The following is a 119,054-nucleotide window of genomic DNA, read 5'->3' on the forward strand; positions in this document are numbered from 1 at the left end:
TTTGTTCACTTTTCCATTTCCTGAACCAAGCTGTGGGCAGGAATTTTTCTTACTCATTCTAGTATTTCCAGCCTTCAGCACGCTACAAGGCACAATGTAAGAAATGAACAAATCAATAAACCTATTACTGAAAAAGATGAATGAATGGGAAAATATGAATTACAAGATATATTTTTTAACTTAGAGAAGCAGTAATTTTCTTGTAATTCTCAAAATTTTCATCATTTAAATATATACATAGCAGATGCAGCTCTTTTTAAAATATAAATTTAGAAATGACACACAGTTTTCTAGAGTTTTGAAGTCGTAAGATTTTTTAGAAATGCAAAATATGAACTCTTGTTTCCCTGTAGTTTAATTTAAATTTTATTGTTCTTTATGTTAAAGTAACTTTAGAATAAACTTATTTACCTAAGCTCTTAACTTGAAAAATCTCTGTGATGTCTATTAGTTATTTTACATGTTGATGTAAATACCTTCCAAAAGAACACAAGTGTCTCTCTCTCTCTCTTTTTGAAGAAGGGTCAAACCAGGAGGATAACTTGAGGTCAGGAGTTCAAGACCAGCCTGGCCAACATGCAGAAACCCCGTCTGTACTAAAAAATACAAAAATTAGCTGGGCATGGTGGTATGTACCTGTAGTACAAGCTACTCAAGAGGCTCAGGTGGGAGGATTGCTTGAGCCCAGGAGGCGGAGGTTGCAGAGAGCTGAGATCACGTCACTGCACTACAGCCTGGGTGACAGAAGGAAACTCCATCTCAAAAATAAATAAGTAAATAAATAAAAATAAACAATAAAAATAAAAAATAAATAAATAAATTTAGAACATTTTCACCATTCCCAAAAGAAACCCTGTACCCTTCAGCAGTCACTTTAATTTCCCCTCAACTCTCCCAGCTCTAGGCAATCACTATGCTGCTTCCTCTTTGTATAGATTTGCCTATTCTGGACATTGCTTATAATTAGAACCATATATAATGTACAGTCTTTGTGACAGGCTTCTTTTTGTTTGTTTGTTTTTGAGACAGAGTCTCCCTCTGTCGTCCAGGCTGGAGTGCAGTGGTACAATCTTGACTTGCTGCAACCTCCATCTCCTGAGTTCAAGCCATTCTCCTGCCTCAGCCTCCCAAATAACTGAGACTACAGGTGCATGCCACCACGCCCGGCTAATTTTTGTATTTTTAGTAGAGATGGGGTTTCACCATGTTGACCAGGCTGGTCTCGAACTCCTAACCTCAAATGATCTGCCCACCTCCACCTCCCAAAGTGCTGGGATTACAGGCATGAGCCACCGTGCCCCGCCTGACAGGCTTCTTTACTTAACGTAATGTTTTTAAGATTCGTCCATGTTATAACATTTATCAGTTCATGATTCCTTTTTATGACCAAATGATTATATGAATGATTATGTGTTAAATGAATATATCACATTTTATTTATTCGTTCATCAGTTGATGGACATTTGAGTTGTTTCTACTTTTTTACCATTAAGAATATTGCTGCGGTCAGGCGCAGTGGCTCACGCCTGTAATCCCAACACTTTGGGAGGCCAAGGAGGTCACGAGGTCAGGAGATTGAGTCACGAGGTCAGGAGTCACAAGGTCAGAAGATCGAGACCCTCCTGGCTAACACGGTGAAACCTCATCTCTACTAAAAATACAAAAACAAAATTAGCCAGGCATGGTGGTAACACCTGGCGTCCCAGCTACTCGGGAGGCTGAAGCAGGAGAATGGTGTGAACCCGGGAGGCAGAGCTTGTGGTGACCCGGGATTGCACCACTGCTCCAGCCTGGGCAACAGAGTAAGACTCCATCTCAAAAAAAACAAAAAAAGAATAATGATGCTAGGTCAGGCACAGTGTCTCATGCCTGTAATCCCAGCACTTTGGGAAGCCTAGGCTGGAAGATCACTTGAGTCCAGGAGTTCAAGACCAGCCTGGCCAGCATGGTGAAACCCACTCTCTACTAAAAATACAAAAATTAGCTGGCATGATGAGGGGTGCCTGTAATCCCAGCTACTCGTGAGGCTGAGATGGGAGAATCACTTGGGCCTGGGAAACAGAGATTGCAGTGAGCCGAGATCGTGCCACTGCACTCCAGCCTGGGTGACAGAGTAAGACTATGTCTCAAAAAAAAAAAAAATAATAATAATAATGTTGCTATGCATATTCATGTACAAGTTTTGGTATGAATGTATGTTTCATTTCTCTTGGGTATTACCTAGGAGTGGAATTGCTGGACCATATGATAACTCTATATTAAACATTTTTGAGGAACTGAATCTGTAGTATTTGGATATGTACAGACCACTATACTCTGAATACATGTTCTAAATTAGCATTTAAAACCATACTTTGAGTTCTAAATACCTTGGTTAGCTCAGTCATAGAAGGGTCCTGTAAAATAACTTGCAGTGGGTAATGAGACTAAAGCTATAATGACCAATATGTGACCTATAGCATTGCATACATTTGAAAGGAGGCCCTGAGGTATTTCTGGGGCCTGCCAAATTTTTGCAGTTAATAGAAAAATTAATTGGAGCTACAAATTGCCTAAAAGTGTTCATCTACTTAGGTGATATAATTGCTTTTACATCCTCAATGTGCTAGACGACTTTCTTCAGGCTTAATATCGTCACTTGATAAATGTAGTTTCCACTAGTCAATCATTCATGAAGTACATTGGTCACATATTGTTTCAGCTGGAATGAGCAGTGACCCTGACTATTCTAAATAAAATATCAGATATACCCAACCAGTGCAATTAAATCTGACTTTGGTGCTGGGCACGGTGGCTCATGCCTGTAATCCCAACACTTTGGGAGACCGAGGTGGGCGGATCACTTGAGGTCAGGAGTTTGAGATCAGCCTAGCCAACACAGTGAAACCCTGTCTCTACTAAAAATACAAAAATTAGGACCAGGCGCAGTGGCTCATGCCTGTAATCCCAGCACTTTGGGAGGCCAAGGCAGGCAGATCATGAGGTCAGGAGATCGAGACCATCCTGGCTAACATGGTGAAACCCCGTCTCTACTAAAAATACAAAAAATTAGCCAGGTATGGTGGCAGACGCCTCTAGTCCCAGCTAACTGGGAGGCCGAGGCAGGAGAATGGCGTGAACCCGGGAGGAGGAGCTTGCAGTGAGCCCAAGATCGTGCCACTGCACCCCAGCCTGGGCGACAGAGCGAGACTCCATCTGAAAAAAAAAAAAAAAAAATATATATATATATATATATAAAGAAAGAAAAATTAGCTGGACGTGGTGGCACAAGCCTGTAATCCCAGCTACTTGGGAGGCTGAGGCAGGAGAATCACTCAAACCCAGGAGGTGGAGGTTGCAGTGAGCCAAAATTGTGCCATTACACACCAGCCTGGGTGACAGAGTGAGACTCTATCTAAAAAAATAAATAAAAATAAGCCTGACTTTGGTACCTTCTGCATGTGGCTCACTGCTAAATGCTGACTCTTTTCTTGTCCCTTTCGTGTGTTCCTCAATGACTGTATCCTTTGTAGGGACCTCTTATTGTTTCATTCTCCAATCCTGGACAAAAAAAAACCTGTGGCTGACCATTTAGATGGTCAATTTAAACCTGGTTTGAAGATACAACCTTCTAAGGTAATTCAAGCCTGGCTACATTCTGTGACACTCATATGGTTCACAGGAAAATTTTTCTTGCAAAGTTGCAAGTACAGGCCCCTTCTGTTGTAGGCCTCTCTCTCTGTTCTGCCATCAAAGGCTTCTCTAGATAGTCTACTGCTTTTAGACTTTTCCAGGTGACATAAATTCCAGGGCACAAAGTCAACTCATCTGACTTTCTTAAAGTTCCTTTACTTGGCTTGAGGTGGAGAAAGTGTGGGATAAGCAGTCTCTTCTTCCAACTCTTGGGGGATGGGGAACAAAAATGCACAGCACTCCAGAAAACTGTCTCCTAGGCTTTTTTTTTTTTTTTTTTTGAGACAGGGTCTGGCTCTGTCACCCAGGCTGGAGTACAGTAGTACGATCTTGTATCACAGCAACCTCCATCTCCTGGGCTCAAGCCATCACCCTCCCATGTCATCCTCCCACCACAACCTCCCGAGTAGCTGACACTACAGGTGTGCCCCGCCACACCCAGCTAGTTTTTGCATTTTTTTTTTTTTTTTTTTTTTGAGACGGAGTCTCGCTCTGTCACCCAGGCTGGAGTGCAGTGGCCAGATCTCAGCTCACTGCAAGCTCCGCCTCCCGGGTTCACACCATTCTCCTGCCTCAGCCTCCCAAGTAGCTGGGACTACAGGCGCCGCCACCTCGCCCGGCTAGTTTTTTGTATTTTTAGTAGAGATGGGGTTTCACCGTGTTAGCCAGGATGGTCTCGATCTCCTGACCTCGTGATCCGCCCGTCTCGGCCTCCCAAAGTGCTGGGATTACAGGCTTGAGCCACCGCGCCCGGCCAGTTTTTGCATTTTTATAGAGACTTGTTTTCATCATGTTGCCCAAGCTGGTCTTGAACTCCTGGGCTCAAAGTGATCCACCTGCCTCAGCCTCCCAAAGTGATGGGATTACAGGCATGAGCCACCAAACCTGGCCCTTCTAGGCATGTTTATTCTCCAATCTTCTTTCTTTCTTTTTTTTTTTCTTTTTTTTTTCCCAATCTTCTTTCATCAATCCTGACATATCATTCCTGGGAGGTGTGTGAGAACTGAGGATTGCTAAATGGGCTTCACATTCTTCCAGCATGTCCTGTGGGGATGGTTTGGCATCCTCCTTTTTAGAATGTTCAGGGTACTTCACATTTATTTTTCTCAGCTTTGGAGCCTCTGTTAAAAGACCCACTGAGGAGTCTCATTTAATATGCCATGTATCTTAGAAATGTGTGCCATGATTGTTCTTTTTTTTTTTTTTTTTAAGGTATGCACTTTTATTCAACTGGTCTCAAGTCAGTGTACAGGTAAGCCCTGGCTGCCTCCACCCACTCCCAGGGAGACCAAAAGCCTTCAAACATCTCAAGTTGGGGGACAAAAAAGGGGGGCCAAGAAGACTGATCATTCAAAATAAAACAAAATAGAAAAGTATTAAGGCAAAGATTAAAACATTTGCGGCGGGGCGTGGTGGCTCATGCCTGTGATCCAAGCAGTTTGGGAGTCAGAGGCGGGCAGATCACGAGGTCAGGAGATAGAGATCATCCTGGCTAACACTGCATGGTGAAACGCCGTCTCTACGAAAAACACAAAAACAAAATTAGCCAGGCGTGGTGTCTGCACGGGCGTCTGCAGTCCCAGCCACTTGGGAGGCTGAGGCAGGAGAATGGCGTGAACCCGGGAGGCGGAGCTTGAGCCTGGCAGGCGGAGCTTGCAGTGAGCTGTGATGGCGCCACTGCGCTCCAGTCTGCGACGGAGCGAGGCTCCGTCTCCAAAAAAAAAAAAAAAAAACTTTTGCATTACGTAATTTACACAATAACAATGCTATCACTTCCCCTGTGTGGACTCAGGAGAGGACTGGGCCATTCTCCTTAGAGAGAAGTGGGGTGGCTTTTAGGAGGGCAAGGGACTTCCTTGCATCTCACGATATTTGGAACGACTATTAACAATGCATCTCATGATATTTGGAATGACTGTTAAAAAAAAGAACAATGTACAATCAAAGTCCTCAGCCACATTGTAGAACTTTGGGGGATGCTCGCTCCAACCAACTGCTCTCACCTTCACTGTTCCAGTTTTGAAATCCTGAATCAAGCTCCCCCCCCGCCCCCCCCAAACAAAGCCATGCCAATCTCTTCTTGTTTTCTGTGCAAGTTAGGTTTTGTCAAGAAAGGGTGTAACGCAACTAAGTAAAATTCCGCCTAGAAGCATTTGTGGTGGACAATGGAGGGGCCGGAGGGGCTGGACAAATTGTATTCTTGCTTGCTGATCCACATCTGCTGGAAGGTGGGCAGTGAGGCCAAGATGGAGCCACTAGTCCACATGGAGTAATTTGCACTCGGGAGGAGCAATGATCTTGATCTCCATCGTGCTGGGCAACAGGGTGGTGATCTCCTTCTGCATTCTGTCAGGGATGCCAGGGTACATGGTGGTGCCACCAGACAGCACTGTGTTGGCGTAGAGGTCTTTGACGATGTCCACGTCACACTTCATGATGAAGTTGAAGGTAGTTTTGTGGATGCCACAGGATTCCATGCCCAGGAAGGAAGACTGGAAGAGCACCTTAGGGCAGTGGAACCGCTCCTTGCCAATGGTGATGACTTGGCTGTTGGGCAGCTTGTAGCTCTTCTCCAGGAAGGAGCTGGAGGCCGCTCTGACCATCTCCTGATCCAAGTCCAGGGTGACATAGCACAGCTTCTCTTTGATGCCACGCACGATTTCCCACTCGGCAGTGGTGGTGAACCTGTAGTGGTGCTCCATGAGGGTTTTCATGAGGTAATCAGTCAGGTCCCGGTTGGCCAGGTCCAGAAACAGTGTGGCCTGGAGGAGGGCCTACCCCTCGTAGATGGGCACAGTGTGGGTGACTCCCTCATTGGAGACCATCACGATGTGGCCAGAGGCGTACAGGGACGGCACGGCCTGGATGGCCATGTATATGGCTGGGGTGTTGAAGGTCTCAAACATGATCTGGGTCATCTTCTCGTGATTGGCCTTGGAGTTCAGGGGGACCTCGGTCAGCACTATAGGTGCTCCTTGGAGCCACACACAGCTCGTTGTAGAAGTTGTAGTGCCAGATCTTCTCCATGTCATCTCAGTTGGTGACGATGCTGTGCTTGATGAGATACTTCGGGGTCAGGATAACTCTCTTGCTCTGGACCTCGTCACCCTCCGAGGAGTCCTTTTGACCCATGCGCACCATCACACAGATGTGGACGGGCAGTGGAGCTCTGTGCTCGTGGGGTGGACATGGTCTTGGCAGTTTGTTCGACGTTCTTAACCTTTTTTTTTTTTTTTTTTAATGGACCTCTTGGCTTTCTGGTAGAATCTGGGACCCCCTTTTCAAAGTAATGCTTCTATGTGCATAAAACAAACAAATACATAGGATTACAAAGCAAACCAACTATATTGAAATAAAGTTGCCTCTTTGGGTCCTATGGAGGTCCAAGTACTGAAGTTAAAAATTTCCTTAAGAGCCGGGTGTGGTGGCTCACACCTCTAATCCTAGCACTTTGGGAGGCCAAGGCAGGCGGATTGCCTGAGTTCAGGAGTTTGAGAACAGCCTGGGCAACACAGTGAAACCCCGTCTCTACTAAAATACAAAAAATTAGCTGGGCATGGCGGTGTGTGCCTGTAGTCCCAGCTACTTGGGAGGCTGAGGCAGGAGAATTGCTTGAACTGAACCTGGGAGGCAGAGGTTGCAGTGAGCCAAGATTGCACCACTGCACTCCACCCTGGGTGACAGAACAAGGCTCCGTCTCCAAAAAAAAAAAAAAAAAAAAAAAAAAAAAAAAAAAAAAAAAAAAAAATTTCCATAAGATTCTTAGTTCTTTATAAGCATTACTATATTTGTCTTTCTTTTTCTTTTTATTTTTTGAGACAGAGTCTTGCTCTGTCACCTAGGCTGGAGTGCAGCGGTGTGATCTCGGTTCACTGCAACTTCTGCCTCCTGGATTCAAGCAATTCTCCTACCTTAGCCTCCCAAGTAGCTGGGATTACAGGCACGCACCACAGTATTTGGCTAATTTTGTATTTTTAGTCGAGATGGGGTTTCACCATGTTGACCAGACTGGTCTTGAGCTCCTAACCTCAAATGATCTGCCCATCTCAGCCTCCAGGTGTGAGCCACAGTGCCAGGCCTGTATTTGTCTTTCTAACACATCAGGAGGAAATTGAGACATGAAAAGGGTAAGTACCTTGCCTAAGACCACTGTGACATAAAAAATATATATTTGGGCCAGGCACGGTGTCTCACACCTATAATCCCACCATTTTGGGAGGCTGAGGTGGGAGGATCCCTTGAGCCCAGAAGTTTGAGACCAGGCCCCGGCAACATAGGGAGACATTGTTTCTACTAAAATTTAAAAAATTAACTGGGCATGGTGGCAAGTGCCTGTAGTCCCGGCTTCTCAGAAGACTGAAGCGGGAAGATCACTTGAGCCCAGGTGTTCTAGGCTACAGTGAGCTATGATCGCACCACCGCAGTGCAGCCTGGGCAATAGAGTGAGATCCTGTATCAAAACAAAACAAAACAAAAAACAAGCAAATGAAAGAGAGAAAGAAAGGAAGGAAGGAAGGAAGGAAGGAAGGAAGGAAGGAAGGAAGGAAGGAAGGAAGGAAGGAAGGAAGGAGAAAGAAAGAAAGAAAGAAAGAGTATGTATTTGGTCTCTGTCGCCAGTTCCTGATACAGAGCTCCTAAATCTCGTGGAATTTCCTGGTTGATAGGAGTGTCTTTTTTTCTGATATTCTTGTTGGGCTCCTGGATAGCTTTAGGATAGAGGCTGGTCACCAGCAAATTCAAGCTATGATTAGAAGCTTAAAAATTTTGGCCCCATACCCAGCCCATCCTCTTTGGAGGAGAGAGGAGTTGAAGATTGAGTTAATAATCAATTATGGTTACATTGTCAGAGGGTTCGAACCAGAGTGACTCCATTTTGAGTGAGGGCTAGGAAAATGAGGTTGGGACTTGCTGGGCTACATTTCCAGAAAGTTAGGCATTTCCAGCTTCTAAACATTTACAGTTAAGGGAACAGATTGATAATGTTTACTAAACAGATCCGGACTTGGGAGTGTCCTGATGTCCCTGATACCTTGAGAGCAAAAGCATTCCTAATTTTGCTTTAAAGATAATAATATTAATTTTTGCAAAATATAATAATTAAGAAAAGTAATCCTTTATCACAAACCCTTGTAAGCAGAGCACATCTCCCCATGATCTGTTTTTAATCCTTGATAAATGAATATTGTACCTAGAGTGGATGCGTTCCTCTTCTTCCTTTCGGGAACGCCCTACTCAGTCTATACAGTAGGTATACATTCACCGCTTTACTGTCTTAAATTTACTTTTGCTTTGGACTGTGGACTTGCTCTGAATTATTTCTTGCGTGAAATCCAAGCACCCTCTCTTGGGGTCTGGATTGGGACCCCTTTCTGGTAACAACATTATGAAGCCTCCATAGAAATCCCTGAAGTACGGGGTTCTAAGAGCTTCTGAGTTGGTGAACACATCCATATCCCAAAACGGGATTCCATGTGGACAGAAGTTCCTACACTCAGGATCCTTCCAGATCTTGTTTTATGTACCTCTTCATCTGGTTGTTCATCTGTATCCTTTGTAATATCTCCTGTTATAAATCAATAAACTGGTTTGGGATGGGAGGAGAAGGTTGTGGGAATCCCTGATTTATAGCTGGTTGGTCAGAAGTACAAGTGACAAACTGGGATTTGCAATTGGCATCTGAAGTGGGGGCAGTCTTGTAGGACTGAGCCCTTAAGGGTTTGGTGCATAGTATTGAATTGAATTTAACTGTACAACACCCAGTTGGTAGATACTAAATTAAAGAGTGGAATTTATTTATTTATTTATTTATTTATTTATTTATTTTTTTTTTTGAGACGGAGTCTCGCTCTGTCACCCAGACTGGAGTGCAGTGGCCAGATCTCAGCTCACTGCAAGCTCCGCCTCCCGGGTTCACGCCATTCTCCTGCCTCAGCCTCCCGAGTAGCTGGGACTACAGGCGCCGCCACCTCGCCCGGCTAGTTTTTTTTTTGTCTTTTTAGTAGAGACGGGGTTTCACCGTGTTAGCCAGGATGGTCTCGATCTCCTGACCTCGTGATCCGCCCGTCTCGGCCTCCCAAAGTGCTGGGATTACAGGCTTGAGCCACCGCGCCCGGCCAAGAGTGGAATTTATAATAAGACGTAATTGGAGACTTGTTTGGTGGGGAAAAGCCTCCGCACATTTGGTGTCAGAAGTGTTGAAAGTACAGAAAAATAGCTTGTGTTTCTTTTCCTTTAACAATGCCTCTAGTAAGTGGTCTAGAAAGGATTTAAACTCAGGCAGTTTAACTTCACAGTTTTGTTTTGATATTATGCAGATAGGATCCCCTAAATTAATTAATGGTTGCTGTAGCATGTATTGCAGTACTCGTACAGAAGAAACAACTGGTCGTACTCCATGAACTCCATTCTCTGGTTCACTGAGCATTACATGATGGCTTGGTTACCTGGGGGAGGTACGGGCCTTCAGAATTAATCTAGGCTCCAATTTTTTTCCTTGTCCCCAATATCAGAAGACATTGAGTCCCCTGTCCTTCTGGTTTAAATCACTACTTGTTTGGTTTTCCTTTACTTGTAGCTAATATGTTAACTAATGTATCCAATAATAGCTAAGATTGAGTGCAGTACTCTGCCAAACCAGAAGAAGGGAGGCTTAGAGCAAATTGCTTTTGGTTTATAAACATAAATTAAATGTGATATTTCTGCTGGCCGGGCGCGGTGGCTCAAGCCTGTAATCCCAGCACTTTGGGAGGCCGAGACGGGCGGATCACGAGGTCAGGAGATCGAGACCATCCTGGCTAATACGGTGAAACCCCGTCTCTACTAAAAAATACAAAAAACTAGCCGGGCAAGGTGGCGGGCGCTTGTAGTCCCAGCTACTCGGGAGGCTGAGGCAGGAGAATGGCGTGAACCCGGGAGGCGGAGCTTGCAGTGAGCTGAGAGCCGGCCACTGTACTCCAGCCTGGGCAGCAGAGCAAGACTCCGTCTCAAAAAAAAAAAAAAAAAATGTGATATTTCTTTCTGTTTTATATATTTTATTTTATTATTATTTTGTAGAAATGGGGGTCTTGCTATTGCCCAGGCTAATCTTGAACTTCTTACCTCAAGGGATCCTCCCTCATCGGCCCCCGAAATTGTTGGGATTACAGATGTGAGCCACCTCACTTGGCCTAAATGTGACATATATTATTCTCATGCTAAAGAATAAAATCTGTACCCACCATGTAATAATATTTCTCTCATAATGTTTATCGTGGAATTAAGGAGATAATGTGGTCTCAGGAAAATTGTGTTGAGTGGTAGTCATCATCAGTACTGCTCTTCCCATTAGGCTGAATGTTTGGAAGTTGTGGGAAAATGGGAAAGAGGAGGAAATTGGGAAAATAAATGAAAATAGGCTTACAAATTTCAGGTTTTTCAAATCTCAAGAGCTCCATTTACCTTATAAGTGCAAAATATTTTCACATAAAACCCAGTCTGTGGATAGTTATTATTAATCTAATAATATAATAAATTGGTACTACTATTCTATTTTCCATTTGATTAAATGGGAATTTTGAAAACAGAATTATTTTGGCTTTTTACCACAAACAAGCTCAGTAACTAGAATTCATAAATCTGCAGGGTTTCTTTGTTTTGTTTTTTTGCTTTGTTTTGAGACAGAGTCTTGCTCTAGTCACCCAGGCTGGAGTGCAGTAGCACTCTCTGGGCTCACGCAACCTCTGCCTCCCGGGTTCAAGCGATTTTCCTGCCTCAGCCTCCTGAGTAGCTGGGATTACAGGTGGGCACCTGGCTAATTTTTGTACTTTTAGTAGAGATGGGGTTTCCCCATGTTGGCCAGGCTGGTCTCGATCTTCTGACCTCGTGATCCGCCCGCCTCAGCCTCCCAAAGTGCTGGGATTACAGGCGTGAGCCACTGTGCCCGGCCTTTAATTTTATTTTTTGAGACAGAGTCTCATTCTGTCCCCGGGCTGGAGTGCAGTGGCGCGATCTCGGCTCACCGCAAGGTCCGCCTCCTGGGTTCACGCCATTCTCCCGCCTCAGCCTCCCGAGTAGCTGGGACTACAGGCGCCCGCCACCACGCCTGGCTAATTTTGTTTTTGTATTTTTAGTAGAGACGGGGTTTCACCATGTTAGCCAGGATGGTCTCGATCTCCTGACCTCATGATCCACCCGCCTCGGCCTCCCAAAGTGCTGGGTTTACAGGCTTGAGTCACCGAGCCCCGCCTAAATCTGCAGTTCTGATGGAATGTTTTGACTGAAGACTGAACGTAGAAACAGTACTTTGGGTTTTGTTGTTGTTACTTTTTCCTAACCCGGCTCCCTATTAGTTTACTATGTATTAGACAGAACCTGAGAGCGATGACTACTCTGCCAATAAATTGCTACATTCAATATTCTTCGGTTGCCTAATTCAGTGGGAAACAGAAAAAAGGTAAAGAGGACATGAAATCAAAAATAAATGCATCTTCTATACAGGATTAGAATGCCTCTTAACACTCATTCATTTGAGGGCTGAGGGCCTGTGGTAGAAGTTCTTAATCTTAGATCCATGGATTGTTTTCAGGGTTTTGAAATTGTGTAATTTTTTTTTTCCTTGAATGTAATGAGCATGTGTATACGAATTTTTTTTTCCAAGGGAAAGGCTCCATAGTTTTCACCAGACTGACAACTGTTCTAAATCCCCCGACAGGTTACAAACTACAATACTAGTTTTTGACCGGTTTGTAAAAGGATGCGAGTCTTCAAATCCAGTTTTTACATCCTTGTGACGAGGCAGGAGCGTCTACCCTAAACAAAAATGGTGGGAGCTGCTTCATACGTAGCCCCTCACGCAGAAAGCCCAGAAGGCCCCCTCCACTTTCTCTCCACCTTCCCACTCCTGACCCCGGAAGGACTCCGCCTTGCCTCCGTCTGGCTGCTGCTCATCCCCAGGCTGCAGCTGGGAAGCAGGCGTGGGCAGGCCGGTTGTACCTGGCCTGGAGCTCCAGGTACGGGGCCAGGGGCGGGGTGGGGTGGACAGGCGGGTGGGAGGAAGCGGAGAGTTGGGCGGCCACGCAGTTGGGGCAGAGGCCTCGGGGCACGGGTGGCGCGGACTCCATCGCCGGCGTTAGCTCTCCGAGTGCCAGGTGGAGCGGCGGAAAACCAGAGGGTCTACGGCCCTGCCACCCTGAACACCCCCGACCTCGTCTCATCTCAGAAGCTAAGCAGGGTCGGGCCTGGTTAGCACTTGCATAAGAAAGCTGGAGGGTCCCCACCCCAGAGGGAGGCCTGCAAAAGGAAGCGCGGAACTGGGATGGCTCGCCATCGGTCTGAGCCCAAGGAAGGGTCTGGACGGCCGAGCTGGAGGTATCCCCTTTTCTGGTCCTCTTGGTAAAGAAAAAGGAAGACAGCAGAGGAGAGCTCCGCGAGGGGCTGCCGTGGGGTCGGGAGAGAGCGCGTTGGCGATGGGGCAGTTGGTGAGGTCTCAGGTTCGGCTTGGATGCGGGTGGTTTTGAGCAGGGAGTGGCTTTTGGTTGTGAAAGATTATGCTGCTTTACAGGTGCTTTCAGAGAAAAATTTAGATGGGAGTATTGTGGTGTCTGTTCCTTCTGTAAAGTTGTTAAATATCTGTTTTCCGGAGGAAAGACTCAGCTTGTTTTTGCACAGGACTTTGAGACTTTTTTTATTGTTGTTTTATTGTTGTTGTTATTGCAGCTAAACATTTTTCTCTGTTCAAAGTGTCTTCTCAGAGTTAGGTTATATAGATTTGTGCTTCACGTCAATTTTCTTTTTGGTATTTCAGACTTTCCTTCCTGTTGTATTATAAAGTCAAAGTTGTAGAATAGAATTTTAAGATGTGTAAGAAACAAATTGTTTATGACACTTATTTTTAATTACTCAGTAGTTGGAATGTAGAGGAACAAGTAATATCACACAGGACAATATTTTTGGTTATGTTTTATAGATTCCTTCTATAAATTTGAATAATCATGAAACTACCTTCATGTTCATTTTTATTATACTTCTGGAAGCAACTGAAATGACTAGTTTTTTTTTTTTTTTTTTTTTTTTAGTTTTTCAATGAATAATGATTAGGTTTGGAATCAACTTCCTCAGTAATTTTAAGTGAAAAAGAATGAGGTAGTTAGAATGCAAAAATAGAGGTTTGTTGTAATTTTTTTTTTTTTTTTTTTTTTTTTTTTTTTTGAGACGCTGTCTTGCTCTGTCACCCAGGCTGGAGTGCAATGGTGCAATCTCTGCTCATTGCAACCTCCGCCCTCAGGGTTCTAGCAATTCTCCCACCTCAGCCTACCGACTAGCTGGGATTACAGGCGCGGCACCATGCCTGGCTAATTTTTTTGTATTTGTGGTTGAGTCGGGGTTTCGATATATTGGCCAGGCTGGTCTTGAACTCCTTGACCTCAACTGATGCGCCTCGGCCTCCGGAAATGCTGGGATTACAAGCGTGAGCCACCACGCCCGGCCTAGGTTTGTCATAATCTTTTAAGAATATCTCTGCAACCAATTAAAGTGTTTGCTTTATTTTCTTTCTATTCTGCTTAAAAATTTGGAATGCTCTATTATAGGGAAAATTACTTTGGGTGAATTACTCAATATATTTTTTTTTAATGCAGTAGCATAGATTGCTTAATGATCCAGACTCTAATTAGTAAAAATGTTTCTCAAAATAAAATGTATTAATATTTAGGGAGGGGGAAGAATAAATGAGCTTCCCCCCACTTCCTTTTTACTGTAGTAATATTAAAAAAGTGATACATGTAGGCAGGTTTTTAAAAATCAAGTATTACAGACAGACTTATAAGGAAAAGCAGTCATTCTTTGCCCGGCTTCTCTATACCCTTGTTTTATTCTCCAGAGGACCATTTTTCACTTTCTTAGCTGTTCGTGGTTTCCTCTATACTTTTTAATCATATGTCTCTATCACAAGGTGTTGACTGAAATAAATGTATGTCAATTAAACTATACTGAGTCTAAAAGTTGTAGTTAGAACACTGGTAGGGGGAATTAAATTTATACTGCTGTATCTCTAGTAAGGATTAAGGGACGCATCAGTAGTAGTAACCCACCCTAAGAGGTATCACTGTGTTTGATTTTAAAGGAAGCCACTACTTAATCAGTGGTTTTGACCCTTGTCTGAAAACAGGTGGGTATTAACGGAAGGGGATAGTCTATTGGAGTATAGAAAAAGAGAACATAGAGTTATATGCAGAAATGAAGGGCCTAAAAAAAGTATAGCAAGTAATTTTTTTTTTTTTTTTTTTTGGTGTAGACAGGGTTTCACCATGTTTCCCAGGCTGGTCTTGAACTCTTGGGCTCATGAGCTCAAGCGATCCACCCACCTTGGCCTCCCAAATCACTCCCAAAGTAGCTCAGGCATGAGCCACTCACTGTGCTCCCCCGCAAATAAACTTTTATAGAGAGATTGTTGGTAATTTTTATATTCTGTTATGTAATATGCAACACTACCCAAATAAAATAAATAATGAATTTGGTAGACATCAACATTGTGGTTATTAGAGAAGCGCATTCTCTTGTGCATTGGAGATAGTGCGTAGGTGTTTTCTTGGCCTGAATGGAATATTCCTCAGGACTCTTGATTTTTGCACTCATCAGGCAACATTTTTGACTTATTAGTTCAGCTTCCTATAGTCTTTTATTTCAGGGATGGTATGTTTTGATAGAACATGTAAGTATTCTGGTCACTAGATAGTGTATTTCTTTATTATAAATAGATAAACTTGTAAACTGGTTTATATATCAATACCATGTAAATTTGTTTAGTGTGTGTTCAACTGGGTACAGTGATAATAAAATTATTTCTGGCTCTGAAACCCAGACCCTGAACCACTGCATTAATGACTTATCTTTGTGCAACAACTGCTTCTCTGTACTCATCTGACTTTTCTTTTTTTGTTCAAGAGGAATGATATGCACTAAAACTATACCAAAATCATATAGCATGCATGTGGCATTTCTTTGAAGATCTTTAAAATGAGACAATAGGAGAATAAATGCGTGAGTTCTGATGTTCAGTCAGTGAACTCGGAGATTCACAGAACCCCAGGATTCTGTTCTGGATTCCATTCAGCAACCTGCCTGCCACCCACTCTCACCCCCGCAGTTATACGAAGGAAACCAAATGAATGGGAAGCAGTATATTTTCAGTTACTCTCTAAAATATGTTAAATTTTTATGTAACCAGAAAAGAGAGAGTCTAGAACTTGCAGTTTGCTAAGGAAAATTTGCTACCTGGACTCAAAGTTTAAATCTAGCTTTTTTATTTTTTAACTTCTTATTATTTTTTACACTATCTCCTACAGGAAGGATAGCTTATTTTTTCTTTTATGCGTTTGGTGATTAATAAATATAATTTTACCTCAAGTGTAATGTCATCAATAATTGACTGCAAAAATAAGCTGATAGAATTAAAATTTCAGTTTGTACCTTTCATTGGTAAAGTAACCAGAAATCTTTGTGGCTAATACGTTTTTATGTTTCATTTAATGAAGCTTAGAAGAGGAGCCATGTCAGAAGAAACAGTAAGTGAATCACAGTTTTCCTTGAAGACAGCCGCCCTAAGAGTGTTTGATCTTCCTCTGACTTGGTACTATTCTCTCTCCCAGGTAAATAAAAGAAGCAAACATAAAGTTGAATATTAAGCTTATTGCTCAGAGCGTATTTTGTTTATATTATTTCAGTTTTATTTGAGGTTTCTATATAGTACAGTCAAAATATTTATTACAGTAATTATTTTACAGTATGAATTTACAGTATAAATTTATTAAAACCTATTTGGTTATTTCATGGGTTCGTAACTCTTAAGGGGTTACATTACTTAAAAATTTTTTTCTGTCTTAAACAAACTTACATAGTCCATTATTACTACTTTCAGTGAATTATGTTATTCCAGTAGCCTTGTTCTCACTATTAACAATTCTTTTAATTTTATTGTGGTAAGGTACAAATAACATAAAATTGACCATTTTGATCATTTTTAAGTGTATAGTTCATTAGCCTTAAGTACATTCACATTGTTGTACAAACAATATCCAGAATTCTTTTCATCTTGCAAACTCAGACTCTACAACTGTTTATCAGCATCTTATTATACCTCCTTCCCGTCATTCCCCACCACCATTCTGTTTTCTGTCTGTATGAATTTGACTGGGTAACTCACAAGTAGAATCCTACAGAATCTTCTTGTGACTAGCTTATTTTACTTAGCATAACGTCCTCAAGGTTCATCCATGTTGCAGCATATGTCAGCATTTCCTTTCTTTTTAAGGTAGAATAATATTTCATTGTGTGGATATACCACATTTTGCTTATGTGTGTGTTTGTTGATGGACATTGGATTACTTCCATGTTTTTGCTATTGTGAATAATGCTGCTATAAAGATGGATATACAAATATCTCTTTGAGATCCTGCTTTTAATTCTTTTGAGTGAAGTGAAATTGCTGGATCATACAGTAATTAATTCTACTTTTAATTACTTTTTTTTCTTTTTTTTTTTGAGGCAGGGTCTTGCTTTGGAGTACAGTGGCAAGATCATAGCTCACTGCAGTCTCAAACTCCTGGGGTCAAGCAATCCTCCCACCTCAGCCTCTCAAGTAGCTGTGACTTCAGGCATGTGCCACCATCTCTCCATCAATTTTTTAATTTTTTGAAGAGACAGAGTCTCAGCATGTTGACCAGGCTGGTCTTGAACTCCTGGCCTCAAATCATCCTCCTACTTTGACCTCTTAAAGTACTGGGATTATAGGTGTGAACTGGCTTGCCCAGCCCTATTTTTAATTTTTTGAGGAACTGCCATACTGTTTTTCACAGTGTGAGCCACAGTAAAGTAGCTGTACCACTTTACATTTCTACCAGTAGTGCACAGTTTTTCCACATCCTCATCAATGCTTGTTATTTTCTGTTTCATTGATAGTAGCCATCCTAATGGGTATGAGGTTATATTAGTCCATTTTCATGCTGCTAATAAAGACATACCTGACACAATTTACAAAAGAAAGAGGTTTATTGAACTCACAGTTCCACATGGCTGGAGAGGTCCCACAGTCGTGGTGGAAGGTGAAAGTCACATCTCACATGGCAGCAGACAAGAGCTTGTGCAGAAAAACTCCTATTTTTTTTTTTTATTTATTAAAAACTCCCATTTTTAAAACTGTCAGATATTGTGACCCTTACTCATTATTATGAGAACAGCGAGGGAAGGACTTGTCCCCATGATTCAGTTACCTCCCACTGGGTCCCTCCCACAACGCGTGGGAATTCAAGATGAGATTTGGGTGGGGACACAACCAAACCGTATCATTCTGGTCCTGGCCCCTCCCAAATCTCATGTCCTCACATCTCAGAAGCGATCATCCCTTCCCAACAGTCCCTCAAAGTCTTGACTCATTTCAGCATTAACTCAAAAGTCCACAGTCCAAAGTCTCATCTGAGACAAGGCAAGTCCCTTCCACCTATGAGCCGGTAAAATCAAAAGCAGATTAGTTACTTCCTAATTTGGGGGTATGGGCATTGGGTAAATATGGCCATTCTGAATGGGAGAAATTGGCCAAAACAAAGGAACTACAGGCCCCATGCAAGTTCGAAATCCAGCAGGGCAGTCAAATACATGTATATGTATTTGAGATGGAGTTTGGCTCTTGTTGCCCAGGCTGGAGTGCAATGACATGATCTTGGCTCACCGCAACCGCCACCTCACAGGTTCAGGCAATTCTCCTGCCTCAGCCTCCTGAGTAGCTGGGATTACAGGCATGTGCCACCATGCCTGGCTGGTTTTGTATTTTTAGTAGAGATGGGGTTTCTCTATGTTGGTCAGTCTGGTCTCGAACTCCCAACCTCAGGTGAACCACCCGCCTCAGCCTCCCAAAGTGCTGGGATTACAGGCATGAGCTACCACGCCCGGCCAGGACAGTCAAATATTAAAGCTCCAAAATGATCTCTTTTGACTCCATGTCTCACATTCACGTCATGCTGATGCAAGAGGTAGGTTCCCATGGTAGTGGGCAGCTCTGCCCTTGTGGCTTTGCAGGGTACAGCCTCCCTCCTCCTGCTTTCATGGGCTGACATTGAATGTCTGTGGCTTTTCCAGGTGCACGGTGCAAGCTGTTGGTGGATCTGTCATTCTGGGGTCTGGAGGACGGTGGCCCTCTTCTCACAGCTCCACTAGGCAGTACCCCAGTAGGGACTCTGTGTGGGGGTTCTGACCCCATGTTTCCCTTCTGTACTGCCCTAGCAGAGGTTCTCCATGAGGGCCCACCCCTGCAGCAAACTTCTGCCTGGGCGTTTCCATACATCTTCTGAAATCTAGGTGGAGGTTCCCAAACTCCAATTCTTGATTTCTGTGCACTGGCAGCCTCAAAACCATGTGGAAGCAGTTAAGGCTTGCGGCTTGCACCCTCTGAAGCCACAGCCCAAGCTCTATGTTGGCCCCTTTCAACCATGGCTAGAGTGGCTGGGATGCAGGGCACCAAGTCCTTAGGCTACACACAGCACAGGGACACTGGGCCTGGACCCTGAAACCACTTTTTCCTCCTAGGCCTCCTGGCTGGTGATGGGAGGGGCTGCCGTGAAGACTTCTGGCATGCCCTGGAGACATTTTCCCCATTATCTTGGGGATTAACATTTGACTTCTTGTTACTTATGCAAATTTCTGTGACCTGCTTGAGTTTCTTAGAAAATGGAATTTTCTTTTCTATTGCATTGTCAGGCTGCAAATTTTCCAAACTTTTGTGCTCTGCGTCCCTTATAAAACTGAATGCCTTTAACAGCACCCAAGTCACCTCTTGAATGCTTCGTTGCTTAGAAATTTCTTCTGTGGCCGGGCGTGGTGGCTCAAGCCTGTAATCCCAGCACTTTGGGAGGCCGAGACGGGTGGATCACGAGGTCAGGAGATCGAGACCATCCTGGCTAACACAGTGAAACCCCATCTCTACTTAAAAATACAAAAAACTAACCGGGCGAGGTGGCGGGCGCCTGTAGTCCCAGCTACTTGGGAGGCTGAGGCAGGAGAATGGTGTGAACCTGGGAGGCGGAGCTTGCAGTGAGCCGAGATCCGGCCACTGCACTCCAGCCTGGATGACACAGCGAGACTCCGTCTCAAAAGAAAAACAAAAAAAAGAAATTTCTTCTGCTAGATACCCTAAATCATCTCTCTCAAGTTCAAAGTTTCACAAATCTCTAGGGCATGGGCAAAATGCCGCCAGTCTCTGTGCTAAAATATGGTAAGAGTCGCCTTTGATCCAGTTCCCAATGAGTTCCTCATCTTCATCTGAGACCACCTCAGCCTCACCTAATTATTCATATCACTATAATCATTTTGGGCAAAGCCATTCAACAAGACTCTAGGAAGTTCCAAACTTTCCCACATTTTCCTGTCTTCTTCTGAGGCCTCCAAACTGTTTGAACCTCTGCCTGTTAATCCAGTTCCAAAGTCATTTCCACATTTTTGGGTATCTTTTCAGCAGCACCCCGCTCTACTGGTACCAGTTTACTGTATTAGTCCATTTTCATGCTGCCAATAAAGACATACCTGAGACTGGGCAATTTACAAAAGAAAGAGGTTTATTGGACTTACAGTTCCATGTGGCTGGGGAGGCCTCACAGTCATGGTGGAAGGTGAGAGGCACGTCTCACACGGCAGCCTCAAGAGAGAGTGAGAGCCAAATGAAATGGGTTTCCCCTTATCAAACCATCAGATCTTGTGAGACTTATGCACTGTCATGAGAACAGCAAGGGAAAGACTTGTCCCCGTGATTCAGTTACCTCCCACTGGGTCCCTCTTACAACACGTGGGAATTCAAGATGAGATTTGGGTGGGGACACAGCCAAACCATATCAAAGGTAGCATATCCTTCTGGTTTTGATTTGTATTTCCCTGATGATGTTGAGCATCTTTTCATGTGCTTATTGGCCATTTGTATATATCCTTTGGAGAAATGTGTATTTTAGTCCTTTGCCCATTTTTTTTTTTTTTTTTTTTGAGACAGAATCTCACTCTGTTGTACAGGCTGGAATGCAGTGGTGCAATCTCACTGCTCACTGCAGCCACCGCCTCCTGGGTTCAAGCAATTCTCCCTGCCTCAGCCTCCAGAGTAGCTGAGATTACAGGCACCCACCACCATGCCTGGCTAACTTTTGTGTTTTTAATAGAGTCAGGGTTTTGCCATGCTGGCCAGGCTGGTCTGGAACTCCTGACCTCAGGTGATCTACCCGCCTCTGCCTCCCAAAGTGCTGGGATTACAGGTGTGAGCCACTTGTGCCTGGCCCCTTTGCCCATTTTTGAAATTTTTGTTCTTGTTAAGTTTTAGTTCTCTGTATAGTCTGGATATTAATTCCTTATTAGTTATATGATTTCCAAATATTTCTCGAATTCTGTGAATTACTTTTTTTTTTCTTTGAGATGGAGTCTCACTCTGTCACCCAAACTGCAGTGTAGTGGTACAGTCTCGGCTCACTGCAACCTCTTCTTCCTGGATTCAAGCAATTCTCCTGCCTCAGCCTCCCAAGTAGCTGGTATTACAGGCGCCTGCCACCACGCCTGGCTAATTTTTGTGTTTATGTATATATTTTTTTTAGAAAGAGTCTCGCTTCTTCACCCAGGCTAGAGTGCAATGGCGTGATCTCAGCTCACTGCAACCTCTGCCTGCTGGGTTCAAGCAGTTCTCCTGCCTCAGCTTCCCAAGTAGCTGGAATTACAGGCGTATGCCAGCACGCCTGGCTAATTTTTGTATTTTTAGTAGAGACAGGGTTTCACCATGTTGGCCAGGCTGGTCTTGAACTCCTGACCTCAAGTGAGCCTCTTGCCTCGGCCTCCCAAAGTGCTGGGATTACAAGCGTGAGCCACCACACAAGCGTGAGCCACCACACCTGGCCTAATTTTTGTATTTTTAGTAGAGACGGGGTTTCACTATGTTGGCTAGGCTAGTCTTGAACTCCTGACCTTAAGTGATCTGCTTGCCTCGGCCTCCTAAAGTGCTGGGATTACAGGTGTGAGCCACCATGCCTGGCCCTGTGAATTACTTTTTTATTCTGTTGATAGTGTCTTTTGATGCACAAAATTTTAAAATTTTCATCAAGTCTAGTTTGTCTATCTTTTTTTGTTGCCTTTGTCTTTGTTGTCATATTTAAGAGGTCATTGCCAAATCCAATGTTGTGAAGCTTCTTAGGATTTTAGGACTTATATTTTGGTCTTCAGTCCATTTTGAGTTAATTTTTGTATTATTAGGTAAGGGTGCAGTTTTCCCCATACCATTTGTTGAAAAAACTGTCCATTTCCTACTGAATGATCTTGCACCCTTGTCGAAAATCATTTGATGATATATGTGAGGGTTTATTTCTGTGCCTTTGATGCCAGTACCGTACTGTTTTGATTACTGTAGCTTTATAGTAAGTTTTGAAATTAGGAAGCGTGAGTCCTCCAGCTTTGTTCTTCTTTTTCAAGTTTGTTTTGGCTATTCTAAGTCCCTTGAGATTCCATATGACGTTTAGGATGGGTTTTTCTATTTCTGCCAAAAAATCATTGGGATTTTGATAGAGATTGCATTAAATCTGTAGATTGCTTTCAGTGGTATTGACCTCTTAACAATGTTAAGTCTTCTAATCCATGAACATGGGATGTGTTTCTGTTTATTCATGTTTTCTTTAATTTCTTTCAGTAATATATATATGTATTTTTAAATCGTAGAAGTCTTTCACATATTTGGTTAATTCCTATGTATTGTATTCTTTTTGATAATAATCTCAATGGAATTGGGGGAGGGGTTGCTTTTGTTTGTTTGTTTTTGAGACAAGATCTTGCTTTGTTGCCTGGGCTGAAATGCAGTGGTACAGTCATGACTCACTGCAGCTGAAACCTCCCAGGCTCAGGTGATCCTTCCACCTTAGCCTCCCGAGTAGCTCGTACTACAGGTGTGTGTCACCATGCCTAGCTAAATTTTTAAATTTTTTGTAGAGACAGGGTTTTACCATGTTGCCCAGGCTGGTCTCAAACTCCTGGATTCAAGTGATCCTCCCCCGTTGGCCTCCCAAAGTGTTAGGATAACTGGTGTGAGCCACTGTGCTTGACTTTCTCTCTCTCTCTCTTTTTTAACCAGATTTTAAAATAACAAGATGGTTCTGTAGTATCCTTCACAGCCCATCAATGAAAGTTTTTATTTTTTATTTTTTTTAATTTTTTTTTGAGACGGAGTCTCGCTCTGTCACCCAGGCTGGAGTGCAGTGGCGCGATCTCGGCTCACTGCAAGCTCCGCCTCCTGGGTTTAGGCCATTCTCCTGCCTCAGCCTCCTGAGTAGCTGGGACTACAGGCGCTGCCACCACGCCCGGCTAGTTTTTTTTGTATTTTAGTAGAGACGGGGTTTCTTTTTTTTTCTTCTTTTTTTTTTTTTGAGACGGAGTCTCGCTCTGTCGCCCAGGCTGGAGTGCAGTGGCCGGATCTCAGCTCACTGCAAGCTCTGCCTCCCGGGTTTATGCCATTCTCCTGCCTCAGCCTCTGGAGTAGCTGGGACTACAGGCGCCTGCCACCTCGCCCGGCTAGATTTTTGTATTTTTTTAGTAGAGACGGGGTTTCACCGTGTTCGCCAGGATGGTCTCGATCTCCTGACCTCGTGATCCGCCCGTCTCGGCCTCCCAAAGTGCTGGGATTACAGGCTTGAGCCACCGCGCCCGGCCTTTTCTTCTTTTTTTTTTGTAGAGACGGGGTTTCACTGTTAGCCAGAATGATCTCTATCTCATGACCTCGTGATCCGCCCGTCTTGGCTTCCCAAAGTGTTGGGATTACCGGCGTGAGCCACTGCGCCCGGCCAATGAAAGTTTTTAAAAAATCATTTTGATCTCATGGATTTAATTGTATTTGATGTTTTAAACCATTGCATGTATGTATTCTTATTTATGCCCAAATGATCTCATATTTGGCCAGTGAGAGTCTATTCAAGTTGGTTCCTGAGTGTTCTTGATAAAACCCTGGTAATCCTTGCTATCGAGTATAAAATGGCACAGGCTCATCTTGTACTTTTCCTGCTCTATACCTGGAATCAACCACTTCTTCAAGGACCCCTTTAGTGTAAAATGATAAAGACACCAAACTAGGTACTATGAGTCAATTCAGATTACATTGAGTAGTTGTGAGAAGGAAAACAATCCAATTATAAAACTCTCCCAAATGTTCTTTGCTTTGAATTATTCTGGATTAGAAACTAGGTTGGTACAGCCTATTTTTTAAAATTTTATTTTGAAATAATTATAGATTCACAGGAAGGTGCAAAAATTATACAGCGAGGCCCAGTGTACCTTTTATCCCATTTCCTCCAGTGGTTACATTTTATATGACTGTAGTACAATATCACAATCAAGAAATTGACAGTGATAATGTATGTATATAATTCTATGCCATTTTACCATATGCATAGATTTATGTAACCACAGCCTCTGTCAAGATCCAGAACTCTTCTATACCATAAATATTTACCTCTTGCGTCCTTTTTATAATCATACTCACACCTTTTTTTTTTTTTTTTGAGACCGAGTCTTGCTCTGTCACCCAGGCTGGAGTGCAGTGGTACGATCTTAGCTCACTGCAAACTCTGCCTCCTGGGTTCACATCTTTCTCCTGCCTCAGCCTCCTGAGTAGCGGTACTACAGGCGCCTGCCACCACACTGGCTAATTTTTCGTGTTTTTAGTAGAGATGGGGTTTCACCATGTTAGCCAGGATGGTCTTGATCTCCTGACCTGGTGACCCACCCGCCTTGGCCTCCCAAAGTGCTGGGATTACAGGCGTGAGCCACTGCGCCCAGCCCACACCTTTGTTTTTTTCTGGCACCATTCCTTTTTTTTTGAGATGGAGTTTTGCTCCTGTTGCCCAGGCAGGAGTGCAACGGTACGATCTTGGCTCACTTGTAACCTCCACCTCCCAGAGCGATTCTCCTGCCTCAGCCTCCTGAGTAGCTGAGTTACAGGTGCCCGCCACCACGCCCGGCTAATCTTTTGTATTTTTGGTAGAGATAGGGTTTCACCATGTTGGCCAGGCTGGTCCCAAACTCCTGACCTCAAGTCATCCACCTGCCTCAACCTCCCAAAGTGCTGGGATTACAGGTGTGAGCCACTGTGCCCGGCCCTGGCACCATTCCTAATCCCTGGTGAACCCTAAACTGTTTTCCATCTATAGTTTTTTTTTTTTTTTTACTTTTTTTTCCATCTATGATTTTGTCATTTCAAGACTGCTATATCAGGCTGGGAACAATGGCTTATCCCTGTAATCCCAGCACTTTGGGGGATCGCTTGAGACCAGCCTGTAGTGAGACACCCTCTCACTGCAGAAATAAAAATCAATATAAGCTGGGCATGGTGGTAGGTGCCTATAGTCCTAGCTGAGGAGGCTGAGAAGAGAGGATCACTTGAGCCCAGAATTTCAAGGATATATTGAGCTCTGATTGCATTATTGTACTCCAGCCTGGGCAACAGAGCAAGACCCTCTTAAAAAAAAAAAGCTATATAAATGGAATCATATAGGCTGTTACCTTTTGAAATTGGCCTTTTTCAACTCAGCATAATGCCCTTGAGATCCAGCAAAGCTGTTGAATGTATTAACAGTTTGTTCCTTTTTATTTTGTACTCCATGGTATGTATGGATGTACCACAATTTGTTAACCATTCACTTATTGAGGGTCATTTAATATTACAAAATAAACCTGCTTTGAACATTTGTTTGTAGGTGTTTGTGTGGACGTGTTTTCATTTTTCTGGGATAAATGCTTAGAAGTAGATATTTAAGGTTTTTTTTTTTTTTTTTTTTTTTTTGAGACAGAGTCTTGCTCTATCACCCAGACTGGAGTGCAGTGGTGCAATCTCAGCTCACTGCAACCTCAGTCTCCTGGGTTCAAGTGATTTTTGTGCCTCAGCCTCCCGATTTTCTGGGATTACAGGTGCACACCACCATGCCTGGCTAATTTTTGTATTTTTAGTAGAGACAGGGTTTCACCGTGTTGGCCAGGCTGGTCTTGAACTCCTGACCTCAAGTGATCCACCCCTCCTCAGCCTCCCAAAGTTTTGGGATTACAGGCATGAGCCACTGCGCCCAGCCTAATACTTAGTTTTTAAAGAAATTATCCCTGTAATCCCAGCACTTTGGGGGATCGCTTGAGACCAGGAGTTTGAGACCAGCCTGGGCAATATAGTGAGACCCTGTCACTACAGAAATAAAAATAAATATAAGCTGGGCATGGTGGTAGGTGCCTATAGCCCTAGCTGAGGAGGCTAAGAAGAGAGGATCACTGAGAAGAGAGGATCTTTTTTGAGAAGAGATCCCCTCTGTCACCCAGGCTGGAATGCAGTGGCAAAATTAATTATTGGCAAATTAATTATTGGCAAAATTAATCATTTTACATTACTACCATCAAAGTATGAGAAATCCAGTTTTCCCATATTCTCAGCAGCATTTGGTATTGTCATTTCAAAATAATTCTTTTAGATGGTCTAATATAACTGAGCAAAAGTCTGGCTGCTCACTGCTTGAGGACCAAAACATGAGAAGGAAAGGGTGGTGAAAGGAAAGCAACTTTATGGAAATGCTAGCAGTTGGGAAGGGCTAGGCTTATGTCTCCAAAAGACCATTTCAAGTGTTAGGCTGAGGGAAGGGGTTTAAAAAGACGAGACTTGGTAGGGGAAATGTGGGAGTAACACAAGATGCAGGTTCCTATGTGTTGTTCCAAGGACTATCTCGAATTATTGTCTGCCTGGAGTGCAGGCTGGTGCCATTTTATTTACTGCTGAGTTATAGATTATCAGTTTTGAGGTAATCTCCCTTTAGAGGAGAATTCATTCCACAGCTGGGCCTTTTTGCCTGGGTTGTTGTAGCCCCTGGAATTTCTTAACAAGCATGCAGTTAGATAAGTGTGCATGGTGCAAGGGAGTGTCTGGTGGGAAAGAGAGGGGAGCAGAGTTTCAGAGAACATTTCAAGGCCGTATTTTAAGACTAAGGACACAAAGTGTCCAGTTTGTTTTAAGGTTACATCTTAAGACTAGAGAAAAAGGAGGAAAAAAGTTTTAAAATGCATTTCTAAGCTGAAATACTCAGTTACACTAATAGTTTTGTACTGGTATCTCACTGTGGTCTTAATTTGCATTTCCCAATAGGCTAATGATGTTGAACATCTTGTGTTTGTGTGTGTTTGCCGTCTCTGTATCATCTTCAATGAAATGAAATGTCTCTTCATGTCCTTTGCCTGTTTTCTAAATTGGATTGTTTGAGGTTTTTTGTTTGTTTGTTTGTTTGTGTTTTTTTTTGGTGATGGAGTCTCGCCCTTGTAGCCCAGGCTGGAGTGCAGTGGCGTGATCTTGGCTCACTGCAGCCTCTGCCTCCCGGGTTCAAGTGATTCTCCTGCCTCAGCCTCCCGAATAGCTGGCACATGCCTGTCATGTGCCACCACGCCTGGCTAATTTTTTTGTATTTTTAGTAGAGACGGGGTTTTACCGTGTTGGCCAGGCTGGTCTTGAACTCCTGACCTTAGGTGATCTGCCTGCCTCAGCCTCCCAAAGTGCTGGGATTACAGGCATGAGCCACGGCACCCGGCCTGTTTTTTTTTTTTTAAGACAGGGTCTCTCTCTGTTGCCCAGGCTGGAGTGCAGTGGTATTATATCAGCTCATTGTAGCCTCAATCTTCTGGGCTCAAGCAATTCTCTCACTTTAGTCTCCTCGTTAGCTGTGACCACAGGCATGCACCACCATGCCTGGCTAATTTTTATATTTTTTGTAGAGACGGGGTCTCACCATGTTGCCCAGGTTGGTCTGGAACTCCTGAGCTCAAGCAGTCTGTCTGCCTTGGCCTCCCAAAGTGCATGGGCCATGGTGCCCAGCCTGTTTGCTTTTTTACTGTTGAATCCTGAGAGGTTTTTTTGTTCGTTGGTTTTTTTGCTTTTTTTTTTTTTTTTTGAGAAAAGATCCCCTCTGTCACCCAGGCTAGAATGCAGTGGCACAATCTTGGCTCACTGCAACCTCTGCCTCCTGGGCTCAAGTGATTCTCATGCCTCAGCCTCCTGAGTAACTGGGACTACAGGCATGCGCCACCATGTCCGGCTAATTTTTTTTTTCGTATTTTTTAATAGAGATGGGGTTTCACCACGTTGCCCAGGTTGGTCTACCTGACTTCAAGTGATCTGCCTAACTCAGCCTCCCAAAGTGCTAGGATTACAGGAGTGAGCCACTGTGCCTGGCTGCTTTGTTAAAATTTTGTCTTGATTTTGTTTTTGTTTTTTTTTTTGAGACGCAGTCTCGCTCTGTCGCCCATGCTGGAGTGCAGTGGCACGATCTCAGCTCACTGCAACCTCTACCTCCTGGGGTCAAGCGATTCTCGTGCCTCAGCCTCCCAAGTGGTTGAGATTACAGGTGTGCGCCACCTCACCCGGCTAATTTTTTTATTATTTTTTGTAGAGATGGGGTTTCACCATGTTGGCCAGGCTGGTCTGGAACTCCTGACCTCAAGTGATCCACCTGCCTCAGCCTCCCAAAGTGTTGGGATTACAGGCATGAGCCACTGTGCCTGGCTTTAAACTTTTATTTTGAAAGAATTTTATTTACCAAAGAGTTGCAAAGATTGTACATAGAGTTCTCGTATATGCTTTGTATTAACATCTTTATATTAATGTCTGTTATAACTCTAATACAACCATCAAAACTAAGATTAACATTGTAATCTTAATTTTGTAAGTAATCTTTACTATAGACTTTATTTAGGTTTTATTAGTTTTTTTCCACCTTACGTCCTTCAGGATCTTATCTAGGTTCCCACATTGCATTTAGTTGTCAAGTTTCCTTAGTCTTCTCCAATCTATGACAGTTCTTTCAGTTTTCCTTGGTTTATATGACCTGCTGCTTTTGAAATATATAGGTTAGGTATTTTGCAGAATGTCCCTCAGTTGAGTTTGTCTAATGTTTTCTCAGGGTTAGATTCAGGTTATGCATTTTTGGCAAGATGTCGCAATATCAGGCAATATCAGGGGATACATGATGATGTCTGTGTGCCTTATTACTGGTGATAGTAGCTTTGATCACTGGTCAGGCATGGTGTCTCATTCCTATAATCGCAGCACTTTGGGATGACAAGGTGGAAGGATTACTTGAACACGGTAATGCATGTCTGTAGTCCCACCTACTCTGGAGGCTAACGTGGGAAGATTGCTTGAGCCGTGGAGTTTAAGGCTCTAGTGAGCTGTGATCGCACACTGCATGCTAGGCTGGGCAACCAAGCGAGACCCTGTCTTTTGAAAAAAGGCACACACACACACTCCTTGATCATTTAGTTAAGGATGTGTCTGCCACACTTTTCCACTTTTTCTCCGTGGTAAATAAGAAGTTTGGAGGTAGATACTTTGACACTGTAGGATATTTTGATTCTCCTTAAATTTTTGCCCACTAACTTTAATACTTATTTCGATGCTGCCTTCAGTTTTTTTTTTTTTTTTTTTTTTTTTTGGATGGAATCTTGCTCTGTCCCCCAGGCTATAGCGTGATCTCAGCTCACTGCAACCTCCACCTCCCAGGTTCAAGCAATTCTCCTGTCTCAGCCTCCCGAGTAGCTGGGACTACAGGCGCATGCCACCACACCCAGCTGATTTTTGTATATTTAGTAAAGATGGGGTTTCACCATACTGGTCAGGCTGGTCTTGAATGGCTGACCTCAGGTGGTCCACCTGCCTTGGCCTCCCAAAGTGCTGGGATTTACAAGTGTGAGCCACTGCGCCCAGCCAACAGTTGTTACTGAAGTGTTTATTGGTGATTTCCTATTTCCTTCATTACTTCTACATTTATTAGTTAGAATATTTCTTTCTTTTCTTTTTTTCTTACTTACTTATTTTTTTTTTTTTTGAGATAGTTTCTTGCTCTGTTGCCCAGGCAGGAGTGCAGTGGCACAATCATGTCTCACTGCAGTCTCAAACCCCTCGGCTCAAGTGATCCCCCTACCTCAGCCTCCCAAGTAGCTGGGACTATAGGCGCCCACTGCTATACCCTGCCAATTTTTGTATTTTTGTTAGAAATGGAACTTCACCATGTTGCCCAGGCTGGTCTCAAACTCCGGCTCAAGTGATCTCTCCACCTTGGCCTGCCAGAGGTGTGAGCCACCATGCCGGGCCTGGTATATTACTTTCTTTCTTTCTTTCTTTTTTTTTTTTTTTTTTTGAGACAGAGTCTCACTCTGTCGCCCAGGCTGGAGTGGAATGGCATGATCTCCACTTACTGCAACCTCTGCCTCCTGGGTTCAAGCAATTCTCCTGCCTCAGCCTCCTGAGTAGTTAGGATTACAGGTGTGCGCCACCATGCCTGGCTAATTTTTTTTTTGTATTTTTAGTAGAGACGGGGTTTCACCATGTTCGCCAGGCTGGTCTGGAACTCCTGACCTCAAGCTATCCACCCACCTCGGCCTCGCAAAGTGTTGGTCATAGTGATACTTCTGACTTCAGTCCAACAACAGAGGTTTCATTTTAGCATTCCTAGTTGGATCAATTATGACTTGTTTATTTAGCAGTGAGATACCTGGCTGTCATAAACTATAGTGTATTACTCATAATATATTTACTTATTATAATACCTAGTGTATACATAAAGAAATTTCAGAATTGGCACCCCAATACTCCTCTTTTTTTTTTTTGAGATTGAGTCTCACTCTGCCGCCCAGGCTGGAGTGTAGTGGCATGATCTCGGCTCACTGCAAACTCCGTCTTCTGGGTTCACTCTATTCTCCTGCCTCAGCCTCCTGAGTAGCTGGGACTACAGGTGGCTGCCACCACGCCCGGCTAATTTTTTTGTATTTTTAGTAAAGACAGGGTTTCACTGTGTTAGCTAGGATGGTCTCGATCTCCTGACCTCGTGATCCACCCGCCTCGGCCTCCCAAAGTGCTGTAATGGGATTACAGACGTGAGCCACCATGCCTGGCCTTAATTTTTTTTTTTTTAAGAGATGGAGTCTCGCTTTGTCACCCAGGCTCGAGTGCAGTGGTGCAATAGTAGCTCACTGTAACCTCCAACCCCTGGGCTCAAGTTATTCTCTTGCCTCAGCCTCCCAAAAAGCTGAGACTACAGGCAGGTACCACTGCACTTGGCCCCAGTACTCTTTTGAGAAACAAATTTACCAATAGGTTACAATGTTTATGTCTAACTCTTTTTTTTTTTTTTTGAGATGGAGTCTTGCTCATCGCACAGGCTGGAGTGCAGTGGCGCGATCTTGGCTCACTGCAAGCTCCACCTCCCGGGTTCACATCATTCTCATGTCTCAGCCTCCCAGGTAGCTGGGACTATAGGCGCCCGCCACCACACCCAGCTAATTTTTTGTATTTTTAGCAGAGACGGGGTTTCACCGTGTTAACCAGGATGGTCTCGATCTCCTGACCTCGTGATCCGCCCGCCTCAGCCTCCCAAAGTGCTGGGATTACAGGCGTGAGCCATCGCGCCCGGCCAAACGAACCCCACGTCTAACTCTTTTTGTCAGTAGCCTTACAATATCCGGGCAAAACACTGTCACTTAGGTGGGCACCTTTCTTCCTCACGCCCTTCAATGTGCTTCATTTGGAACAAAGTTTGATTTACTTTTCACAGCCTGCAATTTATCTTGGGATCCATCTGTGATCCCATATCCTGGTTGATTTTTTTTTCAATTGACATGGAGCACAATTTATTCTTTGTTGTGTCCAGTTCTGTGTGTTTTTACAGCTGTGCAGTCATGTGTCTATCACCACAGCACCAAATAGAACAGTTCTTCATCCCCAGTTCCCCTGTGCTACCCCTTTGTAGTCACCTCTGACCCCTAGCTGCCTTTGATGTTTTCTGTCCCTACAGTTTTATCTTTACCCACAGATGTCATATAAATGGAATTATACAACATATAATCTTTTGAAATTGGCTTTTTCCTTTTAGCGTAATGCATTTGAAATTCATCCACATTGTTGTTTGTCTGAATAGTTTGTTCTTTTTTGTTGATGAGTTACATTCCATTGTATGAATGTACCACAGTTTATCTGTTCACCTGTTGAAGGGCATCCAGGTTGTTTCTGATTTTAGGTGATTATGAGGTCATGCATATTTTCTCCTGTGTTTTCTTCTAGAAATTTCTTCTTTGAATGTTCTTTCTACCTTTGACAAAAATAGATTGACTATATGTTTGTGTGTGTTTCTCGCAGGCTGTCTATTCTATTGTATTAATCTATACATCCACACTGTATTGCCTGTTGCTTTGTAGCTAAGTCTTGAATTCAACTAGTGTGAGTACTACAACTTTGTTCTTTTTAAAATTGTTTTGGTTCTTCTAGTTCCTTTGCCTTTTCTTAATTTTTTAAAAATAGGCTTATCAGTATCTACAAAAAATTTTTCTGGGTTTTTTGTTTGGATTATGTTGTTTATATAGATCAAATTGGAGAGAAAAATTCCTGTAATCCATGAATATGATGTCTCTCTCCTTTTATCTTCTTTGATATCTTTTGTGTTTCGTTGTTATCTTGCACAGATTTTATTAGATTTAGCTCTAGTATTTTCCTTTTCTTTTTCTTGGTGCTATTATAAATAGTGTTACTTTTTAAAATTCAAATTCCAGTCGCTTATTGCTGTTATGTAGAAATACAGTTGATAGTGTATATTGACTTTGTATTCTGTTATCTTGTGAAACTTACCTACTAGTTATAGGAGCTTTTTTGTAGATTCTTTGGAACTTTCTATATAGACAGCTGTATCATCTGTGAATAGTTTTACTTCTTCCTTTCTAATGTATTCCATTTGTTCCTGTTTCTTAACTTTTTGTACTGGCTAGTACTTCTAATATGACATTGGTGAAATGACATCCTTGCCTTGTTCATGATCTTATGAAGAAAGCATTTAGTCTTTCACCATTAAGCATGATCTTAGCTAAAAGTTTTAAAAATAAATACCCTTTATCAGCTGGAGGAATTTCCCTTTTGTGTTAGTACCCTAGAGTTACCATAACAAATTACTGCAAACTTGGTGACTTAAAACAACAGAAATTTAATTTTTTGGTTATGGAGGCTGAAATCACAGTGTAGCAGAGCCACACTTCCTCTGAAGGTTCTAGGGGAGAATCCTTCCTTGCCTTTTCCAGCTTCTGGTGACTCCAGACATTGTTGACTGTAGCAGCATGGATTAGTCTGTTCTCACTCTGCTGATAAAGACATACCTGAGACTGGGTAATTTATAAAGAAAAAGAGGTTTAATGGACTCACAGTTCCACGTGGCTGGTTGAGGCCTCACAATTATGGTGGAAGGCAAAAGTCGAGTCTTACATGGTGGCAGACTAGAGAAGTGAGAGCCAAGTGAAAGGGGTTTCCCCTTATAAAAGCATCAGATCTTGTGAGACTTATTCTCTACCATGAGAACAGTATGGGGGAAACTGCCCCCATGATTCAATTATCTCCCACTGGGGCCAACCCACAACATGTGGGAATTACGGGAGCTACAATTGAAGATGAGATTTGGGTGGGGACACAGCCAAATCATATCACAGCATAACTTCAGTCTCTTTACATGGCTTTTCCCTTTGTGTATTTGTGGTTTATAAAGATACTGTCATTGGATTGAGGGCAATATGGTCTCATCTGAATTCTTACCTTGATTATATCAGCAAAGACCCTATTTTCAAATATGATCACATTCTGACATTCCAGGTGGACATGAATCATTCTGGGACACTATTCAACCTACTACACCTTCTATTCCTAATTTGCTGGGAGTTTTTAAGTAATCATAAATGGATGTTGAATATTTTAAAGTGTTCTTTTCACATCTGTTGAGATAATATTATGGCTTTTCTTTAGTTGATATTATGGTAAGTTACATTGATTTTTAAATGTTGAACCAGATTTGCATTCCTAGGATGTATACCACTTGGTTATTTATATATTTTTAAATATATTGATGAATTTTATTTGTTAATATTTTGTGGAAGTTTTTTGCATCTATCAATGAGGGATTTTAACCTATAGTTTTATTTTTTGTGATGTCTTTGTCTGGCTTTGATATTAACTGTCCCCAACTTAACAATTTTTTGACTTTACGATGATGCACAACCATTGCAAATTTGACGTAATGTATGGTATTCAATAAATTACGTGAGATATTTAAGACTTTATCATAAAAGAGGCTTTGTGTTACATGATTTTGCCCAGCTGTAGCTGATGTGTTAATAAGTGTTCTGAGCATGTTTAAGATAGGCTAAGCCATGATGTTTGGTAGGTTGGGTTTATTAAATCCATTTTTGACTTATGTTTTCAACTTAGGATGGATTTATTGGGCTATAACTCCATCATAAGTCAAACAGCATCTGGACTAGATTGATAACATGATTGGGAAGTATCCTCATTGTGTGAAATTGATACTGTTTCTTCTTTACTTGGTATAATTTGGCCTTCAGTTTTCTTTGTTGGAAGGTTTTTCACTACATCTTCAATTCTTTAATAGATATTTAACTGCTCGTGTTACCTTTTTTTTTTTCCAAGTGAGTTTTGATTTTGTCTTTCAAAGAACTTGAATTTATGGACATAGAATTGTTTATAGGATCCTTTTTACAGACCTTTGTGAGGTCTGCAGTGATGACTCCTATTGTTTTTCTGATTTTGGTAATTTGTGTCATTCTTGCTTTTTTTTCTTAAATGAGACTGGCTAGAGGTTTTCTTAGTTTTCCTTCCAAAAAAACCAGCTGTTGGCCTTATTGATTTCTGCTTTAATCTTTATAATGGTTCCTATCTCCTGCTTGTTTTAGGTTGAATTTGTACTTCTTTTTTCTAGATTCTTAAGTCGAAAGCTTAGATTACTGATTTGATATCTTTCCTTTTTTAATATAAGCATTTAATGGCATAAATTTCTCTCTAAAGTTAAAGATGCATCCACAGTTTAAGGCTTTTGTTCTTTAATGGGGATAGAGGAGAAAGGTTCTGGTGCTGGTTCATGCCCTTCACAGAAGCTACTGTTTCCCTCCCTCTGTACCATTAGGGAGACTTTCGTAGGACTCTTTCAGTATTTTCTATGAGTGCCTGGTGATTCTTGTTGATAAGATATGCAGAAAAGGTGTGGATTTCACCTACATTTGCAGCACCTCTCTCCCACCTCTCAACAGTATGTTCTTTCTCCACCAGTTTTGAAACCATGCTTGCTGACCTCTTCTTGCTAATGTTCTGCTGTGTTTTGTCCATGTAAGCCAATGCCAATGTGTTATCTCTCTGCAAATGCCTGTCTCATTAGTTTAGGGGCAATTGGTTGCCCTCTGATCTCCGTATTCTGATGGAGTCAGAATACTTTATGTTGGTGTTGGAAGGTTGGAGGTGACATTCTTTCCAGCTCTCTACATTCCAAGCCTTAGCTTTATTTTAGAATTCCTTTGCTTTTAGTTATTTAATAGTATTTGTCTCCCAAGAGAAAGTTAATCACTTCTTGCTCTGATGTTGTACTTATATAACCTAGTACTTGTATGACTGTATTTATTCACATTGTGCTGTAATTATTTGCCAACGTATCTGTCTCCACTATTAGCACACTGCTTGAGGGAAATAGACAAGTATATGCAGAATGCAAGATCTGTGACCTCCATATGTCTAGTGCTTCCTGATTGGTTGTAGGCACTTATTATGTGCTCACAGAATAGAATTACAGTAAGATTTTAATTCACAACACAGTCCTGGTACTTTGAGATTCTGAAGAAATATTTGTTAAATAATTCGTGAATAAAATGGCTTATTTAGAAAGTATTTAGAAATTGATTTAGCTTCTATTTCCTCAAATTTCCAGATAGTTTTTTTAAAAGCTCAGTTTAAGTCTAATTTAATCATCCATGTAATTAAAAATCTTGCTGTGATTCAGACAGAAGATTCAGTTGCGTGAATTAATCCTTAATTGCTCAAAAAATATTAATGGGGTTGAATTATTTTCTGCTCCCATTGACTTTGGGGTAATATTGTTTACCTCATATCTTCAGAGTAGTGAGTAATAAATTACAACATTTAAAATATTTTTAAAAAGTAAAATTGGGCTAGCTTGTCATTGAAAGAGTAAAATTATATTCTCTTGTTAGTAGTTAGAAATAGGTTGGATTAAGAGTAAGTTTAGTTATTAGGTCCTTCTTTTAAGTGAACAAATTAAAGAGTTTTTTTCCACTTTAACTGCATCTTTTCCAGATCAAATTTTCTCCGGTGGCTAAAAAGTTGTTTGTGGTAACTGCAGTGAGTGCTATATCTGTAATTTTTCTGGCCCATCACTTTAAAAGAAAACGTGGAAAGAAGAAAGGAAAAATATTACCATGGGAACCAGAGCACCTCATACTTGAGTACACTAAAAGAGCAGCATCAGACAAAGGTATGTGGAAATAGTTGAATTAAGTGTACAAAAGAAATTTTATGTGTAAATCATAACTGCAATACAGTGATTTTAGTCTTTTAGTCTCCAGAATTTTCTTCCTAATATATTATTTAACTCAAAAGTAATACAGATTTATTTTAGAAAGATTAGAAAATGTAGATAAGCAAACAGAAAAAATTAAAATTACTTAACATTCTGGTACCCAGAAATAACTACTGATAATACTTTCACGTATATCAGTCCACTTATATTTGCATTTAAATGTCATATTGAGACATAAAATGTTATATACAAGTAAATTATTTATGTATTTTAAGTAAAATTGTGATCAGACATTTTGTAACCTGCTTTTAAGATACTTGACAGTGTGTAAGAATGTCTTTCCAGGTCAATAAATATCCCACTGTGCTATCATTTTTAATATATAACTAGTGTTAATTTGTACGAATGTACCCCAATTTAATCATTTCCCCATTGTTCCCTTTAGGATGTTTGTGTTTTTCTTATTTTGCATATCCTTGTCTATTTCCTTAGCATGTAGAATTCAAGAAGTAAATTGCTGTCTTTTAAAGGATCTTTAATTTTTGTTAAAGATATCGTATGAGGCCGGGCGTGGTGGCTCACGCCTGTAATCCCAGGACTCTGGGAGGCTGAGGCGGGCAGATCATGAGGTCAGGAGATCGAGACCATCCTGGCTAACACAGTGAAACCCTGTCTCTGCTAAAAAATACAAAAAATTAGCCAGTCGTAGTGGCAGGCGCCTGTGGTCCCAGCTACTCAGGAGGCTGGGGCAGGAGAATGGTGTGAACCTGGGAGGTGGAGCTTGCCGTGAGCTGAGATTATGCCACTGCACTCCAGCCTGGGCCATAGAGCAAGACTCCGTCTCAAAAAAAAAAAAAAAAGATATCGTATAAATAAAAATAATTTCTTAAGCATGCTGAGTTTCTTAGTTTTTTATTATTTAGTGAGTGTGTGGTATGCTTTTGTGATTCAACTGTCCAGCATACAATTAATGAGTGGCATTTAGTACCAAGTGCAGTGAACATTGCAACAGTAATGATTGCTGTCACTTGCTGAGATTTTATTAGGTCTCAGGTAAGTGCCATATATGCAGTGCTTTGTTTAACCTTACAGCAATCCTATGAATTAGGACTGTAGTCTTGTTATTGTTTCTATTTTCGACATAATGAAAACTGAGATATGCAAAAGCTAAGTGACTTGCCCAAGGTCATATAATTTATAAGTGCCGGGATTTAAATCCAGGAACGTCTTAACTGCTGCATTAAGAAAAACTAAGGCCGGGCGTGGTGGTTCATTACTGTAATCCCAGCACTTTGGGAGGCCAAAGCAGGAGGATGGCTTGAGCCCAGGAGTTTAAACCAGCCTGGGCAACATAGTGGGATCACATCTCTACAAAAATAACAGTAAAAAAATTAGCTAGGTGTGGTGGCACATGTCTGTTGTAGTCCCAGCTACTCAGGAGGCTGAAGTGGGAGGATCACCTGACCCCGGAGGTCAGTGCTGCAGTGAGACGTGATTGCACCACTGCACTCCAGCCGGGGTGACAGAGTGAGATATTTTCTCAAAAAAAGAAAAAACAAAAGACTAAGATAAAATGTCTGCCTTAGAAGAATGGATAGATGAGTAGAAAAGACAGAAGTATAACTAATCACAATGCAATGAGATATAGGTAAGGTTTTGATGTAATTCAGAAAAGGAAATGCCTGTATTTGTTAAATTTACAATTTAATAAAATTGTAAGTTTAACATAGTCACCAGTATTTTTATACTGATTACAATAGACCATTCAAATACCATCCTAATTTATTAGGTAAACATTCTATTCTTCATTTCAGAAGCAGATTTTAGCAGTGTTAAAAAAAGATTATATAAAGATTTAGATTTTAATAATGGTGTACATTTAATAATTTACACAATTGAGTGATGTGTGTTTTAAAATTAGGAGTTTTCTGGATAAATGTATTATAAACTCTGAAATTTTTACCTGAAATTTATCATTGGCATTATTGATACTTTTAATATCAGTATGTTTATGTGATAGGTTCAAGTTGTTCCGGTAGCAGACAGAATTTGACATTATCTTTAAGTTCTACCAAAGACAAAGGATCTCAAGCTTGTAACTATGCTAATGGAGGACTTTTCAGTAAATATTCAGGTTCTGCACAGAGTTTGGCCTCCGTAAGTACAGAAAAATTAATTTAAAAAATTTTTGTTTATATATCTTGTGATCTATTAGTTTAAGTATCATATACTTGTAGTTCTTAGTATGGAAATAATCTTAAAAAATCATCTGATTAAATCTGCTTTCTTTAGGCAAATAAAGTACCTTTTTGCTGACCATTCAGTCGATTTGGTTCTAGGTTTATTTGAATAAGTGATGTGGTCTCATGGGGTCCTGTGAAAATAGTGTTGATGTGGAAGTATTGCTTCAAAATTAGATGTTCTTGTTTTCACTTATTTGTGGGAGCTAAACATTAAAACAATTGAACTCATGGAGATAGAGAGTAGAGTGATGGTTACCAGAGGCTGGGAAAGGTAATGGGGGCTGGAGGGGAAGTGGAATGGTTAATGGGTACAAAGATAGAATAGAATAAATAAGATCTAGTATTTGATAGCACAACAGGGTGACTGCAGTCGACATAATTTATTATACATTAAAAATAAAGAGTATAATTAGATTGTTTATAACACGAAGAAGGGATAAATGCTTAAAGATAAAGGTAATGGATACCCCATGTACGCTGATATGATCACTACACGTTGTATATATCAAAATGTTATGTACCCCGTAAATATATACACCTACCATATATCCACAAATATCAAAAATTAAAATTAAAAAGAGTCATTAAAAAAAATTAGCTGTTCTGCAAGAAGCTGGACAATGCATCCAGACTTTGTGCTGGATCACAGTAATCGCTTGATGAGCCTACTTAGATGAAAGTATTTGGGGCCGGGCGTGGTGGCTCAAGCCTGTAATCCCAGCACTTTGGGAGGCCGAGACGGGTGGATCACGAGGTCAGAAGATCGAGACCATCCTGGCTAACACGATGAAACCCCGTCTCTACTAAAAAATACAAAAAACTAGCCAGGCGAGGTGGCAGGCGCCTGTAGTCCCAACTGCTTGGGAGGCTGAGGCAGGAGAATGGCGTGAACCCAGGAGGCGGAGCTTGCAGTGAGCTGAGATGGCACCACTGCACTCCAGCCTGGGCAACAGAGCGAGACTCCGTCTCAAAAAAAAAAAAAAGTATTTGGTTTGCTGAAGCCAAGTGTGAGGTTCTTCACCTCCCTCTTTGGATCATTAATAACAGTACTGACAAGCAGGAGGCTGCCCATCTTTATTTGGAGCATTAATATTAATGCTGATTGACAAGTGAGGAATGAAGTTCGTGTTTGTTTAAATCGAATGTGATTTAAACATTAATTTAAAAAATAGGTAGAATATGTACCTGCTATTAAATACAGAACAGGCAAAAGAATATACAGTGAGAGCTGGGTGCTATGGTGGTACCTATAGTCTCAGCTATTCAGAAGATTGAGGCAACATCAGTTCAGTCCAGGAGTTCGAAGACAGCCTGGGCAACATAGCGAAACCTTGTCTCATATAAAATAAAATAAAATAAAAATAATAATAAAATAAAATTAAATAAATAAAATAAAATAGTGTTTCTGATCCATTCACTTCCCCTCCATGGAGATAAACAACATTAACAATTTCTTTTTTTTTCTTTTGAGATGAAGTCTCGCTCTGTTGCCCAGGCTAGAGCTCAGTGACGCGATCTCAGCTCATTGCAACCTCCACCTCCTGGGTTCAAGCGATTGTCCTGCCTCAGCCTCCCAAGTAGCTGGGATTACAGGCATGTGCCACCACACCCCGGTAATTTTTGTATTTTTAATAGAGATGGGGTTTTACCATGTTGGCTAGGCTGGTCTCGGAACTCCTGACCTGGTGATCCGCCCACCTTAGCCTCCCAAATTGCTAGGATTACAGGCATGAACCACCGTGCCTGGCCTGTATTCATTTTTTCTTCATAGTTTATATAACACCATATTCTATTCTGTACCTTGCTTCCATATTTCACTGGAATCTATAGCTGCCCTGTTCTGTAATGCCTAAAAATGTACTAAAGTTTTAAAGGTTCTTCTAGGACAGGAATAGCTAGATCAAAGGCCTGCAGACTTTTAGTCTTCTGTGAAACCAAGCAGCATAATGAAGAATATGCCTATTCTTTTTTTCTTTTTTTTTCTTTTTGGCAGTGTATTGATGGAATATACCTATTCTTTTTTCTTTTTTTCTTTTCTTTTTTTTTTTTGTTTCTTTTTTTTTTGAGATGGAGTCTCACCCTATTGCCCAGGCTGGAGGGCAGTGGCGTGATCTTGGCTCACTGCAACCTCCACCTCCCAGGTTCAAGTGATTCTCCTGCCTCAGCCTCCCGAGTAGCTGGGATTATAGGCATGCGCCACCACATCCGGCTAGTTTTTGTATTTTTACATGGTTTCATCATGTTGGCTAGGCTGGTCTCGAACTCCTGACCTCAAGTGATCTGTCTGTTTCAGCCTCCAAAGTGCTGGGATTACAGGCGTGAGCCACTGCGCCTGTCCAGAATATGCCTGTTCTATAATGTGGACTTCCTCAGTGTCTGCGAAGTGCCTCATCTGAATTTCCTCAATTCAAAGTTGAAGCCCTTGTTGACTAGAAGTAGATAAGGTGAATTTCAGGATAATAGTGTAACAAGTCTTTAGAATCACTGTGCTGTACTTGCCTAACTGAACACGTCATTCCTCTTTTGTTAAATCTTACAATTTAACAAAAACATAAATTTAGCATAGTTGCCAATATTTTTATACTGGTTACAGTAGACCATTCACATACCACCCTAATTAATTAGATGAATATTTTACTCTTCATTTCAGAAGCAGCATAATCTGTAGGCTGTATGTTGTAACTTGTTGCTCCTAGACTGCAAATCTGTACCACATGCTACTGTACTGAATAATGTAGGCAGTTGGAACACAATGGTATTTGTGTATCTAAACATATCTGAACATAGGAAAAGTACAGTAAAAATACAATTTTGTAATCTTATGATAGGGTTGACTGTTGTATATGCAGTCCATCATTGACCCAGATGTTGTTATGTCAAAAGTGTCAAATGCCAGCAGAAAAGCCAAATGGAGTCACCTAAAAGGCAAATGATAATGTGGGCTTAGATTTCTCAAAACTGAACTGGAATTAGGACAGAACTGGGATTAGGGATTTGAGAATCACCTGCATAGAGGTGATTGAAATGATTTGTTCAGTGGACCTTGCCGTAAAGGGCATTTACAAGGACGATAGTGGCTTTTTTATTTTAGGTCTCATTTAGCAGAGAGTCAGCCTTGTAAAACATTCTAAAAGAAAAATAAGCTAGCTAGCTTAAATCAAAGTAAGTATAGATAAAATTTATAAGTGAATGCTTAAAACAATATAAACATAACTGCCTGATTTCTGATGGAAATAAGTGATTTACATTCAAAATATTATTCTACTTGTGTATTTTTGAGCATACAGGCTTATAATAGAGTCGTGATTTCTAAGTTTGATTGAATATCATCAGAATTATTTCTTCATATGGAAATTACCTGGGTTGTCTTACCACTAATAGGATTTATAAAAATAATTTGTAAATATGAAAGATCACAACATATTATCATGAGAGAGATTTGAAGTAACTTCTGTCCATCTTAATTTCAGGTCCAGAGTGTCAATTCTTGTCATAGCTGCGCTTGTGGCAATTCTAATTCCTGGGACAAAGCAGATGAAGATGATATTAAACTTGTTAATATTCCTGTGACTACTCCAGAGAACTTATACTTAATGGGTAGGAATGAGATGATAACATTTTAAGATATTGTGCTTACATTTAATTTGTTTTGTTTTTGTTTTTTATTTATTGAGACAGACAGGGTCTTGCTCTGTCTCCCAGGTTGGAGTACAGTGGCCCGATTACTGCTCATTGCAGCCTCAACCTCCTGGGCTCAAGTGATCCTCCCACCTCAGCCTCCTGAGTAGCTGGGAACACAGGTGCATGCCACCATGCCCAGCTAAATTTTTAAAACATTTTTTAGAGATGAGGTTTTGTCATGTTGCCAGGTTGGTCTTGAACTCCTGAACTCAAGCAACCTGCCTGCCTCAGCCTCCCAAAGTACTGAGATTACAGGCATGAGCCACCGTGGTCAATGGTAAGTTGAAATTAAAGAACAGTGAATTGTTCTAAGAGAAGCAACTATAATTTTAAATGTTCTTATATCCATTGTATCTGGTCTTCATAACATCATACATTGTATTAAACTAATACAACAAAATTAAAACAACAGAAATTTATTCACTCAGAGTTTTGGACGCTAGAAGTTCATTATCACTGGGCTGAAATCAAGAAGTCAGTAGAGCCATGATCTCTCTGGAGGCTTAGGGGAGAATCTTTTCCTGGCCTCTTCCAGCTTTTGGTGGCTTCCAACATTGTTTGGCTCGTGGCCACATCATTCCAGTCTCTACCTTTGTCTCCGTGTCACATTCTCCTCTGTGTGTATCAAATCTCCCTATCTCTCTCTCTCTCTCTCTCTCTTTTTTTAAGACAGAGTCTCACTCTGTCACCCAGGCTAGAGTGCAGTGGTGCAACATCGGCTCGCTGCAACCTCCATCTCCCGGGTTCAAGTGATTCTCATGCCTCAGCCTCCCAAGTAGTTGGGCTTACAGGTGTGCACCAGTACCCCTGGCTAATTTTTTGTATTTTTAGTAGAGATGGGGTTTCACCATGTTAGCCAGGCTGGTCTTGAACTCCTGAGCTCAGGTGATTTACCCGCCTTGGCCTCCTAAAGTGCCGGGATTTCAGGCATGAGCCACCTCACCCAGCCACCCTTCTCTTATAAGGACACTTTTGATTAGATTTAGGGTCCACCACATAAACTAGGATAATCTCCCTGTGTTGGGATTCTTAATTACATCTACAAAGATGTAAGATGTTACCTTTATTTATAAGGTAACATTTACTTATTCTAGGAATTAGGACCTGATCTTTGGGTGACCATTATTCAGCCTACTACACTATCTTCACCTAATCTGTTGACTGTTATATAATGAATTTATCAGAATTCACTTTACTAAATATGTTTTATCTAGCTATCATTTGTATTGTTATATCCAGAAAACAATTTTAAATGGAAAGAGGCCTTCTGTGTTTCACATCTCAGTATTTCTTGACCATGAACATGTCTATGGAGCCTCACTGGAGCCCTGGAGAAGAACTTGTTGTTGAATCAGAAGATTAAAATGCTTTTCCCTATTCTCTATTCTTTTTCCAGGCTATCTTCCTTTTAATGGAAATGCATACTAAACAGGAAACAAAACCAGTAAACTTGATGTGGCCCTGGCCATTGAGCAGTAAAGGGTTGATGGCTCTGTGTAGAAGGACTGAGTGCCTCAGAATGCATTCCTGCTCTCTAGAATAGTTAGACTATATCATCTCCAGTGCCATCACTGTGGGTACTCCTATGGGGAAAGAAGGTCTCCAGAGATTTAAATTCACTATGTTTCTAGATTACCCTATGTCTAGAAAACTTACACTCACAGCTTCTGTTAATATTACAAGTTTATGGCTGGATATGGTGGCATGTACCTGTAGTCTTACCTACTTGGGAGGCTGAGGCAGGAGGATCATTTGAGCCTAGGAGTTCAAGGTTACAGTGAGCTAATTGTGCCACTGCACTACAGCCTGGGTGACAGAGAGAGCCCTTTTTCTTAAAACAACAACAATAACCCAGAATATTAAAAATTCAAATTGAAGAAATACAGAGTAAAACTAGAGACGCCACAGGGGGTCTTTGTGTTATAGGATTAAGATTGCTAGGACCCCTATGGATCACCTGGTATCATCACCCATCTGTTTCAATTCTCTTTATAAAATTGATGACATTAAAAAAAGATTGGTGACTATATTTGACTTGCTGTTACAAAACTGATGATATTTGGTAGTCTGAGCTATGTTCTATAGTGAGGTATACATAGTACTTCTTGAGGACACAAGTTTTATCTTTGTATTATACAACTCTGCTGTAAAATAATTCTTCCTGAAGCCAAGTGTGGGTGCACATGCTTGTAGTCCTAGCTACTTGAGAGGCTGAAGTGGGAGGATCACTTGAGCCCAGAAGTACAAGACCAACCTGGGGGAACATTGTAAGACCCCATCTCTAAAAAAAGAGACCAAAAAAACCTAAAAAAAAAAAAAAAAAAAAATCTTCCTGTGTTCGTATGTTCAACCCAAATAATAAATGTATAGAAGGGATAGTGTGAGAAAAGGATGAAGGAATTAGAGTTGGGTAACTTGGAGAAAGGAGACTAGATGGTGATATAATTGGTTTTTATGTGCTTAAATGTTTTAGGAGGAAGATTCAAAAGCTATTTTTTGCTACAGAAAATCAAACAAGAAGGAAAGGCCTAAATTTCATTTTAAGAAATTTTAGTCCAGGTGCGGTAGCTCACACCTGTAATCCCAGAACTTAGGGAGGCTGTGGTGGGAGGATTGCTTGAGCCCAGGAGTTTGAGACCAGCCTGGGTAACATAGTGAAACCTCATCTCTACAAATAAATAAATAAATACTTTAAAAAAAAATAAAAGAATCTGGGCGTGTCGGCGCACGCCTGTAATCCCAGCACTTTGGAAGGCTGAGGCGGGTGGATCACCTGAGGTCAGGAGTTTGAGACCAGTGTGGCCAACATGGTGAAAACCCATCTCTACTAAAAATTTAAAAATTAGCTGGGCGTGGTGGTACATGCCTATAATCCCAGCTACTCGGGAGGCTGAGGCAGGAGGTTGCAGTGAGCCGATATGGCACCACTGCACTCCAGCCTGGACAACAGAGTGAGGCTCTGTCTCAAAATAATAAATAAATAAATAAATAAATAACCAGTATGAAATTTTATTCATTTAGGATTGTAGGTTCTATAGGCAATTGAAGAAATGACTTGAGAGGAGAGGTATTTTTTAGCTGCCGTATCTTAAAAACATCGAGAGAATGACTTGCCCAGATTCTTAAACAGCTTTTAAAGATATTTTTCTTTAATATTTAACATTTTAAAAATACTTTAAAAGTTGAAGTCTTAAACTATTTTTGTTTTGTTTGAAGTACATAATTATTTTTGTAAGCCTTGTTTTTTAATTTGGAGAAGAAGAATCACACGTTCATCTTTTTTCCCACAAAGCTTTCTGTCAGCAAGGAAATGAAATTCCTGCTTGGACTATAACTAACTTTTGATGGGTTCATCCAATATCTTGCAATTTTTAACTCTGGCCCACCAGTTTATCCAAATCAGCCTGTTGGGATCATAGTGGTTCAAGACACCCTTTAGGGGACAAAAGGTGGAAAAGACTTATTTTAGATTTCTGTATTATTATCTTTTCTTCAGCTTTACTTTCTTTTTTTTTGAGATGGAGTGTTGCTCTGTAGCCTAGGCTGGAGTGCAGTGGCGCAATCTCGGCTCACTGCAACCTCTGCCTCCCAGGTTCAAGCCGATTCTCCTGCCTCAGCCTCCTGAGTAGCCATGATTATAGACACGTATCACCACACCTGGCTGCTTTTTGTATTTTTAGTAGAGATGGGGTTTTACCGTGTTGGCCAGACTGGTCTTGAACTGCTGACCTCAGGTGATCCACCCACCTTGGGCTTCCAAAGTGCTGGGATTACAGTCATAAGCCACCGTGCCCAGCCATCTTCAGCTTTACTTTATTCTTAGAACTTATAAACCAGATAGCTTTTTGTAAACTGGTTTCTTCCCATTAGTTTTCCTTTTAATTTGCAGGAATATTTTGAAACATAGTTATGTGACTATAAAAAATAGCTATTACTATGGAACTTTTGATGAATTCATGATATTCCTTTAGAAAAATTCTGAGCACCATATACATTTGTGTTATAAAGAAATGAAAACATATTGGCCATTTTGTCTCTCTGATTTTTGGTTAACCGGAACCATAGGCTGAGAATATATTGGGAAATTAAGATTCTACCATGAAATGATGTATGATTCTTTAGTGTCAAAGTTTGTCTGTGCCATTGGTGATAATGTACGGAAACACTTCAGGCCCCAAATAATTTTATTTTGGCATTGGTTTTGCTCACTTAATATTGTTCTGTTCTTAATTTTTAGGTATGGAATTGTTTGAAGAGGCATTGCGTCGATGGGAACAAGCTCTAACCTTTCGCAATAGACAGGCTGAAGATGAAGCCTGTGGTTCCATTAAACTGGGTGCAGGAGATGCCATTGCTGAAGAAAATGTAGATGTAAGGGTGATTTATTTGAGTGGTCTTCATAATATTAGAAGAATCAAACAAATCTTTTTTTTTTTTTGGTAGAGGTAGGGTCTAACTGTTGTTACCCAGGCTGAGTCTTGAACTCCTGGGCTCAAGCGATCCTCCCACCTTGTCCTCTGAGTAGTTAGGACTATAGGGATGCACCACCATGCCTAGCTAATTTTAAATTTTTTGTAAAGATGGTGTCTCACTATGTTGCTCAGGCTGGTCTTGAACTCCTGGCCTCAAGCGACCCTTTCACTTTGGCCTCCCAGAGTGCTGGGATTATAGGCATGAGCCAAGGTACTGGCCCAAAATATTTTTTAACGTTGATTCAGTGTATTTGCTTTATGTTGTATTTAATAGAACTGTTTTTTTCTTCCTTGGGACTATGTGGGGTATTTCTTACTGGTCTTTTTCTATTCAGGTAGTTGTTACATTCCAGATTTACCATTCATGAAGTTTATTGACTTTCCCAGGATATGCAAAATAAGCAGATTAATTTCTAAAGGATTTTTTTTTTTTTTTTTTTTTTTAAGAAATGGGGTCTTGCTTTGCTGCCCAGGTTGGAGTACAGTGGTTGTTCATAGGAACAATCATAGTACACTATACCCCAGAACTCCTGGGCTCAATCAGTTTTTCTGCCTCAATCTTCCAAGCAGCTGGGACTGCAGGCACGTTCTACCTTGTCTGGCTTGGAATTTTTTAAAGTTTGATTTGTGCTTTGGGATTAATTAAGTGCCATTATGTTCATAAAAATCACATAAAGGTATAGAGCTAGACTAGTCCTTATTGATTATTTAGTTAAGCTAGTGGTTCTCAAACTTGCTAATGCATAAGACTCACCTAGAGGACTTGTTAAAACACAGATTTGGAGGCCCCACCCCATGAATTTCTCATTGACTAGAACTGGGGTGGATCCTAAGAATTTGTATTTCTACGAAGTTCTTGGGTGATAATGAAGCTGCTGGCTCAGAGACCTTACTTTAAGAACTCCCAGTTTAGTCTAATTCCTTAATTTTATAGGTAAAGAAACTGAATCGGCCGGGCGCGGTGGCTCAAGCCTGTAATCCCAGCACTTTGGGAGGCCGAGACGGGCGGATCACGAGGTCAGGAGATCGAGACCATCCTGGCTAACACGGTGAAACCCCATCTCTACTAAAAAATACAAAAAACTAACTGGGCAAGGTGGCGGGCGCCTGTAGTCCCAGCTACTCGGGAGGCTGAGGCAGGAGAATGGCGTAAACCCAGGAGGCGGAGCTTGCAGTGAGCAGAGATCCGGCCACTGCACTCCAGCCTGGGCGGCAGAGCGAGACTCCGTCTCAAAAAAAAAAAAAAAAAAAAAAAAAAAAGAAACTGTATCACTAAGAACTAAGGTAATTTTGCCACACACACAGCTATAACCCAGGCCTCTTGATTTCTGCTGCTGTATTCTTTCCACTATCTATCAGTAGTTTTTTATATTACTCACTTTCTTTGCCTTTTATTTAAAAGTGGGAAAAATATTTAGAATTTTAACATTAGAATTTAATTTGTTATGTGTACTTTTTCTCTCCTTGTAGGATATTATTAGTACTGAATTTATCCATAAACTCGAAGCTCTACTGCAAAGAGCCTATCGTCTCCAAGAGGAGTTCGAAGCTACCCTTGGGGCATCTGATCCTAATTCCCTTGCTGATGATATTGGTAAGATGGATATTTTATATGGCTTTTATGAAATGTTTGCTTTTCTTTTATATCCTTGGAATCATTTGCGTGTCTGTCTTATGTATTAATAGGTTACTTAAAAAAAAATAGCCAAGAGAAAAAAATTTTATCATATTTCTTTTTTTCTTTCAGTTTTAATTTTCAAATGAACTAATGCCCTTAATATATAAATTCAAGAATTTATCATAGGCAGGACTGTGACATTATTTTAAAATGTATTGTGGGGGAAAAAAATTGAGTTAAGAGTGTTGGAGGGAGAAAAGAATAAACAAAAATATACAGAGACTCACCACTTCGGAAATATGCATGTAATATTACCTAAAATACTTGAAAGAATTATATATGTTGAGGCCCACTTTAATCGCAGGATAGCTGTTGATGTAAGTAGTCAATACTTCATTATGGGTCATTACCTTTGTTACTTTAAAGAGAACAGAGTTTTAAAGATACTTTTTAAAAACTTTTTATTTTTATTTTTTTGAGACAGGATCTCTGTTGCCCAGGTGGGAGTGCAATGACATGGTCACAGCTCACTGTGGCCTTGACCTATTGAGCTCAAGTGATCCACCTGCCTCAGCCTCCCAAGTAGCTGGGACTATAGGCACATGCCACCATATCTTGCTAATTGAAACATTTTTTGTGGGTGTGTGGAGACAAGGTTCTTTTTTTTTTCTTTTTTTCTTTTTGAGATGGAGTCTCACTCACTCTGTCACCCAGGCTGTAGTGCAGTGGCATGATCTCGGCTCACTGCAACCTCCGCCTTCCAAGTTCATGCAATTCTCTTGCCTCAGCTTCCTGAGTAGCTGGGATTACAGGCATGTGCCACCATACCCAGCTAATATTTGTATTTTTAGTAGAGGCGGGGTTTCACCATGTTGACCAGGCTGGTCTCCACCTCTGGACCTCAAGTGATCCACCCACCTCAGCCTCCCAAAGTGCTGGGATTACAGGTGTGGGCTACCGCACCTCGCCAAGGTGAGGTTCTTGAATGAAGTCTTGGAAGAAAGGAATGATTAAAGTTGCTTCTTCAACTTCTATAAATGCCCCCAAAGAAAGAAAGAAGACAAAATTATATGGTTTTTTTGGTCAAAAATAATTTCTGTCTTTTTAGTATGAAGAGGATTATTATTTTCCAATTAAAATAAAAGCTAAGGAGTTTTAACTTGTTCCACATTAGTACTGAAAGCAGCTGAACTTTGAGATATTTATATCTATGCATTTTGAGTTCAGGTAAAAGATTTTGTTTCTATTAGAATTATGAATTACTGTGTATATGTCATAAGGTTATATGAAATCTCTTTGGTCTCTGCTTTGTTGTACTATTGTCACCAAACATTATTTATTTATTTATTTATTTATTTATTTATTTATTTATTTATTTTGAGACGGAGTCTCGCTCTGTCACCCAGGCTGGAGTGCTATGGCCGGATCTCAGCTCACTGCAAGCTCCGCCTCCCGGGTTCACGCCATTCTCCTGTCTCAGCCTCCCGAGTAGCTGGGACTACAGGCGCCACCACCTCGCCCGGCTAGTTTTTTGTAGTTTTTTTTTTAGTAGAGACGGGGTTTCACCGTGTTAGCCAGGATGGTCTTGATCTCCTGACCTCGTGATCCGCCCGTCTCGGCCTCCCAAAGTGCTGGGATTACAGGCTTGAGCCACCGCGCCCGGCCAAACATTATTTATTAGACTTGAGTGTTCTTTAATAGCTTCTCTGCTATTAGCATAGGCATAATGTTTTGACATACCTAGGAGATTACAGTCTGGAAAAAAAGTAGGCAGTATTCGTATCAACAAATACAATTTGTCAAAGCCTTATATTAATTTTTTCTACAATTTCTTTTGTAACTTTAATTAGAATGTTATTTATGACAGTAAGTAGGAGAAAGAACAGAGAAAAGGAATTTTTTTAAAACCTCAAATGTAGAATGAGAATGGAACAACCAGAAAAGTTACAAAAGTGGTGAAGTGGCAAGGAATGCCACAGAGAAAAGTAAGCAGGAAAAAATTATAAGGAGGAAAGAGGAAGAGGATCCTGAGACTTTTAATGTCTTACTCTAGGAATGGAAGCTTTGTCTGCACTGTCTAATCTTTGGCAGTTTCTTTTAGTCTCATTATAAGGATCTTGTGGATGTGTAGTTCTTGTTCTTTTAGTCTTGTAATATGTATTGCAGATTTGATTCTCTTTGGCATGCCTGGACACATTTTTTCTATATCCTTCTGTAGCGGTTGGCTGAGTCCGTCTCTTACTTCTTCAGGTTGAAAAGATTCCTTGGGTACAGTCTCAGAGGTCTGCTTTAGATTCTTGTTGCTTTTAGAGAAGAAGACCTCTGGGCATGTGGCTTAGTTTCTGGGGTCTTCAAGTTGTTTCTGAGGCAACTGTTGTTAATCCAGAACTCTAAATGGATAGGGTGGGACCCAGAGTCAGTCTGTGCATTTAGTTAGCTTAGGTTTGGAATAAGTGTCTGACCCCATGCATGTTTTAACCTGAGCTGTCACTGCCTACTAGACTGATGTGCTTTTCCCTGTAGCCTTCCAGTTCATTGGCCTCCTGTTGCCCTGGAGATTCCAGATAACGTTAAGCTGTTATATTTTGTTCGTTTGGGGGAATTGTTTGGATATTGCAAGTTTGCATTTTTGAGCTTCTGGATCAAAAGAACTGAATTTATGGCCAAGACTCAGGGAGCAGTCTGTTACAACTGTTACTTGACATTGATCAAAATTGCCTAGAAGTCAGTTAACTCTCCTCATTCTTTAAATCCAAAGTTATTGTATACATTTAACTTGAATTATTGAGAGACAACTTAAAGTTAATAGTTATAAATTAAAATAGTCTAACAAATGCCTTCAGAGGCTTGGGGTGAATTTAAAGCAAATATTGATCTGATGTCAGTGAATACTTCATTGTTTTGGAATCTGCTTTGTCTAATTTGATGAACTTCTTTTTTTTTTTTTTTTTCTTAAGAATCTGGAAGGATTTCAAGATTGGAAGAATTTTTTTTTTTTTTTTTTTTTTTTCAAGCAGTCTTGCTCTGTCACCCAGGCCGGAGTGCAGTGGTGTGATCTCAGCTCACTACAACCTCTACCTCCTGGACTCAAGCCATCCTGTCACCTCACTCTCCTGAGTAGCTAGGACTACCGGTGCGTGCCACCACACACTGCTAATTTTTTTTTTTTTCTGAGATGGAGTTTTGCTCTTGTTGCCCAGGCTGGAGTGCAATGGCATGATCTCGGCTCACTGCAACCTCTGCCTCCTGGGTTCGAGCGGTTCTCCTGCCTCAGCCTCCTGAGTAGCTGGGATTACAGGCATGCACCACCACGCCTGGCTAATTTTGTATTTTTAGTAGAAGTGGGGTTTCTCCATGTTGGTCAGGCTGGTCTCGGACTCCCGACCTCAGGTGATCCACCCACCTCAGCCTCCCAGAGTGCTGGGATTACAGGCAGGAGCCACCATGCCCAACCGACACCCTGCTAATTTTTTTAAAAGTTTTCTCTAGAGATGAGGTCTTGCTATACAAGACTGGTCTCAAACTATCCAGGCTGGTCTTGAACTCTTGGGCTGAAGCAGTCCTCCCACGTCAGTCTCCCAAAATGCTGGGTTTGCAGTCGTGAGCCATCATGTCGAGCCAGGAAAGACTTCTTAGCCATCATCTAATTTCATCTTTCTCCCTGTGTATGATAGCTAGGGGGAGCTAGTTAATAGTAGCCACTAGTTATTAGTACATCCATGTGTCTTCTCTGGATCAGGTATTGTTATATTCTGAATGAAAATTATCTCAGCAGGACACGGTGGCTTACACCTGTAATCCCAGCACTTTAGAAGGCTGAGGCATGTGGATCACCTGAGGTCGGGAGTTCGAGACCAGCCTGACCAACATGGTGAAACCCTGTCTCTTCAAAAAATACAAAAATTAGCTGGGTGTGGTTGTGGGTACCTGTAATCCCAGCTACTTGGGAGGCTGAGGGAAGAGAGTCGCTTGAACCCAGGAGGCAGAGGTTGCAGTGAGCAGAGATGGTGCCACTGCACTCCAGCCTGGGCGACAAGAGCAAAACTCTGTCTGAAAAAAAAAAAAAGAAAAAGAAAATTATCTCAATCCCTACAACAATTTTTAGGATATAAATATACCTATCATCCCTATTTTTCAGAAGGGGAAAGTGAGGTACAGAGGCATTAATAACTTCACCAAGGTTACACAGCTGTTAAGTGGAGGAACCTGAATTTGAACCCAGTCAAGCTAGCTTTAGAGTCTTTCCTTTCCTTTTCTCTTCCCTTTTCCCTTTTTCCTTTTCACTCTTGTCACCCAGGCTGGAGTGCAATGGAGTGATCTTGGCTCACTGCAGCCTCCACCTCTTGGGTGGAGCAATTCTCCTGCCTCAGCCTCCTGAGTAGCTAGTATTACAGGCACGTGCCACCATGCCCAGCTAGTTTTTGTATTTTTAGTAGAAATGGGGTTTCACCATGTTGGCCAGGCTTGTCATGAACTCCTGACCTCAGGTGATCCACCCGCCTTGGCCTCCCAAAGTGCTGGGATTACAGGCAGGAACCACTGCGCCTGGCCCATTCTTTATTTTTTTGAGAGAGAGGGTCTGACTGTGTTGCCCAGGCTGGAGTGCAGTGGCTCGATCTTGACTCTCACTACAACCTCCGCCTCCCAGGCTCAAGCGATCCTCTCACCTTAGCCTCCCAAGTAGCTGGGACCACAGGCACTTGCCACCATACCTGGCTAATTTTTATTTTGGGTTGAGATAAAGTTTTGCTATATTGCCCAGGCTGGTCTCAAGCTCCTGGGCTCAGGTGATCTACCCAGCTTGGCCTTCCATACTGCTAGGATTACAGGTAATGAGTCACTGTGCCCAGTCGCAGAGTCCATTCTCTTAACCACCATGCTGTATTGTCTTACCACTTACAGGACAGACGTCTTCTTTGAATGGGAGGATTAACTGTGAACTTTTTGTGGACAGAGTATGCCTATACCCAAAATTCCCTGTAGGAAAGGTCAGCTTAGAGCAGGCAGCCTGGAAATTCCACAGTTGACAGAGTAAGGAGACTTCTATTTCTGGTGGTGGTATGCTTTTGTAAAGATCTTTTTTTTTATTGTTATTTTTCTTCCTCTATACTCATGTGGTGATCTGTAGTTAACTCATACGTCTTTCTTCCTTTCTCAGGCTTTCTAGGCAGATTTCACGCATTTTGTAGAAAGAAATTGTCAAGGTTTAATCCAAGAACAAAAGAGGCAAGCTATGTAAGACAGAGGGCCTAACTGTGACCCTGAACTTAGTGTAGTGCTAATGAGTTACTCTGGTTTATCCTGCATCTGTATAATAACTGAAAGTACGGACTGTGGATGCAGACTAACTGGGTTCAACTCCTGGCATTTCCATTTATCTGTGTGATTATAAAACCTGTCTAAGCCTTGGCTTCCTCTTCTGAAAAATTAACATGTAGAGTACCAATTTTATAAACTGATTTTGAGGATTAAATGAAAGTTCTAGGAACAGGGTAACAATGTTTATTGGCTCGGAATTTGGAACTTCTCTAGGACACTCTCAGGAAGACCATCATTTTACCTCTAGAATCTTAGGCTGTCGTTTTTGTTATTGTTGTTGTTCTTGTTCTACCTTTCTGATCCAATATTTGCCAGTTTCAAGATGTTCTTTAAAATTTCTGGTCCACTGATATCCTATTAATGTTTTCCAGTGATGCCATACTTTACTCCATTAAACAAAATTTATTCTGTCCCTTTTAATGGGCCTTTGGGAAGAAGGAGAAGTACCTTCTTGAACTAGAAGGTAATTTGCCTACCATGTTCAACTATAAATTCTGGACATTAGGTCAGGCATGGTGGCTCATGCCTGTAATCCCGGCACTCTGGGAGGCCGAGGCGGGTAGATCATCTGAGGTCAGGATCGAGACCAGCCTGGCCAACCTGGTGAAACCTCGTCTCTACTAAAAATACAAAAATTAGCTGGGTGTGGTGGCGGGCACCTGTAATCTCGGCTACTTGGGAGGCTGAGGCAGGAGAATCACTTGAAGCTGGGAGGTGGAGGTTGCAGTGAGCCAAGATTGCACCGTTGCACTCCAGCCTGGGCGACAGAGTGAGACTCCATCTAAAAAATAATAATAATAAAATAAATAAATTCTGGACATTATAATAATAGAGTGTAAGGTTTACATTAGCTTTTGTTGAACTTATGGTTAACTGAAATTTCTAAGTTCTTTGTTATTGTTAGTTTCTTATCATTAAGTCACATCTTCCCTCATTTATTCCTGCACAGTTTTTCTTTTGGACCAAGGATATAGGTACTGTATTTCTTATTCTTACTAAATTGTTAGTTCTGAGTCATCATTTTGAATTGTTAAATAGTTTTAGATTTTTTTTTTTTTTTTTTTTTGAGACGGAATTTGACTCTTGTTGCCCAGACTGGAGAACAATGGTATGATCTTGGCTTACCGCAACCTCTGCCTCCTGGGTTCAAGCGATTCTCCTGCCTCAGCCTCCTGAGTACTTGGGATTACAGGCATGCGCCATTACGCCTGACTGATTTTATATTTTTAGTAGAAATGGGGTTTCTCCATGTTGGTCAGGTTGGTCTTGAGCTCCCACCTCAGGTCATCCGCCCGCCTCGACCTCCCAAAGTGCTGGGATTACAGTTATGAGCCACCGTGCCCGGCCAAATAGTTTTAGATTTTGATTTGACATCTAATGTATTAATTATTCTTCTCAACTTTGTATCATTCTCTAGTTTGGTTAGTTTTGTATAGTTGGTAATCAGTGGTGTCATTGAAATCATTAATAAAATTTGATAAAATGGATAGTGTCAGAGTCAGAGACCTGAGGCATGACACTGTCAAATTTCCTTAGGTCACAAATAATTATTAAGATACTTTGTAAGCTTCAGTTATTCAAGATGAATAAATTCTGGAGATCTAATGTATAGCATGGTGACAGTAGTTAATAATACTGTGTTGCATATTTGAAGTTTGCTAAAAGGCTGGATCTTAAATCTTACCTTACACACCACACACACACATAAACACACAGTCTCTATGTAGAGGTGGTAGATATGTTAATTAGCTTGATTATGGTGGTCATTTCACGTTGTATACATATAACAAAACAATCATATACCTTATACACAGTTTTGTATGTCAGTGATATCTCATAAAGCTGTTAAAAAAAAAAAAAAACTTCATTCAACCATCTATGAATTCAGCTTATTCTGTTTTACACAGTTTTCGTCTTGATTATGAAGAGACCATGGAGCCGGGCACAGTAGCTCACACCTGTAGTCCTAGTTCCTCAGGAGGCTGAGACAGGAGGTTCACTTGAGCTCAGAAGTTGGAGGCTGTAGTGAGCTATGATGGTGCCTCTGCACTCCAGCCTGGGTGACAGAGTGAGATCCTGTCTCTAGAGAAAAAAAGAGTGAGAGAGATCATGGGATACTTTTTTGTATATCATAACAAAATGTTAACTGGGAATTTAGGAAAATATAGAATTTTTTTGAAAAAGAGCCTAATATTAACATTATTTGGAAATATTGCTGAGGCTGAGATTTTTGCAACTAGGGATTTGCCATCAAATGTTCACAGCTGGTTTTATACTCACTTGCAAATCATTTTAGTATTGGAAAGCCGATGTGTCAGATTTTATTTACTTTAGAAGAGCCTTAGCAAAATTTATTTTACTAATTTGGAATTCAAAATTTAAATAAGGACTCTACTTATTATACATTTGTACTATTTATAGAAGAGTAGTTTGCCAACTTAACATTATGGATGAGATTATAGGGGGACTGTTTAAATCCTTTCAGCATTTTTTTTTTTTTTCTCTGAGACAGAGTCTTGATCTGTCACCCAGGCTGGAGTGCAGTGGCACAGTATCAGCTCACTGCAACCTCCACCTCTTGGGTTCAAGCAATTAATTCTCCTGCCTCAGCCTCCCGAGTAGCTGGTATTACAGGCGCGTGCCACCATGCCAGGCTAATGTTTGTATTTTTAGTAGTGACGGGGTTTCACCATGTTGACCAGGCTGGTCTTGAACTTCTGACCTCGTGATCCTCTCGCCTCGGCCTCCCAAGCATGAGCCACCACGCCCAGCCCAGCATGATTCTTCCAGCATTTTTCTTTGTAGATAACAATGTATTTATTGAAAATAAATGTCTATTCTCCTTTTTTTTTTTTTAATAGCAGATCCAAAAAACTTCCGAGTTATCAGTATTGTGAATTATTTGGGGTTACTTTTGGTAGATGAAGTTAATAACATATATTTTGAAAAACATATGGTTCTAACACTGGAGTATGGTGACTATTGCACAGCTCTATACATTTAAAACTAAAACACACTGCACACTTAAAGGGGGAGAATTTTGTGGTATGTAAATTATACTTCAATAAAGGAGTTGAAAATACACTATGGATGGTGTTAAGCTAAGCGTAAGTAAGTAGATTTTTGTGAATTTGAAATAGTGCAAAATAGCATTTCATACTAAATTGAATGCAAATCCCAAATTTTCGTTTTGGGTTTTTTGGTTTTTAGAGACAGGGTCTTGCTTTGTCTCCTGGGCTTCAATGCATCGCCACGGTCATAGCTCACTGCAGCCTCAAACTCCTGGGCTCAAGCAATCCCTCTGCTTCAGCCTCCTGAGTAGCTAGGACTGCAGGTGCATGCCGCTGTGGAGACAGTGTCTCACTTTGTTGTCTAGACTGGGCACAATTTTTGAAAAATTCTTTAAAGAATCACTTAGTTTCAAAGATGGTGGGCCTGTTTAATTATAGACTCTGTTTCTCTGTTGCCACATTGGTTGTGACACCTCAGCTGGTAACCAGAAATATTAACTGTCCTTTGTGAATAGCCTGTGAACCATACTGTTGTTTATATGCATGGGAACTTCTGCAGGTGATTTGGATGTGTTGTTGTTTTTACTTTGGTTAAATTTTAAATCTATTTTCTATTCTGTAACATTGCCATCCAAGAGGCCATTAAATATGATAAATACTGAAAAGAAGATCTGACATTTCTGTTAATTTAGCAGCAGGCATGGAAATATTAGAACTAATGCTGAGAAAATGAAAGAGCAATATTAAAGTAGGAGTATTTTATTTTTAAAATGAAAAACTTCTGACAACCTGGCTCTAAAATTGCAAACATTCAAATGCATTCCTAAGCTGTGCTGTCATCTGTGTTAAAATAGAAAACAGGCTGGGCGTGGTAGCTCATGCCTGCCTGTAATCCCAGCACTTGGGAAGCTGAGGTAGGAGGGTTGCTTGAGGCCAGGAGTTCAAGACCAGTCTGGACAACATAGCGAGATCCCCATCTCTATGAAAAAAATTTAAGAATTAGCCAGGAGTGGTGGTGTGTGCATGTAGTTCTAGCTAGTCAGGAGGCTGAGGCAGGAGAATCCCTTGAACTTAGGCATTCAAGGCTGCAGTGAGTTACAATTGGGCCATTGTACTTCAGCCTGAGAAACGGTGAGACTCTCTCTAAAAAAATTAAAATAAAATACGAAATATTTTTGATATTTGGGAAGGAAGTGATACTGATACAAAATGGTTTACTAGTAATATTTTGTGTTTTAAAAGCATACTTAAACACAGATTTTATTATAATGTTGTTTAAAAGTATGCCTGCAAAAAGAAATATAGCACAGTAGATGTATTTCAAGCCATCTTTACAGTTTTTCTTATGATAAGAAAATAGCTTTGCATTAGGCAGGGTTTGAATTATGTTTTAAGGAATGAATTCCTCATGTAAAATATAACCCACTCCATATTCTGTAATTTATTGTTTGCCATGTTCCATGCTGCATTTCCTTAACCATCCTGAATTAATGAATAATTATTGCATGCATTTCTGAGCACTTAGTGCACCAAGAGTTTAATACAGTTTTAAACAATAGTTATTTGTTCTATTCCTTTTTTTTTTTTTTTTTGACACAGGGTATTGCTGTGATGCCCAGGCTGGAGTGCAGTGGCACGATTGATCTTGGCTCACTGCAACCTCCGCCTCCAGGGTTCAAGTGATTCCCTTGCCTCAGCCTCCCAGACTACAGGTGCGCTGGGGACTAGAGTCGTGCACCACCACACCCAGCTAATTTCTGTATTTTTAGTTGAGGCAGGGTTTCACCATGTTAGCCAGGCTGGTCTCGAACTTCTGGCCTCAAGTGATCTGCCCACCTCAGCCTCCCAAAGTGCTGGGATTACAAGCATGAGCCACCATGCCCGGCACTGTTCTGTTTCTCTTACAGGAATATAGAAGTTGTGCAATCACAAACAAATGAAATGAAGATTTGAGTTAGTTCTCTAAAACTGAAAAAAATGTTTTCCTTATTCACTTATAAGAACGTTTAGTGTTGAATGTGAGATGTTGAAATCAGTAGAGGGCAGCACGTTTTATCTACATGTTGGATGCCTGGGACTCAGATGCCATTCTGTGTTGCTACTTGTAGCCCTGGGAGCTAAATATAAGTCAGCACTTGCTGGCGGGCTTTGTATACACCTGCTACTGTAACTCAGAATGAGAAAGAACATGGAAGTTATACAGAGAAGACATGAAATAACATTAGTGTAAATTTCCATTAGTGTGCAAGTTCTAGCTAAAAGCATCTGGAAGTGTTATGTTTATGTTTATTTGTAGCTTCTATTTTCAGAGATTAATTTGTAATTGTTAAACTGTATTTTTTTGTAACTTTTGAAGGCTTAACCAAAACCTCCAATATGATTTCAGTTATACATAGTATAACTTAGTAATTAAGAACATGGGCTTTAGAGTCAAGCAAGCATGGGTTCAAATCCTGGCTCTACCAAGACATTAAGCAAGACTTGACTTTGCTTAGACTCAGCTTCTTCATCTGTAATGTGTAGGACTGTATTAGGATCAAGTTCGAACTGTGAGGATTAAGTGAGATAACATAAATATTTAGCATAGGCACATGGTAAACACTTACCTATTCATTATTGTAATTATAGTCTAGCAGTTTAAAGAGGCCTGTTCTAAGCTGGTTTAAAAATTTCATAGTTATAGATAGGAGGATGTCACGTGTTCATAAGTTGTTTTACAATGATATTGTTAGTCAATTCTGCAGACAACCTTCATTTTTTTCTGGGAATTAAGTTGATTTTTCTCATAGTAATATAAATTTGTATTTAATGAAACAAGGTAAGCCATGTTTAAAGTTATTTTTTGGGGAAGTATAAAAAGCTGCTATTTATAAATCTACCTTTTTTCTGGGTTAGAAATCATCTGAAAGGTTTGCAAAAAATAATTATTCTAGATGTAGCTGAGATTACTGACTTTCCCTTGTCTCTGACCTTGTCAAAAAATGATAATGGATATACTGCCTCTTGCTGGTATATCCTATTTTTATTAATTATTATTATTATTATTTGAGACAGGGTCTTGTTCTTGCTTGGGCTAGAATTTAGTGGTGTGATCACGGCTCACCACAGCTTCAACTTCCTGGGTCCAAGTGATCCTCCCATTTCAGCTTCCTGAGTACCTGGGACTATAGGCGTGCACTACCATGCCTAGCTAATTTTTTAATTTTTTATAGAGACAGGATCTCACTATGTTGCCAGGCTGGTCTCGAACTCATGGGCTCAGGCAGTCCTTCTTCCTCGGCATCCCAAAGTGCTAGGATTATAGGCATGAGCCACCATGCCAGGTCAGGATTCTGAATAAATTGAGAATGCAAAAAAGAGCCTTTTTTTTTTTTTTTTTTTTTTTTGGAGATGCAATCTTGTTCTGTTGCCCAGGCTGGAGTGCAGTGGCGCCTTCTTGGCTCACTGCAACCTTTGCCTCCTGAGTTCAGGCAGTTCTCCTTCCTCAGCCTCCTGAGTAGCTGGGATTATAGGCACCTGCCACCACGCCTGGCTAATTTTTGTATTTTTAGTAGAGACAGGGTTTCACCATGTTGCTCAGGCTGGTCTTGAACTTCTGACCTCGTGATCCTCCACCTCGGCTTCCCAAAGTGCTGGGCTTACAGGTGTGTGCCACTGCACTCGGCCTTTTTTTTTTTTTTTTTTTTTTTTGAGATGGAGTTTTGCTCTTGTCACCCAGGCTGGAGTGCAGTGGCATGATCTCAGCTCACTGCAACCTCTGCCTCCTGGGTTCAAGTGATTCTCTTGCCTCAGCCTCCCGAGTAACTGTGATTACAGGTGTGTGCCACCACACTGGACCTAAACTTTTTTCCTTAATAGCCGGATTGGACAATGTTTTAAGGCTTTTTACTACTTCTTCCTTTCCCCTCAAAAAAGTTCTCTGGAAGCTGGGTGTGTTGGCTTACGCCTGTAATCCCAGCTACTTGGGAGGCTGAGTGGGGAGGGTTGCTTGAGTCCTGGAGATCAAGGCTGCAGTGAGCTATGATCATACCACCACACTCCAGATTGGGTTACAGAGTGAGACCCTGTCTCAAAAAAATAAGAAAAATAAAAAAATAAAATAAATAAAATAAAATGTCTGGAGAAGAGAATACAGAGCAAATTAACAACATACTTACCCAGCTAGCTGCTTAGAGATTCCCTGCCTGCCTTACAATTTCTGCCAACACTTTGTCCAGCTCAGAAGGAGTGAGATCTAGAACAAAAGTGATGATGGGTTTGCAGACCCTGACCTTTCTCTAGAAAGTCTCAGGAGAGTGAACTAGTGTACACCAAGAGCTAGTGAACATTAATTTTATCTTATTTGCCTCTCCCTGGTTAATTGTATGCAGGTTCTCAGCATTAGCCAAGTTACTCTTCCCATGGGGAGGAGCAAATGAAGAGGTGAAGGGAGCAACTTAAAATGTAAAACCAGAATAGCTGCTTCTTGGAGATTGGAGTGGAAGTCCTATATGAAATATGAAGATGGGATACAAAAATTAGCTGGGTGTGGTGGTGTGCGCCTGTGGTCCCAGCTACTTGGTAGGCTGAGATAGGAGTATAGCTTGAACCCAGGAGGAGGAAGCTGCAGTAAACCAAGATTGGGCCACTGCACTCCAGCCTGGGGAACAGAGTGAGACTCTGTCTCATAAATTAATTAATTAATTAATTAAAGGTGGGTGGGGAGGTTTAATGGTTTCCTTTGTGACATTGATTACTTTTGACAGTATAATTATTTATGTACATATCCATTCTGTTGTGCTAAACCTTAAACTCCTTATGGACAGAAGACATATTTAATTCTATTCAGTGTCTGAAACTGGTTTGAATGTAGTATAGGGGTAGTAGTAGGTCGATGGGTCTTCTATGATGTTTATCAGAATCACCTTCGTAGGTTTTGCTCTAGACCTACTGAAGTTGAAACTTTGGGGTTGGGACATGAAGCTGTGGGTTTGTATTTCCTAGTTCAGCAGGTGATTCTCATATGCATTTTCTGCTTATGAGGCCCTGCAGGTAGTATTTGAATGATAGATATTTGGATGGATAGACAAGATGGATAACGTTAAGGTTTTTTGCAATAAATTTAAGTAAATTAATGTAATAATTTCAGTTTATTAAATATAGAACTTTATTTTTAGTGAAGTAGAAATTTAAAACTAATTTTTAAAGTACCTGAGGAAAATGTAATATATGGTTCATGTGTATTTTATTTTAAGCCTCAAATATATATAAAGTACTATTGCCAGTAAGTCTGCTTCTCTTTTTGTTTTTTCTTTTTAAAAATTTGAGACAGGGTCTCACTCTTGTCACCCAAGCTGGAGTGCAGTGGCGTGACCATAGCTCACTATAGCCTTGAACTACTGGGCTCAAGGGATCCTCCCACCTCAGCCTCCCAAGTAGTTGGGACTACAGGCATGTGCCACCCCACCCAGCTGATTTTTTTGTATTTTTTGTAGACATGGGAGTCTCCCTATATTTCATAGGCTGGGCTCAAGTGATCTTCCTGTCTCAGCCTCCCAAAGTGCTAGGATTATGGGCATGAGCCATTGCACCTGGTCCAAGATATTTAATTTTAATGTCACCACATTTTTCAGTCTTTCCTATATGGTTTGTGCTTTCTATGTATTGTTTAGAGGGGTAAAGATAATTCTTTTATATTTTCCATGGAAAGTGTTAAAGCTTTGTTTTCAAAGTTTTGTTTTTCGTATTTAGGTCTTTATTCTTCTAGAAGTTGGTCAGGTGTGGTGGCTCATGCATGTAATCCCAGCACTTTGGGAGGCCAAAGTGGAAGGATTGCTTGAGGCCAAGAGTTTGAGACCAGCCTGGGCAACATAGTGAGACACTGTCTCTACAAAAAAATAAGTAGAAGAATTAATTTTATAAAAGTAGTTAGCTGGGCGTGGTGGCATGCCTGTGGTCTCAACTACTTGGGAGGCTGAGGTAGGAGGATCTTTTGAGCCTGGGAGTTTGAAGCTGTAGTGAGCTAGGATGGCACCACTGCACTTCAGCCTGGGTGGCGGAGTGAGACCCTGTCCCTTAAAAAATGTTCTAGAAGTTTTGTTTGTTTGTTTTGACAGAGTCTCGTTCTGTCACCTAGGCTGGAGTGCCGTGGCACGATCTCAGCTAACTGCAACCTTCACCTCCTAGGTTCAAGTGATTCTTGTACCTCAGCCTTCCTAGTAGCTGGGAGTACAGGCACCTGCCACCACGCCCAGCTAATTTTTTTGTATTTTTAGTAGAGACAGGGTTTCACCATGTTGGCTAGGCTGGTCTTGAACTCCTGATTTCAAGTGATCCTCCTGTCTCAACCTCCCAACGTGCTGAGATTACAGGCATGACCCACTGTGCCCGGCCATAGAAGTTTTTTAAAATTTATTTTATTGTTTTGTTTTTAACGTTTGGATAGGTAGTTGCCTCAGCACCTCTCTTTGAATAATATATTCTTTTGTGACTGATTTGCAAAGCCCTTCCCTTGTCATATGTCAAGTCTTTCTGTGTGTTTTTTCTGGTCTCTCTATTTTATTCTGCTAGTCTGTTTGTTTCCTGCATTGGTTTCACAGTGTCTTAATTACTGTAACTTTATATAGCTTTATAATAAATCTTGACACTTGGCAGGGTGAGTCCATTCACTGTGGGGCTTTTTGAGACTTGTCATGACTATTCTTAGCCCTTTGCTTTTCCATGTGAAGTTTAGGACAGCTTGTCAAGTTTCATGAAAAACTCTCTTGGGATTTTGATTATTATATTGTATTTATCGGTCAGCTGTAGACGAATTTACATTTTCATATTTATAACTTTTATATCTGTGAACATGGTATGATTGTTTACTTAGGTCTTCATTTACATCTTTCATAATGTTTTATAATCTTCTTCATAAATGTCTTATATGTCTTTTTTCCTAAGTCCCTTATGGTTTCGTTGTCATTATAAGTGGTTATCTTTTTTAAATTTACATTTTCTTTTTTTTTTTTTTTTTTTTTTGAGACGGAGTCTCGCTCTGTCGCCCGGGCTGGAGTGCAGTGGCCGGTTCTCAGCTCACTGCAAGCTCCGCCTCCTGGGTTTATGCCATTCTCCTGCCTCAGCCTCCCAGTAGCTGGGACTACAGGTGCCCGCCACCTCGCCCGGCTAGTTTTTTGTATTTTTTTAGTAGAGACGGGGTTTCACCGTGTTAGCCAGGATGGTCTCGATCTCCTGACCTCGTGATCCGCCCGTCTCGGCCTCCCAAAGTGCTGGGATTACAGGCTTGAGCCACCGCGCCCGGCCTAAATTTACATTTTCTAATTTGTCATTGCTGGGATCTTAAATGTTGGTTTTTGCATTTGAATATTAACAACTCTTGTGAACTCTTATTAGTTGTAATACCAGTAATTCAACATAGGTCTTTTGGCGTTTTTATTTAGACTACGTATTATCTGGAAATGATAACATGTTTATTTTTATTTCATCTTTTCACCACTTATTCTTTCATCCCGATACCCCACCCCCCTCCCCCCACCCCTGCCCTATCTCACCGCTTTGGGTAGAGTGTTATAATCTTTTTATGTCTGAAGAGAGCTGTATCAGAAAAAGGACCATAAGTCAGCTGGCCCCCCATACAGAATCAAAGACTATATTTCCCTGTGGCCATAGCCTCTCATTAAGGTAAAGGAGCATTAATGGCAGAGATACACGTGGAGACTTTAAGGCAGATATAGCTTAAAAATCAGTTTTTAAGTATTTATTTATTTTCTGTGTACCTTACACAGCAAACAAATACTTAAACACAACTCTGAAGCATGTGATGAAATTCAGATGAAATAAGGGCTAATGTGCCTATTTTCAGGTTGCTTGTAGTCTGATGGGGTAACTAACACACTTAATGGAGCAGTTAGAAAGCAATATAAGTTAGTATATTCTACAATACTGAGCAGTTAGACTCAGAGCCTAACCTCCATCCACAAAGCAGAAGATCCTTCTGTAACTTTTCCACTCCACTTCCATTTCTTCCCATACCTCACAATTGAAGTGCCCTCAGCCTGTTTAAGAGCCTAAGATAAGAACTTAAAAGTAAACAGATCTTGTTTGGGACATGTGGGTTAATTCTTTAGTTATCTGCAGCTGTTTTTTGCTGCAGTATCTGAATATCTGTGAAATTCATTTGGGAACCCGAGTTTCACGTAAGAAGATATGTACAGTGTATTTCTGTGTGATGGTGTTTTCGTTCCTTAATGAACAAGTAATTTTGTAAGCTTTGAAAAGTGGCTATAAATGGGTGGCAAATGCAAACATGTTTGTTTTATTATTTTGAGTCCAGAAGCATGTCTATGCTATGTAGATAATTTTTATACATTTCAAATATCACACAATAAAGTATATATTTATATATTTTATAAGAAACAGAAATTTGTATTATCTGAATTATTTTGGTAAAAATTAGGCTTTAGTTGGCCACAACAACTCAGAGATATTCTACCAATCTCTCATGAGGAAATTCTCATCTTCCACCAAAATGTGGGATTCTACCAATCTCTAACACCAGGAATAACTTATACTTTAGGAGACTTCTGTTACTGTCATATCATGAAGAATGTGTCATTACATACTTTGGAAGTTTATTTTTGTAACAGTACATTCAGGAATTAACATTATTCTTTACCCACTTTGGTTAGGCTCTTTGGCCAGGAGTAAATTGCTGGATTTAATGCCAGTTTAAAAGTAAACTGGGTGTGAGGTGGGAGGATTGCTTAAGCCCAGGAAGTTGAGGCTGCAAGACCTTGTCTCAAAACAAAACACCACCATCAAAAAAGTGAACCTGATTAACAACAGATGTATCTTGCCCACAGTTTCTTGGTATGGTTTAAATGAATAAAGTTCCAACTTATTAATCTCTAATTTCATTTCCTTCTAAAATTAATTGGGCTTCATATTTTGGGTAGTTACACTTCATGTGAAGAGTAGTATATATTTGCAGTAGTAGTATTAGCAGGCAACTCTGAAGCCTGTATGATAAATGTTATTTTTATGGCAGAAACAGAGGACTTTGAGATTCTTTTATATTGATGTGTAGGAACAGATTTAGTTCTTAAAAACAAACCAGGAATTTTTGTGGCTTAATTGAAAGCATTGCTTCACATATTTCAGATATGTGTTTAGGCATCTTCCTAATCTATGTTTGTGCAGAATGAGCTCACAGAATCTTGGGTCTGGAATATTTATTTAGCAAACATTTAATTTCCTAGTATATGTCAAACATGGTGTAAGACACTGGAGAAGTAAAGATGAAGATTTCATCTCTGCCTTTAGGCAATGCTTAGTCTAGTTTTGGAAACAGGCATTAAAAAATAGACAGTGGAGTAAGTACATAATAACATGTTATAAAGTGCTATGGGAACATCAAAGAAAAGCATGTGATTATTCCTGGAGCGGGGCTCATGGAAATGTTTCACAGAAGGAGTGACACTTAAAGAAAAATGGTCTGCTAGGGAGACAGTTGAGAAAAGAGCATTCCAAGTAGAGGGAAGAACATGAATCAAGGTGCAGAGTGGAGCCTGTTTAGGGACCTACAAGTTATTTAATATGTTTTGGGAACACTATATATGGGGAGTGGTGGGAGATGAACCTAGAAAGCTGGGCAGGACATAAATTATGAAGGTCCTTGCTTTGCACCTTTAGGCAAAACGGAGCCATTGAGGATTATAAGAAGTCATAATCAAATTTATGAGTTTGAAGAAGTCTGGAAGTGTGGCTGGCACAGTTTAAATATTTTATCCATTTTTGTTGCTGCTCCTTTATAGGATTTTATTGAGTCAGTGGACATCCTTTAAGGGAAAATTTGAGATTTTGCCAGCTTAGTGCTGACTGCACAAATTCTCTGGCACAGCATAGGAAAAGCTGTCAAGTAGAACCTCTTGACCACTAGAGAGATGTTATTCTTCTTTTTTGGTAAGCAGCCAGATAGAACATTTAGAAATACTGAATGAACTTGGCAACAAGAGGAAATACCTCGGCCTAACATCTTACATCAAATGTCAGCCCCAAGTTGAAGCTCTAAGACCTTGTCGTCTCCCTTTCCTGCAGAATCATTGTGGTTGGAGGATAAACTCCCTGAGGGTTTATTTTTAGGGAATGATATGAATTGTCAGCTTAAGTTGTATACTCAGACATCTAAATATACAGAGTACACATTGTGCAACATATGAGAAATTTGGCTTAGTAATTTCCTCCCATGTGTTAAGGCTCATAATCTTATTTTTAAAGGGTTTAGTAATAACACAATATGAAACTTAACTGGTATACAAGTTAAAGTAGATTCAAAGAAGAAAACAATATAATGAAAATTGTTGGGGTCCCTGAAACCTGAGAAATTTCTGCTGCTTGCCTTTGCCTGTTTTGTATTGAAGTTATGTCTTAACAGCTTGGATTTCTATGTCCAGGACCATCACTGCCCATATAAGGTCTTTATGTGATTTAGACAAAGGGCCATCCATGTAAGCCCCTTGGGAGGGGACCTTTGTGCCAAGAAGGTCCACTTTACTTCAGGAAGATGCAGGTCTAGTATTTGGGCTGGATTTCTGCCCTGACTTATTCCCTTGGCAGGGGACCTTTGTGTAACATACAGAATGACCAGTTGTACCTCATGGCCCTGCTCAAGTCTCTGTAACTGCAGACCTAATCTTAATGACTTCTTGCTCCACTTTGGGTTAATCTAGTCACTTCTTTCTTCTTTAAATAAAAGGGGAGAGGGTGTAGAAAATGCTGTTACTCTTCCAAAGTGTTTGAATGGTTCCCATTCCCTTTCCTTCTAATACTCAGTTTGCATTGGCAGCTGTACTTCCCAGTTAGGAATCACAGTTGTTGTGTTGGTCAATCATAGCATATAAAAATTTTGATAAATAGGGAATGCCAGAGACAACTATTGTGGAAATCTTTTCAGTAATATCAGGCTGTTTTGTACATACATTATTTCACATAGGTGAAACTTTGTAAGTCATCACAAATCAAGAACTTTGACTAGGCCGGGCGTGGTGGCTCAAGCCTGTAATCCCAGCACTTTGGGAGGCCGAGACAAGCGGATCACGAGGTCAGGAGATCGAGACCATCCTGGCTAACAAGGTGAAACCCCGTCTCTACTAAAAAAATACAAAAAACTAGCCGGGTGAAGTGGCGGGCGCCTGTAGTCCCAGCTACTCGGGAGGCTGAGGCAGGAGAATGGCCTAAACCCGGGAGGCGGAGCTTGCAGTGAGCTGAGATCCGGCCACTGCACTCCAGCCTGGGTGACAGAGCGAGACTCCGTCTCAAAAAAAAAAAAAAAAAAAAAAAAAAAAAAACTTTGACTAGTTCTCCTTTTTTCTTTTTTCTTTTTTTTTTTTATTATTCTCACCACCTCATCATATGTAACTTTTTTTTTTTTCTTTTTTAGAGGAACAGGGTCTCACTCTGTTGCCCAGGCTGGAGTGCAGTGGCATGATCCTAACCACTGCAGCCTCAAACTCCTAGGCTCAAGTGACCCTCCTACTTCAGTCTCTTGAATAGCTGGGACTACATTGTGTGCACAACCACGGCTGGCTAATGTTTTTATTTTATGTAGAGACGGGATTTCAGTATGTTGCCTGGGCTGGTCTTGAACTCTCGGGGTCAAGTAGTCCTCCCGCCTCAGCCTCCCAAAGCACCAGAATTGCAGGCATGAGCCACTGCACCTGCCCCAAGTTCTCTTTTCTTTTGTTTCAGTGGATTTTATTGTTTCTCTTTTCAATATTAAGGCACACTGAAGTTAAAAATCAAGAAAATATCATAACTCTGTTAGTTTTTCACTTTCTGAAATTATGTTTTTTCTGATTTTTATATTCAACTTTGTTCTTTCTGTCAAATTATACTGTAGCATTTTAAAACAAATCAGAAAATAAAAATTATCTACAGTATGTATGGGCAGATAGTCATACAGAATAAACAAAGAGCAGCAGTGGTTTCCTAGACTTGATTATTTAAACAAATTGTAACAGACTCTGTTTGGAAAATAGCTTGTCTTGTCAACAGCAGAAGCTTTTCCATTTTTAATAAAAGCATAGAAAGGGCAAGGTTCCAAGTCATGTTTAAATTGCTGAATATCACCTGCAGAAAAGTTGTTGACATAGAAGTCAGATGACATTGAGACAATTGGCAGGCTTCGTTGTCTTGCTCGCCTTATGAAATCTACAGTGGACAGCCTGGATTTTAAAAGAAGAGTGGCATCTTTGGAATCTCTACTAGAATCTGCTGAGGTTAAAATAGACCCAGTGTTTTCTGAGTGACAGAAAATAGAATGTGCCTAGTGATGGCAAAAGTGAAATGTAGAAAACCCACTTGGATAGGTCTAAGGAAATAGATCCAGACCTGAAATTCCAAGTTCCAGGACTTCTAATTTTCTTTAAAACTTGTAAAGCAAATCCTGCTTTGGAAAAAACTCAAGTAATATGTGAATTATGGGATTGTGAAAGAAGGGGTAAGGCTTGAATCCAGTCAGATTTTTGGCCTAGAATATGTGACAATTGAGTTAAGAGTAAACATTATGGTTTTAATGTACTTCCAAAGAATATCATTGTTTATATCTGTGTACAGTGAATGTTTGAAAAGTTCTGGGTGATTGAGACAATTTAAATTTTTTTTAAATTTTGGATTTACTTATTTTAAAATGTTACCAAAAATAAAAAAGAGCTACTTCACTGAGAGCCAGTGTGATAATTTACAGAGTATTTTAAATTTAATGTACAATCAACCAGTTTGTGGAAACTTTTTAAAATGCACTTCTGATGTTCATTATCATTCATTAAGGAGTGCAAGCTGCATATTTCAGGTTTACAAGATAGTGTGATAAGTTTAGTTAAGTTAGGGCTGGCTATTAGAAACATAAGAAGTAAGCCAGGTGCGGTGGCTCACACTTGTAACCCCAGCACTTTGGGATTTCAAGCCGGGTGGATCACTTGAGGTCAGGAGATCGAGACCAGCCTGGTCAACATGGTGAAACCCCATCTCTACTAAAAATACAGAAATTAGCCAGGCGTGGTGATACACCTCTAATTCCAGCTACTTGGGAGGTGGAGGCACAGGAATTGCTTCAACCTGGGAGGTGGAGGTTGCAGTGAACCAAGATCACTCCACTGCATTCCAGCCTAGGCAAGAGAGCGAGAGTCTGTTTCAAAAAAAGAAAAAAAGAAAGAGAGAGTGAGAAAGAAAGGTAAGAAATTTAACGGGGTTCTGCAAACAAGTTAAAGTCATAGGCAAAATGACCCAGAGTAAGTATATGATAGGCTCTCTAGAGATTTTCGTGTCCTGGGGATGGTCCATTTATAATAATAAATTTTAGTTTACATGAACAAATATTTTAGTGTTTATTATGTGTTCAATAATCTCCTGAGAACTGTAGGAACCACCAGGAAAAACAAAAGGGAAAGGAAATGGGAATATTGAGGAACAGAGAAGATAAGAAACTTGCTCAAGGTTACACAGCTAGTAAGTAACAGAGTCAGTATCGGAATTCAAGCTCTAGAACCCATGGTGTTTAACACTTTTGCTATACTGCCTTACATAGGAGCAAAAAATTAGATAAATTTTGGAGGATGTTTACAGGGGATAATACCTGAGCTGAGTATTTTTAAAAAATGTGCTTGTGGGTAGCACGGGGCAAGGGAGCAGAAGGAGAGTAGGTTATATGTAGAGAAGAAACAGGAGGAACCACAGGCTTGAATAAAGAATGTATTTGGCAATGATAGTAATAGCAAAAATTATTTTACACTCATGATGGACCAAGTACTGTGCCTCCACAAATCTCATTTAACTTTTGCAACAACTCTAGGAAATTAGTATTGCTATCCTCAGTTTACCTAGGTGGGTAAGTAGCAAATCTTAGGATCAGGATCCAGATGCCGACTGGCTGAATCCAGAAACTGCGCTTTTACCCACTGCATTACTGTATGACAAGTGGGGATATGGTGAACATACCCTCAGATAAAGCAGAGAGTTGTTTTTTTTTTAAGTAATTGATGGAAAAGAACATTGGATAGGTAGGGTAATCAGAGATAATGGAAAGCTTTGAAAACCAATGGAGGAGCCATCTGATTAGAAAAGGGCTTTTTTTCCCCCAAGTTACAATGAAAAACTCAATATACATAATTAGGCTATTCTTCTCTAATAATTACGTATGTCAAGTAAAATAGTCTGTGAAAGCACTTAGTAGAATACTAATAGTAGACACATAGTAGTCACTCAAAAAATATAAGCTGAATCTGAGTCTTCTAAAGAACTTGGAAGCTCTTTGCACTGTAGTTAAAATATGAACAACAAATGCTCTAACAGCACTGTCCGATAGAAATATAATGTGAGCCACAGATGTAATTTTAAAATTTCTAGTAGCCACATTAAAGGCTCAAAAAAAACAGATAAAATGAATTTTAATATATTTTCTTAAGCCTAGTATGTATTAATGTTTTCTGTTTTTTGGTACTAAGTCTTCAGAATCTATTATGTATTTTACACTTGCAGCACATCTCATTTCATGTGTTTAATAGACACATTTAACTAGGAGCTACTGTATTGGACTCCAGGGCTCCATAGTGTTATAGCATAGCATCTGATATCAGACGACCTGAATTTGAATCCTACTGTTCTCTTTCTTAGATGTGTATGTATGTAGCAGCTACTTAGCCTCTCTGTACCTTAGATTCCTGATACATAAAATGAGAAAACTAATAGTATCTACCTCATCAAAGGGTTATTGTGGAGATTAAAAATAAGATAATACATATAAAGCATGTAACTTGGTATCTGGCAAGTATTGAGTGAAAAATAAATGTGTATTTTGATTAATCACGTCACGCTTCTATTGTTATGATTAAATAGCAGACATTCCTTAGTTTCCATGTCTTCTCCTTCTTGAAAGTATTTGGTTATCCCCACTTAAACATTCCCACTTAAAATCCTAAACCAATCACTAAATAGCAAAGAAAGGTTGCAGAGCTAGAGAAAAAAGGTTATGAGTGGTATATGCTTGGCATTATACACTACTAATACTGTTGGTATTCACTACAGGGTACAAATAAATTATTTTCAATTTGCTGTTATATTTAACACTCATCAGGTCTTTTGACTTTTGAATCTAGCATCGTTATAGATGCTTTCTCAATCAGGATATAAAATTCCTGTGTGGTAATAATTTACAGCATCATTGGCAACACTGAAATATAGAAAGCATTCATTGTCTTACCCTGCTTCCTCCTACCTTTGAAGCTCTGAGCCTTTTCTGCTCTCAGCTATTTGGGACCAAGATATATAGTTGATACTGCTTTCTTTTCTTTCCTTCTATTTAAATCCTTAGAGGAAAGTGCACAAAACAAAAAAGTACAATGATTTATCACACATTCTTACGTAATTATCATGTACAGCAAAACGTAAAACATTTCCAACTTTCCAGATGGGTTTTCTTATAATCCCTTCCAGTCACCTGCAGAATGAACCAGTGTCCTGATCCTCAGGCTAATTACCTTCTAGCTTATTTATTTATTTATTTATTTATTTATTTATTTATTTTGAGACAGAGTCTCACTCTGTCACCCAGCCTGGAGTGCAGCTGTCCTGATGCTCAGGCTAATTACCTTCCAGCTTATTTATTTATTTAGAGACAGAGTCTCACTCTGTCACCCAGACTGGAGTGCTGTGGTACGATCTTGGCTCACTGCAGCCTCCACCTGCTGGGTTCAGGCAATTCTCGTGTTTCAGACTTCTGAGTAGCTGGGATTACAGGTGCCTGCCAACACACCTGGCTAATTTTTGTATTCTTTTGTAGAGGTATGATTTCGCCATGTTGGCTAGGCTGTTCTCAAACTCCTGACCTCAGGTGATCCACCCACCTTGGCCTCCCAAAGTGCTGGGATTACAGGCATGAGCCACTGTGCCCAGTCACCTTCTAGCTTTTAAAAATAATTTTTTTTTTTTTTTTTTTGAGACGGAGTCTCGCTCTGTTGCCCAGGCTGGAGTGCAGTGGCCGGATCTCAGCTCACTGCAAGCTCCGCCTCCTGGGTTTACGCCATTCTCCTGCCTCAGCCTCCCGAGTAGCTGGGACTACAGGCGCCCGCCACCTCGCCCGGCTAGTTTTTTGTATTTTTAGTAGAGATGGGGTTTCACCGTGTTAGCCAGGACGGTCTCGATCTCCTGACGTCGTGATCTGCCCGTCTCGGCCTCCCAAAGTGCTGGGATTACAGGCTTGAGCCACCGCGCCCGGCTAAAAATAATTTTATCACTAAGTATGTTTAGTTTTGTCTGTTTTTGAATTTTGCTTGAGTGAATTTAATAATAATTTTTCATTGTGAATGAATTCTTCGTATAATCCTTCACTCAACATATTGTTAGATTGATCCATGTTACTGCATGTAGCAGCAGTTCATTTATTTTCATTGTTGTTTAGTATTTCATTGTATGAATATACTATGGTTTGTTCTGTATTTGGACATTTGTGTTTTTTTCCAGTTTGGAGCTATTATAAACAGTGTTATTATGAACACTCTTATGCATATAAGCATGCATTTCTGTAAAACACACCCAAGGGTAGAATTGTTAGGTCATAGAGAAAGCAATCTTGAACTTTCATAGGTAATGCCAAACTTTTCAAAGTGGTTCTACCAGTTGTTTCTACCAGTGGTGTGTGAGAGTTTCCACTGACCATACATCCTCGACCCAAAAAAAAAACCCATTTTTCCCCAATTTTAGTGATTCTGGTAGGTGTGTAATGATATTTCACTGTGGTTTTAGGATTTTTTTCTTTTTTTTTTTTTGGCTGAGAAAAATTCAGTAAGAAGTTTCTGAAAATATTGACTAAGATCAATGAAGCATTAGGTTTTTTTCTTTTTTTTAAGAGACAGAGTGTCATTCTGTCACCCAGACTGGAGTATAGTGGTACGATCATGGCTCACTGCAGCCTTGAACTGGTGGGCTCAAGCGATTCTCCCGCATCAGCCTCCCAAGAAGCTGGAACTTTAGGTGCACACCACCACACTCTGCTAACTTTTTTTTTTTTTTGAGACGGATTTTTCGCTCTGTCACCCAGGCGGAGTGCTAGTGGCGTATCTCAGCCGCTGCAAGTCTCGCCTCCCGTTTACGCCATTCTCTGCTCTCTACCTCCTACAGTAGCTGGGACTACAGGCGCTCGCCACCTAGCCCGGGTATTTTTTGTGTAGTCTCATCTCCTGACCTTGATCCCCCATCTGGCTCCAGTGCTGGGATGACACGGAGTGCGCCCGGCGTCTGCTACTTTTAATTTTTTTATTTACTATGTTTTTTTTTTTTTTTTTTTTTTTTGAGACAGAGTCTGGCTCTGTCGCCCGGCTGAGTGCATGCCGAATCCACTCACTGCAAGCTCCGCCTCCGGTCACGCATTCTCCACCTCATCCTCCGTAGCTGGGACTACGGGCCCCCACCCATCGCCCGGCTAGATTTTGTATTTTTTGATAAATGGGGTTTCACCGGTTACATGGTCCGATCTGACCTCGTGATCCGCCCGTCTCGGCCTCCCAAAGTGCCGGATTACCGCGCCCGGCCTTAAATTTTTTGTAGAGCTGGAGTCTCTCTCTGTTGCCCAGGCTGATCTTGAACTCCTGGGGCTCAAGTGATTCTCCCGCCTCAGCCTCCCAAAGTGTTGAGATTACAGACATGAGCCATTGCACCTGGCTGCCTTTGGTTTTCAGTTTTCCATGCTGTCACTGTCTTTCAATACCACAGTTGAGTTGATAATACTTTTCATTTGTTTTGTTTTGTTTTGAGACAGACCGTTGCTCTGTCATCCAGGCTGGAATACGGTGGTGCAGTCTCGGTTCACTGCAGCCACTGCCTCCCAGGCTCAAGTGATCCTCCCGCTTAGCCTCCCAGGTAGCTGAGACTACAGATGTGTGCCACTGCGCCAGCTAATTTTTTGTAAAGACAGGGTTTTGCCATATTGCCCAGGCTGGTTTTGAACTCCTGGGCTTAAGAGATTCGCCTGCTTCAGCCTCCCAAAGTGCTGGAATTAAAGGCATGAACCACTGCACCTGGCCAAGAGTTGATGATACCTCTTTTTTTTTTTTTTTTGGAGATGTATTCTTGCTCTGTCACCCAGGTTGGAGTGCAGTGGCGCGATCTTGGCTCACTGCAACCTCCATCTCCTGGGTTCATGCAATTCTCCTGCCTCAGCCTCCTGAGTAGCTCGGATTACAGGCATGCACCAGCATGCCTGGCTAATTTTTGTATTTTTAGTAGAGACAGAGTTTCACCATATTGGTCAGGCTGGTCTTGAACTCCTGACGTCAAGTGATCCACCCACCTCAGCCTCCCAGAGTGCTGGGATTACAGGTGTGAGCCACCACACCCAGCCAATGATGATACTTTTAAGAAAGAGTATTTTAAACTTTAATTGAATGCATGAAAGCAGTTAGTTTGGGATATTGCCCAAGATTCTTTCTTTATACTTTTGACTATCGTATCTAAAAAACAGATGTATTATTTCTCTTTGTAATAATTTAGCTGCCATTCCAGGAATCATAGCAATTACTGAAATAAGAGGTATAGTCTATGGTTTATGGACTTGGATTTAATGAGTAAATCCTTCTAGTTCCTCTGGAATTGAGCCATTTTTCTTTGTTAGATGTTTTAAAAAATAAAGTACAAGTATGGTAACTGATCTGGATGACATTGAATATTGTTACTGTTACTGTTGACTAAAGTAAAACAGACTTTTGACATCTCATAGGTAATGTCTGAAAGGTAAAGTGACACTAGATAAATGTCTATATTCTACTCTGAGAATAGCAAAAGCCATATGGAACCAAGAGTTAATTGACTTGTAAATTTAATCTCACTCTCGGCCGGGTGCAGTGGCTCTCACGCCTGTAATCCCAGTACTTTGAGAGGCTGAGGTGGGTGAGTCACCTGAGTTTGGGAGTTCGAGACCAGCCTGGCCAACATGGTGAAACCCTGTCGCTACTAAAAATACAAAAAGTAGCTAGGTGTGGTGGTGTGTTCCTGTAGTCCAGCTACTCGGGAGGCTGAGGCAGGAGAATCACTTGAACCCGGGAGGCGGAGGTTGCGGTGAGCCAAGGTCATACCATTGCACTTCAGCCTAGGCAACAAGAGCAAAACTCCGTCTCAAAATAAATAAATAAATAAAATAAAATAAAATTTAATCCCACTCTGATAATGCCGTGACATAATGAAAATTGTAAAACTGTGATTTCTTTTTGTGAAAATAATACTGAGAATGGAAAATAATTAAGATAACGCTTTGAAGGTTGTACAGGAGGATTAAGTTTTGTATAAAAGCTCAGTGTGTGTGTATTTGTATTTAAAAAGCCTTAATATGCACTGAAAAGAGAATTATGGGAGTTTTTCTGGATAATTGTGTCTCCAAAAATACCAGTTTGATAGCTATTTATAAGTGTGAAACAATTATGTTGTTTTATTCTCCAGTTTAATAGAAAAATATAAATTTCTAAAATGTTTTTATAATGGAATAATTTAACCTCAGATTTTGTTCCATTAATAGTCATTTAGTAGTAGAAAGATTTTTAAGACGAAAAGTTTTAGGTACTTTAAAAGGATTGATGTAAACGTCATCCGAAAACAATTATACTTTAAACTTGGAAGGTAAATACTTAAAACGTAAAGTCTGATCTCACCAAACATAAAGTAGGAAAAAAAAAAGTTACATGTATGATTATTTTTGGTACTTAATAGGAATGAACCTTGCACCACTTGTGGCTTATTCTCTCTTCTGCTTGTTGTAGAGCTTGGAATATAATTGGTTGTATAACTTTTGATTTAAACATTTAATTGAAGCTAAATTGATGCTTTGAATAAAAAAAAAACATACTTCCTAGGTAGAGTCACAAGTTGTGTTTTCTGGTACTTAGGGTTTTAAACAGAATTTGACAGATTTCTAGTAGAGATAATAAATTTTAATTTTGGAAAAATTATGAAAATATTGGATGAATGAAAGCCAAGGAGAATTCTGGTTTCTCTCTCCCTCTGTCTCTCCTTTCTCTTTGTTTTCACAAGGTCTCACTCTGATATCCAGGCTGGAGTGCAGTGGTGCAGTCATAGCTCACTGCAGCCTCAAACTCCTGGAGTCAAGCAATTTTCCTGCCTCAGCCTCCTGAGCATGTGCCACAACACCTGGCTTTTTTTTTTTTTTTTTCCCCAAGGTCTCACTGTGTTTCCCAGGCTAGTCTCAAAACTCCTGGACTCAAGTGATCCTCCTGCGTCAGCCTCCCAAAGCACTGGGATGATTATAGGCATGAGCCACCTCAGCCAGCTGGTTTCATTTTAAAGAAGATAGTGTCTGACAAACTTAGCAGATTGAGAATCAAAATAAGAATATATATATTTTATTCTTTGCTCTTTCATACTTGTGATACATTTTGAAGTTTATTACTTGTTTTCTCCATTTTAGTCACATATGTAAGCAGGAAAGTATTTGTTTGAAGATTTAATGTTAACAATTAAATTCCTGATAATAGTACATGAGGATATTCATACCCACATTCCGAATGACAAGTATTGCTAACAGCCTGTCTTGATAGGGTAAGATAAACTCTTTCCAAAGAATTTGAACTTTTTCAGCCTTTTAAAATTTGGGGGGTATTTATATTTGACCCTCAGGTAAGCAGAGTAAACATCAAGGACCTAGGTGTGATTGTTTTTGACTGTTCAGTTTTTAAAGTAGGTCTCATTAAAGCCTGAAAAAGTCACAAATACCTTCTTGTTTTTTTGTTGTTGTTGTTTGCTTTTTTTTTTGGTGGTGGTGTTTTTTTGAGATAGAGTCTTGATGTGTCCCCCTGGCTGGAGTGCAGTGGTGCGATCTTGGCTCACTGCAACCTCCACCTCCCGGGTTCAAGCAATTCTCGTGCCTCAGACTCCCAACTAGCTGGGACTACAGGCTAATTTTTGTATTTTTTTAGTAGAGATGGGGTTTCGCCGTGGTGGCCAGGCTGGTCTCAAACTCCTGACCTCAGGTGATCCACCTGCCTCAGCCTCCCAGAGTGCTGGGATTACAGGTGTGAGCCACCGCACCCGGCTGTGAATTGTTTTAATTGGTCAGCTTATCACAAGTGACAGGCCAGATATTTTATGTTAGTAATATAGTTGATTTAAATGAACCTACAAGTTCTTGTAATTTGGGCAAGACCACTTGCAAATAAATTGCTCTGTTGCAAACTAGCTGTGATATATGCTGACTTTACCATGTATAGTAGATAATCCAACTCTGCTTATTATGTACTAAAAAGCCCTTTTAATAAAAAGTTAAGTTTAATTCCTTCTTAAATTAAAAATGAATATTTGCTTTGTAACACTCTCTCCCCTACTTCGCAGAGTTTCAGATTCAGTTAAACATTGGATTCTTACTGTTTTCCTTTTGACACTGGTAGTCTAAATAAAGATAGGGGAAAAAATCAAAATCAAACTCTGGAATGCGAAGTACCACAATGATGTGGAATATCACTTTCTGAACTTTTCACCTTTTACTTTTAAGATAAAGATACAGATATCACCATGAAGGGTAATGTGGATGACTTTGGCCTGCGAGACACCTTGAGCATCGCATCCACGGATTCTTTTGCTTCAGCAGCAGAGGTAGGACATGTGTGTTCCTAATGAGGATTTCTATTTCTTTTTTAGTGGAAACAACAGTCTTGTCATTATACTGTAATTCATTTTGGTCACTGTTTATTTATCATCTACCACGTGGTAGGTACCAGGATACAGAAATGAAAAAATCTAACATGAAAATAAGCTCCTACAGGAGCTTACACTCTCTTTAAGGAGATGGACCTGTAAACACGTGATTTGGTTATGGACTTTCATATACTGTAGGTTATGGGGGAGGCATAGAAACTAGTATGTTAATGGAAAGCAATTTTGAAGCTTATATCAAGAGTCTTAAGGATGTTCAGTTTCTTTAGTTCAGAAATCATACTTTTAGATTTTTGTTCTAAGAAGGTGATCAGATTCAAAGATTATATGTTGAAAAAAATTCACTGTTGGCCAGGTGCAGTGGCTTACACCTGTAGTCCCAGTACTTTAGGAGGCTGAGGTGGAAGGATTGCTTGAGCTCTGGAGTTTGAGACCAGCCTGGGCAACATAGTGAGACCTTAGATGTGGTAGTGAGTAGCCTATAGTTCTGGTTACTCAGGAGGCTGAGGTGGGAGGATCCCTTAAGCCCAAGAGGTCAAGACTGCAGTGGGCCATGATGTGGCACTGCATTCCAGCCTGGGTGACAGAGCAAGACCCTGTTTCAAAAAAATAAAATAAAATAAAAATATATAGATAGATAAGATAGATAGATAGATAGATAGATGGATACGTATACACACACACACACATTCACTGTGGCATTTTAATAACAATGAAAAATGGAAAACAATCTTATGCCAAATTATGGCACATCTGTAATTAAAAATGTTATAGAGCTATAAACATGTTTCCAATAATTTTAATGTCATGGGAACATATGTTAAGTGAAAAGATTAGTATGTAAAGTTTTATATAGATTGTATGATTATAATTTTGTAAAAAGGAAACAAAAACATATGATATGTAAGTATATAGGTGGAGGAAAAAAGACTAGCTATAAATAAACAGTAGTGATTACTGAATTATAAATCTGTGGGTAATTTATTTTTCACTGAGATTTAAATTTTTTACCAAAAGAGACTGCTTGCAAAGAGGTCATCTTTTTGTTTTTATTTTTGTACTTAAATCAGCTTTAAAAATTATATATGACCAATTTTATCTCAGAATATTTGCATTTTTACAGTAGATTTTGGATATTATAATTTTAGGTGGTCTTTTTTCATAGAAATAGTATTATGCATCTGGGCAGGCACAGTGGCTTATTCCTGTTATTCCAGAACTTTGGGAGGCCAACGTGTGCAGATCACCTGAGGTCAGGAGGTTAAGACCAGCCTGGTCAACATGGTGAAACCCCATCCCTACTAAAAATTTAAAAATTAGCCGGGCATGATGGTGCATGTCTGTAATCATAGCTACTCAGGAGGCTGAGGCACAAGAATCGCTTGTACCTGGGAGGTGGAGGTTGCAGTGTGCCAAGATCGTACCACTGCACTCCAACCTGGGCAACAGAGTGAGACTGTCTCACACACACATGCACAAAAATAGTATTACACATCTATAACTGATATGTGAATTTTATCTCTAGTTTGGAAGCTTTAGATATTCCAATACCTGTACCTTTAACTTTGGATCTGCCTTTTTGAAAGCAGTACTGATTCATAATTTCTTTTGTCCTCTCAAGGTTTTTCTGTATGTGTATATTTCAGCCATCACTTACAGTATCATCTCCTAATTGTTTACATTAAAAAATAATTTCCACTTATAAGTTTGCAATAGACAGAATATATTTACTTGTTCTATGGGAAAGCTGTTTCCTCTTCCTTTTACTGTTCATTACGTGCATGTTTATCTTTCTGTTCTGTAGATGCTATGTCCTAGATGGTTTGTAAGGAGAAAAAATTGCTATTCACTTTGCACTTTTTTTCCATTGTGAGGAACAATATACCTAATTGCTCTAAAGTCTTTTTTTCTAATATGCAACTTTAAAAAATATTTTGCTAAGTGTTCATTGTACTCACTTTAAATTTATTGTTTAATAAGATTTAATAAAAATTATTAAATGCTTGTGGAAAACAAAATGCATGAATATACACAAAAAGGACTTACTATTCAAGAAATATCCTAAGACTCCTTCCATGGTGTAAATGTATGGTCTCAGAATGTGAATGTTCCAAGATAAAATCTTTTATAAGAAATGTTTGTTAAATTATTTTTAACTATATGCCAAGCACTTAAGGTTAAATTAGGGAAAATTGTTTTAATGAAGAAAGTTACTAAGTTAATAGATTCAGAACCCTTTGGGAAGTTAAACAGTTTTTGATCGTTCGAAAACGTTTTCAAGATTACCAGAAAGATTTCTTGCCTAGTTAGATTAAAACAATTTCTGGTATAGGTTTTTCTATAAACTAGATCAATCATTTGTGAAAGTGATTAACAAGATTTTATTCTATAAGCGTTGCCAAACATTGGTTTGGAACCACGGATGAAGAGTTTTTTGTTTTTGTTTTTTTAAATATAGCTTTCTTGACAAGTAATTCATATGCCATAAAATTCAGCCTTTTAAAGTATACAGTTCAGTGGTTTTTAGTATGTTTATATAGTGGTGCAGCCAGCAGTACTTTCTAATTTCAGAACATTTTTATTACCCTAAAAACAAACCCCTACCCAATAGCAGTCACTCTCCATCTCCCTTTACCCCCCCAAGCCCTTGGCACCCAATACCTTCTGACTCTGAATTTGCCTTATTCTGAACATTTCTTGTAAGTGGAATCATACCATGTGATATGTTGTATTTGGCTTTCTTTCACTTAGCATAATGTTTTCTTTCAAGTTCTGAAAAGTCTTTTTGATGTTAGGGTACCTTCACATTTTACTCCTAATCCTTCCATCTGTTAAAGAGATTGTTATTTAATAGGTAGAAACTAATATTGCAGAGAGCAGTTTTTAGTTGTAGATTCCTTTTTTTTTTTTTTTCTTTTTTTGAGACGGAGTCTCGTTCTGTCACCCAGGCTGGAGTGCAGTGGCGCGGTCTCGGCTCACTGCAAGCTCTGCCGCCTCCAGGGTTCACGCCATTCTCCTGCCTCAGCCTCCCAAGAAGCTGGGACTACAAGCGCCCGCCACCACGCCTGGCTAATTTTTTTGTATTTTTAGTAGAGACGGGGTTTCACCGTGTTCGCCAGGATGGTCTCGATCTCCTGACCTTGTGATCCGCCTGCCTCAGCCTCCCAAAGTGCTGGGATTACAGGCGTGAGCCACCGCACCCAGCTGATTCCATGTTTTAAAGAATTACCACTCTGCAATTGTGTATATGTGATTAATAGAGAAATCATAGGCTTCTCTTTAAAAAGAAAATTTGATTAAAAAAAAAAATTTTTAAATAGAGATGGGGTTTTGCCATGTTGTCCAGGCTGCTCTCAAACTCCTGAGCTCAAGCAATCCTCCCATGTCGGCCTCCCAAAGTGCTGGGATTATAGGCTTGAGCCACTGTATCTGGCTGAAAATTTTATTTTTTATAATTCAGATACCTCTGCTGCGCACAGTGTCACACCTGTAATCCCAGCTCTTTGGGAGGCCGAGGCGGGCAGATCATGAGGTCAGGAGATTGAGACCATCCTGGCTAATACGGTGAAACCCTGTCTCTACTAAAAATACAAAAAATTAGCCGGGCGTGGCGGTGGGCACCTGTAGTCCCAGCTATTCCGGAGGCTGAGGCAGGAGAATGGCGTGAACCCAGGAGGCGGAGCTTGCAGTGAGCCGAGATCGCACCACTGCACTCCAGCCTGGGCCACAGAGCCAGACTCCGTCTCAAAAAATTAAATTAAATTAAATTAAAATAAAATAAAATATAATATAAAATATTTTTTAGATACCTCTACTTGTACTCTAAATGGAACCTTGGAAAGCTTTTGCTATATACACCTCTCTGATTTGACAACACTTATTTATAGCAATCCAAAAACTACAGCAATAATAGGGCCACGTTCAGCCGACAGGGGAGCAAGATGGCGATTGTGGGCAGGCAGTATGGGCTTATTTTGCCAAAGAAAACACGGCAGTTGCATCCTGTTTTGCAAAAACCATCAGTGTTTGGGAATGATTCTGATGATGATGATGGGACCTCCATGAGTGAAAGCCTTCAGAGGGAAGCTGCTAAGAATAGCAGGCCGTGAAACAGACCAAACTGGAATCCAGAAGGCCCTTGAAGAAGATGCTACTGTGTATGAATATGACAGTATTTATGATGAAATGCAGAAAAAACAGGAGGAAAACAATCCCACATTGCTTTTGGGGAAAGACTGAAAGCCCAAGTATATTCACAACTTGCTAAAAGCAGTTGAGATCAGAAAAAAGGAACAGGAAAAAAGAATGGAAGAGAAAATACAGAGAGAATGAGAAATGGAAAAGGGAGAGTTTGATGATAAAGAGGTATTTGTGACATCTGCATATAAGAAAAAACTGCGAGAGAGAGCTGAAGAAGAAGAAAGAGAAAAGGGGGCAGCTGCGCTGGAAGCATGTTTGGATGTAATCAAGCAGAAAGATCTCAGTGGATTTTATAGGCACTTATTAAATCAAGCAGTTGGTGAAGAGGAAGTACCTAAATGCAGCTTTTGTGAAGCCAGATCTGGTATAAAGGAAGAGAAATCAAGGGGCTGCTCTGATGAACTAAGTTCAAAAACCAGAGTACCACAAGAGAAATGCATTCTTCAAACTGACATGAAAGTAGAGGAAAACCCAGATGCAGACAGTGACTTGGATGCTAAGAGCAATGAGGATGATGAAATAGAAGGAACTAGAGTGAACTGCAGAAGGGAAAAGGTCATAGAGACCCCTGAGAATGACCCCCAAGCACCACAGGAATCAAAACCACTCTCAGTCACCTAGTGAAGAAAGAGGGCACAGTGCCAGACACCACATGAAAGGATCACGAACGTCGAGAGGACACGTGAAAAGGGAAGATCAGCACCAACAGAAGCAATCCAGAGACCAGGAGAACCATTACAGACTGTGATTACCAGAAAGGAAGGGATTCTCATAGGCACAGGAGGCCAGTCATAGAGATTCCCATTGGAAGAGGCATGAACAGGAAGATAAACCAAGGATGAGGGACCAAAGAGAAAGAAGTGACAGAGTGTGGAAAAGGGAGAAAGACAGGGAGAAATATTCCCAAAGAGAACAAGAAAGAGACAACAAAATGATCAGAACCCACACAGTGAGAAAGGAGAGAAGGAAGAGAAAAGCAAAGCAAAGGAAGAGCATATGAAAGTAAGGAAGGAAAGATATGAAAATAATGGTAAATACAGAGATAGAGAAAAATGAGAAGTAAGTGTTCAGTCTTCGGAAAGAAATTGAGACAGAAAGGAAAGCAGCCCAAGTTCTAGGGCAAAGGATAAATTTCTTGACCAGGAAGGATCCAACAAAATGAGAAACATGGCAAAGGACAAAGAAGTAAACCAGGAAAAACCCGCTAATTCTTAATAATCACTGGGAGCAAAACAGAGACTCACAGAGGAAAGGCAAGAAGGGAAGGGTAAAGAACAAGAGAGACCACCTGAGGCAGTGAGCAAGTTTGCAAAGAGGAACAACGAAGAAACTGTAATGTCAGCTAGAGACAGGTACTTGGCCAGGCAGATGGCGCAGGTTAATGCAAAGAGCTATATTGAGAAAGAAGATGATTGATGGCTACCCCAAGAGAAAAGATTTAAGGAAGCACAGAAAACTGTAATTCCTGGAACGTGCTGTGTAAAACCATAAAGGAGTATGTTGCCAGTAGTTTGGAGGGCATTTTAAAATTTATTTTCAAAATTTTAGGTTAAAATCAAAAGTCTTACATCTTGGATGCTTGCATGTGAATGTTTGGCTGAATTTATATATAGTATATACTTATCAATACCACATTCTTTGTTGTATTCAAGAACTGCAAGAGTGTACTAATTCCCTGTAGGTACATAATGAGGAAAATTGGCTTCACTACAACCATTAAAAAATAATTTTGGCCAGATGTGGTAGCTCGTGGCTGTAATACAAGCATTTTGGGAGGCGAGGCAGAAGGATAACTTGAGGCCAGACATACAAGACCAGCCTAGGCAGGATAAAGAGACCTTGTCTCTATTTAAAAAACAAAAGGCCTGGCATGGTGGTTCATGCCTGTAGTCCCAGCTGTTTGAGAGGCAGAGGCAGGAAGATCATTTGAGCCTAGGAATTTGATGTTACAGTGAGCTATGATCATATCACTGCACTCCATCCTGGGCTACAGAGCAGGACTCTGTCTCTTAAAAAAATTGTTTTTAATAAATAATTTAACTCTTCTAATAATGTTGGTTTTGTTGCAGGAACTACTGTATTTCAGATAAAATATTATTTTATAAATATTGTATTTCAGATAAAATGGATTTGAACAATAGAAAATATACTTTATGTTCTGAAATTTGTATTAAAGTATAAAATGTGGATCATCTTGTCTAAATAGCTTACAGCATAGTTGGCTTAAATGAAAATAAAAAATAGTGATATGCTTAAAAAGTACACCAATAATAATATACAAAGCAACAAAGATGAATATTTAGGATACTTATAACCTGAAAAGGTGGGGAGGGCTATATCTATCATTTAAAATTTTTCTTCTATGAAAGTATGAAGGCATGGCCGCCCATGGTGGCTCACGCCTGTAATCCCAGCACTTTGGGAGACCGAGATGGGCAGATCACCTGAGGTCAGGAGTTCTAGACCAGCCTGGCCAACATGGTGAAACCCAGTCTCTACTGAAAATACAAAAATTAGCCAGTGTGGTGGCACGCGCCTATAATCCCAACTACCTAGGAGGCTGAGGCAGGAGAATCGCTTGAACATGGGAGGCGGAGGTTGCAGTAAGCCGAGATTGTGCCACTGTACTCCAGCCTGGGCAACAGAGTGAGACTCTCTTTCTCTCAAAAAAAAAAAAAAAAAAAAAAATGAAGGCTTGACTGGGGCTGAAAGATCTGTTCCCAACATAACTCACTCCTATGAATGGAAAGTTGGTGCTATCCATTAACAGAAGACCTAAGTTTCTCACCACATTGACTTTTCTGTAGGACTATTTGAATATCTTTACAGCATGGCACCTGGCTTCCCGCAGAGGGAGTAACCCAAGAGAGGGCAAGATGGAAGTGATGACTGTTTTGACCTATCCTCAGAAATCTCATTCTGTCATTTCCACCATGTGCTGTTGGTTACACAGGTTAGCCCTATTCAATGTGGGATGGGGTGTGAGTAACCAGGGTGAGAGAATCATTGAAGACCAATTTGGAGGGCGGCTATTTAAGTTCCTCTTTTCTATTAAGGGATACAGATTGGTAACAACCTGCTTTCCTTAATTGTAAGTCTTATTTATAAATTTAGGTGATTGATTTCAAAGGAAAATGTAAACATGTATAAAATGGTCCCCATTAAAATAGAACTTAGCCTATTTCATGTCCCTACTTGTAATAATCTTGTGACTTTAGACATTTTCATTCACGGTCATTCAGAGGACCTGGTCTGGATTAAGGCTTTTAAAAAATATTACTTCAAATTTAACATAGTAATTACATGCCATGCCAAGGAGGATAAGGCTCAGTCCATCTTGTACCTCATGAGGCCCAAGAAAAGTAATTTAGGATGTTTGAAATCTGTAGCTAATCCCCAAGCACGGTTTTCACTGGTTGCTTCATATGTAGGAGTTACCTATTTATCTGTTTTTATTGTTGGCTGTTGTTGTTGACTTGTTCAATTTCTTTTTTTTTTCTTTCTTTCTTTCTTTTTTTTTTTTTGAGACGGAGTTTTGCTCTTGTCGCCCAGGCTGGAGTGCAATGGCATGGTCTCGGCTCACTGCAACCTCTGCCTCCTGGGTTCAAGTGATTCTCCTGCCTCAGCCTCCCAAGTAGCTGGAATTATAGGCACCTGCCACCACACTCAGCTAATTTCTGTATTTTTAGTAGAGACGGGGTTTTGCCATATTGGCCAGGCTGCTCTCGAACCCCTGACCCTCAGATGATCCACCCGCCTCGCCTCCCAAAGTGCTAGGATTACAGGCATGAGCCAACGTGCCCGGCCTTGTTTGATTTCTTTTATGGTCATATTTATGGTACTTGGGAAATACGGGAGATAACTAAAAAGGTAGGATGATGATTTGGTGTAAACAAATATAGTATTTTCTTTTTGAAAATATTAAAATGAGTTTTTAAAATGTAGCCTTTTGGGAGAAGAATAATTTCAAAATATATGGGAAATTTCATTTTAGCTAGTAAAAAAAGGACCCCCTTTTAATAGTAAATTGCATGTTCCATAGCTGCAATTAACTGCATTATTGACTGCTGCTTCTGAAATAACTTCTCAGCTCTATTTAAATGTTAATTTTTTTCTAAAACCTTTTAAAACATTTTTGGGAATTTTGTTGAAAAATTCTTCCTATATGATGTATTCTGAAATGAGAATTTCAACCAATGTTTTAATGAGTTTCTTTTTGCTTAAAAAAGTTTAATGATTTAAATAAATGTTTCTGAGCTGAAATTGTCTCTTAAGAGTTAATGGTATCTAGTATCAAATTTTCAACATGATATATTCTCACAGCTGCAGTCCTATTTTAGGAGGCTTCTTTAGACAATTATTTCAACCAAACCAACAAATAAGCAAGGTAGATCAATAATTCAAGACTCAACTCTGGAATCTCCCATTGTTGGATTGTCTTTTTATTATTATTAGAAATTATTTCATGTAGAGGGTTTAATTGGAGCCCAGTTTAGGTTTTTTTTTTTTTTTTTTTTTTTTGAGACAGAGTCTTACTCTGTCACCCAGGTTGGAGTGTAGTGGTGTGATCTCAGCTCACTGCAACCTTGCAACCTCTACCTCCCAGGTTCAAGTGATTGTTCTGCCTCAGCCTCCCAAGTAGCTGGGATTACAGGCATATGCCACCATACCCAGCTAATTTTTGTATTTTTAGTAGAGATGAGGTTTCGCCATGATGGCCAGACTGGTCTCGAACCTCAAGTGATCTGCCCGCATCAGCCTCCCAAAGTGCTGGGATTACAGGTGTGAGCCACCGCACCTGGCCCCCAGTTTACTTCCTAGGAATTTTTTTGAATAGAGAATAGAGAATACTAATGGTAGGTATATTGAGTCCTATTTGTTTTGACAGTGGTACAGACATTTAAAACTGTTTAATAGCTAAAGAATTTCCATTCTAAGTTATTTTAAAAAAGCTGTTTAGTTTTTCTTAGCCTCAAGAAGACCTTGCCTTTTAGCATAACATATATTCCTTAAAATATGAGGGAAAATGTTACTTAGAGAATATATGCTGTGAGATACTGTCATCTCTTCATACCTTTTTTTTTTTTTTGCGTCTGGCCTAATGGACATATTTATACATTATAAATATTGCTGATGCTGAAAACTTCTTATCTCTTGGCTCTTCAGATAAGGCTCATAGAAAGGGTATAATTTGGTGCTTAATAATGTGCCTGGGTTTAAATTTTATCATTTAGTTTTGGGATTTGGGGTAAGTTCCTGCTAATTTAATCTCTGTTTCTTCGTCTGTAAAATGTGGATTATTTATTTATTTCTTTATTTGAGAGAGAGAATCTCACTCTGTCTCCCAAGCTGGAGTGCAGTGGTACGATCTTGGCTCACTGCAACCTCCACCTCCTGGGTTAAAGTGATTCTTCTGCCTCAGCCTCCCAAGTACCTGGGATTACAGGCATGCGTCACCACACCTGGCTAATTTTTGTATTTTTAGTAGAGGCGGGGCTTCGCCATGCTGGCCAGGCTAGTCTGCAACTCCTGACCTCAAGTGATCCGCCTGCCTCGGCCTCCCAAAGTGCTGGGATTACAGGTGTGAGCCATTGCACCTGGCAAATTTTGAATAACACTACTTACTTTATGAGCTTTTGTAAGGATTAAATAAATCAAGTGAAAGCATTAGCACAGCACTGGCTGCATGTGAAATACCAAAACCAAAGCCTTGAGAGTTAATTCTAGAATTATAGAGTAGACATTTAAAAGTCTCCTCCACAAAGCAAAAAATGTCAAAAACAAAAATTTCAGAATAGTGAAAATGGATGAAAGACTTGCAAAAATTCAGAGAACACTGAATCAAGTAAAATCGCTGAATCTCCATAAGAGCAGTTTAGAAAAAACACTTCTAAATTTCATATGGAACCAAAAAAGAGCCTGCACAACCAAAGCAAGACTAAGCAAAAAGAATACTGGAGGCATCACACAACCTGATTTCAAACTATACTATAAGGCCACAGTCACCAAAACAGCGTGGTACTGGTATAAAAATAGGCACATAGACCAATGGAACAGAAGGCAGAACACATGATAAACCCAAATAGTTCAGCCAACTGATCTTTGACAAAACAAACAAAAACACAAAATGGGGAAAGGATACCCTTTTCAACAAACAGTGCTGGGATAATTGGCTAGCCACATGTAGGAGAATGAAACTGGATCCTCATCTCTCACCTTATACAAAAATCAACTCAAGATGGATTAAGGACTTAAACCTAAGACCTGAAACTACAAAAATTCTAGAAGATAACATTGGAAAAACCCTTCCAGACATTGGCTTAGGCAAGGATTTCATGACCAAGAACCCGAAAGCAAATGCAATAAAAACAAAGAAATAGCTAGGACCTAATTAAACAAAAGAGCTTTTGCATGGCAAAAGGAACAGTTGACAAAGTAAACAGACAACCCACAGAGTGGGAGAAAATTTTCACAATCTCTACATCTGACAAAGGACTAATATCTAGAATCTACAATGAACTCAAACAAATCAGAAAAAAACAATTCCATCAAAAAGTGGGCTAAGGACATGAACAGACAATTCTCAAAAGAAGATACACAAATGGCCAACAAACACATGAAAAAATGCTCAACATCACTAATGATCAGGGAAACGCAAATCACACCCACATTGCAATACCTACTTTACTCCTACAAGAATGGCCATAATCAAAAAATAAAAAAACAGTAGATGTTGGTGTGGATGTGGTGATCAGGGAGCACTTCTATACTGCTGGTGGGAATGCAAATTAGTACAGCCACTATGGAAAACAGTGTGGAGATTCCTTAAAGAACTAAAAGTAGAACTACCATTTGATCCAGCAATCCCACTACTGGGTATCTGCCTAGAGGAAAAGAAGTCATTATTCGAAAAAGGTACTTGCACATGCATGTTTATAGCAACACAGTTCACAATTGCAAAATTGTGAATCAAAATTGTAGAACCAACCCAAATGCCCATCAATCGACAAGTGGATAAAGAAACTGTGGTATGTATAGGTGAAGGAATACTATGCAGCCATAAAAAGGAATGAATTAACAGCATCTACAGTGACGGCGATGAGACTGGAGACTATTACTCTAAGTGAAGTAACTCAGGAATGGAAAACCGAACATCATCTGTTCTCACTGAGGCCGGGCGCGGTGGCTCAAGCCTGTAATCCCAGCACTTTGGGAGGCCGAGACGGGTGGATCACGAGGTCAGGAGATCAAGACCATCCTGGCGAACACGGTGAAACCCCGTCTCTACTAAAAACTACAAAAAACTAGCCGGGCGAGGTGGCCGGCGCCTGTAGTCCCAGCTACTCGGGAGGCTGAGCCAGGAGAATGGCGTGAACCTGGGAGGCGGAGCTTGCAATGAGCTGACATCCGGCCACTGCACTCCAGCCTGGGCGACAGAGCGAGACTCCGTCTCAAAAAAATAAAATAAAACATGTTCTCACTGATACGTGGGAGCTAAGCTATGAGGACGCAAAGGCAAAAGAATGATACAATGGACTTTGGGGAATGGTGGGAGGTTGGTGAGGGATAAAAGACTACAAATATGGTGCAGTAATGGTGCAGTATATACTGCTCAGGTGATAGGTGCACCAAAGCCTCACAAATCACCACTAAAGAACTTATGTAACCAAATACTACCTGTATCCCAATAACTTACGGAAAAATAAAATAAAATAAGAAATAATCCTGACACCTCCATATTCTAGGAAAAAAACTTCATCTCCAACTTTCACACTAACTGGTTGAATCTCTCCACTCTATAGAGCCTGATCCAACAGCAACAGCTATTACTGCTGCTTGCAATACTTTTCCTTGAGATTTTTCTGGAAGCATAATGCCTCCTGTGTGTGTGTGTGTGTGTGTGTGTGTGTGGGTTTTTTTGTTTTTGTCAGGTCACCCAGGCAGTAGTGCAGTGGTACAATCATGGCTCACTGCAGCCTTGACTTCCCAGGCTCAAGTGATCCTCCCACCCATTTTTAAATTTCATAGTGCTCGACCATAATGCCTCCTTTGGTTGTAGTTTCTACAGCACACCTTTCAACCAATACTTGGTCAGGGTGGAAGAAACTTCCAAATGCTTGTCCTGCCATGACTCCTGACACTACAGCATGTACTCTGCTCTCACACCCCAAAAATTTTTTTATTAAAAAGAAAGAGAGCAAATTAAAAATCCACAAAACTCACTTCTTTCTCTTTCCTGGGGAATAGTGTCAAAAGGATTGGTACCGATTATTCTTTGAATGTCTGGTAGAATTTTCCTGTGAATCCGTCTGGTCCTGCACGTTTTTTTATCAGTAATTTTAAAATTACCATTTCAGTCTTGCTTGTTATTGGTCTGATCAAGGTATCTAATTCTTAAGATTTAAGATAGGAAGGTTGTATTTTTCCAGGAATTTATCATCTCTTCTGGGTTTTCTAGTTCATGTGCATAAAGGTGTTCATAGTAACCTTGAGTGATCTTTTGTATTTCAGTGGTGTCAGTTTTAATATCTGTTTCTTTTCTTAGTGAGGTTATTGGGGTGTTCTCTCTTCTTTTCTTGGTTAATCTTGCTAAAGGTCTATCAATTTTATTTATGTTTTCAAAGGGCCAGCTTTTTGTTTCATGTATCTTTTGTATTGGTTTTTGGTTTCAATTTTATTTATAAAATTGAAAATTGGTTTATTTTAATAACTAATCTTGGTTATTTCCTTTCTTCTTCTGAGTTTGGGTTTGGTTTGTTCTTGTTTCTCTAGTTGCTTGAGGTATGATCTTAGGTTGTCTGTGCTCTTTCAGACTTTTTGATGTAGGCGTTTAGGCCTATGAACTTTCCTCTTAGCATCACCTTAGCTGTATTCTGGAGGTTTCGATACTTTGTGTCATTTTTGTCATTCGGTTGGAAGAATTTTTAAATTTCCATCGTGATTTTGTTTTTGACCCAGTGCTCATTCAGAAGCAGGTTATTTGATTTCTATGTATTTGCATGGTTTTGAAGGTCCCTTTTGGAGTTGATTTCCAGTTTTATTCCACTGTGGTCTGAGAGAGTGCTTGATATAATTTCAATTTTTAGTATCGAAATATCAGGTACTATTACATTCATTGTGCTCTTTGTTGCCTGTATACTTTGGTTTTTTTGTTTTTGCTTTGTAACTTGTATTTATTTATTTATTTATTTAGTCTTGGAGTTTCACCCTTGTTGCCCAGGCTGGTCTTGAACTCCTGACCTCAGGTGATCCGCCTGCTCCAGCCTCCCAAAGTGCTGGAAAGTGCTGGGATTACGGGCATGAGTCACCGCACCTGGCCCCCCCTAATTATTTTAATTAGAGGATGTGGTGGTGTGTACCTGTAGCCCCAGCTACTTGGGAGGCAGAGGCAGGAGGATCACTTGAGCCCAGGAGTTTGAGGCTGCAGAGTTATGGTAGTGCCACTACAGCTTGTGTGACAGAGCGAGATCCTGTCTCTTCCAAACAAAACGCTCTAGAAGTTTTCTAGGTTGTTGTGTTTTTTTTGTTTGTTTTTGTTTTTTTTGTTGTTTTTTTTTTTTTTTTTTTTTTTTTTTTTTTTTTGCTTAGCTGGCTACCCTGTGGTGTTTCCAATTGTTTTTTAATGAGCTGTCAGAAGATTGGAATTTCATTTGTAGAGTTATGGTAGCCAAAAGCACGACTGTCTTTCAGTTATGCAAAAGTTAATCAAAGCTACATACAAGGAAATATTTCTTAGAATAGCAACATTGAGCTTATTTTGTTGTTTTTGTACTAAGTTTTGCTTCATTATAATCATAAGTTATAATACTTGTAAGTACTCTATGGATGATAAAATTCTCCTCCTCTTTTTAAAAAATGCTTTTTCGGTTGTTCTTATTGGTGAACTATAAGATGTAGTATTGCTGATCAGACACGGTGGCTCACACCTGAATCCCAGCACTTCGGGAGGCTGAGGCAGGCGGATCGCTTGAGGCCAGTTTGAGACCAGCCTGGCCAACATGGCAAAACCCCATCTCTACTAAAATATAAAAACTAGATGGATGTGGTGGTGTGCACCTGTAATCCCAACTACTCTGGAGGCTGAGGCAGGAGAATCACTTGAACCTGGGAGGTGGAGGCTGCAGGGAGCCAAGATCCTGCCACTGTACTCCAGCCTGGGTGACAGAGTGAGACCCTGTCTCAAAAAAAAAGAGATATAATTTTGCTTTTCTGTACGTTCTGTGGATTTAAGTAATTGGATTCAGAATGAACTAGCTTGTTAAAAGTTTTACTCTTTTTAACAACTGAATTTTGAAATAAAATGAATTCAGATTTTATTAGCTATAAAATCCTATTGAATGGTTTTTATGGTTTAATCAAATTTATTGTATTGATGTTAGCAAAATCCTATTTTCTTTCTTTTATAGTTTATCTTCTTATATCAGTGTATTCTGCTTTTTGGTTTTCTGGATTTTTGTTTTGTTTTGTTGTTTTTGAGACAGGGTCTGGCTTTGCCAACGAGCCTGGAGTACAGTGATACAATCACAGCTCACTGCAACTTCAACCTCCTGTACTCAAGTGACCCCCACCTCAACCCCCTGGATAGCTAGGACCACAGGTGCTTGTCTCCACACCTGACTACTTTTTTTAAATTTTTGTAGAGACAGCGTCTTACCATGTTACCCAGACTGGTTTCAAACTCCTGGGTTCAAACGATCCTCCCAAAAAGTATTGCAATTACAGGCATGAGCCACTACACCTAGCACCTGTATTCTGTTCTAACCCACTGTGCTCTTAGCTTGCAGAACACAGAGAAGTACGGCATACCTACAGCCTGGAGTCCCTTTGTCACTGCCCATTTTACGAGGAAGCCATGCATTTAGTTGAAGAAGGAAAAATTTACTCCAGAGTACTGAGGTACCATTTCAGTTTTGTTTATGTTTATGAAGGATATTAAGGTGTTTGTGTCGTACTTATTAAAAATGTTTATGAGAATAGGAGAAAATATGTTTTTAGGTCCAAGTAAAGAAAAAATTGTTTTTACGTGTTCTGTCAGTATTGAAAAAACATGTTTTATATTAAGGTCCTGAGGTTAAGCCTTGTTTGAATCCAAATTTATAGTAGGCTTGATCTTGAATGTAGTTTAACAATTGTCTCCCCTGTTTATTACATAGAACTGAAATGTTGGAGTGCCTAGGAGACAGTGATTTTCTTGCCAAACTTCACTGTATTCGACAGGCTTTTCAGGTATTTTTTTTAACATTAAGTGACTTCACCCAGCCACTCATCCCCACCCTCATGCTGTAGAGTCCAGTGCAAATAAACAGGACAGCTCTTTGCTCTTGATTATCCCTATTCCTAATGACAAATATAAAGTCCACTAAACTTATTTTTCCTCCCCGCTACCTGCCTTCATTTGTTTCCATATTTCATTATCCTCTCCCACGACTTCCCAGGCCCACCACACTTTGTCAAAACAGGATATTTTGATACTTCAGGAGTGTAAAAATAGCTGCTTAAAATAAAAACCTTCTTTCTTATTATTAATTAGTATGTATTTGAGATTTGAGTCCATTATAAAATTGATTTTCTAAAAAGAAAGTAAAAATATATTTGTTTTCTTATATTTTGGGGCTATAGGAAATTTATTTGAGACTTTGTAATATTATGTTGAACAGAATTTAAATTCAAATTTAACTCCCTTTAATCTTTTGGCTATAGATAGTTTCAAGAGTTCTTTTTATTTTAGGAATTGAGGACTTTCTCTGTGAGCTGCCTGTTGAAATAGCACCACATGCGGTGCATTCACTGTTTTGGATGATTTGTGCTATTAAGTTGAATGTCCATTCACATTCATTATAGGTCTCTTTTTTCTTTGGGGATGAATATTTTTTCAGGTAATTCTTTCAGAGTCAGCCAACAGGATATTCCTCGCTGAGAGTGGAAGGAAAATTTTATCAGCTTTAATTGTGAAAGCACGAAAGGTAAACTTGTTCTGTTGGCAAGTTTTTACCATTTACAAAAGTTGTTTTTACCCTTTGAACTGAATGTTAAGACGTTACATTTTTGATAGAAGAAAAAGTTTTTGTGGATAGTTGCAAAGTTTCACATTTTAAGAATAAATAACCCAAAGGGCATTAAGTTATGCTTGGGTTGAACTAGCTATAAAGTCCACACTATTTCAACCAAGTTGTTTCTCATAAATTATTTCCATTTTGCCATAAAGTCTGTAAATGTCATGGTGAGAATTATCACTAGATCTGCTGCGATAGCCATCACTATTGTTATTACTAATGCCTCCTCTTTTATTCCCTCAATCCTGTTCAGGAAGAGGGTTACAGGAAATAGTGTAAGTCTCAGTACAATATAAATTGAACTGCCTCATCTTCATGTAGTAGAATGAGGCAGAAGCAATGACAAGAACTTCATTCAGACTGTAAGGAATCACCTTACTTTATGTAAGGTTTGTCCAGATGATGAGAAAACAAAACAGGCCTTCCCTGAGCCATCTGCACACCTAGCTTTCAGACTCAATCCCTTTGAACTTTAATTCTTTCATTTATATAATAGAATTACGTTTATATTACTTCATTTCAGAGGGTTTTTAGGATGATTAAATAAATTATAAATGGGAAAGCAACTTAAAGAATAAAGTGTTAAGAAGCATAAAGTGCTAAGTATATGTAAGATGATACTATTAATACGTGCGATTCCCAATGTAAGTCTTGTGTTGCTTTCTTGGCCTTCTCATGACAGATAAACTTAGTGATTTGAACTAGGGTTCCTCCAAAAGAAGCAGAACTGCAACAAAAACCTCACATAATGTCTGCTATAACCAGATTTTCGTTTTAAGGACTGACCAAAATAGGCATACATATTTGAGTAATAAATAGTTTGCTTGTGACATTTTACTGACATTCTTTATCTTGGCTTCTGCAAAATGTTGCAACAGCAAAGTAGTAAACCAGATAAATTTGGCATACCTTTAAAATGTATTTTAGTTCAGTTACCTAGTAGAATTAAGATCCACCAGACTTTCTTGAAGAGTAACTTTCTTTGTAGCTTGTTATAAAGTTGAGTTTAGGGTTAAAATGTGTTTTCTTCTTCAGAATCCAAAGAAGTTTGAAGATGTTTTTGATGAAATGATCTATTTTTTAGAGCAGACCGATCACTGGGATAGTACTGAAATGGAACTTGCTGCTAGAGGGGTAAGTTCAAGTTTTTTGTGATATTTATTTTTCTTAGTTATTTGAATGTAATTTTATATGAGTTGAAACTACTGTTTCATTGTCCTTGTTAAATACAGTAAAGCCAATTGTATGGTTGTGGGACATCTTTTTTTCTGACAGAGTCATCAACCACACTCCTTATACATTGGGGCAGTAGTTGTAAATTGTTTTCTGACAAGCCTTTTTTGCTGTTGTTGGCTCCTTGCTTCCTTCCCTCCTGTCCTCCTTCCCTTGTTCCCTCTCTCCCTTCTCCCCAAAAGTCATTGGCAGACCCCTAGCAGGGGAGGAATGGTGGCCTATGCAAGGACAGCTTTGGGTGGTACAACAGCAGCAGCTCAGTAGGGCTGGGGAACTGACTGTATACACAGGACTGAACAAATAAGTATACTGAGAAAAATCAGAGCCAGCTTCTCCCTGTGAGAGAAGGGAGGTATAAAAAGCTGGGATTGGAATTGGAGCTGTCAGTGTTAGTTCACGGTTTAGAATATATATGTAGATACAGATACAGAAATAAATATAGGTCCAGACGTGGTGGCTCACGCCTGTAATCCCAACACTTTGGGAGGCTGAGGCAGGCGGATCACCTGAGGTCAGGAGTTCAAGACCAACCTAGCCAACATGGCAAAACCTCGTGTCTACTGAAAATACAAAAATTAGCTGGGTGTAGTGGCTTACGCCTGTAATCCCAACTACTCGGGAGGCTAAGGAATGAGAATTGCTTGAACCTGGGAGGTGGAGGTGGCAGTGAGCCAAGATCATGCCGCTGTACTCCAGTCTGGGTGACAGAAAGAGACTTTGTCTCAAAAAATATATAGATATAGATATCGGCCAGGCATGGTGACTCACTCCTGTAATCCCAGCACTTTGGGAGGCTGAGGTGGGCGGATCGTGAGGTCAGGAGTTTAAGACTAGCCTGACCAACATGGTGAAACCTGTCTCTACTAAAAATACAAAAATTAGCCAGGCATTGGGTGCATGCCTGTAATCCCAGCCTGGGTGACAGAGCGAGACTCCATCTCAAAAAAGAAAAAGAAAAAGGAATGAATTTAGGGCTGGGCGCTGTGGCTCACACCTGTAATCCCAGCACTTTGGGAAGCCGAGGCAGGCAGATCACTTGAGGCCAGGAGTTTGAGATCAGCCAGGCCGACGTGGTGAAACCGTGTCTCCACTAAAAATACAAAAATTAGCCAGGCATGGTGGTGCATACCTGTAACCCCAGCTTCTCAGGAGGCTAAGGCAAGAGAATCACTTGAACCCAGGAGGTGGGAGCTGCAGTAAGCCAAGATCGTGCCAGTGCACTCCAGCCTGGGTGACGGGGCAAGACTCTGTCTCAGAAGCAAAAGAAAAAAAAAAAAGAATGAGTTTACAAGGAGCTGAAAGGCCTTCTAGGCAGAGAAAACAGTGAGTACAACAAATACATGAATAATCTTTCCTTTTCTAGTGTTCCCTTATTCAGGAAATGGAATCAGCATCCATTTACTTCTGCAGGCCAGCAACCTGAGACTCATCCTTCACCTCTCCCTGATCCTCACCCACTTTATCATATTCATCTCTAAGTTTGTCAGTTTTAACTCATAAATGTCTTTCAGTTTCTTCAACTTTCCTCTCTTCCTGTCACCCCTCTTGGCCTAAGTACCTGTTGTCTTTTCTCTAGGCTACGTCAGTCGTCTTTATATTTCCTGATTCCCTGCTCACTCCTTTCCTCCCTGCATTCATTCTTTCCCCTCTCTGTTTCATTCTCCACTTGTCTGCCAAAATGATACAGCACAATATACTTTTTCCTTTATTGTGCTTCACACAGTTCATAATTGGATATTTGCAGGATTATTTTGTTGCTGTTTTCCCCATTATACTCTAGGCATCTAATTTGCTTACTCTAGAAGTCTGAGCCCCTGGTACAGCATATAGTATGCAGAGTGTGTATGAATGAATGAAAGAGCAAGATGTTCATGATCTGGTGGGGAAGACAGGCACATATACCAGTAACTAAATAACAAGGTAGAATGAGCATCCTGGATGTTATAATAGAAGCATGAACAGAGGACTCCTGGAATAGAGGGGAGGAGAGATTATTTTCACTTGAGATCTAGAAAGGAGCAGCGATAATGTGAATCGGAATTTTTAGTGGTGAGCTTTCATATTTGTCTCTCCTTATATTTTTTATTTTTGAATAAGCTGATTTAAAAAAAAACCCTGCTGTTATAAAACCATAAAGCCCTGGCTCAGATTTTATTTCAGCTCTATGTAATAATAATTTTTGTTTTAACTCATAATTTAATGCAGGTGAAAAATCTAAATTTTTATGATGTTGTTCTGGATTTTATATTAATGGATTCCTTTGAAGATTTGGAAAACCCACCCACATCCATACAGAATGTAGTAAATAATCGATGGCTAAACTCATCCTTCAAAGAAACAGTAAGTGGTGGTTTACTTTTCTCAGCCTTTTAAGTTTGATTAAAAAGTGTGGCACATATACACCTTGGAATACTATGCAGCCATAAAAAAGGATGAGTTAATGTCCTTTGTAGGGACATGAATGCAGCTGGAAACCATCATTCTCAGCAAATTATCACAAGAACAGAAAACCAAACACCGCATGTTCTCACTCATAGGTGGACACTGAACAATGAGATCACTTGGACACAGGAAGGGGAACATCACACACCAGGGCCTGTTGAGGGATGGGGGAAGAGGGGAGGGATAGCATTAGGAGATATACCTAATGTAAATGATGAGTTAATGGGTGCAGCACACCAACATGGCACATGTATACATATGTAACAGACTTGCACGTTGTACACATGTGCCCTAGAACATAAAGTATAAAAAAAAAAAAAGAAAAAAGAAAGGGGTCAGCCAGGCGTGGTGGCTCACGCCTGTAATCTCAGCACTTTGGGAGGCTGAGGCAGGTGGATAATTTGAGGTCAGGAGTTTCCAATATGGTGAAACGCTGTCTCTTCTAAAAATACAAAAATTAGCTGGGCATGGTGGTGGGCACCTGTAATCCCAGCTACTCGGGAGGCTGAGGTGTGATAATAGCTTGAACCCAAGAGGCAGAGGTTGCAGTAAGCCGAGATCGTGCCACTGCACTCCAGCCTGGACAGCAAGAGTGTAGCTCTATCTCAAAAAAAAAAAAGTCCAAACTGGATAGATTGATAAGATTTACATATACATCTGTCTGTGAAATAATGTATGGAAGCTGAGCTCATCCTTTGATATTCAGCTCAGGCATATACGGTGTAACATCTTCAGATGAAATTCTCTTTTCAGCGTCTGTTGTTTTTTGTTCTCAGACCTGTTTGACATTGGTTTTTGTTGGGCTTTAAGTGTGCACCTGAGAGCAAAGTAGTGTGGATATGTTTTATGATGCAATTTGGATACCTTTAAAAAAATGTTCCAGTTGGCAATTTCACAATTATTTTGGAACTTACTGATATTAAACTTACAAGCATTTTAAATAAATTCATTTTTCCTCAATTAATATGTTTTAATAATAAAAGCTACATGTTTTCCATTTCTGTAACTGATTTGGTAAAGTGAGCTTGAGCAAAGCTGGGTCATGCCAGAGTAGGGTCAGATTTTTCTTTTTTTTTTTTTTCCTTCCTGGTATCACCTCCAAGGGTCAGATTTCTTCAGGATCCACTGGGTGCTTTTGTTCTGTCGCGGTCATATTTCCTAGTTCTTTATTTGGATCAAACTGTTAGCTCTATTCACAAATATTCCAATAGTACTATTCTTGAAAAAAAATTACTTCAGACCAGGTGCAGTGGCTCATGCCTGTAATCCCAGCACTTTGGAAGGCCTAAGTGAGTGGATTACTTGAGCTCAGGAGTTTGAGACCAGCCTGGGCAACATGGTGACACCTCGTCTCTAGAAAAAAAAAATACAAAAATTTGCCAGGTGCAGTGGTGCGTGCCTGTAGTTTCAGTTACTCAGGAGGCTGAGGTGGGAGGTTCACTTGAGCCTTGGAGGCGGAGGTCGCAGTGAACCAAGATCACTCCTTTGCACTTCAGCCTAGGCGATGGGAGTGAAACCCTGTGTCCAAAAAAAAAAAAAAAAAAGAATATTATATTACACATAGAGTATTTATTTGTGTATGTGAATTCTATATACACATATTTTCACTTTTTTCCCTTAAGGAACAGAACTTTAAAACTCTGAAAATTGAATCTTCTTTGTTCCAGAGTACAGTCTTTTTCCTTTAGTGGCTTTGTGTTTAATTTTTTGAATATTATTTTACTTTTTTTTTTTTTTTTTGTCCTCACAACCTTCAACTTTGCTCATGATTTAAAAATTTAAATAATGAAGTACCTTTGCATTAATGTTTTCAAACAATGTGAGGACCCTGACTAGTTTTTTTTGTTTGTTTGTTTGTTTGGAGACAAAAGTCTCGCTCTGTCGCCAGGCTAGAGTGCAGTGGCGCGATCTCTGCTTACTTCAGCCTCCGCCTCCCGGGTTCAAGCAATTCTCCTGCCTCAGCCTCCCGAGTGTCTTGATCTACAGGCATGCGCTACCATGCCCAGCTAATTTTGTTTTGCATTTTTAGTAGAGATGGGGTTTCACCATCTTGGCCAGGATGGTCTCCATCTCTTGACCTTGTGATCTGCCCACCTCAGCCTCCCAAAGTGCTGGGATTACAGGTGTGAGCCACTGTGCCCGGCCGACTAGTTCTTATTAGTAATGAATGTATTGAACGTTTTAGACCCATAAACTTTGAACTTTTTTTTTTTTTTTTTTTTTGAGACATAGTCTTGCTCTGTCGCCCAGGCTGGTGTGCATGGCGCGATCTCGGCTCACTGCAAGCTCCGCCTCCTGGGTTCACGCCATTCTCCTGCCTCAGCTTCCCGAGTAGCTGGGACTACAGGCACCCTCCAACGCGCCCGGCTAATTTTTTGTATTTTTAGTAGAGACGGGGTTTCACCGTGTTAGCCAGGATGGCCTCCATCTCCTGACCTCGTGATCCACCTGCCTCAGCCTCCCAAAGTGCTGGGATTACAAGTGTGAGCCACTGCACCAGGCTGAACTTCTAATAAAAATGGAAATGTTGGCCAGGCGCGGTGGCTCAAGCCTGTAATCCCAGCACTTTGGGAGGCCGAGACGGGCGGATCACGAGGTCAGGAGACCGAGACCATCCTGGCTAACACGGTGAAACCCCGTCTCTACTAAAAAAAAAAAATACAAAAAGGTAGCCGGGCGAGGTGGCGGGCGTCTGTAGTCCCAGCTACTCGGGAGGCTGAGGCAGGAGAATAGCGTAAACCTGGGAGGCGGAGCTTGCAGTGAGCTGAGATCTGGCCACTGCACTCCAGCCCGGGCGACAGAGCGAGACTCCGTCTCAAAAAAAAAAATGGAAATGTTTATATAGCTGTATATGAATTTTTCTTTTCTCTGCATGTATTTAGGCTGTGGCTTCAAGTTGTTGGTCGGTGCTGAAACAGAAAAGACAACAGATGAAGGTAAAATTCATTAAGACCTGAATTCCTTTGTTAAATCATTTAAGGATTCTGTCAAAGAAGCTTCTGAGTCACTTCTCTGGTGGGAATTGGCAGCTGTAGGAGGGGTAGGAGGGACTGTCCCTCAGGCTAGATGAGTGACTTACTGGTGGTGGGTTGGCTTCTTTTTTGAAGGCCTTCTTTCTCATCCTTAATATTTGATGTAGTTTCATATAGCAAGTATTGAGGCGTGCGTGGTATTTCAGCTAACTGGGAGAGGGGTTTAGAGTTGGAAACAGCTCTGATAAGTTTTAGGTTTTTATTTTTTCTCTTAATGATATTATTGTTATTATTTTTTAAGACAGTCTGTCTCTGTCACCCTGGCTAGAGTGCAGTGGTGTGATCCTGGCTCACTGCAACCTTCGCCTTTCAAGTGATTCTCCTGCCTCAGCCTCCCGAGTAGCTGGGACTATAGGCGCCCGCCACCCCACCCAGCTAATTTTTGTATTTTTAGTAGAGACAGGGTTTCACCATGTTGGCCAGGCTGGTCTCAAACTTCTGACCTCAAGTGATCTGCCTGCCTCAGCCTCCCAAAGTGCTGGGATTACAGGCGTGAGCCACTGCACCTGGCCAGTATTTTTTACAGTTCTTTAATATAGTGGATTCCACTTAATTTAATCCAATTAAGAAATAAAGATTTGATTCTAATAGCTGCTTTATTCAATTTGGAGCCCCTACAAATAAAAAGTCTTCGAGTTTATATCCTGCCTCCATGCCTCACACCCTGTAACCTGTCTTACCTGCTAAGCATTGTTTTTCTCATACACTCCTAGGAGTAAAGGGCAAGGACTCTCAAGTGAGACTATTGGGTTCAAATGCCACATACTAGCTATGTGACCTTAGGCAAGTTGCTTACCCTTGCTATGCCTCAGTTTCCTCATCTCTAAGAATAGTAATAGTATCTACCTCATAGTGTTTTGTTTTGTTTTAGAGATAGGGTCTTGCTCTGTCATTCAGGCTGGAGTGCAGTGGCATGATCATAGCTCACTGCAGCCTCTAACTCCTGGGCTTAAGCAATCTTCCTGCCTCATCCTCCCTGAGTTGCTAGGACTACAGGTGCACAGCACCATGCCTGGCTGATTTTTTATTTTTTTGTACAGACGGGGTCTTGCTATGTTGCCCAGGCTGGCCTCAAACTCCTGGCCTCAAGTGATCTTCCAGTCTCGGCCTCCCAAAGTGTTGGGATTACAGGCGTGAGCCACTGTGCCTAGCTGTCATAGGGTTTTTGAAGATTCAATATGAAGTGCTTAGAACAGTGCTTGGCATAGTGCAGTAAGCAAGTATTGACTATTACGACATTATTATTTGCCCAAGGATATACAGTATTTTATCACATCCATATTTTCCAATCTTATAACTTTGAGACAGTATTGCCAGTTGCAGTGATTTTAAAGTATGGTCCTCACAGCATCTTCAGAATGTACTGTTAGAAATGATTCTGGAGCCCCTATATTTGGATAATTCTTATTTAAAATGATTCCAGAGACCCATATTTTAAGCAGGTTTCCTTAATGATGATGATGAACTCTAACGTTAGGACTAGGAACAGACTTGTAGATGTGGGTTTGATTCTCACACTAACTAGCATGATTACAGTAAGTTACTGACCATCAGCTGACCCTCAGTTTTCCCATGTGCAAAACGGTGTTAATGCCTACTTAATAGGACTGTGGTAAGGATGAAAGCAATATCAACCAGCTTAATTTAAACGTTAAACATTTAAAGAGTTTAGTAAGTGGTAGTTATAATAATAATGATAATATTATTAACATGTCTAACTTTATTTTTCTACTTCTTAGAATAAATATTGTACTTTTTTTTCTTTTTGAGACAGAGTCACTCTGTCGCCCAGGCTGGAGTGCAATGGCACGATCTCAGCTTGCTACAACCTCCACCTTCCAGGTTCAAGTGATTCTTCTGCCTCAGCCCCTCAAGTAGCTGGGATTACAGGCGCCCGCCACCATGCCTGGTTAATTTGTATATTTTTGGTAGAGACGGTGTTTCATCATGTTGGCCAGGCAAGTCTCAAACTCCCGACCTCAAGTCATCCACCTGCCTTGGCCTCCCAAAGTGCTGGGATTTCAGGCCTGAGCCAGTGTGCCCGACCTAAGTCTACTTTCTATATCCATAGATACCTATATGTCTCACCTCTTGGGAACTATTTCCTATACCTGAAATGCCACATTCCCTCTGTACTTAAATAAATCTTACCCATCATTGAGCTCAGCTCACATAATTCCTTGCTGAAGTTTATCTAGTCTGCTTCAGCCCACACTAAGTTCCCACTTCTCTGACCTCATAATACACTTCAAGTCTGTATGGTATTTAGAACTTTACTATATGTAGAACATACTTTTTGGCCCTCACTAACTAGCTGTGTGTGAATTAGGGCAGTTTATTTAACCCCTCTCCAATATCACTTTTCACATGTTTAAAATGATGTTAACATGACATACTTTTGAAGGAATGTCTTAGTAAATTAAATAGAAACTAGCACATTTTCTAGAATATAATGGGTACTCATTAAATGGTAACTGCTGCTATCTTACATTTTAAAAATGAGGTTTAGGCCCAGCACAGTGGCTCTTGCATGTAATCCTAGCACTTTGGGAGGCCAGAGTGGGTGGATCACCTGAGGTCAGAGTTCGAGACCAGCCTGGCCAACATGGTGAAACCCCGTCTCTACTAAAAATACAAAAATTAGCTGGGCATGGTGGTGCACACTTGTAATCCCAGCTACTCGGGAGGCTGAGGGAGGAGAATTGCTTGAACCTGGGAGGCAGAGGTTGCAGTGAGCCAAGATGGTGCCACTGCACACCAGCCTGGGTGACAGAGTGAGACTCTATCTCAGAAAAAAAAAAGAAAAGGAAATGAGGTTTAGAAGATTGTCTTGGAGACTGTAAAATAGAAAATAACCCCCCCAGGAGACAGAATCTGAAGGTGTAGTTTTCTCTAGTCAGTGCTGTATAACAAATCCCACAGTGTGCTATTTAACAAGGGAAATTCAAAAAGTTATTATAAATATAAACTTAGAGTTTCCTAAAACACAGCTATATGAAGTAATACTTCACAGGAAGAGGCAACTACACAATTAAATACTTAAATGATATAGGGCTCCTTAATTAAAAGTTAGGATTCTAGTAAGTGGCTTAATCATTTTACTAGTTTTTTTTTTTTTTTTTGTCAGTTAATATAATTAAGTGATTGAGTTGGGCTTTTAATAGCTAAAACTATGATAGTCTTATCATAAAACTTATACAACTAAGGAACACTGTAGCATTCTTGTTGTTGCCTGGTTGCAAAGCTGATATGATTGCCTTTTTTTTTTTTGAGACAGAGTCTTACTTTGTCACCCAGGCTGGAGTACAGTGGCATTATCTTGGCTCACTGCACCCTCCAACTCCTGGGCTCAAATGATCCTTCCACCTCAGCCTCCTGAGTAGCTGGGACTATAGGTACACACCACCACGCACGCCTGGCTAACTTTTGTATTTTTTGCAAAGACAAGATTTCACCATGTTGTCCAGGCTGGTCTCGACCTCCTAGGGTCAAGTGATCCACCTGCCTTGGCCTCCCAAAAGTGTTGGGATTATAGGCATGAGCCACCATGCCTGGCTGGATGGCTTTTTTATGAAGCATTTTTATGAGGTAAAAACAACTTTTAAGGGTCGGATATGGCAGCTCATGCCTGTAATCCCAGCACTTTGGGAGGCCAAGTAGGGAGGATTGCTTGAGCCCAGGAGTTCAAGACCAGCCTGAGCAACATAGTGAGACCTGTTTCTACTAAAAATAGAAAAAATTAGCCAGGAGGGGTGGCATGCACGTGTAGTTCCAGCTACCTGGGATTTTGAGGTGGGAGGATCGCTCAAGCTTGGGAAGTTGAGGCTGCAGTGAGCCATGACTGCACCAGTGCGCTTCACCCTGGGCTACAGAGTGAGACCCTGTCTCAAAAAAACAAACAACAAATAAAGAAATGTGTCTCAGCACATATTAAACTATTGACTAGGATATGAAAACTATAAGCTAGTTTATATAAAACATTCTATGACTCTAAAGGTTACTTGTAACCTTATCAACTTTCTTAATAGCATGGCTGATGATTGACTCTTGGTTTGCCCTCAAAAACAGTAGTCATGAGCCTTGCACTGTACTGTGCACCTGTAGTCCCCACTGCTCAGGAAGCTAAAGCGGGGATTGCTTGGGGCCAGGAGTTGGAGGTGTTGCTAGACTCTGGTCTAAAAAGCAAATTTTCTTAAACTCCCACCGGTCATATAATGAATAGCAACTTCAGTTTCTGTACTAGAGAAAGCGAATAACAAGAAGGTAGAAATAACTTGATTCTCCTTTACTTCCCAACAGATCCCAGATGGATTTTTTGCCCATTTTTATGCCATTTGTGAACACATCAGTCCTGTCCTAGCCTGGGGCTTTTTGGGTCCTAGAAATTCTCTCTATGATTTATGTTGCTTTTTTAAGGTATGTTCAGTCATTGAGTCGTTTCTCTTTTTTAAAAAATCAAAAAGGAGATACGGTTTTATTCTGTTTTGTTTTGCTTTTGTAGAACAACAACTGTTATTTAAGAGTAAAGTTATAAAAGTCACCTAAATTCACCATTTAAATGCCAGTATTAAATATTTTTGGCATTTTATAATACCACTATTATTATAATGGACCAGTATTTTATAGATTTGGTGCTTTATTGTGGAGTAGGCTCAGCGTATCCATTCACCTTATCAATTCCCTAATGCAAGGGATACCCAAGCTTGAGCAACATAGTGAGACCTGTTTCTTTTTTTTTTTTTTTTTTTGAGACGGAGTCTCGCTCTGTTGCCCAGGCTGGAGTGCTGTGGCCAATCTCGGCTCACTGCAAGCTCCGCCTCCCGGGTTCCCGCCATTCTCCTGCCTCAGCCTCCCGAGTAGCTGGGGCTACAGGCGCCCGCCACGTCGCCCGGCTAGTTTTTTGTATTTTTTAGTAGAGACGGGGTTTCACCGTGTTAGCCAGGATGGTCTCGATCTCCTGACCTCGTGATCTGCCCGTCTCGGCCTTCCAAAGTGCTGGGATTACAGGCTTGAGCCACCACGCCCGGCCAGTGAGACCTGTTTCTACTAAAAATAGAAAAAATTAGCCAGGAGGGGTGGCATGCATGTGTGGTTCCAGCTACCTGGGATTTTGAGGTGGGAGGATCGCTCAAGCTTGGGAAGGTGAGGCTGCAGTGAGCCATGACTATATGAATTTGAAAGTCTGGATGTTTTACTGTACCATTCTTTTTTTAAAATTATGTTTATGTGCTGTCAAGGTAATATTTTTATAAATGGTTTAGGAAATGTTTATTTTACTCTCATTCAGAACACGTTGTTTTTTGTAGTTTACTTGACCACCCAAATAGGTATGTGTTTTAGGGTTTGGGAATTAAGTCTGTCATCAGTGAGCATTCTGACTTGAGGCAAATCATTCTTTGATGTTCCTTTTCTTTATCTATAAAATGAGGGGACCAACAGATTGATTGCTAATGACGCTTTCAGATATAAAATCTAGTGAATCAGCCGGGCGCGGTGGCTCACGCCTGTAATCCCAGCACTTTGGGAGGCCGAGACGGGCGGATCACAAGGTCAGGAGATGGAGACCATCCTGGCTAACACGGTGAAACCCCGTCTCTACTAAAAATACAAAAAATTAGCCGGGCGTGGTGGCCGGTGCCTGTAGTCCCAGCTACTCGGGAAGCTGAGGCAGGAGAATGGCGTGAACCCGGGAGGCGGAGCTTGCAGTGAGCCGAGATCGCGCCACTGCACTCCAGCCTGGACAGAGCGAGACCCGTCTCAAAAAAAAAAAAAAAAAATCTAGTGAATCAGTGAAGTGTGTCTTCTTAGTACTTCTTAATAACGTTTGGAAGATACGTTATTAAGAAAGAAGACAAATTAAATATTCCTGTTTTTCACTCTTTGAAATTACTTTTTTTCTATTATGGTGACATAACAGCTGAGACTTAATACTTATTAGTAGGCAGTTTGCTTACAGTGAGTTTCAGTGTATATAATAACTTACTGAAATGAAATATCCTTCAGGATCTACCACTGATTTGAGACCTGAAATGTTCTTTGTTTTTCATGTGCCTTAAGGGTTTTTCTTGTACAAAAAAGCACATTTAAAATTATAATGTATTATTTTATTATTATTTATTTAAAACTATTACTAGAATAGTTTATTTTTCTGTCTAGAGTAGAGGTAATGCTCAAAGGTCACATTGAAGGGAAAGGACTAGAACCCCTTACATTTAAACAGTGCTTTAGAGTTTACAGGCACTTCTTACAGATTATCTTTTTTAAATGTTTCCCCACCTCTTCATGGTATCACATAGGTTATCTTTTTTGATCATCATGTCATCCCTGATTAGTAAGTAGGATGGGTGGTATTAGCCCTATTTCACAGAAAAAGAAAATGAGCCCCAAAAAAGGAAAGGTTAAATCACTTGTGCAAGGTCCCTTTTCTAATGAGATATGAAACTAGCACTGGAAGTCAGGTCTTCTGATTCCTGATTCAATGCTCATTATAATATTAGAAGCTTTTTCAATGTAACAGAACTTTGGTCTAATAAATGCCAATTTGTTTTATGTTCATTTTCCAGAATCAAGTTCTTTTATTTCTCAAAGACATTTTTGACTTTGAAAAGGTGCGCTATTCAAGTACAGAGACTTTAGCTGAAGACCTCATGCAGTTACTCATTCGCCGCACTGAGCTTTTAATGGCCTATCTTGAAGCAGATGCCCTGAGGCATACAAGTAGTTGTCTAAGTAGTCATGGTCATGTTATGTCCACTGGACTACTGGAAGCCAAAGTACAATAAGTACCATAAGAATCATGCAATTTGAGTGTGCTATGAAATATTTTAAGGTAACTATTGATTTTGTAACATATATTACAGAATCAACAGAATTGGTGCATGTGGATTCAGGAGGAAAAAAAATCTAGTAAAAAATAAGCAACTGTACTGTATTTATACAGAAGTTCTGTCACTGAATTCCTGTGTAGTGTAGTCATAGTGGCTTTTTGCACTTACTAGGTAATAATCAAAGTTGTGAAATGTATCCTTTACAGAAATACTGCTTTGAATTGAAGCCAATATTTGGGAGTTAATTGGTTTGTCTTCTTGAAGCTGTCATTCTCAAAAGCTCTGTTTTTATGTTTTGCACCTTTAAAATGTACACTTTAGCCAAGATCTTTGTGGCCCACACATGCAAGAATATATTACTCCTAGTGTCAGTATATTTTAACTTTGCCTAGAAACATTTTTAATTATAAAGTTATTCATTTGTTTAATCAAGTCTAGGCAGTAATGATGTTTAACATGTACTGCATACATTATTGCTTGTGCATTTGCTTATGTATTTGAATCAAAGAAATTGTAATCACTGAATATTGTTATAGAATATTTAAATGGGCCACTTGTAGTGGCTCATGCCTGTAATACTTCGGGAGGCTGAGGCAGGAGGGTAGTTTGAGGCTAGGAGGTTGAGACTAGCCTGGACAACATGAGGAGATGCATGTCTCTACAAAAAAATAAAAATAAATTAGCTGGTATCAAGCAGAGTTCCATGGAAATATTAAAATTTAAAAATAAAAATAAAAATAGGCCGGGCTTGGTGGTTCATGCCTGTAATCCTAGCACTTTGGGAGGCCAAGGCGGGTGAATCACCTGAGGTCAGGTGTTCGAGACCAGCCTCACCAATATGGTGAAACCCTGTCTCTACTAAAAATACAAAAATTAGCCAGATGTGGTGGCGGGCGCCTGTAGTCCCAGCTACTAGGGGGGCTGAGACAGGAGTATTGCTTGAACCCAGAAAGTGGAGGTTGCAGTGAGCCGAGATCTCACTACTGCACTCCAGCCTGGGCAACAAAGTAAGACTCCATCTGAAAAAATAAATAATTTAATTAAATTAGTTGGGTGTGGTGGCATGTGTCTGTGGTCCCAGCTACTTGGGAGGCCGAGGTGAGAGGATCACTTGAGTCCAGAAGGTCAAGGCTGTCATGAGCCATGATTGCACCACTGCACTCTAGTCTGGGTGACAGCAAGACCCTATCTCAAAAGTGAATAAATAAAACAAATAAAACATTTAAATGAATTGACACAGAAATTTACAATTTATAAATTAATATTAACTGTAGTTTCCAAAATATGTTACTGTTGGTCCTGTAAGTTACAAAGAGACTGAAGAACTTTCTTTTTATACATTAGAGCATTTTTCCCTGGAATGAATATTGATTAAAAAGATAGCATTTATTAATTAATAAAGACAATTTAAAATTTAGTGTTATTTGAAGACTGTCAACATCTGAAGGTATGAAACTTGGTACAGTAAAATAATTTCTCCTTTCTCCTACAAAACTTCCTTTTAGTTATTCCCACAGAAAACTCAGCCCAGTGGGAATTTGTCATATTATGCCCATGTTTTTAAAATATTCGTATTTTGAATCTTACTGATGTTTTAAAGAGGGGTTTTTTCCTCCCTTGAATGTAAAACAAAAATATTTTTAATCATGTGGAAGTATATATTTCATGTTCATTATGATAAATCTACAAACAAATGAATTGTTTTTATGGGTGGGGTTCTTCTATAAGAGTATATTAAATGCTTTCAGAGTTGTATTAATTTTATTTCTAAATAATATACCACTTACTTGGAGTGGCTAACTCAGTATGTAAGTAGATTAGATTTGTTGATTTTGCCTCTAAAACGGGCTTTATTCATTTTAGGAGTGAGTTGCACAAAAGGATCTAAAATGCATTGTTTTTCTTCTTTTAAGAGACGGGGTCTTGCTCTATTGCCCCAGCTGGAGTGCAGTGTGCTATCATACATAGCTCACTGCAGTCTCCAACTCCTCATACTAGATGCATGTGCCACCATGTCTTACTCCTAAAACGCATTTTTAAAAAGCGAATTTTTAGATGAAAGTGCCTAGTTTCTGATTAATAAATAGAAGATGAAAAGTCGGGGGAAAAAGCATAATCTTTTAAGATTTGTAAATTTGTGTATGTGCCACATTTATGTAAATTAACTACAAAATATGGAATTCAGGATCATGCTGTTTTGCATGTACTTTATAGGTTATATAGCATGAAACATACAAATTACCACTGTTCTGTAGTATATAGCTCCTTGACTTTTCTTACATAGATGCTTAATTTAACAATTACCTATTTATAATTCTTATTATTGATGGAAATATGATTAGAAGTACCAAAACTAAAAATTCCATTATATACTGTTTACTTTTTATTTAATATTACATGTTTTTACCTTGTTGTGCTATCTTTGGTCTTGAATGATACACACACATATGTGTGCGTGCACATGCATTTCATTACCATGTAGACAAGACAGTTATTGCTTATATACACTCACCCATTTGAGGGCTAAGTGTTTTAAGTTGTGGTTTTATAAGCAAAGCTGTAAGTAAATGTAATTTATTTTAGAAAGATATTATTTGACACCAGTTTTGAAGAATTGCACTATTTGATAATGCTGCTACTACATGAGATAACTCTGGGGAATTAATTTTATGAGATAAGATGAATGGCTTTCTAGAAGGTGTTGCTTTTTATTTTGTTTTGTTTTTCTTTTTCTTTTTTACATTTCATCTTAGAAAAAGTTGCTTATATTCAGCAGGCTGGTTTGTCAAATTCAGTGTTTGAGTTTGTTTCTGGTCATTTCAGCAGCTGCTACTTTTAGCAAGATGTGGCCTTTCACAAAAGAGGTAAGAGTGACCAAATAGAAGTTTAGGACAGTAAGTATAGAAAAACCTCTCTATTGTAAGAGAAGAAACTTGAACTTTTTTTTTTTTTTTTTTGAGACGGAGTCTCGCTCTGTCGCCCAGGCTGGGGTGCAGTGGCGCGATCTCGGCTCACTGCAAGCTCCGCCTCCCGGGTTCATGCCATTCTCCTGCCTCAGCCTCCTGAGAAGCTGAGACTACAGGCGCCCGCCACCTCGCCCGGCTAATTTTTTTGTATTTTTAGTAGAAACGGGGTTTCACCGTGTTTGCCAGAGTGGTCTCGATCTCCTGACCTCGTGATCCGCCTGCAAGGAAATGTCCTCTTGAACATTTCTGACTGCATGGAGAAGGGTACTTAAGACATATAACAGGCCGGGTGCAGTGGCTCATGCCTGTAATCCTAGCACTTTGGGAGGCCCAGGTGGGCAGATCACCTGAGGTCGGGAGTTTGAGACCAGCCTGACCAACATGGTGAAACCTCGTCTCTACTAAAAATACAAAATTAACCAGGCATAGTGGCGCATGCCTGTAATCCCAGCTACTCGAGAGACTGAGGCAGGAGAATCGCTTGAACCTGGGAGGCAGAGGTTGCAGAGAGCCAAGATCGTGCCATTGCACTCCAGCCTGAGCAACAAGAGCGAAACTCTGTCCCAAAAAAAAACACAAAAGACATGTATAACAGTTTCCATTTGCCTTAAAATTGGGTTAAATAGCAAAAGCAATGTTTTTAAAAATGATTAGTTTAGAGCCTTTTAGGGTAAACCCTGTTTAAACACTCATGGAATTGCCCTTGCCACCATGAATTCTACCATCCACTTCCATATGTAAGTTGTAAGAGGGACTTCAGTTAAGTCAGACCTGAGAAAATAGCCTTTTTTCTGGAAGAAAGAAGATAAATTTTCAGGCAATTTACATTTGGTATTTCTTTTAATTTCCTTTTTTGTATTTTGATTTCTCTACATTTTTGTTCAACTAAAAGAGTACTTATTTCTTCTTGAAGGTTAACATTATGTTTATTAAGTATCAAAATGGACTTATCTTTTAAAAAAGAAGACAAGTTTTCCATACTGTCACAGCTCCAAAGAACTTTCTGTCTTTCTCATACAGTAATATTATTTATTTGCATCCATTTACTATGATTCCATTAATTTGTTAAATTAGCTGCCTTTATAAAAATATTTACAAATGTTTTCTTGCCTTAAAATGTAACATTTTCTACTTTAATTTCCAAGAGAGTGATTATTTGCATTACAAAGGAATTCTTAATAATTCCTGTAAGCCTAGGAAATAGGAATGCCAAAGTAACATTTAATGTACTTCTCCGTAACTTTTCATAATCAGAAATTTTTAATTATGTTTATATAACCCATTTATTTTCATCTTAATGTGAATATATATTCAGAAATTATTTGATGTAAATTTCAAAATGATTATAGAAATTAAGCTGAATTCTAATTTTTGCTTAGATTAAGAAATATGTATGTGAAATTTAAGAATCTGTGTAATCTGTGATTAGTGGAAATAACATCCCTACTTTGTTCCTAATGAATATATTATGTTATTGTTTTGTTTAGTTTGAGAACAACCATGTGTTAGCTTTACTTGGCTGATATCAGTAAATGTTTCTGTTTCCTAAATGTAAGGCCTGTACTCATTAATTTGTGTAAAAGTAAAACACTACAGTAGCAGAAAAAATTGCACTGGCTCTTCAGCCAAAATAAGCACTGTAACGTGGATGTATTACTATTACTGCCAAATAAAAAAGTGATGGTACGTCTTGTTGATGTATTGAATACTTTAAACAATGTTAATATATAATTATGAAGTCACACTTGTCTCATCAGATCCTATATGAGAATATTCAGTCTCCATAAGACCCATATATATGGCATAGAGAACAGGACAACTGCAGAAGCATTATAACCAAATACAAAACTTTATCATTAAAATAAAAAATAAAAGGCCAGGCGCGGTGGCTCACATCTGTAATCCTAGCACTTTAGAAGGCCAAGGCGGGTGGATCAGCCTGGCCAACATGGTGAAACCCCGTCTCTACTAAAAATACAAAAATTATCTGGGCATGGTGGTGGGCACCTGTAATCCCAGCTACTTAGGAGGCTGAGGTAGGAGAATCGCTTGAATCTGGGAGGCAGGGGTTGCAGTGAGTCGAGGTCGCACCATTGCACTCCAGCCTGGGCAACAAGAGCAAAACTCCATCTCAAAAAAATAAAAAATAAAAACAAAGATTAAAAAATTTATTGTTTCTCCATGTACTGATGTGGGGGAAAAGACAGTTTTGTGATGAATAAAGTGAAAGTACTTGTGTTTTAATTAAAGTATTTGGATAATGCCATCAAGCATAATATAAACTTATATTGATATATATGTATCATTACTATTCATATATGATCTGAACCTCCCGTCTCATCAGTTCTTCAAAAGGCTTCAGATATATATGGCCAGGTGCAGTGGCTCATGCCTGTAATCCCCGCACTTTGGGAGGCTGAGCAAAGCAGATCACCTGAGGTCAGGAGTTTGAGACCAGCCTGGCCAACATGGCAAAACCCTGTCCCTACTAAAAATACAAAACTTAGGCCAGGCGTGGTGGCGCACACCTGTAATCCCAGGTTCTTGGAAGGCTGAGGCAAGAGAATTGCTTGAACCTAGGAAGTGGAGGGTGTAGTGAGCTGAGATCACGCCACTGCACTCTAGCTTGGGCAACAGGGTGAGACTCAGCCTCAAAACCAAAAAACAAAAGGGTTCAGATATCTTTAGTCAAGGAGAGGGATGCCGCCTGGATACTACCATAGTAACCAGATGGAAGTCACGTGAATAGGAAAGGACTTTTAACAAATAGATTTATTTTAGGATAATTATATATGCTGTAGATATGTATGCTGTAGATAAATGTATATAGTTATATTTTTAGAATTATTAAACATATAAAGTGAAATATATTGATAAGAAAACCATATAAACATGAGTAGAGCCTTTCCTTAGCTAGGATACAGGGTTGGAGTGCAGTGGGAGACTAGAGCAGCATCTCATTCTCATTTTCTGTTTTGTCATTATCTGCCATACTGTGTTGTCTCATGCATCTTCTTTGATCCCACTATCTGAACTTAATGTAATCTCTCTCTGAATTCTTGTGCATGTTTAAAATGCTTCTCTGCAAACATCTTAGTGCCCTATTGTTAGACTTGATAGGGCTTTGCTGGAAATCTTTATAAATAGCTTTGTTAATCTTTCCAAGCTAACTGTTCTTATGCTGCTTCTGACTGCTGTGTTTTTCTGCAGAGTTTCTTCTTATGCCCTGTATTCTCTGATACTTTATCCTGCCACTTCTTCCCCCGATCTCTTTCTCTTATTGTGCTACTGACATCTTTGATGAGGCTACACAAGCTCTTCTGTCTGCTAAGCTTCTTTCTTTGACTTTTTCTCTCTGAAAAGTGAAAACCCTACAGTAACCTCAATCATCTGGGCAGGGAAGGACTGTATTCTACTACAGAGAAGAAAAACAGCCTTCCTTCTATGACACTTTTTATTCTTTACTTAAAAGCCACAGCAAAGCAACTGGTACATCAAATATGTCTTTTATGTGTGTCACAGAAGCCTTTCACAAAGTACATTTATATTTAGGGAATTACAGAACTTTTATAATTTGCTATGATTGAAACGATACCATAGTACTTGAATATAGAGAAGCGCTTTGAATTAGAAAGCACTTGAAATATATGACTTCCAGAACTTTGCTAATTCTTATTTAATAATAACTCTGTGAGAATGGTCCCAGGGACTGGGCATGGTGGCTCACGCCTGTAATCCCAGCACTTTGTGAGGCCAAGGCAGGTGGATTGCCTGAGCTCAGGAGCTTGTGACCAGCCTGGGCAACATGGTGAAACCCCATCTCCACTAAAATACAAAAAATGAGCTGGGTGTGGCAGCGTGCACCTGTAGTCCCAGTTACTCAGGAGGCTGAGGCAGGAGAACTGCTTGAACCTGGGAGGCGGAGGTTGCAGTGAGCTGAAATCACATCATTGCACTCCAGCCTGGGCAACAGAGCAAGAATCCGTCTCAAAAAAAAGAAAGAAAAAAGAGAATGGTCCCAGGAATTTTACAAAGCACCAGTAAAATAATGTGGTAGAAGATAAAGATGGATAATAAATATTAAAGCAATTATATTCACAATCTGTTATAATACAACAAATTATCCCAAAATTTTAGCAGCTCAAAACAACAAACATGATCTTACACAGTTTCTGAAGGCTGGGAATTCAGAAATGGCTTAGTCTGGTGGTTCTCTCCTGAAGTTGCAGTCATCTGAAGGCCTGATTGGGTCTGGAAGACTCACTTCTAAGGTTTTCTCATTCACATGTCTGTTGTCAGGAGGCCTCAGTCCCTTGCTAGCCATTGGCAAGAGACCTTAGTTCCTACCAACTAGACCTCTCAGCTGCCTGAGTGTCTTTTAAGACATGGCAGCTGGCCAGGCATGGTGGCTCATGCCTGTAATCCCGGCGCTTTGGGCGGCTGAGGCAGGAGGAATGTTTGAGCCCAGAAGTGTGAGACCAGCCTGGGCAACATAATGAGACCCTATCTCTACAAAAAAAAAAAAAAAAAGACATGGCAGCTGGCTTCCTCCCAGATGAATAATCCAAGAACTAGCAGCAAGGTAAAAGACACAATGTCTTTTATAACCTAGATGTTGAAGTGTTACCACTTCTGCCATTGGTAACACAGACCAATGCTGACACAATGTGGGAGGGGATTGCACAGGATGTGAGTACCAAGAGGTGGAACATGTGGGATTGTGTTGGTGGCTGGATACTATGGCAGGGAATCATAATAAATTATACATAATGATACAGACTTTTTTTTTTTTTAAGAGCGAGACAAGGTTTTTCTCTCTCTTACCCAGGGTGGAGTGCAGTGGTTCTCACTGCAACTTCTAACTCCTGGGCTCAAGTGATTCTCTGCCTCAGCCTCCTGAGTAGCTGGGGCTACAGCCACATGTCGCCACACCTGGCTTATTTTTACTGTTTAGTAGAGATGAGGTCTTGGTATGTTTCCCAGGCTGGTCTTGAATTCCTGTCCTCAAGTGATCCTCCCACCTCAGCCTCCCAAAGTTCTGGGATTACAGGCTTGAGCCACCGTGCCTCGTTGACATTTTAATTTTAATGAGTGAATGAATGTACGTTCTTTGGCCAATCTTTTGATATAGTATCAAGGCCTTTAGTTGGGAGTATGGATTCACTCTGTATTTCAAGATATCTTTGTTACATAAACTAAACCACTAAATCAGTGGTTCCCAAACTTTTTGGCACCAGGGGCCAGTTTTGGGGAAGACAATTTTTCCATGGACAGTGCGGGGGTGGGTGTGGTGGGTAGTTTTGGGATGAAATTGGTCCACCACAGATCATCAGGGATTATATTCTCATAAAGAATGCACAACCTAGATTCCTTACATTCAAGTTCATAATAGGGTTTCTGCTCCTATGAGAATCTAATGCCATTGCTGATCTGACAGGCAGCAGAGCTCAGGTGGTAATGCTCACTCGCCGGCCCTCACCTCCTGCTGTGCAACCTGGGGTTTGGGGACCCCTGCCCTAAATCATCATCTGGAATTTCGAGTTTTCCTTACTTTTAAACGAGAGAAAAGGTGCATGAAAAGCGCTGACTGCAGAATCTCCCTAGATTTGTACAATTTTGTACCCAATCTTTTACATTTGTCTTCTCCACACCTAGCTTGGTGGTAATTTTTGTAAGCTATTTGCCTTTATCAAGTTTTTTCAAAGCATTCAGCTCAGCTTTTATAAAAAACTACAACTTTATTTTTGCTTTTATAATTTCTTTTCTTTTTTTTTTTTTTTGGCACGATCTCGGCTCACTGCAGCCTCTGCCTCCTGGGTTCAAGTGATTCTCCTGCCTCAGCCTCCCAGGTAGCTGGGATTACAGGCATGCACCACCACGCCCAGCTAATTTTTGTGTTTTTAGTAGAGACAGGGTTTTGCCATCATGGCCAGGCTGATCTCGAACTCCTGACCTCAGGTGATCCGCCCACCTTGGCCTCCCACAGTGCTGGGCTTACAGGTGTGAGCCACCGTGCCTGGCCTATAATTTCATTTTTTAAATGTTTACTTTGTATAATTTCAAAACTGCAACCGACATAGAACAAACCCAATCATTCGTGATAAGTATATAAGTAATGCTTATACAAATTGGCAGATCTTGGATTTTTAGTAATCTCAAACTTGGCATGTCAAAACTGAGCTCCTTACCACCCCTGCCTAAACCTACTCTTCCCACAGTCTTCCCTATCTGGGTAAATTACAACTCCATTCTTCCAGATCAAAGGCCAAAAACCTCCTTTCCTCACACCTCACATTCAGTAACCAAAATCCTACCAGTTCTACCTAAAAAGGCAACAAGGAAAAAAAATATATACCAGGTATTTCTCACTACCTTCACAACTATCACTTTGGCCCAATCCCCATTCCTCATTCCGATTATTGTGGAAGCCTCCTAATTAATTGATCTTCCTGCCTCTTCTCTTGCCTTATTTAGTGTATGTGCAGCACATAAGCTAGAGAGAGTAAACATGTCAGATCATGTCACTATGTTGTTCAAAACCTACCAAAGGCCACCCATGTTAGAGTAAAAACCAAAATCTTTACAATGCTATACAAAAAGAGGCTGGGCACAGTGGCTCATGCCTATAATCCCTACTCTTTGGGAGGCCGAAGTGGGAGGATGCTTGAGCCCAGGAGTTTGCGACCAACCCAGGCAACATAATAAGACCCCATTTCTACAAAAACTAAAAAATTAGCCGGGTGTGTTGTTGCATGCCTGTAGTCCCAGCTACTCAGAGAAGCAGAGGCAGGAGGATTGCTGGAGCCCAGAAGTTAGAGGCTGCGGTGAGCTGTGATTGCACCACTGCACTCCAGCCTGGGTCTCTTTAAAAAAAAAAAAAAGGCCAGGCGCGGTGGCTCACGCCTGTGATCCCAGCACTTTAGGAGGCTGAGGTGGGTGGATCACCTGAGGTCAGGAGTTTGAGACCAGCCTGGTCAATATGGTGAAACCCCATCTCTATTAAAAATACAAAAATTAGCCGGGCATGGTGGCAGGCACCTGTAATCCCAGCTACTCAGGAGTGTGAGGGAAGAGAATCGCTTGAACCCAGGAGGCGGAGGTTGCAGTGAGCAGAGATCATGCTACTGCACTCCAGCCTAGACGACAGAGTGAGACTTCTCAAACAAACAAACAAATCCTACATAGTCTGTCTTCTGCTCCCCCACTGCACCTCCTATTACTTCACCCTTCACCTACTTAGCTTCACTCACACAAGCCTCCTGGTTCTTCCTAGAACATGTCAGATAGAATCTATCCCTGAACCACTCTTCCTCCAAATATTTGCATCTCCAGATATTTACATAGCCTACTGCCTCACTCTCCTCAAGGCTTTTACTCATATGAGGCTTTCCTTAGCCACTGTATCTAAAATTACAACATCTACTCAGCCTGCTTCCAGCATTCTCTACTTCCCTGCTCTGGTTTTATCCATATTGCCATATTACATGTCACTAAATACTACATAGTTCATTTTTTTGCTTATTGTCTGCCTTCTTTCACTAGAATGTATGTTCCATAATGTCAGGGATTTTTCTTTTATCACTGCTGTATCCTTAGCATCTAGAACTGAATATGTGTTGAATGAATGAATGATGAATTGGTGGGAAAATAAGCAGGCCTTGCATGCTGAGTAGCTATCAGTGTTCGACAGAGAGAACGGAGAGCTTTGTTTAATCTGGTGAATCTGTTGGGTGGAATAAAAAAATAAAAAATTGGAAAGTTTCTACTTATTTATTTATTATGTTTCGAGACAGAGTCTCACTCTGTCGCCCAGGCTGGAGTACAGTGGCGTGATCTCGGCTCACTGCAACCTCTTCCTCCTGGGTTCAAGCAATTCTGCCTCAGCCTCCTGAGTAGCTGGGATTACAGATGCATGCTACCACACTCAGCTAATTTATATATATATATATATATAATTTTTTTTTTCTTTTTTGAGACGGAGTCTTGCTCTGCCGCCCAGGCTGGAGTGCAGTGGCTGGGTCTCAGCTCGCTGCAAGCTCTGCCTCAGCCTCCCGAGTAGCTGGGACTACAGGCGCCCGCCACGTCGCCCAGCTAGTTTTTTGTATTTTTTAGTAGAGACGGGGTTTCACCATGTTGGCCAGGCTGGTCTCAAACTCCTGACCTCAAGTGATCCACCCGCTTCAGCCTCCCAAAGTGCTGGGATTACAGGTG

General features: G+C 40.4%; 1 protein-coding gene and 2 pseudogenes across 5 annotated transcripts; 2 read left to right on the plus strand and 1 right to left on the minus strand.

The window, feature by feature from the left end:
• Positions 1 to 5,815: 5,815 nt before the first annotated feature.
• LOC104676005 lies at positions 5,816 to 6,819 on the minus strand (annotated as a pseudogene).
• Positions 6,820 to 12,558: 5,739 nt separating this feature from the next.
• On the plus strand, positions 12,559 to 108,618 carry MIGA1 (mitoguardin 1). 5 transcript variants are annotated; one of them, XM_010380665.2, is made up of 16 exons: positions 12,559 to 12,659; positions 16,182 to 16,295; positions 35,843 to 36,020; positions 38,086 to 38,222; positions 41,779 to 41,905; positions 46,227 to 46,360; positions 47,932 to 48,055; positions 77,930 to 78,030; positions 93,068 to 93,186; positions 93,444 to 93,516; positions 94,167 to 94,253; positions 95,379 to 95,477; positions 97,782 to 97,916; positions 100,901 to 100,954; positions 105,350 to 105,466; positions 107,614 to 108,618. In XM_010380665.2, the coding sequence occupies exons 2-16, from the start codon at positions 16,197 to 16,199 to the stop codon at positions 107,830 to 107,832; spliced, it is 1,803 nt and encodes a 600-aa protein (XP_010378967.1). In that variant the 5' UTR covers positions 12,559 to 12,659; positions 16,182 to 16,196; the 3' UTR covers positions 107,833 to 108,618. The 5 variants fall into 5 exon arrangements, with proteins under 5 accessions (XP_010378967.1, XP_030769079.1, XP_030769078.1 ...); XM_030913216.1 differs by having other exon boundaries at positions 12,564 to 12,659; positions 16,187 to 16,295; XM_030913217.1 differs by lacking the exon at positions 12,559 to 12,659 and adding an exon at positions 12,770 to 13,017.
• Positions 82,029 to 83,790, plus strand: LOC104676001 (annotated as a pseudogene).
• Positions 108,619 to 119,054: the final 10,436 nt, after the last annotated feature.

Source organism: Rhinopithecus roxellana, chromosome 12, assembly GCF_007565055.1.
Source record: "Rhinopithecus roxellana isolate Shanxi Qingling chromosome 12, ASM756505v1, whole genome shotgun sequence".
Lineage (NCBI taxonomy): Eukaryota > Metazoa > Chordata > Mammalia > Primates > Cercopithecidae > Rhinopithecus > Rhinopithecus roxellana.

What these genes read in the sequence shown, in the direction of transcription:
- MIGA1 (XM_010380665.2), top strand. Translation starts at nt 16,197, where the DNA reads ATGTCAGAAGAAACAGTAAGTGAATCACAGTTTTCCTTGAAGACAGCC. An exon ending in GGTACTATTCTCTCTCCCAG is followed by an intron (nt 16,296 to 35,842) that starts GTAAATAAAAGA and finishes CATCTTTTCCAG; the next exon opens with ATCAAATTTTCTCCGGTGGC. An exon ending in TGGAACTTGCTGCTAGAGGG is followed by an intron (nt 95,478 to 97,781) that starts GTAAGTTCAAGT and finishes AATTTAATGCAG; the next exon opens with GTGAAAAATCTAAATTTTTA.